We start from the raw sequence: 106,301 nt of genomic DNA, 5'->3' as shown, positions 1-106,301 counted from the left end.
TTTGTTCACACGTTAAACTGAATAACTATAAAATGTTAAGGTATATTTAGTAAACAATTGATTTTATATTCGGTAGGTATCTTATTGCATTTAGTAGTTTCATTTTCATCCAAGTTGTAAACATACTTTTTCAAACTTTCTAAATCTGAATTTAATTCAACTTTACAAGGTGATTTCCACATGTAATGCAAAATATTTTTATCATTTTTTACAAGTTACAACCGACAGTCATCTCAAAATCATTTTGGTTTTGTCCAATGACAAGTATTGTAATAACAATAAACCATCATACAACACGTTAGTAACAGCTAAAAATAGTTTTAAAATGTACGAATAATAAATATATGATAACTAGGTATCATCATATTTTTTCTTGTTAGGTTTGGAAATTTGATATACGAATAGGGATTCAGACATACATTGTATCTCAAAAATTTAATTTTACTAGATATTCACATTATCCAAAATATATAGTTGAATTCGGAAGACCATTGGAAAATGTGAATCCCAAAATATAAATTTCAAAAATTTCATTTTCACTTGTGAAAACCCCACATTAAAATATTTTGATGTTAAGACGATTCGGAGTCATTATTTATTTCGTTTTTACTAGCATAACTTGCATGGAAATATATTATAAATTATATAATACCATGCGTTTCTGCCGAATATTCCTAGTGACTATAGTGCGACCCATGCACCTAATCTCACCTATAGGTTACAATTTATAACTAACTAGTACCTATGATTTAGCATTGTTCTGAATTAACATCGCCAACGTAATAAGAAGCTTAATGCTTATGCATATTATTATATTATCATGATTACCACGTTAAGATATCTGGTTTTATCTTTAGGCCTATAGCAAGTAATTTATAATAAACAAATACAAACACATTTCACGTTTAAAAAAACACACACGTCACACACACACAAATAATATCATGCTGTCAGCTTTACATAACGAGTTTTAAGATTTAACATGGAGTTTCCTTAGCCGGTAAAATAACATTTGAATTGTTAATCCGAACTACGGTCTTGTGAAAGACAAGTCCGTAATCAAAACTGCATAGATGTTTATCATAATTATTATAATAAATTCCATAGCAGGTAACAGGTACCTACGTCCTACCTGTATATTATTGTAGAGTATTGGTTCCCTGGTTCAACTTTTTTTTTTTAACCACGACTGTCAAAAAAGCTAATTGAGTATTTATACGGTCCGTGCAAGGACAGTGATTTTCTAGAAATCTTAAGGAATTTTGAGTAGCACTAACTCTCGTGTAAAATTTAACAGCGATTTATTTTCATATTATGAAGTAGAGGTACCCAGGGCTGGACTGGGTCAAAAATTTCTACCGGGAACATAAAAAAAATCATCCCACTTAGGTGTACCTATAAAAACAACCCTAAAAACATATATTGAACAATATTATTATTAAAAATTAAAAAATAGTTAGTACAAAGAAATGTTATCATTTTCATGTAAAATACATATGTTTAGACTCCAAAAATACACATTAATACATATTAAGCAATTCATTAAGATTTGATCTTTTTTTGCGAAATTATTTCGATTGTAATTTCATTATCCTGCAACGCCATAAAAATACCAGATTCAGCTTACGCCTGACATACCTAAGCATAAATGATTTTAAATTATCTTGACTCAATGAATTTCTTATTCTATTGAGAATATATTTCAATTTCGAAAACATTCTTTCACAAGCTACTTTTGTTGACCACAGTAATGAATTTGAATGCACAAAATATTGTCTATTAAGCTTCGCTGTCAGATTATATTTCAGTAGTACTGTACAGCAACATAAAATACAATTTCGACACGCTTTAATTTTATTACATCATGTTTTCGATTTTTTTTTTTAAATTTCCGAATTAGAATTGTTAATACTTTCTTTTAGGTCTAACTGCTATTCCTCGTCTATAAAATTATCAAATGTGTTATCTTCATCGAGAGTAACAATTTTAAGCGGTCCCATTTTGAAAAAAGTCTTGTAGTTCGGATATCAAGTTAGCTCTTGTTATACTCTTGTCACGATTTACTACAAGCTCAATTTATTTTGTAAATGCTTTGCAATTTTGTCGCACACCCATGTCGACAGTCGGGAGCAACCATTGGAGTGTTTTCGAGTTCAAGCGACCAAATTTAAACAAGCGGCCCACTGGGAAATTCCAGGTATTCCGCCTACCCAATATAGTTCTGTAGGTACCAACTCGAAAGTGCAAATATGTCCAGTGCGAATCCGTTAGAAAAAGTGGCACCCACGTAGGGTACCAAAAGTATAGTTCAACCGCAATGGTTCCACACAGGTTTCAGGACCTGGACCCCACTGTAGAGTAAACATTATAAATAATATAAATGCATCATAACTACTCATTTCGATCATTAGATCGTTGAATGAATTATTAGGCGTTGTAAGTGCCAAATATATAAATAAATATAGTAACTAATATAACTATATAAATTAAATAAATTATAAATTATAGATTTAGGGGCCCTATGACTGCACTGGTCCACGGAAAACCTGTGGGCACCACTACCACTGGTTAAAAATGAAACTTTTGACACTTAATGTGTCTACCATATTTTCAATACAACTCGAGACCAGGTAAAACAATTTTTTTTCAACTTGACCGGGGGATTAAGGACGTTATTAATTGTTAGTTTTTAATTATTAAAATACTTTCACACGACATAATAAAATTGACTAAAACAATTAATGGTACTCCATGGATTTAATTATGTCAAAAATACATCTCTTAAACCTACTTCAATTAATATTGTAGTCTGTAAGCTGTGGCAATTTCAGATCCACATCATAATATATATGTTACCGTCAATGATGTAAATTAGTTAATAACGTAAATGCCTAGCCAATATTATAAATTCCTAACATTAGTAGTCGATATTGTCAATGCCTAGGAATTAACTGACAACATAGGCAAGGTTGTAAAATTTAAATATTTTGTTAACACATTTAGAACTATGACTAGGAACTTACTTTAATGTCTAATACTGATAGGCAATGTTGATAATTATGTTTAACGAAATATTTTAATTAGGTCAGAAATGTAAAAATACAAGATAAATTATACATAATTAATAATTATTTATTTTCACAATCTCCAGCAGCCTCACGAACCGTAATTTCTTTTACTCCGGCAGTCGCGATTGTTTTTTCATAATTCAATATATTTTCAGGACACGGAACGAGTTGTGCTCTAGTGAACCTATTTTTTAGCATGCCATACTCCGTACCTACATAGTAATTTATTTTAATATTGTTATTAATTTATTTTAACAATTAATTTTTATTGTACTTACATAATTTATACATATCAGCTTCATATGAAACAATGACCGCCAAAAGATTAAGGGGTGAGCTACGTGCTCTATCCACGTCAGGTATAAGTACTCTTACAGTAATTCCTACTTGAAGTTCTGTTAACTTAGTATTAGAATACTTCATCATTTTTTGTGCTTGCTTTTAAAGGTTAGTTATGGCCCTTTGTCTATGATTATTAATTTGATCTTTGTTCGAATCTAAGATATTACAAAAATCCAAAAATGTAAAAAGGATTAGATTTATCAGCTTTATCGTACGTACTTATTATATCTAGATAAATCGATTTTACAACGCAAGAATATTTTATATTTTTGTCAATTATGCCTGAAAAATCCCGGAGTTATTGTCATTACCTAGGAGATATTTCTAATTGCATCATTGACTGATTATAATAGACATTAACGATATTTACTAGTTAATATCGTGTACTGCCTAATTTGATCGGAAATATCGTTATTGACTAGTCATTAACATTAATTCCTTAATTTACGTCTTTGCCGGTAACATATATACTATATATGTTATATGTATAGCATCATATGACAACTATTAAGTATTATCGACTGACGACTTACGATTAATGGCACAATAGATTATTTGATAACAGGTAAGTGGGAGTAACCGAGTTGGTTTCGGTAAAACCTGAAAATGCGAATCGAACTTTATTTTCAATAATTTAAAACGCAAAACAAATTTGCGCTTTTGTGCCTTGGTAGTGGGATAAAAGCGCAAAAATAAATTGTAAATCTATAGTCATCTCCAATACATATATATTTGGACCTTGTATGAAGAAAAAAAATTTCAAGAGATTGGAATACTAAAGTCTTGATGACATGTAGGTGGTATCAAATTTAAAATTTAATTTTGAGGTACCTACTCATTATTATATTAGTTTAATATTATATTTATTTATTTATGATACTTGTTTAACTAATTTAAAATAATACTCAAAATTATAATTTTGATTTTTTAAACTAATATCATAATTACTAATTTTAATATCACTGTAAATGCTTAATTAAATATTAATAGTAACAACGATTTTAATAAAATACAAATTTTTATGAAATTAATTTGCGTTTATGGGTTATTAAAAAGATAATTTTTTTGCGCTTATGGGTTATTTATTTTTACGCTTTTTGGTCACGTTTGGGTCATATTTTGTGCTTATAAGCTACAACCGTTGGTTCCCATCTGAAAAAGGCATTTTATTAAGTTGATCCAAATTATATAGGTAGAGCCGAATTGGTTCCCGTTTGTGTTTAGGTAAATTAGTTAAAATTTTTAATTTTAAATAATTGATACAAAATATAAACTAAATAGTATAAAATATGAATGTACCTACACTCTACAATAAATTATATACAATAAAATGTAAATATATTGTTGTATTGGAATTTTAGCAAATTATTGCTGATATCCCAGTCGATTAAGATAACGATTGAGATATACGTACTTGTATCGTTCTTATAAGTAGTACCAAAAAAGAAAAAAATAACCAATACCTAGGGAACTGTATGGTTATTATGGTTGATTATATTGACAAGAAGCTTTCGCTAATTGAATATTTAAAGAAGGTTTGCTTTAAATTTGCCAATCAACGACTTTAAATTATAATTATTATATTTTGTTATTTTTATTTTGTAACTGATGACTAGTCGGCCTCGACGATTTTAAATTGTATATATTATATATATTTTTAACACTCATTAACGCATATTTTTAACCAATCCTACTTTGAAGTTGACAGTCCTAAGCTTATTAAATTGAGAAGGAAAATGTGCGCAATTAAACGGGAACCAATTCTGCACTGTCTAATAAAACACCTATTTTTAAATGGAAACCAATTCGGCTTAACTTAATAAAATCCCTTTTTCAAACAGGAACCAATTCGACATACTGTGGGATTTAGGCACGGAAACCAATTAGGTACCAGCCCAGGTGGTGAGTAATCACTATGGTATAGGTACATGTTATTAGCTATGAAACATTTTAAACACAATAAATTTTCGAATTGATGTGATTCTAATTTCAAATGTAAGAATTAAATTAAAATTAAAAAAAAGAAACAAATAATATTAATAATAAAAATGATGTTAAAAAAAAGTATAAAATATTATTTAACAACTTTTAAACATAATCACATTTAGCATAGGTATCATCTACCAGCTACCTCTAAGTATTACAGTAATGATTTAATATTTATTATTTTTTTTTTTTATTATAATGTAATATTATTTTTGAACACAATAACGTATATTCCTTATGATTTTCTAACTTTAAACACTTTTAGATATTACATTAACTTTCTAATGAATTTAATTTTAACATGACATGATATTATGATTATTATTTTGTTGACGTCTAATTTAAAATCTATAGAAAATATGTCATACTTCAAACATAAAATAAACTTTGTGCTTTAGAGCATCTTCTTCTTCACAAAAACCAAATCTTCGATCTTTGGAATAATGTTATAAGTCATAAAAAAAATTAAAATTAAACACATATATTCCATTCTTGAAATCTAAAAACCTTGATAATTTAAAAATCTGTGTCATTTAGAATGTATATTATTGAATTGCATATAGTAATCATACATAGATTGTATAATAATATCAGAGCATATTATTATATCATTATTATATGCATCAATATTTATCACCCTTAATTCCATATTTCTATATAGTCTGTAAATTATGTATTTAGTACTGTGGACTTTAGGTTGTGAACTTAATGCACTATAAAAACTAAAATGCAATAAATAAAATAGTGTCCCCCAAAATCAAAATTGAATTTGTTGTTATGCAGTTCAAACTTTCTTTTAAAATAAAGTTACGAGTTTTACAACAAGTTAAATTTTTGCTTTGAGATAAATTCACAGTTCTAAACCCAAATTATTATTCATAACATTGAATTATTTTATATTATAATTTAAACCTATAGACTTGATCAAAACAAGCGAATTTGATAATTACCAATGATTATATATTAGGTATTAATTAAAAATTATCTTGCTTTCGTTTCGCGAAAAAGGTGGGTGTATACATAACTAATAAAACTTCAATACAGTTCATGATATATGCGGACGCCAGTAAAACTGGTTGTATTTTGTTCTACCTATATATTATATGTATTATGCACGGGATTGTTTTTTTCTCACGACGTTTCTGCCAGTTTTCATACGGGTGATGGTAACACGCACGGACGGCTTTAAAAACTTATTTACGATGCAGACAGAGTAATTTAGAGATCAATTCACCGACTGGGTTTATACCCATACGTATTATCCCTACGTCATTCGGATTTTATTATGCACGTTTAATAGCAGGCACCAATGTGTTCGGTAAAAATAATATGCGTAAGCGATTTGTCTCGGGACACGTAGAACGTACGCCGAGTGTGTGTAACAATATAAAAATAATAAAATATGCATTTTATATTATCTGTATAATATTGCTTTTGTGTATTATAATGTACCACTCGTGTCTGGTACATTTATGTAATATTATTCTTATAGTTATTTTGGTGAAAACAAAAATTAAAACCATCCATTGTCGATTGCAGCGTACAATAATATGCATTTCAACCTCGGAATTGCGAAGGCCAACCACGCTAGGTAGGTATCTTAGTACCGTGCTGTTTAAAAATCAATTATCATTGAATCTTGATGTGTACGAATATTATAATATTATCAATTGTTAAGTGTTAGTGTCTGTAGGTAATTTTTTTTTATTTTTTTATTATCATTATCGAGATATAATGGAGAAATTATAATTCATATTTATTTTACTTATTAACATTCGGCAGTATTGATTTTATTCGCAAAACAATTTGACCTCTATTCTATAAAACTATAGTATTGAGAATATTATGTTCATTGAAAATATTAATTGCTTTTTTTATTTATTTAATAATTATTGATTTGCCGATAATCGATAGCCGCGAATGATGCAACTGCAGTGTGGCATAATATCTACAATAACAATTAACAATAAAGTGTAGACGGTAACGATGGCGGTAAGTAGTAACTTTTTACAATTTTAAAATAAATATTTAGTGATCATTTATTCATTTGTATATAACTATTTAGTAATAAATAATATATAAGAGTCCTATAGAAAAATGTTCAGTATCCTGCTCATTAGACAAAAAACAAATGTCTAATAATTGTAAGTTTTTAATACAAATGAAATAATACAATAACTTATCAAACAGTATAAATAATGCGTGCCATTATGTGGAAAGGAAATAATGATATACATAAGTACATTCTCATTATAAAACTAAAACCACTTTCCGCAGCCAGTTGTTTAATCGTTAATTTTAAACTTAAATTTATATCAGTTAGTAGTAATGCTAATTGTAATTATTATAATATGTTACAAAAAACTTCTAGTATAAGAACAAACATGACATTTTCAGAAGCTCAGATAGGTTCTATATACACATTGTACACAGTGTATCATAGGATACAACTACGTAAAAAATTATTTTAAGTATAAAAAAATTAAAATACGTACCAATATGGCAATATTTAATTATAAATAATAATATGCATATATCCTTCGTCAAATTTAATTTATAACATACATAAGTATTGGTTGTTTTGAAGTTATAAATTAAATTGTTAATCAATATTTTCCAATATGAGGAATGACATGCATATTTCTAATTTATGACATTGTTGTATACACTAAATGACTAGCTGACTACTACTGTAGGTATAACTATAATCATTCCATTATAAATACCAAATTTGAAGTTATTCGCATATTTTTATATTTTATATTATAAACACGTGATTACTAAAAGTTGAGTTAAATTTCAATAAATATTTAAATATAAAAGCCGATGATAAAATATCTAATTGAGCATGCGCTTTGGAGTATAAATATAAATTGAACACAGTAAGAACCTATATGTATTTTTTTTTTTTTTGTAAGGAGAACCCGCGGCAACATAGGTCATTGGGTGTGGGGTGGTACGGTAGGGGTTATTTTTGTATGTTTTTTTGTAGGGTAGGTTTTTAAGTGGGTAGGGTTGTAACACGTGTTTGTGTATGTGTGGCAAGGATATGTTGCTAAAAATCCCGGGTGGTCATCCATCCGGGAGCTAGCAACTGCGGCCGGTACGTACGCTCAGTGCGTTTCCGCAGATTGAGCGTACCACCGCGCCTCACTAAACCACCCTATATGTATTGAATATAGACGTATTGTCCATAAATTATCATTAGGGTATCCCTTATTTAATTATAAATTTTTTTTTTTGTATTTTTGTTGGTCACGCCCACTTAATTTGTGTATATGCATAAAAAAATGAACTACAAAAAGTTTTAAGTTAATCTATTAAAGTTATATATAGGCCGACTTGAATTTTAAATTATTTGAGTGTATTAATTAATTCATAATCTAATGATATATATATATATATATATATATATTTTCATGTATAACTCATTTGAAATTAGAAAAATTAAAATCTGTTACATAATATATTTTAAATATAATAACATTTTCTATAAATTAAGTTCTTACATACTTCTTCTTATTTATTATAATTTATGATCATTGATCATATGGCATTTTCGTCGAATGATTCATGGTAAAAAAAATATAATTTTAACTATAATGGTTAATAGGTATCACTGTTAATTATTATTTTGTTTGCTAATTATTATAATACGTACGCTGTACATACTTATAGTAATATATTATGTAACATGACATATTGGGAAATAGTTACATTTTCTAATTGTTATATATTTTAAATAATATTCCCTAAACACAGAAAAAAGTTTCAAGATGTATTTTTACTTTTTGAAAATCAAACATTGAAAATAACAAAGTATTATATGCATATTTAGGTGTGTTAGTTTAAACTTCAAGCATTAGAATATTCGATATGATTTATTTATACCCTAATTTCATTGATTTAGGCTAATTAGTAGTTATTAAAATCATTTTTTAAACTCTTGTATAGGTAGGTAGGTAAGGTACCTTTTTTCGTGTTCAAAAACTAGGAACTGGTTGTCTGGGAACTGTTTATTACAATAACTACTATCCTTGTAGGTATAATAGGTACAACAAAATAAAAAGTACTTATAATAATTAATATTATTGGTATTATTGTAACTAATAATATTAATATAACACTTTTATACCTATAAACAAAAACTTTTTTAAGTAGTTATTCTGTAGGCATAATGACATAATTTCACATTATACTACCTATATAAAGAACATAATAAATAAATTATACATCATACCTTTAGACTTTATTAAAATAAAATAAATCATAGCAAAACAATAAAATGTAACACTGTTAATTTTTTGTTTTTGGTTATGGTTAAAATTTGATAATAAAATCTAACAAATAATTTTTAAATTACAAAATATTAAAGTATTAAGTCTTAAAAGTCTAAAATCAATTTTCGACATTAATTCTACCTTACAATTCACGAAATTAGAAGTATAGAATAATAAAAATAATATATTTACTATAGAGAAATATATAACAAAAAAAAAAAATTGACTTGGAAATGAAAATATTGAATATTCTCTTCGGTATAATAACCTAAATTATTACATTACAGTTGTCATAAAAATATTTTCTCATCACTACACATAGCATTTTTCCACAGTATGCAATTATCTACGATAATATTATAATGCGCCAATGTAAACAAGTGATTTTTGCCTTTTTGTTTCGTGACGTTCGCGTTGGTCATTAAAAAAGTAGGATCGATTTGTTGACGGACGATTATTGGCAAACACGTTTAAGCGCACAATGCAGCCTGTTTGTATATTAAAATAATTAATAATATGTTTACTGTGAACTGGATATTGGATATACCTACCTATAGGTAAAGTAAGTAACTTTCTCCTAAGCATTTAAACGCATTAATTATCCTTCGAACGCAAGATTTTTTTGTTTTTATTCTACGTATTATGAGTTCTTAGAATATGTTACACAGAGATTTTGTTTTGAATAAACTTTTTTTTTTTAACACTGTTTACCGAATGAATAAATAAATATAAAATATCATAATAAATAGTATGAACATAATTACATAACGATTCCATAAATCTATCCCTTCCATATTAATGATAGGTATCAATTTGATACTTTGATAGTACCTATACCTATTAAGTGGGTAACATATTTGGTAATTCATTCTTAACTAATTCATTTCTTCTGTGAATCCTGTGTGTTTATTGCAGTTTTTTATGTACGCGTCGCGGTTGGTAAGATATTAATTACAGATCATTTTTTTACACGATTGATATAATGATATGATACCAGATACATATTATAATGATTTTTGGTAACTAGGAAGGTTAATTAATACGTGTGCAGAACAATAATAATTAATTAAAATATACTTTATGTTTTTAATAATAATTAATACCAACCTATAACTTGTATTTCTAAATATTTAAATAGCCTGCGTACTTATATTATATTTGTATGACATTTTATTGATATTTATTAAGGTGTAATATATATTATTTGTTACAATGTTTCATATTTTAATCAAAAAAATGTCTTTTAAAAGAAAAAATACGATAACCTTATTGATTAAACATTTTATATAATCTTTAAAATAAATTGGATGACAACAACCTACATTTTGCTAAATTAATATAGACTAATATAGACGATACCTACCTAGTAAGTTGTCTCTTGATTACTAGTATGAGTTTGAACTCTATTAATTATTAATTGTGTTAAAGTATTATATTTTCTAAGCTTATTTATGTGAATATGTTTTTCGTAAATACGAGAATATTCGGTATATAAAAAATATAGGTACCTAAATATATTTATATTATATAGAAAATGAGTACTTTATAGTGTGAAGCCACTACTAATACAATTCTAGATTAGTTCTGGGTGGATTAAATTTTTTTTCTACCTGATGAATCAAGTTATAATAATTAATGTTTGGCTATTTGGCTATACCACCTAAGTACCTATACAATAATTTCAAACACTGCCTATTATATAAACAAAAATTTATAATAACATAAATAATTATTTTGGGAAATGGGCAATTAAATATGTTCGGAACGCGGTGATTGATTTCGAAAGTTATCTGGATTGAAGTTTACCCCGAAGCGAAACTATGTGAAACTAAAAACTATATATGAGTACCGAGTACCTACATTTGAAAAGAAATATTAAATTTTAAGTGAAAAACGATTCTAAATGAATGACGTACATCTTACACGAAAACAATCGAGTTTAAAAAAAAAACTATACCTATATGTAATATAGCTTAGTCGGGTGGCACTACTGAGTGCTCTCCCTATCTGCCAGTCTCGCTAATTTGTATATTGTAATTTAAATCAAAATTACTTGTTGTAGGTACTTAGTTTGTGTATAGATTGTTATAATATTTTAATATTAATAATGATAAAAATGTTTTAGCTTAGACATAGTACCCATTTTATTTTAGTAATTTTTGAAACACGCGTGTCTTTTTAAAATCCGAATTGATTTAGTCGTAGAAAATATAAAATATTTTACAGTTTATCTTGATAACATAGACTTCAGTAAATCTTATTTAATTATAATATATGTAATATGTTTACTGTATATAGTTGCTGTAGTGGATAGGCGTATCGTATTTATTTAACTAAAATGTTTTTAAACTCGTCAAACCAATATTTGATTTTCCAATGATATTTCGAGTAAACCGGTATTTATTTGGGATATTTGAATATCTTATAAGTATTCTGTGAATTATGGTTAGGAGTTTATGTAATGGGCAGATAATTTATAGGATGTAAAATATTGAAATGTACATGATTTAATACCTACATGGCTACATACATGGGTACTTGCTGTGAATTCGAGATGTAATAATTATTTTCGTTTGGAAACGATATTTCACTATAAGTTATAACTATAAAAATAAGTTCATAGACCCATGGAAATCCCCTTCATCCACATCCAGACAATAATTAGTAGACATCACAAAGACCATGATTGGACACTCCCATTTAACACAATTGCATCTCATAAAGTCATAATTAAAGAGGATTGAACTCTGTGAACTCTGTGGAACAAGCACTTGGCAAGAATAATTCCAAAAATATACTCAATCACTAATATAGCCAATATAGGTTTAGAAAAACTTTTGTAAAAAAAAATATATTAATATATACATTATGTTATACTTCACTGACTTCCACCACTTTTAAACATAATAATATGTTTCCCCATATTTTTAATAGTTAAGGCTAATACTATTTGTAATTATTACAGGCTAATGACCACAGTTGTTATTATTATATATATCCTTATTAACCCAATCAAATGCCCCAACCGGGCATGGCAGAAACCTACGGGTGCCCATTCAAAATTCTGCCAAAAAACCCACGTGTTAAAACCTACAGTACCTTCCCCTTTAGTTCTCCAGGCTAATGACCTCAGTTGTCGCAGCCCTAACCCTAAAAAAAAAAGAATAAAATTTTTTTTTTATTATTAATTAAAGGCTTCAAATACAATGTTTATTAGCCTACAATGGTTTATATATTTAATTTATAATATAATGGAAATTGATAGTTGTGATGTGCTGTCTTTGGTTCTTTATATGTTGGTTGTAAGGTCGGCCATCTTGATGAAGTTAACTTTTTTTTTTCTTGTCCTGGTCCAAGTGCGTCTTTGAGTGAGGAGGTGTTTATTTTTGCTTTTGATCTAGCGTTATGATAAGTGGGGCATTCTAGGAAAATATGTTTAACGGTGAGTTCGGAGTTGCATGTTTCACACCTGGGTTTCAGCTCTCTACACAAAGAATAAAATTGTATTGACATTTATAAAATAAAAATCTAAAAAAAGGAAATTTCAAAGGTCTATAAATAACTTAAAAATTGAAAATTTTATAATTTTTATCAAGTATAAGCATTCACTGAAAATTTCATTTATCTATAATATTTTTTTTTTAGAGTAATACCAATAACAAAAATAATTTTCTCAAAAAACCAATTTTGCGTAAAAATTTCTGTTTTCTTAATTTTTTTTTTTTGTTTTTCTCGGCGCTTTTTAAAACTACTAGGAATTTGTGTGAATTGTTGACCTTCCCAATGCATTAACTAGATTCGTTTTCCAACTGGAAAAGCTATTGAAGATGAAAATCGAAACATTATTTCGATAGCTAATTGTGTACACTGACACACACAAAAAAAAATAAAATATAAAAATATAAAAAAAAACACAAATCATTGTAAAATCAATAAATTCATCGCTCCGCTCAGAATTAAAAAAAAATAACAAGTTCATATTTTGTCAATATTCGATTGAAAATGCAATTATAAGTCATGAAATTTTTAAAATGTTAAGCATGAAGTGTTAAAAATCATCAAATAAAGAGTTTAATCGTTTAATATTTTAGTTTGGTTGTAGTCCTATACACGAAAATGGTTATTAAATTAACCATTAATTTAAAACATAATATATTTCTGACTTTAAAAGCAATAAATTATAAATATAGTTTTATTGTTTTTATAATTAATATAAATTACATCAAATTATTCCTTTAGTGGAAAATACAAATTCATCTTAACCAAAAAAAAAAAAAAAACATTTTTATGGTTCCCTGTATTTTTTTGTAGATCTTAAAGATATGAATTTATTTTATTTTAAAATATCATCTATTTTAGACTACCTACATAACTTCTTTGTCTTAATTACGTATCTATCATTATAATTACAAGAAATAGTTATAAATGATAAATGATAAAAAATATGAAATAATTAACTACATAAAAAAATTATAATTTCTTGTTAGTTAAAACAGTTAAAAATTAAAATAATAAATCATCTATGAAGGACATTGAGTTAATTTCTTACCATAATAATACAAACAATATTCTTTATTATAGTTATTTATGTACACAATTATTAAAGTAAAATAAAATAATTTAACAATTTAAATTGTAATTTTTTAGTAAAAACTTTTAATCCGAAAAAGAATTATCCGTATAACTTTGAAGGTTATTGACATACGATCTTGCTTCATCCTTGATAACTCGGAACAAGCTATAGGTTAAATTCTAAGTTAAGTCTATAAAAAATGTGATGTTAGTATATCAGGTTTATTGTTATAGGAAAATGACTCTTTAAATCCAATAGGTATGACCTTTAATTTCTATCATGGTAATTAGATTTTCTTTTTTTTTATAATAACGTATTTTAGCTAAACCATATAAATGAAAAACCTTGTTTCCAAACTATTGAATTAATTTTATTTTTATCCAGATTTTTTCATAAAATAAATAATTAAATTTATTATATTCAATTACCCATTACAAGTTAATGGATAGGCGAGTACCTAAGTTCTTTATATTATATAATTATAATTTATAATATATAATATAGTAATAATTTGTTAGTGCATGGAAAATACGAAAACGTAGTACAAATAAATTTATAATCCGAATCGATGTCTGTTATTTACATTATTAAATTGCAGCAAAAAAAAAAAAAAATAAAATAAACTCATACTTTAAACCACAAACTATTGTAAAGGTACTACAGTAGTAAATAATATAGGGCCCAAGTGTCGCTAAGGCAATATCTTAAATTTAGCCAGTTATTGGGTAGGTGAATAATAATAGAACCACAATATTACAATAGACACTTTGTGTGTTTAAAAGTCAGCTTTTCCAAAATAAGCGTTCTACTAGGGAAACAACCGTATCCATAAAATTGCGTTGATTCCGTTAAATAATATAAAATTATATTATATATAATTATATATAATCATATTATGAGTATAAGGGTAGGTACTATATTATTTCAGCAACACCTATTTATTCTTATATACTTAATTATAGCCGCTGATAATACTGCAAAATGTCATGACTGAAATAATATAATATTATTACATAATAAAATCAAACGTATGAACAATAGTAATAATTATCGGTGCAACAAGACATTTGAACAAGGTGGTGCTTAAGCTCCAGGTTTTTTGTGACTTAATGGGACCTAACTTATTTTTTTGACTTAGTTTTGACTTAGGGGATGCTAAAGACCCATAGCACCTTATTGTCTTGAAACCAAAACACAAACCGGTTTGAACAACTCACAAATGTATATTTTGTTTTGTTTTAAAATTAAAATATTTGTGCACATTTTTTAAAGGACTATCCAAGGGAAAATAAGAAAATAAAAAATAATTCAAGAATATATTATACACCCTGATTTAACATTTACTATTACCATAACATAATTAAGCTTATTATTTTAGATGTATTTTAATTAGAATTATTTGTATTTCATTTGCGGAGGTCACGATTTATTGATGTTACAATAATGTGATAAATTATTAGGTAACTAATTAATTCTAATAATTATAGTAACTAACAAAATAACTATTATGTCTTGTCATCTTATACCAATAATTAAAGTAAAATATTAAAATAACACGTATTGATAGTTATTTATGTACCTAACCTATTTATGTATAATATTTATCTCGAAATATATATGTGATGGTTATTGACAATAACTTATTATTCTAGTATCTATCTAAATTATTGTAGTAGTAATTGTGATTATAATATTTAGGCAAGTACCTTGCAAGGTCAACTGAATAATATGAGTTCATTGAGCTCCAACCTCCAGATTTTGTAAAGCTGACTTTAAAAAAATAACTATGTTTGTTTTTAATAGTATTTTTTAAATATTTTATGTTATATAGACAAATTAAATCACTTACATTATCTTATAAGTTATAAGCTTATACCAGTAATATATTTTATAATAATTATTATAGAATTACAATATTAAAATCTAAACTAGTTTCAATCAAATCTAAACTAACCCTGTACAAAGTAATGATACGCCCGATAGCGCTAAATGCGTGTGAAACCTGGGCCACGACCAAAACAGACGAGCAAAACCTAGCAAGATTTGAAAGAAAGGTGTTACGGCAAATTTTTGGCCCCAGAAGAAACCAAAACACGGGAGAATATGAGCGAAGAAAGAATGAAGAGGTGATAAACATGTTAGAGGATCCGGACATAATAGCCACTATGAAAAGCAAAAGGATAAGCTGGGCAGGGCATGTATGGCGAGGCCGAGAGCAGACAATTGGTCAAGTCACCTACTGGAAGCCGAAGAGCAAAAGACCACTCGGCCGCACAAGACAAAGCTGGGTAGATAGGATGCATAAAGACTTGGATATTCTGGGAATCTTGAACGACGAAGAACTAGCTACGGATATAGAGATAGATGGAGGGAAGTGGTGGTTGCGGCGAAGGACCTGAACGGTCTATATTAAGCCAGAAAAAAAAATTATAGAATTACATTAAAATTATATAGGTTATTAAAAGGAAAAGAAAATAACCACTAAGAAGTAACAGAAAAATAAAAATATTAAGCTAAAACAAAAATACCGTTAATATAGGTTGGAAATAATATAGCGGTAATTTAGGTAGGTATCCGTCAATTATTGTGATGATAATACTTATACGTCACATGACGAAAAATATAATCCACCTCTATAATATTACGGCATAGCACTAACGCACTGAAATACACCTATACTTGTAAATAATAAGTAATAATTAATTAAAACAAAGAACGAAATCAACTAAACCGTAAGATTTACTCAAATCGTATGATAAATGAGATCTGAGGAAACTACATAATAATATACTTTTAAAGTTATGTACCTATAGCCTATTATAATATGCCTATTTAAATGCTTAATACATAGGCACTGAACACTAAACAGTGTAATGGACAAGTTTAAGCATAATTACACCAAATTATTCGACGTAGATATGTGCTGCACGTGCGTCAATATTGTTAAGACGTTAAGTGGTCTCATGGTGGATTGACGTGGTGATCTATAGCCCACGCCCCCCCCCCCCCGGCCTATTTTACACATCATTTTGTATTCTTTACGGCAGCAATGCGGCATTGATGATTAAGTGTTCTCAATTTGTATAAGTACTTGGTTTCCAACGTTGGTAAACAACTGTAAACAACTGTAAATGTTCTTTTTTTGATTATATAAAAACAGGTCTAAACTTGAGTAAACATTATCGAAATAATAAACAGTACAAAATGTGTATAAAAAAGAAGTTATGCAAACGTGATATAAGCACGGTCTCATAGAATAATGATACAAAGGTAATGCGCTAATGCGAAAATTAGATAATAGATTGACGATTGCCGTTTTATTAGGTAGGTATAAGAGATACTTAATAGACTGGCATCTCACTCCACTTCATAGACATGATATAAATATATTCACATTGTAATTTCCTCGGTACATTTTTTTAAATTTTTTTATTAATGATTATTTTTACGTTTGTGGTTTGTTTTAATTATAGTTTGTTTATGAAGGTTGCTGTATAGATGGTATATTGTTCTATTTTATGCTGTAAGCCTGGAAATAATTATAACATTATAAAAAAAAATTCGTTTAGCACTTGCAACTCTAAAAGTTAATTTTACATAATAATTTTTAATATGGTTATATTTTATAAGGTTTTGATATTTTATCTGACTAAACCAAAATCAACTATACCACCCCCCTCTCAAATTACACCCCTGAAGTGTACTATACCCTTTCCACTAAACGAGGTATTAACCAGGCACTTACACTTTTGCTAAAATAATTTCTATACTATTAAAAGCTGTTATAGTATTTTAATTTTTAATTTATATTTTTTGACAGTAAGTTTATTTGAAATAGGTACACCTACTTTTGCCAGTTTTACCTACTACATTTTGTCATTGTCAAATGTTCATGATTTTGACAAATTTTTATAAAATTCTAACTTTATACACTCATAAAAAATTACTGTTTATTTACACTAACAACAACTTATTATAGGAACTTCGTATTAAATGTTGAAATATTTGAACCAAACGATATTTTTTTATCGATAATATTTTTAAAAAAGAACTAATAAAAATCGAAATTTACTAATGTCTGTAAATGCTCAATATGAGTCAATATATTTTGAAATCATTTGATTTACCTAAAAAAGGCCAATGGGAGGGCATGTTTTTTATATTCAAGTGTTGAAAATTCGTTTTAATTAAAAATTATTGTAATGCACCTAGTTTGGAATCTGCAATAGGTCATAATCGGTAATAAATATAAAATTGTTTGATCTTTGTGTACCTAATCTTAATGTAAATTTTGTAGTACCTATGAGGCTATAAGTATTTCTTGAACAGGTACTCGATTTTAAATCGTTACAGCGATACGTATCGATGCACTCAAATTTTTTTCTCGAAAATAATATCACAGATCGTTACAAACACAGCTGATATAGATAATATTAACATTCGTGTTCTTGTGTTTATCAATTAGCTGTTTTCAATATATTGTGATAAGTGATATCTCAATGTGTGCAAGGTGGACCAAATAATAGTAATTAATATTCCCAAACCACCTTTCAAATGTTATTAATATATTATACAATATAATATTATGCATAATTATAATTTATAATTTATTAGTCGTTCGAATTTTGTATTGTACTTGTTCACGGGTACAAGGTCGATATAACTTTGATTGTCGATTTAGCAAATTCCGGATTGCTTGCATTTGAATGTTCCTCGTAAGTCTGGTATATCTGGTGTCCTGGTAAATCTCATTTCACAACACTCAACTATGGTATTCGCTAAATGGAACAGCCCAGTGTTTCAACCAGAACTTATCAGCTGCTAGACATGTCGGACTCCGGCAGCAGTTCGTCCGCACACATCCCTCCATTGATATTGACTTCGCCGAGGAAGAAGAGATACAGAAAGTAAGTATACTTGGTGGCCACTGGCCAGTTGTCAACTGCTGGTCACGTAGTCAGGATTGGTCATAATTTTTTTCTCTAATTTTCCATTCTAGATTTGGCCACAATAGAGACAAGTTTGTTGAACGAGTGACATTTGAAAAATGTCGCTTACAGTCACGTACATTATGTGTGTATTTTGTTCTGTCGGTACTCATTGTCTGGTTGCTGACAATGAGTTGGTTCATCAATGCTTTGCAAAACGAATTGGACAAATTCAATCATACTATTATTACAAGTAAGACTTCCGAATTATTTTTCTCAAAATTTCCCTTTTTTTCTTCAAACCACTAATTCGTTGCTGATGGTTCTACTTTTTAAAATAAATTTTTTTTGGCTATTTAAAATTGATATGGATTTGTTTTTAAACTTAATATTTTAATTTTTTACATATTAATTTATCTAATAAAAAAAAACCTTTAAACTAGTTTCGTTTTTAAATCGTAAACAATTTTTTGTAGGTAGTTAGATATCTAAGATAAAAATAGATATAACTAGATAGTTGTTAATAATTTATTACTGACATCATTATAATCATAGGTATTGTGATTTCTGACAGTGATTATTTTGTTTAACCTTGCATAAAATATAAAAACAATTCAATAATGAAATCATTGAATTCTATTAATGACTGTCTCAGTAGGTATATTTATTGTTTCATTAAATAATTTGTATTAAGATTGAAATAAATTTAATAAATAGTTAATGAATATATTATATATATATATATATATATATAGTAAATAAATTAAACTTAAATACAATTATTAAATCTCTATGTGCATTTTGCATACTATATAAACGAGATGAGTTAATTTTTTAAACTTTATTTGTTTACCTATAGAATAACTACATAACTGTTTTTTTAATGAATAAAGTTGGTCCTAATGTAATTTGTTTGAATCAATATGATTAAGTTTAGAATGTATTTGTATATTATGGAAAATGTCACGTATAATTTAGATTTTATAATATTGTAGATAAATTATTATGGTTTATGTATAATATCTACAATTTAAAAATACAAATTTTTGTAAGTAGATATATATTAATATTTATAATTGATCAAATGGTTTTAATAGGTACCTACAACCATTTGAACTAAATTAAAATTTTGGGCCATAAAGTAATAACAAGTTTAGTGTTAAGGTTGAATATTTTATAATTTCTATTGAGCTACCTTTAATATTTATTTAAGAGGATATCAGCATACTTAATGTTTTCTCACTTTAACTCATGTAAAATATAGAAAACGTTTAACAGAATTGACCCTGTGTTATTACTTTTAATATTAGAGTGAAATCACCTATTATCAAATTTTTAATTAAGAACATTACCTGTGTTCTATATGTTGGCTATTTTATTATATTTTTACTTTTATGTATGTTATGACTTATGACCATTTAAATTACTTGAATACAAAAATTAAAGTATTGTAAAAAAGTCAAGAGAGTTACAGATAATGTTTTTAGCTTAAAATTTGATAATAGCCAATAGGTGAATTTACTCTAATACACGTATAAAATGAAAAAATCAAATTTAATAACTATTAATATCTAAATGATTAATTTAGAACAAAGTTATAATCTTACCATCTAAATATTCAATAAAGATTTATCAGATTTAATAGATATAAATAATGTAGGCCAGAACAGTTTGATTGTTTAAAAAAAAAATTAATTTAGCAATGATGAAATATTTTTGTTAGAGGCAGTTATTGACGACAGCCTCCTGCTTTTGTCATGCAGTTATTTCATAACATTAACACACTCTACCTTATTAGTTATTGCATAACAAACATTAAAAAATATCAACTCTTACTGCATTATATTTTAATGTATTTTCGTACAAACAGTTATTATCGTGTCAATGGTTTAAAATATACTAGGTCATTCAAATTTTACGTAATATCTGTTATTTTTTGTATACGTAATACATTACTTTAATATTTTTAATAAAATCTCAGAATTTGTGGTATTATAGAATATATGAAAATAAGACTTTACCCCTGTGGGGTGTTAGAACTTATATTAAATAAATAATCTATAGTATTAAGTATATTAAAATCCACAAATTGATCCCACTGTCATTGTACTGTCGCATAAGTGACTATATTATAACAGGTAATTTATAAATCACTAATTATTTTATAATTTTAATATGTTTTATCTTTATTGTTTTTAAGTTTTAATTTCATATTCAAAAGCATAATACTTTTCTTGTATGTTCTGCTTTTTAAAATGAAATTTAAACTATAAATTATGTTGTCGTTTAAAGGAGTAAAAACTTAAAAAAATGTAAAACAATATTTTTAAAAACTTAAATACTTTTTAAAATAGTGGGGTCTTACATTAAATTACTCACCTGTTACAGTGGCGTAGCCTGGATTTCTACAAGGGAGGGGGGGGGGACAAAAAAAAAATTTAATAAATAACATTCAAATAACAACCTTTTTTAATTTTACAAATATTTGGAAAATATTGATGATAATGACACGCTTATTAATCTACGGTGTTTTGATAAACAATAACCATTACATTTTTTCTAATTTTAACTCCCAACCGGTACAAAGCCAAAATTAATAAATTTACGGTTATTTTTTACATATTATATATTATATGATATGGCCCATGGGAGGCATGGCCCCTGTGCCCCCACCCGGCTACGCCACTGAGTCCTGTTATAACTCTATAGATTATATTATTTGTACTGAAAGCTGTAAAATGAGCCATACAATAAAGCAACATGTTAAATCACTTAAATTCATTTTAATAATAATATTAAATTATTATAAGGGGAAACCTGTATGAATAGTTCAATATTGTATATTTTTTAAAAAGAGTAATGTTTTTTCTCAAGGGTTTACATGTAAAGTTATGTGTATAGTTTTTAGTAGATCGCTGTGGTAATTATCAGTACCGGATCTACAAATTATGCAACCCGGGGCACAACATAATATTAGCGCCCCTAAAAGTCACCAAATCATATAAATGATGAGTTTAAAATTTGAAATTTGCGCCCCTCTATGATAAGCGCCAGGGGCATGGGCCCCGGATCGCCCCCCCCCCTAGATCCGGTACTGGTAATTATGAATGGAAAAGTCGCTCGGTGAAGTAGTGAAATACATCCATTTAATCATGCTCACCACCCCGCGTCTAAACTTTTCAACTTCTTGGCGATCTAACCACGACGATAAAGTATCGTTCTAGAATTAAAGTGACTGTGAATTGTGAAGGGTTCGCACTGGGTGGAAACTCTGGTCGTAGACAAACGTCTTGTAGTCCGGTAGAGCCACACTACCGAATAAAAACCTAACGTCCCGAACTTTACTCATACTTCTTAAAAAAATAGGCATATAATGATACCTACTACAACCAAGATTTTATTAAACACGTCCACGAAATTAATTTTAAAACGCAATTTTGGGAGAGAAAATATGAACGTGACCGTTCCGGGTACGCCACTTGCGGCGGCGGCAAATTACAGACTTATTGATCAGACCGCGTGCACATATTGCTCCACCCACAACTACATCGACGGCGGCGACAGTTCAATTGTCTAAGTTCTAGCCATTGCTGCTGCAGAATGCAAACTGCAGTCGGCGGAACCCCGAGAGACGATATTAAACACATTATTACACAGTCATTGATGTTGCATTATATGACTACAATATTATAGTTTACTGCACGATGTTGAGCTGACTCTACCTATTCGTGTAAAGTGTATTCTTCAGCCGCGGGACGTCTAACTACCCCTGTACATGCCCATAGCATTCGCCCACTCCATCGATTCACCACGTCCACCCGTCGCGAAACACTGTCGTCTACCTCCATTCGCCTAGCTCACCAAAACAGACGCGTCGTCGTCATGCCTGCGGCCGATGAGCAGTGACGTGAGCAGGCGATTTTCGTCGGCCGTCGGCGGCGGCGGCGGCTGCAAGAAAATGCGAAAACGGAAGGAACTGGACGCGTTGACCGGGTGCACGGTAGTCGGCGTCAACCGGAACCGCAGGCTGATGACGTGCTCCTCCGACTCGGACTCGTGTTCGTCGTCTCGGGCGCCGCCCACGCCCATAAAGCTCCGGCGGCAGATCACACGCAGGCGAAAACGGACGTTTGTCGCCAACACCTGGTGCAGCGCCCTGAGGATGTTCCTGACGTTCGGCTGCGTTGTGTGGGTCGTGTTCGAGACATACACGTTCCTCGACGTGCGCAAGATCCAAGCGCACTTGCAATCGCAACTCGACGAAGGTGTGTGACGGGATGATGTCGTGATAGTTGATGGGGAGGGAGGGTGGCTTGTGATTTTCGGCTAACTGACGGTCTATCGCGTTAAGATGAGGATGGTGATCTTATACTGTGAACATTAATATTATTTTCTTGTCACGAGTGTAGAGAACTCGAACATAACGTATGAGTTGTCTGTGAGATTGAGGTCATTGTTGATCTTAAGACATACACTCATACGGTCTAATGTGTGCATACAAGTATGTGTTTGTAGTATTTTTCTAAACAATGATACTTTTTTTTTTCAGTTGCCGCCGGCAATCGTGGAGTTCCAGATGACCTACAGAAATGTCATGCCATGTCTAAACAGCTTCAACAAAACCAGACCGATATTAATCAACGTCTAACAGTGTATGATGGACAGATCACTAACTTAACCCTACAGGTGAGTTTTATTTCCTTGATTCATGTTACCAGACTACTGAAGCTTGTGATTGCTATTATTAGCAATATTATAATTACAATTGCTGTATTTAAATTGTAGGTTGCCAATTTGGGTTCAAGGTTATCTTTAGTTGAGAAAAAAATCAATGAGAACACGGACCTTTTATCAAATCCAGATGCTACAAAAGACCCATCCATAAAAGTCTTATCATCAGAAGTTGCTAAACTTGGTAGTACTTACCAAGACTTAAGTGGCAGTGTAAAATCGCTCAAAGATACTACTAGTTCATTACAGTCATACCAAACAACTTTGAAAGCAAACATAACTTCAATAAGTGTATGCAATAACAAATATTCTTGAAATATTCAAATTAAAATATTTATATATTTTATTTTTAATAAACAGGAAAAATTAAGTAATGTTGGTAGTATGAAAACTGATGAAACTATGATCAACAATGTGTCTGGAAAGTTACATGAGCTAATTGAAAATATAAGTTTGAATGTCACAACCTTAAACCGAACACTTACCAGCCGAATCGACTGGTTATCCGGAGATCAAAAAACCAATGGGGTAAGACATTATAAGTTACTAAGTATTTGATATATTGTTATAAATATAATTTCTTATACTTTTTAAAATTTGATCATAATCTTAGGCTGGTTTTATACATCTATGATTTATTTTTCAGGCAGAAATAGAAAAATTAAAAGAGGACAGTCAGAAATTAATCGCTCAAGTAAAAACAATTGACACTAAATTAACGTCATCATTTAATGAAGTGAACTCAAAAGTAATGTAGTTGATATTAATTATGAATGATAAATATAGTAATATTATATTTATGTTGTAGGTTATATCTCTAAAAACTCAAATTGACAAGATTGCAACTAATGTTACCAGTTTACATGCTCAATCTAATTCCGATGACTCTTTAACGAGTTCAGGTCAATTAAAAGGTAAAATTTTAAGTAAATTAGTTGTGTTATAAGTGTATGTTGCTAATATTAAAACTAGTGAATTTTTACACATAAGCAAGATGGAATTTTTCAAAAAGTGCTGTCTTTGTAAAAAGTATTGTTAATATAGCTCATGGCTTATGGCTACATTGCCTACCAACTCTTTAAACAACCCCTGTATTTTAATCTATTCATTGAAAAATTATTTTTCTGAAACGAATGTCATTCAACAGTAATGTGTTAAAACTAGAAGAATTGATAGACGTTTTAAAAAACAATACTTAATGAAAATATGCATCATAATTTATATTTGAAAGTAAAGCTACCACATTGTCTTTAATGTAAATAAATGTATTGGGATAAATCATTATGTAGTATGTTTTTGATCAATTAGTTTTAAAAAGTTATATGAATATTGAATATATAATATTAAAGTATTAAACTTTCTGAGTGACTCCCATTGAGATGTTTACTACTATAGTTCATAATAATAAACAAACTTTTCTAAACATATAGATTAAAGGAAAAAAGTTGCAATTTATAATTAAATAATTAAATAATTAAATTTTTACTTTTCGAACTTATATTGTGGAAGTTTCATTATAAACATCTTGGGGTCTCATAATTACGATGATGGTCTTGTTAACCATTTATGTATAATTTATAATACTAATAATTTAAAAAATATTTTTTCATAAAAACATGACTGAATATGTTATTAGTCAAAATTGTGAAAAATTATATAAGTATTAATACTAATAACATTTATTTTTATTTTCAGGTGATAAAAATGGAACTCAGATAAAATCATAACATTAGTATTTTTTGTGTTTAATTGTATGTGCACAATGTTGTTGAATAATTTTGTTTTATTTTTTTTTCTAACTATTAGTTTAAATGTTTACGTTTATATTTGTGTTAATGAGTCTTGTTTTGGTATAAATTTGTTTGATTTATGATTTAAGAAAGAAAAATGTACCTCAAAATTATTTATTTTATCTATTTGATGGACTGTTTGATAGTAATATTTATAATTCCTATTAATTATTAAAATCAAAATTTATGAAAAAAAAACTATTTTAACTGAGATATTATAATAATAATTATTAACTATATACATTTAAAAGCAATGTTGTTTTTTTGCCGTTAATATTGTACTCTTTTGCTAGTATATACATTTGAAAATAATTACAATAAAACAAATTATTTTTCTATATTCATTGAAATACATTTTGTTTAATCTATGAACTTAAATTATTGTTTTATAAATAAGTGTAAAATTAAATTAAATATGGTAGGCTGTAATATACATTCAAAATAATAAATTATACTTATTGTAGGTATAGCTATGCTACAATAAGTCATATGACAATAATTTAAAAGTACTTTTATTAACATTTTGTCACAATTGCATAATATACATTATTGTATCTAATTAATATTCAGTAGGGGAATCATTTTATTGTTTAATTATCAAGTTATGTGTTAACAATTATTCCAGAATATAATGAAATCAAAAAATAAACAATAAATTGTATTTATATGCAGTTTTAATTTCTAAAACTATTGCCATACATAATTTGTGAATTAAGAGGAAAATATGTTAAAGTAGAAAATCAAAGTATTTTTACCGCTCTATAAGCTGTTGATATTATATACAAAAAAATAACACACATCAATTGTAAAATTAATATACCCATTACTCAGTGGCGGTGGCCACGGGTCCGTTGCTCTCCCTGAAAAATCTGTGTCCTGTTTCCACTGGCCCTACCTAAAATTGTATGAAAATTAAAAATTTTCAAATTTACTTCAAAACTTTTTTATAAAATATTTTTAATTGTCTGTTATTACTAATAACATAGACTATTACAACTAATAACTTATTAGTATGTGCAGTATGAAGTGGCTCAATATTATTCTATTTGATTATGTATGTAGATAGTTTATTGTATACTTAATGTAAAATTGTGGATTGTGGATTAAAGATTTTACACCTATTATAGATATTATTCATTGGCTCTTCAGTAAAATTACTTGCCTCAGATCGGCTATACCAGTTACCAGATTTGAAATCCTAAGACCCCGGTTCACCATCCGTCATTGCACTTTATATTCAACCTATATTTTTGAAAATAAAAATCAAATATATTTATGTGGCTTAATACTGTGAAACAAATTCAAACAGATATTGATGTAATAAAAAATTAAATACCTATGATAAATATAGGTATCTTATACCTTTTTTTTGTTTGGTGTTTATTGAGAATTTACAATCTGTAAATATAAGTAAATATGATGAAGAATAATATAAAATACAATAGGCTTTGAATGACTTGAAGAAAGACTCGCATTCAAGTCGCCTTTTACAGTGATTTAAGGTAAATTCATAAATAATATGGTAAATTTTGTAATTTTAGAAGGTCTCTGCACCAGTTGCGCTTGAGGTGTCTTGTAGGATTGTCAGCAGAGACGTATTTAGGCACAGGCCCTATAGGCCCGGGACTAGAGCGGTAACATTGGAGGGCGACAAATTTCAACGATTTTTTTTACAAAATTATAAAAAGTATTTTTCACTTGATGAAATCAAACTCAACTAATTTTTGTTCGCTCAAAATTCTATCTACATGTAGTACCTATACAGGCTACAACTATATTATACACATACGCAATACAGTACGAGCACATAAATAACAAAACACGCGCATTCAATGCGGGTTCGATTTCTTATAATAATGACAAAATTTTATTGTATGTAGTAATTAATTTGAAAATTAAATCGTAGCAATGATAAAGGAGGGGGAGAGGAAGGCGGCGAATAGGAAAGTGCCTATGGTAGGAAAAATCTTAATTACGCCACTGTTTGTCAGGAAGAATTTTAGAGGTCAGTTGAGAGATGAGGTAGTTGTTGTTCATATGGAGATTCCCATGGAAACTTTTTAAAAAATTGATGGCATTGTTGTGGACTGTTTTGATTTGGAGGTCATTGTGGAGTAGTTTGTTTGTTACGTACAATGGAGCTTTGTTAATGATACGCAGACTGCAGACAAATTGATTGAGATACTTGGATTCAAGTTTTTGGCTGGGCCCCTAAGTACGATGCCATAGGTGTAGGTTCATAAGACTTATGAACCTACACCTATGGCAGTGTCGGAGAAGGCATTTGTATATAACGATTTTGTTTTGAAGGTTGATGTTAGATCTTAGTAATGGTTTAAGCAGGCGGTCTACAATTAAATTTTTTTCGTTTATCCTTGAGATGAGGACCCCAAGTTAGTTTTCCATCAAAGGTGAGACCGAGATATTTGACTTGCGTGCAATGAGGAATGGTGGAATTGTTCATGATGATCGGCGGACAGTCATGTGGTCGTAGGGAGAAGATAATATGCGATGACTTGGTTTCATTGATTTTTATTCGCCATTTATTGAACCAAGGCATAAAGATGTTTAGGTGAGTTTGGATTTGTTGAATGGCAATGATAGGGTCCACAGTCAACACTTGAGACAAGTATGGCTGTGTCGTTAGCGTAAGTTTCGATGAGAGTGAACTGGTTGACTGGAATATCAGAAATATAAAAAATGTAAAGAAATGGGGCGATATTGCAACCCTGAGAAACGCCTTACTGGATACCTACCTACATAATTGTTAATAACGTATAGTTAATTTTTTTTTTATTTTTTTCATTATTTGTTATAATTATATTAAATTAATAATTATGATATTTGTGTTAAACATAATCATGATTTTTATTCTTAATTCCTTTATTAAAGGAAATTAGAAAATGGTCAAGATTTATTTTCAAATTTTTTTTAGGAAAATTGTCAGTGGAGGAGACAGGAGAACGGTATATAATTTTTAGGGCCGTTCTTACAATGTCCGGTTAAGTGTCGGTTAAGACTAACCGGTAGAATTCTATCGGTTAACTCATGATAAATTCTTCCGGTTAGTGTTATCAGGCACTAACCGAGCATTGTAAGAATGGCCCTTAGAGGAAAACGGTAACGGACAACGGTCGATCAACCTAAACGTTTACGTTATAATGTTATATTAATAATTATTGTTTAATGTAAAATTAATTTACGATCAAACGATCAATGATATAAAATGTATAAAGGAGTTTAAAATGTATCTCTTTTCAACGGTCTTTGATCATAAATGAATTGTTGATAATACTTATCTTTTATCATAAGTAAACAATCCAAGCACTCCAAGCATAAAAAAATAATAAACAGAACAGTTTGTACTCAGAGTCTGAGTGCCAGATTCGTGTGTTGTTAACAATAATTGAAATTTATACATTTCAAGTATAACCGGTGTTAATGAGTAACTAATAATTAATAATATAATATAATTTAATAATTATGTTATAATATAGTATATTATAATATAATATTATATATCATGTAAGCATCATCGCATTATCGTAAAAATTCTGTAAATCTTTTAATTATTTGTTAAATTATGCGAAAATGTTTTTTATACAATGATTAATATTTTGTGATCTAATTGCAATACTAAAATCAATATGACTACTAACAGTATGACGGCGGAAACCGGCCTCAATCAAATTCTCAACGAAATAGCGGTAAATCACTTAATACTTTTTTAATAGCATAATATAATTTGTCACCAGTCTCAATGATACTCAGTTAAATCCAATCACGATATTATTGTAGTATGTGCGGAGGATGTTGCAGACATTAGTCATAAGTACCTTGTAAATTGATAATTTTAACTGGTTCGTTATACCCCATATTTGAAAACCTTATAGCCCCGTCACTCGGGGTTGTTACTCGCTGTCATCCATAAAAATCGATACATTGGTATAAATAATAATAATACTAATAATTAATTGTATAGTATAATTGATGGTTATTAATTTTTTGATATGCATGTTAAAAATAGGTATATACTTAAACGCCTATATAAGCTATAACGATTAATAATTCATTTTTTAATTTGTACCTTTAATAATAATTTATCTTTAAAAAATGTTTCTACTATTTATATTGGCACAAATCTTTTAAATTAATTTTTGTAAAGTTTGAAATAATAATAGAGACAATAGAAATCTTTAAATTGAATAACAACTAATAAAAACATAAGTAAGACTCATAATTTTTTTATTTAACCGTTTGATGTTATATTGATTTTTAAATAACCCATACTATATGGTAATATCCCGGGTAATATAGTAATGGTACATATTTTAAAATTATTAATGTAACATATTTATTATAAATTTATAATGAATGGTGGCGAGATAACAAATTTCAGTGGTAAGCAGGTTAAAATTTTCATATGTCTAGGCATACTAACAAACATAACAAACCAGCATCTATTTTTTTTTCGAGAGGTGCTTCACTGCGACCAAACAATTTTTTAGTTTACTTTGCAAAATTAATGCTCAATTGACATTACAGATGCTTAAGCTCATTGACCCTCTGGCTAAGTCACTATAATACTATACTAGTAGTCACTATAAAAGTAGCTATTGTTTCATTTAAAAATATAGTTAAATGTTAAAAGAATTAAACTTGGCCGGACAATGTGTTGGAATTTGTGTCTTCTAATTTTCTAAAAGAGTTCAGAAAGAACAGCTTTAAAATGTTGTTTTGTGAATTTTTGAGAGTTAAAAGCATCAAAGATTTAATTTTTCATAGATATTTATTGATAATTTGTTAATAAATTACACTATGATTTTGACAGTGTTATACAAATCATAATATTATTTTATTATGATATTGCAAATGTGGCTTTATCCATTGTTCAGTTTATAAGTTTAAAATTATTAGTTTGTAATCTAACATAATATTTGTGGCCAACTGCCAATCTACAATACCTATGCTTAATACTTTTTAAAATATTTTATATAGGTTGGTAGGTACAAACTACTTAGCTAGCAAATATTTTTGTATATTGTAGTTTAAATACTTAAATATACATCTAATTGCTTACAAATATCAAAATAATATTTTTATGAATAAGTCTATATAATTATATAACTTTAAGTATGTTTATCATTTCAGAAAGTTGACGAATTGGTTGAAGCATTCAATGGATATATTCAAAAAGATTCTTTAAATAACTGTGAACAAATTGATAAATTATTCATTATGCTTACAAATATAGTTGTCCGGTTGAATGATGAACAATTAAGTATGAGCATTAAAATTATATTAAAAATTGCTTCTACACAAACAGTTAGTGTACGCCAAAAAGTTTTTCTCAATATGCTTCAAAAATTAGTTCAAAAACATGGTGTTTCTTCAAGGTAAATACAATTTTATTCTATTAAAATTAGAAAAGATTTTATGTTCAATGTAACTATTTACTGCAATAATTATATTCTTAATTAATAAATGTCAAATAAACAAAATCTTTAAAATTAAGGCTGTAGCCTGAAATCAATTAAATACTCTAATCGTGGAAGTGCATTTTTTGTTTTTATTTTAACTATGCATTGTTTACTTTAGGTTGATGTGTGAATGTATAATTAATTCTGAATACCTCGTATATACAAATTCTGAATTCTGGATTGAGTGTTTTCATATAATTAAAAGTATATTATCTACAGTTGATTATAAAGGTGTTAGAGAAATAATGAAGGTAAAAATAATATAGTTCACTAATTGAAAATTGTATTAAATCTATTTATGTCTTTCTCTTTATAATTTTTAGGGTTGCTTTGACAAAGTGGTTGCGATGCCAAAAGCATTACCTGCTTCTATATTGCCCCAGTTTCTTGCACTAGAAGAAGTCATACGATATATATTTGATAGAGAGTCATGTCTCCTCCCTGGTTATTTTGTTATTAATGAAATACTTAAAGTATACAGCGAAAACAAGGGATGGCCTCATTGGGTAAACGACAATTTATTATATTCGACAATTATGTTTGTGTTTCTTATTATGTAAATTATTTTTAACAGAAACTTGGTTGTTTGGTATCAAACTTTGTGGAGAGCTTTCGTGCTGCTGCACAAATGACATCAATGATTGGTCATACTTCTATGTTACCTGTAGTAGAACATTCTGGTTATGGCGATCACTTAATCACTCCATGGAAATTAGATCCAAATACATTAAAACTGACCTTAAAAGGAAATATTCCATACCCTAAACAACTGTTGCAGCCACAGACTAAATTATTAAGATATGTACTTGAACAACCTTATTCTAGAGATATGGTTTGTTCCATGCTTGGTCTACAGAAAATGGTAAATAATAAATATTTATTTTAAATTTTAAAATATGTTAATTTTTTATGATATGACTAAAAAAGTTAAATAAATATTTTGAATAAGTCAAAATATTGAATTTCCAAGCAAGTTTTGTTACTCAAAATCAATTTTTGTTGTATAGTGTATAAATAGTATAATATATAGACTTTTTGTTAAATTATAAAATGTTGAGTCACTATTTAAATGATAAATATTTATTATTATTATATTATTCTTTAAAAAATGAAAATTTTATGATAACCGTCAGTTGAAATTGTTGGTAAATTTTGGACAAATAAAATCCATCATAATTGATTAATCTATACAGATATTTAGTTATTTATTAAAATATTTTGAGCCCTTTGTATAGTTAGGTAGATATGATACGAGAAAGATTATGAAATTTGTACAATTAAAAATTTAAAACAACTGGAGTTGTGTTGGCATGAGACATATAATGTCTTAGAGGTTCATTACTCATGTAGTTGGTAGAACTAAAGGGTAAGTGGAACATAAAAATTGAGTGAGAGGACTTTTGGGGAATTCAATATATTGGGTGGGTAGGGGGAGGGGTTGAACCTCCAAACCTCTCCTCTATATATGCCATAAAAATGAAACTTTGTTTAAACTTTAAAAAATAGTTGTATAAACAGTATACTGTTATGTAGATGTAGATTAGATAATTAATAAAGGATTTAATACTGAAATTAATATAAAAAAATTTTGATGGGCTAAATTTTAATATTGAAGGGGCTAAGCCCCTCCAAGTCCCCCTAAATTGTGCTCATGATTAAAACCATAGAGAGCCTTAAGAGAAAATTTAAGTCTAATGTCTTTAGCCAATCTCATAACGAAGCCCAACGTTTTAATACAGAAAAGCAAATCATCTCAATATTCATTCAAATACATTATAGCTCTAATTGATTCAACTGCATAAAACTAAACTATTCTTAATAACAAATTGCTTCCCAAGTTAATCATATATGCAGTAATTATAGATAAGAAAAATCTTAATAACTCAACTATGTTATCCATTTCATTTCAATGTTATTGTATTCAGGATATTAATCTTTTTTTTAGAATAAACAAAGGTGTATAGTATTAGAAGAACAGTTGGTAGAATTAATAATTAGATCAATGGAAAAAAGTGATAAAGAAGTGACAGAAGGTGCAGACCCAGAAGAAAATCATTGGCTATGGTTGCATATTTCAAGTCAATTAATCTATTTTATACTATTCCAATTTGCTGTATTCCCAAATGTTGTCAATGCTCTTCATGAAAAAGTAAAAACATTTTCCCTCTAAATATAATTTTACTTTCTTAGTTTTCTTATCTGATAATTTTTAATTTTAACCATAGTTGTTAAAAAAAGATTTACATAGATCAAGAGATCGTTTGATGTGGGTACTTTTACAATACATATCAGGAAGTATTCAACGAAATTCAGTAAGTGTTTATTATTTTAGACACTTTAAGTATAGAATATTATATATCTACATGAATGGTTTTGTTTATTTTAGCTTGAAAATCTTTTGCCTGTATTGAAATTGTATGACTTATTGTATCCTGAAAAAGAACCATTACCTGTTCCTGATACCAGTAATGCACTTTGTACTCATCAAATGGCCGTTACTTGCATTTGGATTCATTTATTACGTAAAGCTCTTATGGACAACATTAAATTTCATAGACCTATACCATCAGCTTTAAAAGCACATCACGAGTAAGATGTACTATAGTAAAGTTATATAGTTAACATTTTAATCTTATGATTATATTTTGTTCAGTTATTTACAGTTGCTGGTACAGCCTTCAAATAGTGCTTTGTGTATGGGTACTGATTACCGTGTACCATTATTGTGTAATGCGTTTTCCACAAATAATGAATGTTTATCTCGTCCAATGGCTGCTCTTGTAGATGCTGTATTAGGGAGTAGTAGTAATCGAGGTATATCTGGTGTAACATCTAACACACAACAGTCGACTCAGTCACCAGTAATAACACCTGCGGTAGGCGGAACATCTCCAGTAGCTTCGGTGCCAGGTTCTGGAGGCACTACTAGTCCAATTAGTGGAAATGCTTCTTCTTCTAATGCTATGGGTCCAACTACACCACTCAGTATGGCTGTTTTAGATTCATTGACAATTCATGCAAAAATGAGTTTAATTCATAGTATAGTGACTCATGTACTGAAGTTGGCTCAATCTAAATCAAATTTAGCACTGGCACCTGCGCTCGCAGAAACATATAGTAGACTTTTAGTTTACACTGAAATAGAATCGTTGGGTATCAAAGGATTTATAAGTTAGTAAATATATGTTTAATATAAATTAAAATAAACTAAGTAATCTATTTATTATCAAATTATTATATTGTGATGGTTTTTTACAAAATATATGTTTCCCAACTCTAACTGTATAATATTGGGTTAAAAATTTTTAAATTTTTTTTATTAAATATTTATTATAGGTCAAGTATTACCTACGGTTTTTAAATCACATGCATGGGGAATTCTGTACACTCTGTTAGAGATGTTCAGTTACAGGATGCATCACATTCAGCCTCATTATAGAGTTCAGCTCCTTTCTCATTTGCACAGTTTGGCTGCAGTACCTCAGACTAATCAAACTCAACTCCATTTATGGTAAATATTCACTTGTTATTAAGTATTTATTAAATTCATAACTAATATATATGTATAGTTAATATTTTATACATAATAATTGTGTAATTATGTTTAGCGTGGAAAGTACTGCATTAAGACTGATAACTGGCCTCGGGAGCAATGAAGTTCAACCACAATTATCCCGGTTTTTAAGTGAACCTAAAACTTTAGTGTCAGCAGAATGTGAAGAACTCAATCGTGCACTTGTCTTAACATTAGCTAGATCTATGCATATTACAGGAACATCGGCAAGCCAAGAAGGGTCTTGGTGTAAAGAGTTACTGACTACAATCATGGCCAATACACCACATACCTGGGCTCCACATACATTACAATGTTTTCCTCCTGCACTTGCAGATTTCTTTGTCCACAATCCCATTACTAAAGAAAACAAACAGCAACTTAAAGTATGCTAATTAAAAATATTGTCAATTGTTTAAGTATTCAAATAAATATTTATTTTTAGAAAGCAGTAGAAGAAGAGTATCGGAATTGGGCATCAATGACAAATGAAAATGACATCATTGCCCATTTTTCTGTACCTACTGCTCATCCATTGTTCTTGTGTCTTCTATGGAAAATGATAATAGAGACTGACAGAATCAATCCAATTGCTTATAAGTAAGTATGATGAAATAAAAATTTTCATTTTATAATTTTGAAATTTAAATTAAAAATCTACCACTTTTTTGTTTATTGTGTGCATTGCCAACAACACAGTCACATGTTATATATTATCCATTACTTGTGATGAGTTGGACTTACTCATTATTTTCATTATTTCTTCCTTACAAATCGCAAATTATCTTTACTTATTACTTTATTAGTTACGTATTGTTGCTCAGTAATTAAGTATCCTCTTACTCTCCACTGTAAAAAGTGTATTATAAATTATGTTTTAGAATATTGGAGCGAATTGGTGCACGAGCTTTATCTGCTCACCTTCGCAAGTTTTGTGATTATTTGGTATTCAAATTTGCTGTGTCTGAAGAAGGCCAACATGTTAACAAATGTGTTGATGCTATCAATAGCATGATTTGGAAATACAACATTGTTACAATTGATCGTCTTGTTCTTTGTCTTGTAAGTTTTCAACAAAAATATTCAATTCTTTCATGTTTGATTAAAAAACCCTTAATCAATTTCTCAATTACAGGCACTTCGTACCCAAGAGGGCAGTGAAGCTCAAGTGTGTTTTTTTATTATACAGCTACTTTTATTTAAAGGTGCTGAATTTAGGGCTCGAGTGTGTGAATTTGTTAAAGAAAACTCACCTGAACACTGGAAACAGTCTAATTGGTAATGGCATTTCCGTAAAAAAAAGAGGTTGTACTTGTTTTAAATTTAATTTTTAATTATTGTATAGGCATGAAAAACATTTAGCATTTCATAGAAAATATCCTGAAAAATTTGCCCCAGAAGGAATTTTGGATCCTGCATCTTATCAACCCTTGCCTGTGTATTTCGGAAATGTTTGCCTTAGATTTTTACCGGTAATGTTAAAATAAATATGCACTAACAATAGATTATAAGTTAATTTTAATTAATGTTCAATATATTGTTATTAATATCTAATATTTCTACATTTATTATTTTACATAGGTTTTCGATATAGTTATTCATAGATACCTTGAATTACCACCAGTAACCAAGTCATTAGAAACACTCTTGGATCATTTGGGATGCTTGTATAAGTTCCACGGTACTTAATATATACTTTTAAAGTTGTATTACATATAATAATTATATACAGGATAGAAAATGCGTAGAAAGACCATACAAATCAAAAAAAATTTCAACACCAGTTTTGGTATATTATATTTTTGTACTGAATTTGGTGGTAATAATATTCTTACTTTTTCATGAACATATGTTTAATTTTAGAAAATAAGCTTTTAAATTAAATTTATATGGACCATTGATGCTTATACGGCTATTTTCACTTTTTTTCTATCCTGTTTGTATTTGCACATAAATATTATAAATACATTATTACTAACTATTTATTTAGATCGCCCTGTCACATATTTGTATAACACTTTGCATTATTATGAATCCAAGTTACGTGATCGGCCATCATTAAAACGTAAACTTGTGTATGCGGTACTTGGATCATTATGTGAAACACGTGGCTGCTGGACATTGTCTGAATCATATCAAAGGTACAATATACAGACACCAACATCAACAAATGCTAATTCAATGGGTGCTAGCACCGATGTCACAGTTACTCCTTCAGCTCCTATATGGGTGCCTGACCTAGAGTATTATGTTATGCTGGTTAAACGAATTACAGACAGTATCCTTTGGTTTTGCTTGAATACAATTATAATATTGCCGTCGTAAGTAAAAACGTCATAGAACGATTTTGAAAATAACATGTTTTTGTATAGATTAAATAGTATGATGTATAGCATTTTAGTTATTTGATTATTACTTATATTATACTTTTAGAGTAATATTTCATACATTATTTGTTCATCTACACAAGCTAAAAGCCAAATTTTACAATTATATTTTATTTGTTTTTACCAAATTTTTATGTTTTTTGGGACTTAAGGCGTTTTTGCATACAATAGCAGAACAGGTTTGGTATATAAGTTGAGCATTTTTAACAATATTTCTATATATTGTGTCAATAATTCCAATTTTATTCTAAACATTGTTTGTTGTAATAATAATTAGTTCTTTAAAATATTGTTTCTTATAAGTCTTTTTAAGTGAACTGAGATACTTATTGTTTGACAATTAACTATCTTTGGTTCAAAATTACCAATTTTCCTTGACTTTTTCTAAAGCCATGAACGGAAATGTGAAGTTTCCAAACATAGACTGGAGATTTAATGAATTCCCCAATCCTGCTGTTTATGCGCTGTACATGACATGTGCAGAACTCATGGCATTACCACTATCTCCAGCTTCAGTGGCTAATTCTTTACTTGATGTTGTGATGCAAAGGTAACTTTCATTATTATAAGTTAAATCTAGTAAGATTAATAATAATTGTAACTTTTGTGCATAGATATACTGAAATTCCATCACATGAAATACATTGCTGGATAAATAGTATTGGTCTTATTATGTCTGCCATGCCAGAACCATTCTGGGTGACGTTACAAGACCGAATCATGCAAATGATGCAAAGTCCTGGTTTAGTTACATGGCAGTATGCACACACGCCATTCCAATTATTTAATTTTGATCTTGCTCATGGATGTATGCTTGACAACCGGTTTATTTACATGTTAGCCTTGGCTCACGCCACATGGCATCACGCTGGCGTTGGACACATTGCTTCTATACCACTGTAAGTCAAAACTATGGACTATGTTATTTTTATTAAAATGTCATTCACTATCTTTAACATTTCTATAGGTTTGTAAAAGAAAAACTTGGTCCTTCAGTATACAGCGAAGAGCAATTTATATTTTTATGTCATTTGGTTGCACCATTCCTATCTCGTTATAATCTTGATAAACCATCGCCATCTATAGTAGACATCACTGTCGAACTATTCAATGCTTTGGAAAGAATGGATAAGCATGTTCAGACTCTACGTTACATGGACCCAATCTGTGATCTATTGTATCCTTTTTTAATTTCTAACTTTAGCTTTTTCAGCTCGAGTAAATACTCTGAAATTTAATTTTTAAATCATAAGTTTCCTTAATTAATTAATTTAGGTATCACATAAAATATCAGTATGTGGGAAATTTAATGAAATCGGAAATGGAAGGGATTGTGTATCGCTTAAGACTGCCCTTACAAAAGAAATTGAGATTCATTACACAATTAAGTTTAGCTGAAGTCGAGGCAATGAATCAACCAAGTGCAGATCCTGTAGTTGTGATCACAAATGGCACAAATGGAACTGCAACACCTCAAAATGCTAACACTACTTCTGTACCTCAGTAATTAGTTGAAGTAAATAATCAATTACTTTTTACTGTACTATATCATAAATTATTTATACAATACATTGTAGTTATGGGTTTTTAAAGAAAAATATTTTAATTTTATTACAATAGATAAATTATAAAAACATGATCATAAAATATGGTCCTATAATAATTATAGATAAATTCATATTGTAAAAATAATGACTTTTTGTAAATTTTTTTAGAAAAATATAAGAAATAAGTGAAATTATTGTTTACCATGCGATTAAAATATTGTATTTAATACTTTTATTCTAAGTAATACCATTGATTATAATACTATTTATAATCAATGGTAATACCCAAATGATGTTTTAAGACTGATAAAGAATTTATGAAAAATTATTTGAAAACTTTGTTACTCTAGTCGAGTTGCATAAAAAAAAGATTAATATTCACTTAGATTTAATGAACCAATCAATGTCCACTTAATGATGCTCAAGGGACCATTACCTCACTATTGATTGATTAAATTTATAGTAATTGTTTATGCAACCCGGCAGTAGACTATAAAAGTATGTATGTTTGATAATATTTTTTAAATTAAATCATAATGTATTACTAATATTCAATGCTTGAAAATGTATTCACCAATTATTTAATAATTTAAAAAATAAGAGGGAAGAGTGAAACAATTTATTTCCCGAAACATGTATATTTATTTATTTATTAAAATTGACTTTTGTAACAAGACCAGCTGCTATAGTAGTACCACCAGACCGTAACATTACTCTACCCAATTGTCTGATGTCTGAATATATTTCTACACAAATTGGCCTTGATAGATTTATTTTGATTAGAGCATGAGTATTTTTTTTTATCATTCGAGGATTTTTCTTGATGACTTCACCAGTACTTTTATTTAGTTCTGCTAGAAGTCTACTAACAACTGCTGATTCTGATGAACTTTGATAGTGCAATACAATCTGATGCCCACGAACAATGGGGAAGTCCACATTAAATACAACCACTCGTGCTTCTAAAACTGATGTTACTGGTATTGGTAATGAAATGTCACACAAAACGCAACCAGAGTAAATAGTTTGAGCATCATAACCAGTAAGTGAAACACTGATAAAGTCACCAGCTAATCCAATTGGCTGTGGCAATTCATCTATTTCAATACCTGATGAACACAATATTGTTAATATTTTTTTCATTATAATAAATTAACAAAAATAATCACTCTTAATTTGTGCGACTTCTCCCTGTGGCTGTACCAAAACTTTATCACCAACTCTAAGCTGTCCTGTTTCAATTCGTCCAACAATTGAAAATCCTGATCCTGAACTTTTAAAAACATCACTTATACATAACCTTAATGGTTTAGAAATTGCCCGCTCAGGTGGTTTAAATGAATCTAAAAACAAACATTTATAATATAATTGTTTTGAAGTATCTTTAATTTATTTGATTACTAACCAATAACATCCATTAAACAAGGACCATTATACCAACGGGTTAGCAATGCTTCATTTGCTTTTGTAGCTAAATTTTCACCGCTTAACCCGGAGCATGGTACAAAAGTAACATCAGATTCTTTGTAACCAGCTTGTTTCAAAAACAGTCCAAGTTTTGTTTTGATCTCCTCAAATCGTTCTTCAGACCAGTTAACAGTATCCATTTTATTTACTGCAACTCCGAGTTGAGTAATTCCTGAAAAAAAAAAATGTATATTTTCAAATGCAAAATAATTTTCTTGTTAATTACCCAGAGACCGTATTAAGAGGGCATGCTCTCGTGTCTGCCCTCCACTGTCAAATCCAGTTTCAAATTCTCCTTTAGTTGCATCTACAACTAACATAGTTGCATCAGCCTGAGAAGCTCCTATAAAATCATTGCATAAACAAAACAGTTTTCAAATTTAGTTTTAATGTGTTGATTTATAATCATAAATTCAATTCACATATATGCATTTTAATAATGATTTTTCAAAGATTTAATAGTTTTAAGTATAAATATTTTTAATTGTTCTATTGCCAATTACACTTAAAATGTATAAGATACAAATAAATTACAGACTTGTTTATTTAAAAGCCAAGTTTGGTACATAAAATAAAGTCACTGTCTATATAGAATGGCTAGTAATTGGTACTAATACCATAACTTAAGACAGTAGTAATTATTCAGAATTCTTTACCACCAATAAAATTAACACAACTTACAATCAAAAATTGATTTCATCCCATAGATTACATAAAGAATATCTGAATATCCATCTATATAGGCTATTCAAGTGATTCAAACTAATACGAGTATATCAATGAGTAGAAAAAATAAAAACATGACATAGAATCTAGTTAGTTTTAACTTATAATTATAACATAACATTACCTGTAATCATATTTGGTATAAAATCTTTATGTCCAGGCGCATCTAGCAGAGTAACATCTTTAGTTTTTGTTTCAAACTTCAAATGACCTACGTCCATTGTAATACCACGGTTTCTATTATTACAAATATAATATAAAAATAAACATCATATAACATATTAGGCATAAAATTAATAATTACCTTTCTTCAGCAGTTTCGTCTAATACCCAAGCATAGAGAAAACTCTGTTTACCTAACTTTCTACTTTCATGCTCATACTTTTGTATGGTTCGCTGTTGTATATGTCCTAATTTATACAGTAAATGCCCCATTAGAGTACTTTTTCCAGCATCGACATGACCAATTATAATTAAATAAAGTTGATCTTTATGAATGGACGTTGATAAATCTTGATTATCTCTAACTTTGTTGCTCCTATTAAAAATAATAGAATATCAATGAAATTAACTTAAATTATTTATCAACTATTTTATACTTGGGCGAATTTAATTTGCGATCTACACGTGGTGATCCTAAACGAACATTTTGAGGAGATCGGTTGCGAGGTGTTGCAGCTGGTGAGCATATGGGTGTGCTAAAAGGTGTTTGTTTAGGTGTTGCGATTAAGTTCTTATTTTTTGACCCTGAAAATAAATCTTGAATGATTATAATAGTTTTTTTGGAATCAGTGAAGTAGCATATTAAGTATTGTTACAAATCTACTATTTTATAATGCAAAAATAAACACGCGAATTGCAATGCTCTACAATATATTATATAAATATGTATAGTGTACCTGAAATAGATGCATTTCCAAAACCAACAATGATGTTGTCTTTATTTTTTGATGAAGAAGCAATAACAACAGAAGGAGGTCTACTTAACCTCCCATCAGCAGGTTGCTGGTCCTTTACTTTTGTAGAACCTACATAATTTATTATACAATTATAAATATAATAAATTATAATCATTAATTAAATAATATTTAATTTACTAATTTTTGAATTTATTATTTGATCAACAGTTTTATCAATATTAAATTCATTATTAATTAAATGTCCTGCTACAACATCCTTGGCAAGTTCAAAGCCCAAAATTTCTGTTACTCTTTGTAAACATGAATTAACTTTGGCATCAGTTAAATCTTGATCTGAATCAAACTTGGATTTGTGATTAATTAAATAGATTGCTAAAAAAAATATTCAAAATAAATTAAAACTTGAAAATAAAATGTATGAAAGCAGAAAAGATTAATAATATTTACCATCACTTGGAGAAATACAGTCATCTTCAAATGAATTTGAATAATCATCATCATCATCATAATATTCATCTGTAAACAATTATGTAGGTATCTACTAAAATGTTTCTATAAATAGGTAAATTGAATTAATTTTCATTCTTGAAAATATAAATTATAATTGACAGGTATCTAATAGAAAACAATTAAAATACTTTCAAAACATCCAACTCCCTACTCATCATCACAATTAAATCCTTTCTTCGAATTAGACTTTGACGTACAGTTTCTCTGAGTCCCTGGTCATATGGGGATCTCCGGTAACGAGACTGTAGACTCTTTGGGTAAATCGACAGCCTCCTTATGCTGTCCCCCAACCAGCACAATACCCGGGACTGACTTTTGCCCAATGTTAAAAAATAGCGTTGATAAATTATGGCTCAGATACTGGGAAGGTCTTCCCACTTAATGTGCCACTTGGTACAAGAGACATCGCACCATCCATTTCTCTTTTTCCTTGTTTTGATAAATTTAAAATATCTCGGAAGAATATTTACTCTTTCTCTCGCCTTCACTTTGGATACACCTTACTACCTTTGCACTCATTTAAGCTCGGCCTAACAGATTCGCCCCTTGACACCCGCCACTTGCAATATCACTCACATCCTTTTAAAACTGTCCATATATCTTCTCCCAAGGCAAAAGCTTTCTCTCCTTAATTAATTCTCTAAATATTCCAGCCAATCCTCAATCTATCCTTTCCTACAATTCCCAATCTGTTATTTTATCAACACTTAATTTATTCAACCAGGCTGCTTTCATAATTTAAATTTAAAAAAAAAAATGTTTTTCTAATTTAGTAGATATTATACATTATTACATGTTTATTGTAATTGTCGAACTAATGATTCTCACCAAGTTTCTTAGATAAAAATTTAAAAAAATAGAAAACAAAAAAATATTGTTTGAAAAGAAATTATTTTATATATTCTACTTAAATATATTAAATACAAACTACAAAATACTGAAATAAACATGTTACAAGGACGTATTTTTGGTGGCAACTTTTAAATATTCAATAACATACGACTAGACCTATCAGTGTTGATGTAAGTTACTAAGTTCTCAAGCACATAAATGTATTTATTTATTTGAATTTCATAGTGATACGCCAAATTGTGAAAAGGCTCAAGCCAATGCAGAATTTCTCAAATTCACGAGCAAAACCATTTGTACATCAATTCTATATTTTTAAATCAAAATAATGATGAACGCTGACTAATTGGCCTCAAAGGTTTACCGAAATGTCCTCAAAAAGTATATTGCAAAACCAATTCAAAGATTTGACAATTGACTGCAGACGAGCGCCGAATTCCTGGGTATAATAAATCCGACAGTGGTCACTATCGAAAGAAAGTTTACCATCGGAATATTGCGTGGTCCGTATGTTCCTGTGGCGAGCCATATTTCCGCGAACGATACCACACTCGGCACTTTTATGGCCCTCGACCGCGTCTAGGACAATAGACCTTTACGTACGTGGTACTCGCAACCCGGTTGGTATGTAGTATCCAATAGTAGTAGTCGTCACCAGACAGACGAGAAATCGAAAATAAAAATTTTTCTAATTTCATGCAAGGCAGATACGTCCGATGTAAATATGTATTATGTAATGACTAATGGTATGAGTGTTTGACACTTGAATTCCGCAGTCGGCGCTTCCGTACGGTGTTCACTTTGACACTTTTACACTTTCACATCAGCACCGTTTCGCTCAAAGGCCGAACTTGATTGTGTTATCAGATAAAAGCGCACCTAACCTAACCGTGACCACGATTAAAGATAATTTGATAATTTGATAAATTGATAATGATAATAATAATAATACAAAGACAAGTGTCTGTGGGCTCCCTGATGGCACATACTTAAAACTTTTGACATAAATACATTATTGTGTAACGTTCTCATAGCTATTATAAGATAAAGATTATTATAATGTATTAATGTGTACAATAACTACAATATTATAATAATGATATAATCGGCCGACCGCCGCGCACTTGTCTACTTCTAGCCTTCTAGGTTTTCACCGTTTCCACTGCTTTTTGGTGCAGAGGTATTTACTACTTATTCACGTCGAACAGACGAACACAACTGTTACTGTTAGACTTGCACAGCTGCACAGTGCGACAGTGCACACGCATATCACAGATTCGTTGTAACTCATCGTCTCATTATACGAACGTGTACGACGATTTTACCTAACCAGTCAGTAACGACTACAGCGAGTGAAGTAGTAGGTACGTCGAAAACAATATAATAACAGTACACATTGACACCGATTATACATACCCCATTAGGTACCAGTTGTGTACCACATTATCTTCTTGTTATTTGAAGATAACGTATTTTTTTTTTAGTTATATAACAGCACATAATATCGTTATCGGACACCACTGCCGCCTTTTTTCAGTGACATCTCAAGTTGTGTGGGTGCGCGCACAAATGTAACATTCCACCAGGACCAAGACTAACAGCATTGGCAGAATGGACGAGTCGGGGGATGGTCTAGACTCAAATGGCAGCAAGACGACTTCGCAGAGCTTCAAAGTAGTACTCTTGGGTGAAGGGTGCGTGGGAAAAACATCACTGGTGCTCCGGTACACCGAAGACAAGTTCAATGACAGACATGTTAGCACGCTACAGGTACAGTTTAACAGTCGTTGAATTTTGGTTAGGTTGATGGGTGCAATTATGTTATAATATAATCATTCTGAGTTCTTGTGTGTAATCACGTTCACTGGTTGGTACAGGCGTCATTTGTCAAGAAAAAGCTCAATCTCAACGGACGAAGAATAAACCTTTCTATATGGGATACAGCCGGACAAGAGAGATTTCATGCCTTAGGGCCGATTTACTACCGAATGTCCAATGGTGCAATATTAGTTTACGACATCACCGACGAAGATTCTTTCCAAAAAGTAATATACTATTAATTCAAGTGCTGTAACATTTAAAATTTATACCTGAATCTTTTTAGTTATTTATAAGTTGTATAATATTTAAATTCACAATTGATCAAAAAATAGTCAGCCAATCGCATAAAGAATAAGAAAATTTCAGAAAAAAAAACTTATAAATATAGACAAAGAAAAGTTGTACTTAATATATTTTGATAAAGTTGATGAATTTTTTTGCTTAATTAACTCATAATTTTAATGGTAATTAGCACAATAAGCTATTATCAAATTATGTCCTTGCAAAATTTGATGTGTCATATCTACTTTAAAAAATTATCTTGTCAAGTGGGAACTTTATATACATCAAATATTAACAATCATCAATGCAAGAAATATAAAACAATTTTTTTGGTAAATCTAACATTGATAGTATTACAAAACCTTTAATATTTATCTAGGTATATTACATCTTGTCACTGTTTTATTTATTTTAAATTATATGCCTATCTTTAGTATCTACATATTTATATAATATTAATTTATTATAGCATACAATTTACAATTTATGATAAATATTGAGGTTTAGGAAGTTTGACATTTTTTAAGATAGTTAAAAATGTATGAGTGTCTACAAATGGTATTTAGTGAACTTGGTGTTAAACCTAGCTATCCGCTTACTATTGAATAATATAGTTGATTATTAAACAGTTTTAGTACTTGTATAAATATAATTTGCCTAACTTCAGTAATTTCATATGTATATATAAAAAAAAAAAATGAACTTATTATTTTGATTTTAAACTATTATAAGATCATAATCAATAAATTTGTTTTTAAATTGATGATCATAAATTATAGATCCTACACTTCATGTTAAGAAAAATTAACTTAATCTTCATAATTTATAATTACATTTTATCAAATAAATTATTATATCAAATACATAATGCAGTACATGATTAAATAAATAAACAACTATAGGTATCAATATAATAATTTTTTAGGTTACTAACATATTATAATATAATTATTATCTGTTAATGAATTGTTTTATATCCAATTATTGATAACTTAAATTAACTAAATTCCATGTTTTCAGGTGAAAAATTGGATTAAAGAATTAAAAAAGATGTTAGGAAGTGAAATTTGTCTTGTTATTGCTGGTAACAAAATTGATTTAGAAAAAGATCGTACAGTTTCAGTAGAAGACGCAGAAAAGTAAAATAATAAGCGTTTATAAGTTTGACAAATTAATTGATTTTAAATTATGTAATTTTTTAGTTATGCTAGTTCAGTTGGTGCTGTACATTTTCATACATCAGCCAAAATGAATTCAGGCATTGACGAAATATTCTTGAGTTTGTGTCGTATGATGATAGAAAAAGCTGATAAACAAATTGCTGATAATTTAGTCACATTAAATCGGTCAGGAAGTACAAGAAGAAGAACCGTAATAATTGACGATGAAGATGATGTATCATCCAAAGAATCGTCTCGTTGGTGTTGTAGTAGTTAATTCATTGAATTTTGCAATTATAAATATGGTTTAAAGATACCAAGATTTATGTTTATTATATATATGAGGGACGTCAAGAAAATAAGGTTACATATGTTAAAAATTTAAAAATGGATGTATTTAAATTAAATTTTACAAGATAAGTGTCAAAATATGTCTTTTATTTTTCTACATAATCGCCATTAAGATCAATACATTTTTGAAGCCTAAGGACCAGTTTTTGTATACCCTCATCGTATACCTTCCGCTCCACCTCCCAAAGCCAATTTTCAACACTATCCTGGACCTTCTTGTTATTTCAAAATCGTTGTCCACCCAAAAACTCCTTCAATTTATCGAAAAGATGATAATCTGATGGTGCCAGGTCTGGGGAGTAGGGTGAGTGAGTCACAATATCCCACCCAAATGAAACAAGCAGGTCCTGAGTGAGGCGGGTGGTATGAGGTCTAGCGTTGTCATAAAGGAGTGACACACCACGAGGTAGCATTCCTTTTTTTTCAACTTTTTGAGTATCTCACAGTATACAGCGGCATTTATGGTGGTTTCTTTAGGCATAAAATCGACCAATAATAATCCTTTCCGGTCCCAAAAAACAGATGCCATGATCTTTGTCTCTGAAAATTGGACTTTGAATTTTTTGATTGATAGTAAATGGGTATGGCGCCACTGTAGAGATTGTGTTTTTGACTCGGGAGTATAGTGACACACCTTCGTTTCGTCACCAGTCACAATTGAGTCAAGAAAACTTTCACCCCGTTCAAGAAATTCGGGTGCAGCTAAAACATGATTTTGACGATGTTCTGGAGACAACATTTTTGGCACCCACCTTTCTATAACCAAGTTTTTCTGTTATGATTTCACCCAGGAGACTTCATGAGATGTGTGGGAAACTTTCACTAAGGGCGTCAAGAGTTGCATGTTGATCATTGCAAACTTTTTCTTCAACCTGCTGCAGAAGCTTATCTGAAATGACAGATGGTCTTCCACACCTTTATTCGTTGTGATTGTCAGTACGGCCTTCTTTAAATAATCTAACCCACTTGGTAACATGAAGATGTGTCATCACCTCGGATCCATAGATTTCCACAAGCTGGCGATAATGCTGTGACATATTTTCTTTATGGTCTGAGGCGTTTGATGATTTGTTTTGATCATTAGAAAATTCAAAATTCTTTACATGACAGTGGTGATAACTCTGAAAAACATAACTCCTTTTGTCTTACACAGCCCTTGTAACCTTACTCTCTGGACGTCCCTCAGATATTTTTTTTTTTAGAAACCATTATGTTCGTGATATTTTTAACTTTTGAAAAAAATATATTTTTTTATATTAGTTTATTCGCTTGTTAATGACTTATTTATTTTTAGTTGATCTTAAAAATCACTGATTAAAGCTTTAATATTATTAGTTGTAGGCTAATTTCATCATTTTTAAAACACTATTGCTTAGAAATATTTTCTGTATATAATGTAAGATAAGATCCACCCAAAATCATTATTCATAGCTCTGACAATATGGTTTATAGAGAAATTGGATAAAAATCATTAATCAGAATTGATAGAAAATATCTAAAAATCATATTTAACAAATTCATGACTATGTTATGTTGACAAAAGTTAGTGAATGGGTGTCTTTAAAAACTTGACTTGGCATGAGATTACATTAGTGTTTCCTATCAGGTGTTACCTGCTGTTACAGTATTAATTATATGGATATTTTCAACACTTATTATATTCATTAAATTGGTGTGGTTGGCCTTAAATTACTCTAAGTACTAGACACCAATGTTTCTAATTTACATATAATATATTATAATTCATTAAATATATCTATAAACTAATAAAATAAAATTATCAGATTACGGATTTTATTTCTAAGTTCAAAATATAAAGGAATTATCCAATTAAATAGAATGTTCAGTGAAATCTCTAAATACTTGACACTCTTTGGTTCTGAAATATTGTCCGTTATACAAGGTTCTGATTGTAGAAAATTTGTGGTTGGTTCCCAAAAAAATATTCACTATTGAGTGATGTTCATTACAAGGTGGTTCACTGTGTATTGTATAGATATATATTTTTTCTTTTTATTAGATACCTTATAACACTGGTATTTATTGTTTATAGAACATGTATATAAGTGATGGAAAAAATAAACAGGTATAACAGAATAAAAACAAAAATATATATTTAAACATTTTTAAATGCGGTCAATTCTTTTTTTAATTTTCATTGTGTACCAAAATAAACATCCGCATACAACAGAACAACAAAATACAATAATTATATAAAATAGTATACACGAGGAAAAATGGTATGTAGTATATACATTAAAAATATTAATTAATTTGTATTTATATAATTTAAAAAAATAATAAAATTTATTTAATCTTAAATAATAAAAATTTATGAAATTTGGGTTAGTTGTTTACAAAATCACTATTTTTTTTTATCATTGCATATATTATAAATTTATAACCAATACAAAATATAAATCAGATCTGTTGAGTGGCAAATAAAAAAAAACAAGTATAGTACAAATTACGATAAAATATAAGTACGAATTTATTATAAAAATAGCTTCTAAACAAAATGAATTAATACTGAATGCTAAATATATGTGTGTTTATGATATGAATAAAAGCAGTTATTTTTGTAGGTATTTAATATTTAAATTAATTAGTCTAAGAAAAATTGTATCACTATTTTGAAAGTTTACTTATAACTCGAATCAAAGCACCATTCTCGTCTTTTAACCTCTGATTTTCTTGGCGTAACTGTTCCATTTGCTGTAAAAATTAATAATATTAATTATGAAAAGAAATTATTAACAAAAACTGAATATTTAAAGAAAATCAAATTAAGCTTTCTACAATAAAAAATAAAAACTGTTAGTGATAATTAAACTAATGTGGTTGGTTTATTTAAATTAATGCAAATTTCGCATTTCTAACTGTTAAGCGTATTTATTTTAAAACAAGCTTTAAATGTTTGAACAAAACAATAATAAGCTAAAAATTAAAATCTAAATTAAAAAATATGTAAACAAAAATCAAGTTGAACGAAATGTTTTATATTGTCTCAATCGTACTAATGTACATTAAAGCAATTTTGTGTAAGAAAGAATCTATTTTGTGAAGTCAGTTTCAATAATATGTTGATTAGGGCTACGAGTCTAAAAATATTTACTAGAGCATCTCATAGGCATTTGTTGATAATTTAATTTTTATGTGGGTTATATGAGAGTTATAACTTTTTAAATTACAATTTAAAAATAATCATAACCCACTAAAATTCATTTATCAAAAAAAAAAAAAATTAGAAGATACACAAGAAAATAAACTATTTTAAATTTTATAACAGTATATTGATATACCAAAAAACAAAATGTAAACCAAAAATTGGTTGGTACTACATATTTAACAAGAGGATAGTATTATCCAATAAATTGAGATTTATTAAGTATGATCATTGAAAAAGCTCAAACAAGTTTTGTGTACATCTGACAAAACAAAAATTAATTGATTAGTAGACCAACTGGAATGGGAATTCACAAACACACTGAGTATAAAAACAGCATACATCACAATTCAATGTTGCACATCATCTACATACATAAAAAAAAAAAATGAAGTGTTCGCATTATCAGGTATGAGTAAGTTTAGAAACGACTCTGGTAAGGGCTTTGTTCTCAGTTCGGAGCCGTTCATTTTCTGCTTTCAACTTTTGTAATTGCTAGATAACATAAACTTAAGTGTAAGCTCTAAATATTTTCTAGCACAAGTAGCAACATTGATAACAGTCTATTTTTACTAGTAGAATGGCCTTAGATTTTAATTCCCTCAAATCGTCAGAAAAAAATGAAATACATAATTACCTTGAGTTCCTCTTCCATCTCTGACAATTTTCTCTCCATAGCCCGCCTTTCGCGTTTTTCCGTTTCTGACAATGTAGTGCTTTTTCCGGCCTGAAACATTCAATTAAACATCAACATACAATTTATTGTAACCACTAATCAGATTCGTTTTTTTAGTGGTGAACAATAATATTTCTTACATTGGTCGACTGTTTTTCTATAGTAATTTTGGCTTCTAGTAGGTCTTCTTCAGTCTTCTGTAACTGTCGCCTTAATCGTTCGTTGTCTACGACTACTTCTTCGTACAGCTAAATCGATACACACAGAACAATAAACAAACCGGAAATCATTTAAACGCAACGGATACTCACAGCTTTGTAATCGATTTCGCCGTTTTCAGAGCACGGGCCGGGAGAATTAGCAGCACTATTGGGTTTACTGTCTAGCGATGACGATATTGAACTGAGCCTTAACGTAGTCGGACTCGATTTGGTATCTCCGCCGCTCTGAAATCAATAGGCAATAAGAAACAAGTAACAACAAACCAACAACAGTGAAATATTAATTTCGTAAACAACAACATGTTGCGTAGAACATTGAAAACGATGACGCACGATCACCGATCGATGGCAATTCGGGACTTTTCAAAGGGGAAAAATAATTAGCGCCCGTAAACATTTTCTAGCGAGAATATGGAGCAATCTTATTAAGAATAAAAATAAAACTGTGAAGATAAAATATATTATAAATATAATTAATTGTATCAACCTAAATTTAAATAATAATTTTTAATTTATGACTCAAATATTTGTTTTAATCGAACATTGGAAACGTTGACTTGTTATGACTTTAATTATCACTAGGCGCCGGATGTTGATGATTTTTTTTTTTTGGAACATCATAGACGATTGTTTGCAGGCTTAAAAAGTGTTTCAATAATATATGAATGTATAAAACCAGTTTTATATGCATTTTTTTGTTTTAAGGTCATGTGATTTTGAAGATAATTTATTTAAACAATTCCTGGATCCTCATTCAAGTAGCCCAGAGGGACCTAGGTTTATTGTTTCCGAGAAATAAACGATAAGAATAATAAGGGTATAACCATAGATATAAAATATTTATATACTTATAAAATATCTTTATACTTATAAAATATTAGTATTTTATATCTGTGGGTATAACACTATTGCGAACGTTTTACCTTTTTTACAACACGATTGCCAACGAATGTCGCTTATCGATGAATTTGTTTTTTTAGCCGAAAACCGAACGATTGTAAACGTTTTTTTTTAGGCTACGTTGCCAAGTTTATATTTACAAATATATATATTTTATATAAATAATATAATGTGACATTATAACTACGTTACAAACTAAAATAAAATTATACAAAATAATAGGTAGGTAATGTTTAAAATGTTGATTGATTAAAAAAAAATTCTATATGAATACTAATAATACTGTTCAATAATGTTTAATAAATTACAAGCAAATAAATTAAAAAAATTAAAATTGTTTTTAAAATGTTTTTTTTTGTATTTTTATTTTTATTTAAATTTTTTCCTAGGTAGAAATTTTCAGTTTTTATAAACATAAAATTAGATTCTTATGGATTTTATAATCATTTTGATTTCTTAATGTAGATTCAATTCCAGATTTATCTTTTTTGGCCATAGGATTTATGTACTTTTTTTAAATAGAATTTATTATTTTCAAAGTTTGTGCCTGTGTTTGTTTTAAAACTAAAAAAATTGCGTGTGTTGGAGGGCTGGGGTTTATGAAACTGACTTAAAATAATATATAATATAATTATAATTTACTAACAACGAATCTGGAAATGCTGTACGGAAAAAGGCAGGTAAAAACGTTTGCAATCGTGATACGGGAAAAAGGTCCATTCGCAATCGTATATCACCCGAATAATAATGATCGAAATAAAATTACGAGTTAACTATTTTTTACTATGACCTACCTATATATAATATATTTATATATTTTCTATATATCTATAGATCGGAAAAAATAACCATAACTTTATGTATGTTTATAAACTGTAATATTATTGAGTTTTAATATCAATGGATTATTATTATTTTATTAACTAAACATTATTAAGGAATTTTTTAGTTTTTATGTCACAGAATTCCATATTTTTTAGGGGAACAACATTCTGGCCTTATATAGTTATACTACGTATAGTGTATCAAATATGGATCTGAAAACTGAAAACATTTTTCTACAAAACGAAATAAACTAGGAACTTTGATTGAAAATCAAGTTTTTGGTGAATTTAACTATACTAGAAAAACGCATATTTTCATTTATTAGTGGAATTCACAGATAGCCTCAAGTGGCCAAGTCGGTCGAAATGAACGAATCGATAAAATGCAACCCAAACGCATCATATGAACACAGGATATCAAAAATGGTCCCTCAAACACATGCAATATCTTAAAATCACTCTAGATCAAATGGCTTATGATGAGTAGATAATACATGCATGCATAACAATTCTAAAACCGATAAGTAGATCAGTAGATCATATTATAATGGTACAGGATTTTTATTCCAGTAGGTAGTTGGTGGAAGCGATAAAATTGATTTTTCATTTAATTTAACTGTTATTGTATTTATTTAGTATTACGCAGATCGTCCTAAAAAAAGACATACAAACACACTTTACGTGACCAGCTCGCGGTATTATATTAAAATATTAAATTATATAACCCGCTCGTTCGGTTCGCTTACCGCGTATCCCTCGGATCCGTAGCTTTTACTAGAAGCCAACGAGTTGGACGAGTCAAATCTGGTCAGCGGATTTTGGTAGTAGTTTCGTTTGAGGGAGGCGGTGTGAGAGTGGCGTGATGATGGAGAGGCGTGCGAGTGGCGGGACGACGGCGAGGCGTGCGAGTGGCGAGAAGACGGCGAGGAGGCGTGCGAGCGGAGTGACGACGATGGGGACGCTGTCCGGCCGGAAAACGACGAAAAATTGGGAGACGACGACGACGGGGTGATGGTCAGACCACCGTACCCGGATGCAGTGCCACCGTACGTTGATGGGGAATACGAAGGAATGGTGGAAGAGTAGGATGACGTGCCGAGATAGGGCGCGGACAGGCCAAGGGACGAGTACATGGCGCTGTTCCGAGACGGAGAACTGTAAACACTCTTGGGCCTAGCGTAAGACGAAGATGGCGTAGACGACGAGGACGACGGCCGGGACTTTCGGATATTGTTTGTGTAAGAGCTCATGGCGAATCTGTGAGATGGGACACGGGTGCGCGGGACTCGTTCATCGATGCAGGACAACGTGCGACGAAGTACTGAAGTCTGAACTCACTGGGCCGCGGCGGAGACTGGCGCACAGCAAACAAACGACGTGTCGCGTGGAGCCGAGGCCGACGTATATATAGTGACCGTGATCTATTTTCGGTCTAATGAAAAGGCCCGGTTTAAAAAACGTGCCCTTAGTTGAGCTACGGCGTATAGTACGCGGTATATTATTATTAAACGATTATTGTCGTGGACGTTTACGATGTACGACACCAAACGGTCGCGACAGAGTGGTCGGGGAGGGTCTCTCGTGGCCAGCGAACGATAAAGAGCGGCAGCGGTGTTCGTGTTCGGCGTAATATTTAAAAAAACTTTTATTTTAGAAATCGCGCATGTATTGTTTTTAATTTGTTTAATACGGGTTTGATTTGACGGAAGCCAACTTTAAAATAAAAATAGAATTTTACTACGGAGTACATTAGCTGAATCGAAAATAGAATTGCATACATATGCGATAGAGAAGGCGTTATTTGACATAGGACTGACTTATTGTAGCCGTTCTAAATAAATGATTGAAGGAAAATTTAAAGTTGCCAAAAATATCAAACGACACATTACTCATTAGTCAAACTTTTCACCGTACATCCAAAAACAATAATTGGAAAAACCCCAATTTTTAAGTAGTATAATAATAATAATGATGATATATTTTTTACTTCATTAAACTTGTTCTACATACAAGAGACATGACTGCCGTCATGCGCTGACATAAAAACACGACTTTATTTATAATAACACAACAACCAAAGTGTTATCCATGGTCTTAATATACAAACTTATTTTATATTTTAAATATAAACTGTTCTTTTGCAACAAACATACCTCCCCGATACTATCATCGGTACCACCACAAGAAGAGGTATCTTGTCTGTCTGGATCAATTTCGTCCAAATCAACGTGAACCACTCCAGTAGATCTTCGCTTCGGCCTTTTCCTTCTTTGAATAACTGCTTGAGTGGCCTGGTGATTGCGGAACTCATTTTCTTTATCTTGATCTGTATATAAAAGATAAACATTAAAAATGTATATTAAATATTTAAATCAATACAATTGAAACGTGATTCGTTCAATAATTAATAAGCTACATAGGGACAAATTAAGATGAAATTTAAGTATGGACTTCATACACATTTACTACACTATTTAGTATTTACACTCGGTGGAATGTATAATAAATTAAGTAACGACAAAGCTAGAAAACAAAGATAATGAATTTGGATATTGGCCAGAATTTGCATTATACATCAGTGCTGTAGTTGAGGGTATACGACGGTATACGCCGTATACTTTCTGGTTATTTCTAATAAACTCCGTATACCTGCTGATTAAGGTCGTATACTCTCTGCTGTAATGAAATTACCAAATAATATAAATATAAAAGGCATTAGATTATTATTAATATTGAAAAGAAATAATTTAACAAAATCGGAATCCAGACAACATTTATGGAATATTTTTCAATTAATTTATTTTAAAAAAATATTAAATTTTAATTTTCACAATTAATGTATGCGTGTTGTGTTATTTACCCTCTACCAAAGTATTCGATCAGATTAAAATTAAAATAAAAAATTTTATTTTTAATTTTAATTTGTACAATTAATATAATATGTGTATTGTGTTATTTACCCTCTACCAAAGTGATACCTAATGATAGTATGAATGTTTCATATTATAACCCTCTGCTTTATTTAGGACTACAGCACTGTTATACATGATATACCAATGACGTCAATTAGAAGTCACGTTAACTTAATAAAATCACCTTTATCGTCAATTTCTTTAGGTAAAGGACGCCTTAATGGTAATGTGACAGTTGTATCTGCACTAGCATCAAGAGATGACGGAATGTGTGACTTTGTTGGAGTTTTTGGAACTGCTTCATTAGATCGAGCATCTTCAAGCAAAAACTGTAAAAATCAAGTCATATAAAACAAGTAATTAAAAATACCTAATAAAATTAAAATTAAGTACAGCAAAACATCAGCCCAATGCAAAGCACATTGTTAAACATAGCAAAACATAATTCTAGAGCATTTTAAATCATCACAAAACTAACATAATTCAAACGGGACCATAAATTCTTCTACACACGGAAATGTCAACAAACCTTGCTGCCGTTTTCAACCCTAAGTCTCCAAGACGGCCTTCGTTCCAAACAGCTATCTGGCATGTTAGACGGAATATTTCGGGGCAATGGAGTAATGGTAGCCGTAACAGTTACATGCTCTTCAATTTTAGCCTGACAAATTATTAAACTAGATAGTAATAATGACGTATAATAGTACCTATTAAGTAGGTACCCTTCAAAATGAGTAAAAATGGCCAAGTCATAATTTTATACCATAATTAACTCATTTTTCTACACAAAAAATAATGAAAAAATTAAATTCACATAAGTTTTGGTTTGCATAAATTAATAACTATATAATTCCTAAAATTCCTAACACGTGAAACCAATTATTTATAATTATATCTATATAAGGTAAAATAAAAACAATCTGATACATATAAAAAACAAGTACAATTTATACTGTTTTATGGTGCTTAAAATACGTCTTGCGCATTTATGGTAATATTTTTCTTCGGTAAAATTGTGATTTTTATTTAATCATGTATTTTTCAAAAAATAAGAATTTTACTTGATCAATATGTAAACTAAATTATTTTATAGTGCAAACACTATATTATTATAGCATACACTTTTATTGATGTAGAAATAGGTTAAGCCATAAACTTTTCTATTTCAAAGCTTAATACAATTCAATTTGGATACAAGGTTTAGAAAATATTGTGTTCTGATATGTATTATTAAATATAAAATACATAGATATAAACTTTAATTAGATAGTATAAATATAAATGTAAGAGCTATTTTAGTTTAGAATTATTGTTTTAATTTTAAAATAAATTCTATTTATAAAGTAAAATTTGAATAGGATTTATTATTTTAAACGAAATTTTACATACATAAATAATATTGGTATACAGTATACATAATATAATTAATGTATATATTTGGTAACTCATCTAGCAAGAAAAATGTTTTTATGGTTCTAAAATTAACATGTATATGTTTCTTAATATTATTCTTGTTTTTATTTGGGCTAAAATTGGGTCATAAGAATATTGAAATTTAAAACTTTCAATATTTTGGCAAATTGTCAACATTTTGGTGTATGATTACAGTGGCGTAAACTGAGGGTCGCACAGGGTTGCATTTGTGACCTCAGAAAATATTATAGAGTTGAATGAGTGTCTTTTTGCGACCCCGAAAATCACGATTTCAGTTTTCAAAAAATTAAAATATCAATAATCATTTAATTAATTGATTAATTTATATTTTGAGAACAAATTTTTATTTTGTTTTGAATCGCTGGAATTATTATTATATTTTATACTTTCCACATTTTCTTATAGTTTTGTTTTTGACCATTTTCTATTAATATACCTACTAATATGTATTTATTGTGATCGGCAGAGTCGAATCTCAATGGTTGCTGAATGTTAATAGTGAAAACGTGTTTCACTATTTTATGTTTATAGATTAAAATTATTATTATTTGTTTTACATATTCATTTATTTTTTGACACTTGTATTTATTTCTTATTCCGCGAACGATGCAAAATTAAAAGTATTTCAACAGCTTGCTAAAATAGACAAATTTCTTGTAAAAATATCGAAGTCGAAAGTAAGCATCTATTTTTACTTTAAATTCATATATAACTTTTAATTTGTATGCATTAAGTTTAAAGTAGCAGTTAAACTATATTACTGATTTACATTATATAAAAACTACAATTTTTACAAATAAAACAATTTATATTTGATCTGTAAATTAATTTATCAGGTAATATAATATTATTATTGAACAAGTTTGATACAATTATTTATTAGAGCCTAGATTAAAAGAACTGTAGTATTTTATGTATTCATATATTGTTTAAGAAAATTATACATTATCTATTGACGGTAATTAATTATACCCTATTTATATTGTATATTCATAATACATATCAGTCACTTATAGATACTATATATATGTTTAAGGTTAAAATAATTTTGTTGAGATCGTGTACTTTTTACTTATAATATTATATTTAGAACAATATAAAGCTTTTTAGGGGGGTATAAAGGCTTAGCCCCCCAAAAGTCTGTCTAACCGGGAAACTGATTGCAACCCTAACAATTTAGCCCAATTTACGCCACTGTATGATTATATGAACAATACATCTAATAATTTTACAAGTGCTTGTTTAAGATAATAACTTAAAATTAATACATCTTACTTTTGCAATAACTTTTTATTGTTTAGTATAGGATAAACATGAGTTTTGAATTGATAACAACAATAAAATTTCATTGTTATCATGAAAGTAATAAAAAGATCAGAGGAAGGAATTTTTTTAAATGAAAAATTATACAACCACAGAAAAATAAGAATAACTCTAATAAACAATGTTCTTTGATTTGAAGTTGAGATTATTAGAATATAAATACCTACTTCAAAAGTAAACAAATACACAGATGGTAGAACATCTATCTATGACTTAGAAGTTCTATACATGGATTTTTTAGTTATTAAAGTTCTTATTTATATAGCTATTAGATTGAAGAAATGATGTAAAATAGTGAAAAAGTTTTGATTTAAAAAGTTAATGTAGATTCATATTATACATAGAAAGCATTTCAGTAAAATGAATATAATAATATTACAACTATATCGTTCAGTACACCTAATGTTCATAATGTGTTTATATCTCTTATGAATATACAACAGCAAATTTGTATGAAAAATTGGCTTAAAAAACAGGGCAAGACACTCTTCTGTATGGTGTCATGTGTTCCTCTTTATTGTTTAGGTCACTGTGCATTTGTTATATTTGAATTCAATAATAAATAAGTGTAAAGTATGAACAACAATTCTGAGCGGAGATGGTCTGTGAGTCTATATTTTTAAAAGTATTTTGTTTTAAATTTATTACTCAATAATTAATACGATAAATTGAGCTTATTTTTGAAAAAAACAAATTGCATATTACACTAAATAATCAATGAGACATATAACATACCTAAGAATGGTGTAAATAGGTTCATAATATAAATAGCTTAAAGTGAATCTAAAGTTTTTTTTTTAATGTCATAGTGTATCATAAATAATAAAATACATGATGGTGAAAGCCAAAAAGTTATAAGCCCTATGGATAATAGTTTTAAATTATAAAAAAATAACTAAAATAATGAAGTACTTTTTGTTTGAAAATTCAATTTTTAACATAATCAAAATTTGAACCTCAAAATGCTTAAAATTGGGCATATCATATACAATATACATGTTCAATATTTTAAAATCATCTCAACACATTCTATGAGTATCTTTATATTCAATTTCCAAATGTTTTAATAGATCATTAACATTATTATCAACATTTATAAAAAAAAAAAACTAAGAAAATTGTTATTTTAGGTTTGGATATTTAACATTTTCAAAATTTAAACTTTAAAAACACACATAAAATAAATGCAGGTTCACGTTTAATATTTTTTTTTGTGTTTAGTAGAAAAAATTAATGAGAACATTATGATCAATCAAAGGTTTATAACATATTTATATATACATGTTTTGAAAATACAATTTCTAGAAAATGCTATGTATTATAATTATTCTACGAAAATTTCAAGTCTTTAGAATCATATTTTTAAACAAAATCATTGTTTTAAATAATTGTTGTTGCTAAATATTTTCTCCCCATGATTTTGCTTCTGTTTATAAAAAGTAAATGCATTTTTACTTTCAATACACCAGCAGTATTTGAATATTAGACTAACTAGATTCAATTTGCTAATAAATACCACTTTGAAAGTTTAAAATTGAAAACTACTGCTTCAAAACATGACAGATATATAAAAAAAAAAACAACAAACACATCATTGTAAATCCAATGCATTCATTGCTCCACTCGGAATCTAATTCTAGAGCATTAATATTATACTAGTATACAAATACTATTAAGTATAAACACATATATATATGACACACTACACATTTGTATATGTGTTTATTTATGTTAGCTTATAAATCCAGAAGTATAAACTATAAAATACTTATAAATGAATTTTGAAATGATACATGTACTAATTGTAATTTTTTAACAAATTTTAAATCCTTTCTATATTTGTTTAAGGTATTGGGACAATTTTGTTAAATTTAAATTTCATAAAAAAAATAAAGTGACTTCTAAGAACCACTTATGAGAAATCACCTATTACTTTTTCAAGTATTAAATATTTAAACTTTAAATTTTAAAATTATCAAAATTTAAACTTATAATAATGACTAAAAATTGTTTAACTACCCATATATTTTTGAAATGTTTGTATTTCTGTACGAACAAAACAATTATATATATATATATATTTAATTTTATGACAATTTCAGCTACATAAATTTAAAAAAATAGAAATTGTTTACAAATAAAGCAAAAATATTTTGAAAATGTTAAGATGTCTAGAAAATGGTAAGAATAATCAACATCCAATTCTACCACTAACCACCCTTATTATTTTTATTTCTATAGATAATAATAATAACACAACAAAAATTGTTGCTCAGCTCAGAATATAAAATACTACAAGGTTCTTGTTTTCAGATGGGAAATACATCAGAATTCCCAGGATAAACATATTATAATAATATATTAATATACAATTATTTGCAACTGATTTAAATTTACCAAATTTAAAAAAATATCATTGTGGAATGAATATATTTTTATATAAACATTTTACTTACATGTGGTGTTCCAATATTGTTTGTGGAGTTATTATTTGTTTCCACTTGAGAATTGTTTAATTTGCTTTTGCCAGTATCCTGATTTTTTTGCTTAACAATTTGTTCAGCGGATTTTAATTCTTCTAAAGTCACTCCTTGAGTGGAACGCCTAGTTTCCCGAACACGTTTAGCATGTGCTTTTCGTTGAGTTTCTGATTCGTCATCTCTAACCGGAGGAACAAATGACCTAAATTAAAAAAATCTTATATTAATGTGATTATTGACAATGTACTATAAAAGAAGTATTAAATTAAATACACAATGCTAGTTCAAATATACAAAACAAATATTGAAAAATGATAAGTGGTTAGATAAAACATAAAGCTAAAGTTTTATTTAAAACATAAATGAATAACTATAGAACTTAGAATCCATCATATAATATCAAATTATCAAAAACATAAAATAAATTATACATTTAATTTTAATTATTGTGTTTTAATTAATAAACAATTTTCAACTCTATTTTAAGAGTAAACAATATTAGGCTATTTAAATAATAAGTTTATAATAATATTTGGTTTGATTTAAATTTTTGGTACTATATTTCGCCTTTAACTAAGAATTTATTAATTACAATTTTTTATTTTTAACAGTGAATAACGCTCTTCTACAAAGTGTATCTAGTTATTGAGTAGGTCACAGTAATAGATGTATTAAATCTGAAGTCAATCATTGCATACAAAATTAGTATAATATTTATAAATACCTTTTATATTTTTATAATTTTATAGCAAATAAGTAAAAATTAGTTCTTTTTTAATAAGACGCAAGCCGCATAATATGACTATGACGAGAGCTGGATGTTAGCTACCCATAAAACTTTTTTAAATGAGAATGTACCAAATAGTAGACAAATTCTGGTTCTAGTTTGTAAATTCTCCACACTCCACAGGCCATTGCAGTGGACCATGCGCCCTGCTGTATGTGCAAGCACAGTGTGTTCTCATTTGAAAAGAGTATAGAGGGATATTTTTGTTAAAACTATATAACTAATTATATCATCAATGATTATTATAAATAAACAATAATCTAATATTTATTTTTGGATTCCAAGCTCTTTTATGATTAAATACGTCAATAAGCTGTTGTCACAATGTTATTTCATAAACCAAACAATAGTTTACTATTTCAAGAACAAACTTGAAAAAGTTTTTAAAGATGTTCCCAGGGACTATTTTATGGGTTGTTTCTGATTGTTTCTGTTGCATTTGGAGACCACTGATAAATGCTTTGACACCACTAATAATATTAAACATATAAATTTATTGCTAACTTTATATTAAATCTAAAAAATATAGTTAGAAAACTTAAAATAGATGTATGATTAATGTATTAACTAATTTGAAAAATTTCTCATGATAAAACTAAATTAAAATTTTTTTTTGATTTTAAAAATAACAAACATGTTAATTAAAATGATTACACAATTAGAAAATGTATATATATTTATTTAATTTATTGAAATATTAGCATATTATTTAATTTTTAATTTTTTTTATTTTAAATCTATACATATTAAAAACATTATAATTATATTTTCCATATTTTATTTCCTATGCTATTGATATAGAATTTTCATTGAAATAATATTTAAATATTATATTGTTTTTATAATTCGCATAGAAGTTTGAACACCCTTAATTTGTTATTTGTTTATGAATAGTAAATATATTAATATATAATTTACAAGTAAAATTAAAAAAATATTTAGATTAATATTGTACTACCAAAATAAAGAATATATTTTATTATAAAATACAATTATTGATTTAATAATTGAAATTTGTCATTGAGATAATTTAACAAAGTCCATAAGTGAATTTCATTATGTTTGTTTATGAACATACAAATAAACTTTAAAAAACCAATACAATTCCACAAACATCATAGACATTTCTGATGCTTTGGTTTACTTAATTCTTTTGCAGTTGCTTATAAAATTATCCAAATTACTAAAAAATAATCCAATATTAGTCTTCCAAATAAATCTCAGTTCGACAGATATCCTAAAAAACTCTTATTTACTTTAATGTTTAAACCATAATAAAAGTTGGAAAACTGAGTAAATTCATCGCTAACCCCAATAATGCCGAAACTGAAAATTATATGATCAATCATACATGTACAATGTTTAATCTAATAATTTTCTGACAAATAAACAACAGATTAATGCATTCTGTGATGCACTATTTAAAAATAAGTATTACCTTGTTTTAAAGTGCTGTCTAATTTACAATATTATTATAAATGTTACTCTTCTCCATATTAAGATACTTCCTTTTCACGTAAAAAGAGCTTACAACATATGTAATATAATGTGTTTATCTATGATTTCTAATTAAAATTTAATGTAAAAATTCCAATAATTACTTAACGTTTTATTGTTCTGAATTAATATTTCTTAATTTATTGTTATATAAGAATATTAATGCAATTAGCTTAGTTCTAAAATGTTTACACTATTAACAGAATGTTTTATTTTATTTTTTCAAATTTACTTTTAACTACCTTTACAATTCTAACCAGAACCTCCTCATTAACTTATTTAAATAGTTATTAAAAATAAGTATTAAAATTTGAAATATTAACATAAGCTAACTCTATAAATTAGCTAAATCAATTTTTTAAGGATTACTAATTCAACAATTGTATTTATTATTTTATTTTAATTTAGGTACTTAAATCAAAAAATATTATGAATTTAATAAATATGGATTTCTAATACAGTTATTGATTCTCAAAATCATATTTTGGAAATATGAAATAAAAAAATGTATTGACGAGGAACATACCAACAACTTTAGCTTAATCAATATACCAATATTTAATAATAATAGTTTTAATTTTTGTTGAAAATGTATTATATAATTGTTCATTGTTATTCATTACTAAATATCTATGAAAAACAGACCAATATATTAATATATCATAGATGTGTAATCAGTATAATTTTTAGACACTTTTGATAATTAAATTTACGTACCTATGAAAGTATAATACTAAAATAAAAAAACTTTTTATTAAAATGTTACCTGCGAATATTGGGAGTTGGATGTGTTGTATCATTTGAATTTAAACTGCTTTGAGCAGTTGCTACATTTGTTTGATCGTCTCTAAAATTACTTTTGTTCCGCCTAAAAATAAAAAAATAAAATTTATTTTACTGAATAAATACATTTATAAATGTAGTACTACAAATCAAAAACATGTACCTTCTCAATATAATAATATTAGAGATTTTCAAATATTAAGTATTAAAATATTCATATCATCAATTTACCATACCTTGTGAGAGGTTTCTCCTTTAATGAAGCAGTTCTCATAGGAGGTGAAGCACATGCTGTAGACGGAGAAGGTTGTATAACTCCCCACAAGTTACCTTTAATTTTAGCACGTAACTCACAATAACGTCGATAAAACCTGCTCAAATACAGACACACAAAGCGTGCAAACATAATTATGTTAATTCACACATTCTACATTTAATGATTCAAACATATATTATAACTTATTAGTAATTGAATGTACAAAACACATTACTACTAAAGATGAATTTGTAACCACATAACATTAAAATAAAAAATAAAAAACTGTACACTATGAAGAAGTTTTAAATTATTTGACACCCTAAGAAGATATAATTAGAGTTATTAGACCTGAATATGTTGACTCCAGTCTTAGTAACCAATAACATGGAAAATGTAATGTTCACGCATTTTAAAATTTATAATGCACAGCTTTATGTTATGCATTTATGCATTACTAAAATGAAGACCACAAAAGTGCCAGAAGATTCTCCCTTATCCCACCCAAAAAAGAGCTTCTAGATTCTAAGTGGAGCAATAAATGCATTATTATAATGATGTGATTTAAAATTATTTTTTGTCTGTATTAAGATTTTACAACTTTAAAAGATGCAACACTTTGAAGATGGAATTTGATAAAAATTGAATATAAATTGTACTTTTAAGATTCAAATTTAAAATTACAGAACTAATCATCAAGAAAAACAAGTAAACATTTTTATTTTAAACTTGAATGGAAAATCAGTCCTTGACAAGACCAATTCAATTTTGTTGGTATAACAAATAATTGTATATTATACTATAAATTTTCACTCACAAACATGTGTTGTTAAATAATGTGCTTAATATGAACTATTTTACTGTAAATTGATTAAAATATATGTTTGTAAAATAATTTTTAAATAGTAATTTGATAGTTTTGAGTAATTCAAATTCATATTTTATAAATATTTTTTACAACTTTCTAGTAAATACATGTAAGCAAAAAAAATCAAAACAATTTACATGTACTTGACTAAAATATACTTGCGTATGTATAAAGCATGCATAACAATAACAATTTCCATTACAAATAATGTAATTAGTTTTAATTTTCATACAATTTGTGGATAAGCACAAGTTGAATATCAACATCAACACATTCTGTATTTATGTGATTTGTTAAATTATTACGTTTAGTAGTTCTCAACAAACTTTTATGACAATATTTTAACTAATTACCTACTTTATTTCAATTCCATTTTTAGAATATATTTGGAATTATACAAATGCTTACAATTCATTTATTTGCATGCTTTAATGATTAATAAAGAATAAAAATGACAAGCTTTTAAATTTATTTTGTATAAATAAAAAAATTATGCACTAGTATGAATGTAAAAATAAAATACTAACTTTTCATCAGACTCAAAACTTTGCGTTCTACGCAAAACAACCTCAGGAGGCTTTAATTCATTATTGTCCGATGATGGGATAGTAGGCTGTTTGAATTCTTTGGTTATATTTCCTAATAATATTTACAAAGTTAAGAATTTCTATATTTCAAAAAGGTATATTTAGTAAAGAAAATTTTACCAATATTATTTTCTGATGCCTGTTCAATAGGTGTAAGTTGAATTTCCACTTTTTGATGTATTGCAGGGTCATCTTTAGTCTTAATGTCATCTTCTTCCTCTTTTATCACTCGATTTCTATCTAAAACGGTTTCTTTGTCTTTTTTCAGTGTTGATTTGTCATTTCCGGATAGCCTGCTGATTGAAGATCTACATTGATTTTGTGATACAGAGCATCCAACAGGAATACAGAAGCAGAACACATAAAAAACATGCAAACAAGCAAAGAATAAAAAGCATAAAAAAAATTAACACAAGTTAGAAGAAAACCAACCTAATTATCAAACAATAAAATACTGAAAAAAGCTAAAAAAAACAAAAAAAAAAAAATAAGAAACAAAGCTTTAGCTTATAACTTAAAACTAACCTTCTTTTTTGATTCTGAGAATTTGATAATTTATTACTTATCAGGTAATTTTTATCTGATGCATCTTTATTTTGAGAAGCTTGTTTCTTTTTTAATTCATCTAGTAAATCTTTCATTTCTTCATCAGAAACATCAAATGCTGTTTGACCCTTTGAAAAACATAAAGTAGAATTGAAGTAATTTTCATACAGCCAAAACATTTAAAATAACATAATACCACAAAATTTTTCTTTTTCATATTACAGAAATGTTCAACTAATATTTCACAAGCCTCTTTTTGACCCCAATATGCTGCTGCGTGTAATGGTGTCCAACCATCGTAATCTTGACAATCGACTTCTGCGCCAGCTTGAATAAGGAGCCTAATAAATACATATTTTATTAAACTAAATTCTCTGAATAATACTTTATCATTTTTATAGTATATTACTCTAAGACTTTAATGTATCCTTTGGCAGCAGATACATGAATTGCCATTGCGCCAGTAGTAGCATGAGGAGAATCCTTAAATTTGCCAGTATTAAGCCATTCTCGAGCATCTCTAAGCATCAGTCTCTCTTCTTTGTTCCTTGCTTCATCACAGTCAATGCCTTAAATAAAAAAAATATTGAATATATATTTATTTACTGAACGTTGAATAAATTTCAATTTACCCATATCTCTTAAATGTTGTTCTAAAAGTTTCCTCATTTCATCAGATTCTGCGATGTCAATAGCCAGTTCTTGGTCACAGTTAATTGCTGAGACATCTGCTCCATGTTCTAATAAATATCTATAACAAACATATTCTTTTAGAACTGGAAAACCCAAATAATTTGAACTTTACTTAGAAAAAATGCACTAGTTCAACTTAATACAAAAAACGTTGAAACTTAAATGGTATTGTAATAAATTATACTGATAAATCATTGTTTAGTTAGGTTTATACAATACAAATTAAATAATTATCTTTGTAAAGAAAATAATTTATTGTCAAAATATAAAATACTAACAAGAAGAATTATACAGATAAAACATTTACACAATATTATTGTCAATTACAAATACAGTTAGTAATTATAATAAAAATTATATAACCTACATTTATATATTTTATTTTCATTACCAAAACTTTATTCCTAATGTTTAATTATAAATTTAAAGAGATCATAAATAATAAATATATTTGTATTAAATCTTGACAAATTCTAATATTTTGAATATATTGAATACATTATGAATGTTTTAAAGATGTTTAATAAAACATATTAAAAGTTATTTATTAAATTGTAGAATATTCTAACAGGCATTGTTTGAAACTCTTTTTGCCAAAATTTGGATAAAAAAGAGGTTCTATGATATTCTAATATAATAAACTATTACATTTTTTTGTTGAAAACATAATTTCTAAAAAATGTATAAGCTATGTAAAATACAGAAGCAGAGCCAGCTGGCAAAGTCTACAAACACCACATAGTGGCTTCTAACAGTATCCACAATCCCATTTTTAAATCGGATTGTGAAGAGCTGTCTAAAAATAACCATGACTGATGGCCCGTAAGTAGTAAATTTGCCATTTGAATATTGAAAAAATACAATACAAATGTTTAACATCGTCTATAACTTCACGGACCAGAACTCCAAACATTTAAAAAATGTATAAGTATCCAAAAAAATATAGATGAATAAAAAAAATGCTATAGATATTTTACATTATTTACTTTATAGGTATTCAAAATAAACACTTTAATAGATACTGTTAATAATTTAAAATTAATACTAACTTTGCAATGCTAACAAATCCACAAGATGTTGTTGCATGCAATGGTGTCCATCCTTCTTTATCACCTCTATTCACATCAGCTCCATGTTCAACCAAAAATTCAACCATATCTAGGTTATCATCTATACAGGCCTAAAATAAATGAAAAATTATAATTATAAATAAAACATCGGTACATTCATTTGTTATTTTATAGAAACAAAATAATATTCTCAGATGTATATTATATAGGTAATGAAAACAATTATAAGACTATTAAGGTTATCTGTTACTATAGCCCATAAGGTATTTTTTAACATAAGGAATAATGAAAACAAATTTTGTATACATAACTAGAAAATTAATCAATGACTTTATACTATAATTGAAGTTTTTGAATGTTAAGCTAATCGAGGAGGATACATTTTTAACTTTGTTAACTGATTACTTATATTATAATATATTTTAAATTACTAGCTATATGGTAATTAACGTTTTATAGTAACTGAGATATACTGAAATAGGAATATGATTATGTTTCCTATGTACCTAAGGTCTTATGTATGCTTAATATTTACCAATGTTTCATAAAAATAAAATCATTTCACAACACAAAATGGAAAATATCATTGTAGTAGTTAGGCGGAATAATAAATATCTATTTCATAGCTTTATCTTACTTTCAAATCAGTGTTTCACCTTACATCTGTTACTTTACTGTATTGAGTCTGGATAAAATATTTAATAAATAATTAGGTGCCTAAAAATTATTTAAATTTATTGTTTTGTTACAAAATGACTTATAAAATATTAAAACAAGATACTTAATCAAATAAGAAAAAAATTATACTACATATACCTATCACGAGTAGTAATGATTTCTACCCTCGTTTCTACCTATATAATATTCAACCCAAAATCACCAATTCTTAGTATCATATTTTAATACATACAGGAATTAACAATAGTATAAAATATTTAAATTATTTAAAAAATAAAAATATCCTTGTATTTAACCTATTTAATGTATTTGAAACCTTTTCAGTGGTGTCCAAAGTTAGTTGACAACACCAAATAGAGCAAGAATGAAAATCTAATTAGGTAGGTGTAGGTCAATGCTGTGACCATAAATGGACAAAATAACATCAGATAAGAATTCAAATAAAATATACAGAATATACACCTATTCAATTTGATTTTACGACATGGAATAATTACGATATAAAACTAACTATTTTATTTCTAAAAGTGTAAAAGCTACAGATTAATGGTAAATAAAAAACATTATGTTATTAAAATAGGTGCCTAGTAATTTGAACAAAATAAGTTAAAATTATAAGTTTTACATCAAGATTTATGAAAAAGTTTATTTTTTTGTTTGATCAAATAATATAGTAATAACTAATAAGCAATAATTGATTGTATTAAATTTACAAATTAGTGAGCTCTTATAGAGTAGGTATTGAAGTGCCAATTAAAATATGAATCATCCATGCCATCATTACAAATATTTTCTCATTTTGTTTGATGAAGACAAACAAATATATAATACTGATTAACAGTTTCCAAAAATTACTGTATATTTATTAGAATCGCTTTAAGACTAATATTGTGCAAGTCATGACAGTTGTTAATTGTTCTATTTTTTTTAACCTCATTTTAAATCCATTCATGCATAATTCCTTGGACTATATATTAATCATAGTACAAGTATGTATAAAGAAATTAATGAATGCCCATTTTAAAACAATTTTAATTACCAAAATAATTTTTACATTTCTATAAATTCTACTCTAATGAGAAAACAATTACACAGCAATTTAAAAATTAATTATTCAAAAAATGTCAAGCCCAAATATAGTTTTAATTACATTTTAACGATAGGTAAATTAGGTAGGCATCTGACTTAATATAAAAATATCAAATACTTTATGGTACTTACAACCTAGGTACCTACCGTTTGATATCAATCATATTCAATATCAAAGTAAATATTATTACACTAGCTAGAGGTAGATATGCATAATCAATGTCTTCTAGTTAATTATGATCAAAAAGTTCAAACAATAAGATATTATGTATGAAGACACGTAACAAGATAAGGAGAAATTGGATTTGCCAAAACACAAACAAGTCTAACTGAAAGTTTTTGTGACAGCAGGTCTTACCTGATGCAAAGCTGTGAGACCATCCGCATTAGCGGCATTGATGTCGGCGGCTAAGTACAGCAAGCTGTTCACCTCGTTCTTATCGCCTGACGAGACAGACGCTAAGAAAGCGCAGTCGATAGGGAACGATACCGTCTTGATGTTCTTGCGGTTGGGCGACTCTCGGTTGGTATCCGATTCCTCCCACCGTTTCAACTGTTCGGCTCTCTTGAACAACGCCGACATAGCGACGACTGATCGCGCCCTGTCGCGTCAGGCGCGAACGACGGCGGCCACCAACTGTCGGTCGGCTCCGTCTTCGGACACAGAGTGTACCGACTGCGCGTCAGACAGCCGCGGCCGGGCGCAGGGTCGTCCACAAGATTCTTGCGGACGACATGACAGTATCCTCCTTCGAGGACGGGAGGCCACACGGTCACACACACGACGCGCGGGTGCTCGCACAATCACGACGGCTGTAGCAACAGCCGTTTTCCGTCGCGCGCGAACTAACGCACCACAGTCCGCGCGCCGGCCCGTCGGTCGTTCACACGAATTAAACGGTCGAGAGCCTGTTGGGGCCTCGGTGGTCACATCGGCCAGACGAACGACACGGATTTCAGACGACGAGAGAGAAGACGTTAGACCACTGTTGTACAACTGATGATGGACCACTGAAGCTGTTCCTGCTGCCGCCTGCCGTCACCACCGCTTACTGCTTAGCAGTTTAGTTCGTACAGAGTTGTAGTAGTGACTATAGTAGTACTATAACTGTAGATTGTAGATTGTAGTAAATAGTAATAGTGATGATGGCTTTTATCAGTGAAAAAAAAAATACACACGCACAACTTGATTAATGTGAGTAAAAAAGGTAAATTCATCAGTGCTGTCGGACACGGGAAATAATATTGTCGTGGTCGGTTTTCGCACCGAAAGTCACTAATTATAATATTATTATTATTATTATCATCTTTAATGTTCTTTATAATTTTTATTTATTATTCGTCGAGGATTTCGGTTGTAACTGTTCTTCTGTTCGTCTGAGTCTTGGTCGTGGCTTGAAATGTTGAATGGCGGGCGGGAGGGCAGGGCAACGCACTGTGGAGATTTGGGAATGAGCAAAAAAACGGTATTTACATTTTTACACCGAGCAGGTACTATTTTTAGGCCGAAAACTAAATGAGCCAAAAACGTTGGAGCATATTTTTTATAATTTTGGCATCTATTTCCATTGTATTCGGTGTTTATATCGTTCTAATTTTAATAGAAATCGTTTAACACTGATCTCAACTAAACAAAATAATATGATTCTCTGCTTCTCAATCCATACTCACCAATTCAATTATTTGATTAAAAATTTTCATTTTACTATGCACTATGCACTGTATTGATGTATAAAAACTTAATAAATTTTAAATAATAGTTTAAACCCTGATAAAATATTGCAAACATGTATGTAAAATATTTTTAAAACTGTGAGTTCTGACAATCTATATTGAATAATATTGTTAACTTATAAATGACAACTTCATATTATAATTAAAAATAAAATATTTATTTATTGTAAAAAAATTAGGTTTAACATTTAATAGGCATGTATAATTTATAATTTATACAGATATTTACATCATGATTATTTAAAGATTGAAAGCACAATATTTATAGTATTTTTGCTACAGTATTCAAATAACTTTTCATTTAATACTGTAAAAATATTTTTTCTAATGGTAAAATTAATATTCTTTAATACAATATATTTATACAAAAATCATCTAACTATCTATTTTTTTTTTTTTTTTATATATATATACAGTATAGTATTAACTGTAAAATAATATAGATACATTTTTATAATATTACACAAATTTATAATGATGACTTTTAAATTGCTTTTCATAACAATTTTACACACTACAAATTTATTCAGTTCTATATTCACAAATCCATATTATACTATTATACTTTGGCAATGTTTGACTTAATCAATGTTCAATTAATAATAATATTTAAATAAGATCACATTACAATTTGCATTTACTAAAAAACAGGTATTGTAGCAGTAGGTTTATTACTAACATCATCATCTAATGTAAGTAACACCATAAATGAGAGATACAAACTAATAGCTGAAAGGAAATGCCAAATATCGTGATTATCATAGAAATCCATAAAAGTGCATGGAGTGTTATACGTTCTTGATTCAGCTGCACTTAGCTATATTAGATAAAAGAAAATTATAAACTATTTGTTTTGTGATTAAGATAAAAATTAAGTATACTTACAGTCCATGAACTTGATTTATGCACATAAAAATACAATGAGGCAGACCAAAATAACATAGCCAACAAAATGTATAGTAATGGCCAAAAATGTAATTTTTCCTTCGATATCAACTTCATGACAATATAAAATGATAGATACAGAATCAAATTGACCATAAACAATATTAAAAGGTAATTTCCAAAATTTCCAAATTTTATGATCCAATGACTTATGGCCAATCCCAAATTTACTAAAATACCTAAATAAACATGTTGAATAATTATTAAAATAATTTTTATTTAAAATTAGTTATGACTTACCAATACTCAGCAAAACCATACGATTCGGATACTTTGGCTTAAACGGATTTGGTGTGGTCATAATGTGGTTCAAAAACCGTTTTGGTGTTTTTTTATCTAACAATTTAATAAAATAATTACTTCCAAAAGTATTATTTAAAATTTTAAAAAAAAAAATTACCTAATTTCCATCTACCCATATAGTATATTTGTGCAGATAACCAAAATATCATAATTAAATGTAAACAAGTGAAGAGGATAAAAAGTATTGGACCTTCATACATAATACCAGTAAGACCAAGTATAATAACAAATGCCAAAACACCAAATACTAAATATGCATTAGCATTAATGTCAGGATGTCTAGTTTGATAAATTTTGATCATACTTAACATACATATTATGTACATAAAACTTGTATCTAAAATCAGTTATCAATAAATAATAAATTATAATACAACTTGAATGTAATATTCATAACTATTTAAACAAATTACCAAATTGAAAATTGGAATGATTGGGGCATATATGATAACAAGCACTCATTAACCCTTCCATAGCCAGTGCTGATCCCATAGCATAATACAAACCACAATGATTAGGAATACCATATTTCTGTGAATTTAAAACATTTTTTAAGAAAAATCGGTTAATTATAATTAGTTACAATAATCACTTACTTTATTGGGTACATTTACACATTCTCGTTTATATGTAATTAAAATGAAAAGAAGTCCAAAAAATATATACCCAATATTTGAAAATATATGATTGAAATCACTAAATTTCCATGGCCCTAATATAAAACTATGCGAACACAGAAAATTATAATAACATAAATCCTGATTTCCAGTTTCATTGAGCATCTAAAAATATTCAAAACAGGTTATTATTTTTGATGAATACAAAATTTAAAAAAAACATACTTTTTGTGAAGTAAAAACTAATTGTATAACAGGTAATGAGTAAAATACAGCAACTGTTATCAAATTCCACACATATAATCTAGATTTGGCTTTTAAAATTCTATGATCTTTTTTAGATAAATCACTGACGTATAGACATGCTTTGGTTCTGAAAAATAAAAACGCTAAACTTAAATAACAATTTAAATTTCAAAATTAATAAATAAAAAAAATTTTTTTTTTGGTGTCCCTAGCTGTTCAGTTTGGTATTCCATTTTTAACAATTTTAAATTTATTCTAAGAATATATAAAAACAAAGATATATTTTTAAGTTGAGTCTTGGTTTTGGGAATATTCTTTTCACTTTGTAGTATACATATAGTATATGTATACAGGGTGATTCTTTTATCAAACAACACTCATTATTTAAAAAAGTATTGACTTTTTTCAATTTTTTTTTTTTTCAAAATTGTAGATTTACACTCTTCTTGAATTGTTTATTATTTTTATATTTTTCACCCTTATATTTATTATATACACCACCATCAACTTTTGATTTTCAAATGGTAACCTATACTTCAAATTTCATAATTTAATAAAGCTATTTTTTTAATTAATTATTACGTTAAAATTTTGAATTTAGCGCTAGTAGTTTATGAGTTATAGGTATTTAAAGTTTAGATTGGCAGAGTGGAGTGGTACGGGGTTACCCCGCAAAATGTTTGTCCACTACTCCGCTTGTCTAAACTTTAAATACTTATAACTCATAAACTACTAGTCCTAAATTCGATTTTTATGTATCAAAATTTTTAGAAAAATATTCTGCTTTGGAATATGAAATTAAAAAACTATGTTGCCATTCAAAAAAGTAAAAAACTTAAAAAATGATAAGGATAAAAAATATTTAAAAATATAATTTTTTAATAAAAGCGTTGGTTTTTTAACAACTTGAAACTATGTAAAACAATATTTTGAAAAAAGTCAATACTTTTATAAATAATGAGTGTTGTTTGATAAACGAATCACCCTGTATATAGGGCCGTATTTAGGGGGGAGCTACAGGGTACTGTTGCCCCGGTCGGCTGAGTAGGGGAGGGTGGCTAATTTTTTTATAATTTGAATTTGTATTTTGTATAATGATGAATGAGGCCTATTTTTTTTGTTACCTATATATATATATATATATATATATATATATATATATATATGAAAATTTTGTTTTTTTGGCACAAAAGAAAATTCCACTTGTCTAAAATAGGTTTATCAAACATAAAATATATTTCATATCAAGGAAACTTTTTTCGTATTATATTTCAACAACCTCAAACTTAATAAAAATTCCATTATACAGGAAGAGTCAATTATTATCTTATTTCTATTTGTTTACAATGTAAATGAAAATGAAAATATTGTAAAATAATGTTTCATTTAATATTTAATGATATGAATAAAATATAATGGTAAATATAATCATTTTGTATTAATATTTATATCATGATTGAATATAATATTACCTAATCAAATCTTTCCAAGGTTCAGGTGACTTCAAAATGTCAATATCAGTCTCATCTAAAGATGAATCATAACTCACATTATCAGGTTGAACTAAAAAATATTAAAATTAATATAATTAAACAATTCAGAAACAATTAAATAGTTTAAAATAATTAAATATCATAAAAACCCTTAATGCATTAACAATTAAGAAAAAAACTTAAATATGTAGTAGTCATAATATAATGTATATTTTAGTAGGGATGATAAAAATTAAACAATGCCGTATTTACTATTTACATATTTTAAAATAGTAAATAAGTGTATTTTTTAGTTTTTTTTTCTGAATTCTTGAAAAATAATGTTTCAAAAGTAATATCTGCATTTACTATATAGGTTAAAAAAAAATTAATTTTTTTCTCTGCTCAGAATCTTAATTAGAATTCAATATTTTCACTAATATAATTATAGACAAATTTTGTATCTGACCAATTTATCGAGAATCGTCTTAAATAAAATAAATTCCCCACTACATAATTGAGTTAAGTTAAATTTTTAGGTTTAGCCCCAAGGATTACCATACACATAATCGTGGCTATAAATATAACTTCATATACATTTATCTGTAACTCATAAAGTCAAAGGGCTTTGTATCTTATAATAATTCATTAACTACAGAATTTGTTGTTTATTGGACTCACTTTATACATTAAATTAAATATTCTAAACTCTAAAATATTATCCTTACTATTAACAGGGGTTGAACAAATACTAGTTGAAGGTTCTTCTTGGGTTATAGTTATTGTTTTCATATCATCTCTGAATAATTAAAAATAAAATTATACATTGTATACACATTAATTTAAAATAAGTACAATTAACTCACCTTTTTGCATGATAAAAAAATGTGGTGAATACCAAAATAGAAATAAAAATAAAAATTACTATTAAGCAATTGATTATTTGGTAATTAAAATCGACAGTTGGTTTCACCACAAAACTAATACGTTTTGTCCTGGAATTTGTTGCTTGATAGTTTCCTCTATTACATGCTGAATTATCGCTATGAACCACAAATACTATAAATAGTCCAAATGGGTACTCATCTTTCTACAAAATAATATTAAAATTATTAAAAATTAAAAATTAGATTTATACATATTTGTTATATTAAAATATTTCTCTCATAAGACTGAAAGTAATACATTTTAAAGTACTTTAAAGTAATTATTTTTTTAAATAACTAAGATAATTGAAAAACATTGAAATTTAATAAATTCTTCAAACGATTAATAAAATATGGTCATCTGATACTTATATCAAAATAATCAACAATATTATTAGATGAATAATACTCTTTTATGAGATCACCAAAATAAATTCCTTATAATCATTATTAGTTTACTTTTCTTTAATTATATTCATATTAGTCTATTACATATTATAATAATTATAAAGCATAAACATACTGATATAATAATACCACCAGTTTTGCTGACAGTTTGCCGTAAACCATCATATTGAACTGTTTCTAGAGAGTCAAAAACTGGACACTAAAAATATAAATTATTGTTTTTATGTTATGTATATTTTGGATACATAATTGTTTTATTCATACCGATGAATTTTGTATTGACAATGTCATACATGTGACGTCATCAGATATAACATGAAGTAATACCATAGAAGCGTTTTGGTTAAAACTATAATAATAATATACTGGTTCTGATGGTGATAGGCTGAATGATACTTCTTGATTCAATCTTAAGAATTTTAATTTAATATATAAGAATGAATAATATAATAAGATGTATATATTATAATATGATACATAAATACATAATGTAATAAATAATAATACATACAATACATTAAATGATTTTTGAACATCCAAACGTAAGATGAATGTGATATTTTTTGGACTATTAGTTGATAAACTTACAACTATTCCACTCTCATTGTTGGAAGCACTTAATAATGGACAAAGTATATGAGCGGCTTTGTAATATCTAAAAAAAATTATTTAAGTTGTTAGATTATAATTGATAAGTTAGGGTAATAGGTTTCATAAATAGAGCATGTAAAATCTATAAAATATGAGATTCTAGATTGTTCAATGACAAAATAATAATCAACAAACATTTTTTTTAAATGTTATTTAAGTCCAAATTTTATCTTATTGCTAGATTTGTAATTTATTTTCCTGTAGATATAGAAGAATAACACATACTTTATTTCTTGTTGTTTTCCTGGAAGTTGCCATGATATCACTCCAGAACGATGTCTTACAACAACTATTAAAGGATCTATAATATCATTATTTTCTGGCTCTACTAATGTGACCTTAACTCTTGGTGGCTCAAAAGTTGAATTCTGTTAAATAAATAATATAATTAAAATATAATTTTTAAGCAATAAAGTTAGATAACAAATACATTTACCAGCAAGTAATCATAAAGAAATAAATACGAAACAGTGCTATCGATAATTGTTGGGTAATTTTGGGAATAATTTCCCTTCAAGACAATGGGTATAAGATCATTTGACTTGTAACTTGCATATTTTTCATATTTTTCACTCCACACTGATGCCAGACCAAACATAACAATAAGCAATGGTTTCCACATTTTGATGAATTATTGTAAAAAAATATTTAAATGTAATATTTAGTTCTTTTTTACTATTGTAAATAAATATAATTGAATATAATGAATTTGTTTAAAATTCATGAATAATTGTTTTGAATACACAATATTCAATTACATCAAGCTGTTCACAGAAAACTATTGTTTGCTGAGGTCTATCGTGCGATTAATGATCATTAACTATTAAAAACAAAAGAAAATAATTAAGTTTGAATAATAAGTAATAATACAACACTATTCAATAATATTTACTTTTTCTAGTTTCAAAGTGTGTTATCATTTATCAAGTTATCTGAGCAAACAACAGCTGCTATAATCAATGAACTTATCATAGAACAATGTCTTATTCTTCACTTAGGGCTATCGTGATTCATGAAATCGTGCTCTAAGGTCGTAGTATATAACTGATGTAATCATGTAGGTATTAGGTAGGTAGCTGCAGTTAATAGCTATAGTAGTATAGGCTTTTATATATTTATTATATCGGTATACACTCTTCAAGTATTTAACTATAACTTATAAGGTCTACCGTCTGGCGTCTACACGGCGTCTACACACTCTAGACGTCTATTTTTTTGTATAGTACTTACTCTACCTATTTTATAATAGTTAGAAAACAAATCCAGGAAAAAAATCTCCGGTATTAAAATTAAGACAAAATGCAAAAGGGCATGGTAAATTTAATTTAATATAAATATTTAAAAATAATATATTTATAATTTGTATAATAAATAATAATAGCATCACCTAATTGAATATTAAAATATTAAAAATTAAATTCATTGTTTGTTAACAATGTTAATGTTAAAAAATTGGTATCGAAAATATAACCACCAGGATATTTTTTCGCGATTCCTAGACTATTCAGAGATCGGGAGATATAAAATAAATAAATTAACATTTGATGTTAATTTTTATATTTATTATATTTGTACATAACTTATATGGACCCTAATTTCAATATATTATATAAAGGCTGATCTCTTATATTAGAACATTAGGTAGGTACTTAAAATAAAAGGATGTGATAGTGTGATAGCTCTATTATGCCTATTGCTATCAAGGTAAATATTTATATTAGGTAGGTCTTAGGTAATTAATATATTATGGAGCCTTCGATAGGTAATGCAACGCTGTGGAATGATAAAACATGTTCTAAAATGCATCGTATCGAATGCATCGAATGCGTTCTGTCATCGAATTGTCTGATGGATGTGCGCTTATTCAGACTTCAAGGCTTCAAATGTATTTCATCATACATAGATACAACTATACAAGTACCTACAATACTTTAATAGCACCGACGCACCTTTAAAAATAATTTCCTTTCCTTTTTGTTAAGTATTTATAGTAGACAACATTGGTAGGCGGTACGTAAAAATGTATTATTAAATATACGTTTGCTGTCTCGTATTGTATCCATGGTTTTGACGAGAAAAAAAATACAAAATTATTATTTATAGGTAAGAGGTAACTTTTCTTTTACTTTTGGGATATTTTAATTCCCAAAAATAGTACCTATCTTTTATTTCTTTTTGCAACAATTTTAAAATTTTAAAATGTAATAATAATAATATTTATGAATTTATAATTGATGGGATTGAATTTGATTTTACTATAGATATATTATGTATACATTAATCCATAGAGTACTATATAGCCCATGTTAGCCAGGTAAATTATTTTTAAAAAGTAATTAAATTACGTTACATTAAATATTTTTATTAAAATTACATTCGCGTCATGTTTCTTTTTCGTTTAAAAATTAAGGCGTTACAAATAAAATTACTTTTTTAAAAATAAATTACAAAATCAGTCCATACTCCATATCGACTAATAAATAGGCAGTAGTTGTACACATATTATACCTACTATTAGTTATTAAATAAATTAGTAGGTATAGAAATAACATTGATGATTATGCATTATTTTCTGGGATATTGTATATTAATTTATTATTATCTATAACTTTCGGAATCATAAATACATTTTATTAATTCTTAATTTTTCCCGAATATCATATTCTTTAGCTTTTGACTTTTGTCAATTTGTCATATATTCATAACTTATTTTAATCACATGGAAACTAACACGTTACTCTGTAGAAAATAGGTATACTTTTTTAAAAAGTAATTTCGTTACAATATAATTCAATAATATATATAATAAAATTACTATAGCGTTACTGAAAAAGTAACTTCTTTACAGTAATCTATAGTTTGCGTTTTATTACTACTCAACTCTGGATATATACGTATTTATGGACGGTAGACAGAATTACAGAATTACAGAAACACTAGAAACAGTAACTATATTTATCTACAAACTACTCTCTTTATAATAATTATAACAGTTGGTGTAACTACGTTACATAATATTCGCACAAAAATACTAAATGTCTAAATTAGTGATATATAAGTACTGCATTATTTATAATATACATAAATGTATAACAATGTATATTTATGTTGTATATTAATTGTATAATATAATTTGTCTTTATGGTTAACTTAATCATATATGATATGTGTATACTTAATACTTATGACCTATGGATTTATGATGATATTTTTTTTAAAGAAACTGATTTTCATCTTCAAACCAGTCAGGTTATTGAAAAATCGTTTCCGTTGCATGTTGCGGATCCAAATCACCATCTATATTGGCAGCTAATAATGAATACACTATAGAAATAACTATAACTGCGTAGAACATTAATGTGTTTTTAAACTTATAAGTTATAATTCAACTAATATAAATTATAATTAAATAATTGTAAAACAAAAAAAAAAAAAAATGTAACAATAATAAAAAATAAATAAATTGTGAAATCCCTATATATTATTATTCTTTATTCTTTATTACATAAACACACATTCAATCAAAATACATAATAATTTACGATAAACCATTAGTTTCCTCTGGGTATAAAAAAATTCTTATTATTTTCTTTATCTACCTCTGAATTTGAATAACTATATATTTGTACATTTAACATTATTATAAAATAATGATACATATAATGTATTAATGTGTACTGTGTAGTAAGTATTATTTTATTTTATATTTTCTCACAGTACCAAAGTACATTTATTGGTATATCACAATAAAATATATTCTTAGCTATACATAATATAAAGATACTAAGAAAGATACCAATATTATCTATAAGTATCAACTAATAAGATAACAGTCCTAGGTAATTAATTTATTGAACTTAACAAATACACTTATAATTAAAAACAAATAAATGCTTAAATATGAAAAGATTAACTAACGACCGTACATAAAAAATAATGTATACATAAATATATATTATTATGATGTACATGAGATTCGTGGCAATTTAGTAGCTACTTCTGCGAGTAATTGTAAGTTGTAATCTTCGTTTTTGGGTTCAACATTAGTTTTTGATTCGACCAATTTTTCATTGGTTTTGCTAAAAAATAAAATCTATAAATAAATAGGTACACTTTAAGTAGCTTCTGGTTGTTTTTTTTAATTCGATAACATTACTATTTTAATATTTAGTTGCATGTGTGTGGTTTCTAGTAATTATAAATTGTATTACATATCCTTTGAGACATGATACATTAATTATTAATCTAATAACAGGTATAATGTTCATGGTCATTTGTTTTAAAATTACATCAAAAACCAAAATCGATTTTGTCGAAAAATGAGTGTGCGTAAAATTTCCCGTTTTCCCTTAATTTTTAGTTTATTTTTCTCGATTATTTAGAAAAGTATTAAGAATTTTTTCCTTTTGACCCTCCAAAGTACCAACTAGATTCACATTCAGGGTACTGAAGTCAAAAATTGAAGCATTTTTACTGCCCCAAAACGTGATGACAGACAAAAAAAAAAAACACACACACATTATGGTAAAATCAATACATTCATCGCTCCGCTCAGAATCTAAAACTCAATTATTGTAAAATCAATAATATGTTTATCGATCTACTCAGAAATCAGAATCTAAAATAAAATTAGAAATTCCATACATGAAATGAATTTATAGTTATAATATGAAGGAGGCGGTCTAGGTAAGCTTGTAAGCTTCTCAAACCTCTCACCTGCACATTTATATTTAATATTTATAAATATTATTTTAAAAGTTTTTTAAAATACAAATATAGTTTATATGCCTTATTACTTGAAGTTATTATATATAATTATATATAGTTATTAATACTTATTAGCTCATCATTATCTATTTATATAATAACCTACGCATTTTTACATTTAAAACTTAATCACTATATGTAGGTTTGGTTAAAATATTTATAGTATTCATACCATTGAGTTTTCTTTTCAAAATGGTGAGCAAAACTGTTACGAGTAAAACACGTGAACTTTTTAATTTTCAATAGTATTAGACTTTTGTCAATATCCTTTTCCTTTAAAATGTTTGGAAGAATTCTACGACGACTATTTATAAACCAATTGTAAATCTATACGATTAAACATTTTTTAAACACATTATTACTATAGATAATTTTTGTATTGAAAAATTTGTAAATTTTATATATATTGTATATTATACCTACTTGATTTTTAGTAAGATTTGTAACTTCCATCAAAATTTTCTTCGTTGACTCCGATGGATAGGGATTGGTGCAATTTTCTTCAAGCCATCTAGTTAATATGTTAACTGCAGCTTTAGGTAAATTTGGTCTCTTCTGTGGTCTTACCGTAACTTGAAGTTTCCTGTTGAATTTAGCCATATTTATTTTAGCAACGCCAATCTAATTAGGAAATGTATTATTTAAAACTAATAATTTAATTATTATTTATTACTATAAATTAAACGAAACAAAATGGACAGACTAAGTTGTTTACTGTATAGTTCGAATAAATAATATTGACACTAAATATTGTTCTGTATATGAATTATTGGTTAGATTATAGTTGTTCCTGTATACCGGCTAATTGTAAAAGTCGAACGCATCTGCTGTCAAAACCTATTTATAGTAGAGGCATGTGTTCTAATCTAAATGTCAAAGAGAACAAATTTCGTAAAGTGCTTGAATGGACATTGCTGTACTAACTATTTCAAAGTATATATTATTACACCTTCATGTTTATTATAACGTATTATATTATACAATAAGTTCGTCTTAATTAGTAAAAAATAAAAATATTGTAATACCTACTGATTTTATAGGGACAATTTTTAATAATCTACCATTTTTCCGATATCAGACCAATAAGCCATGTATTTATAATCGATATAATAACAATTTATATTTTAATTTTCGGAGAAAAAACATAAATGTGAACCAATATTTAAATAATAATAATAATACCACAAACTTTTACCTGATAAACCTTACTTTAAATAAATAAGCATTGACTATGGTTTATGAATAATAAATTAATAAAATACATAAATCAGTAATTATACCTACCTACATATTTTTTTAAATTTTGATATAAAATTGTTCCGTTTAAAGTTTTAATAAAGAGAATTAAACAAAATAAGGAGAACGAGAATGTCGGTCTGATGTGAGTATAATAAGTGTCAAGTGAAGTGTGAACTTTGTTATGCAGTAAGTCACCGTAATGGTTGTGTTAAAATTTTCAATGATAAATCATTAAATAATATGGCGAAAAACGATTCGGAGTGGAAACAGCCTGTCAGCATAAATGTCAACATTGTCTACAAAATAATTGGTTACTACAACGAATTTCGTAAAAATTTAAATTCAAATATTCATCAACAATGATATTGTAGCCTTACACCTAAACTTTTTTCAATTTGTGTTAGGAAAATTTATGAGGAAACATGATGTAATAGTCAATAGAAAAAATTTCAACCTTCAGGTATAAACATTTAAAAAATTTTAATTACAAAATAGTGCATTTTTTAGTTTTCGAAAAATTTAAAAGTTTACTAAACAAATAATTGACATATGAATATATGATGTGATATAATTTGAGCGCACAGTCGAATAAAACCTAAAAAGCCAAACATTTGAGGCATTCAAGACATTTGAATCTTTAAGTAGCACAGAGTTGCAGAAAGCGTTTAAATATTTTCAATATGTTATCATAGTATTAAGAAAATATTGTACATTACAAAATTAGGCGAATGTTTCAAATTTTTACGGTATGTACTTATATGTCGTAGCCACTTCGTGAAATCGATCTTTTCATGAAAAGATGACCATTTCGTGAAATGGAAACACGTTTTTTACACTGTGAAATTCAAAAATATTTCACGAAATGGTCACTCAATTTTAACATCGTGTAATTTTTTCACAAAGTGGTCGTTCACTTTGTGTACTGAAATACAACATTTAACTGTTACATTTTAGACTATACCCAAAATCACGGGGATGCGAGAGATTTAAAAAAAAATCGATTAGAGGATTTATACCCCAATATATGGATTTCATTAAGAATTTTGTTTACCATACCGGTCACAGTCGCAAGTGGAGAAAGAAGTTTCTCTAAACTTAAGTTAATAAAAACCCAGTGGCGTATCCAGGATTCATTTTACGGGGGTGTTTTTAAATTTAATAGTCATTTGGTAGGTGGAGGGCTCTGCCCCCCCACACCCCCGTATAACATAAACAAGTACCATATATTGATGTAAATTATTATAGTAAATATTTAGTATGCGTATAATTTTCAAGTCTTATAAAACTTTTATACTAGGTATAACTAAAATAATAACTTTTATTTTATTAATCACAAAAAAGAAATAATAATAATATGGTATATATTATTATAAATTGAGAACCTAGGTGAATTTTAAGCGACGGAATTAGAGTGCAAGTTCATCAATAACCTCTGCCGTAGATATAGGTATATCTCTATGAATATTCATTAAAGCTAGACCATTCAGCCTGTTTTCTCCAACGGTATTTCTTAAATATGTTTTAAGTTTACGGAGAGTTGAAAAGGAACGTTCACTCGTAGATGTAGTGACAGGAAATGTTGCTAAGATAACCAACAGCCTGTGAATCGTAGGAAAAATAATATAATTACAGTTAAGCAAAGCATCTATTACATGTTTCGGAGTGGACTTTTTAATCTGTTGCTTCCAAACCAAAAATTCACCCTTTGCACTTTTTTCATCAACTACAATATCCTCTGCATATATTTTTATAAGTTCAACAAAATTTTTTTCATCATCATCTTGAACACTTAGTAAACAAGAAAATTTTTTAACAAGTGATTTATGAGCTAAAAATCTTTCTCTTAATTGGTTTGAAAAACTGTCCAAAAATGGAATATATATAGATAACCTAAAATATTCTTCACTGTAGTTGGTGGTGAAATTTGATCTATGTTTTTGATTCTTTGTAGGTATGGTGATTGCAACTCCCAAGGTTTCGCATTTTCTGTTTACTTCAGTATAAATTTCTTTAAACTCTGCTTCAGCTTTTTTTCTTAACTCCATTACTGCTTGAGACACATCTTCAGCTAAATCCTTAGCCTTAACCAAGTCCAAATTTTCTGTTTGTAACTGACGACTTAAAGGCAAGCTAATGCGAGAATATGTCATTTATGGAGTATCAGTTGTATATCACTGTTAATAGCAGAAGCCGTGGTTATCACCATACTAAATAATTATTGATATCAATCATATGAATGCAACCAAAATTTCAGTCTGTGATACCACATTATCATGAACTTTTTTTTTTGATTCTGATAGTCTGATAATGAGCGAATGGTAAATTGGTAACAGCATGTATAAATAACGCAAAACTAACTGATACTCCAAAACACAGATAAAGTAGCCAAGTAGCAGTAGATACTTACTTTCGTCTTTCATAGAAATTCGGTTTAATGAGTAAATTCAGAGTTTGATGAAAATATAAAAAAATACGGATGATGGGGGGTGTTCTAACACCCATATCACCCCCCCTAAATACGCCCCTAAAAAACCTACCTAAGGACAACTATTGCACAAGCCACATTGACATCTCTAGCTACACTGAGTATTGAAAATGCTATTGCTCAAAATTTGGACTTCTCGGAACTAATTAAGGCATTTGCAGATAAAAAAGCAAGAAAAGTGAAATTTCATTAAATTTTTATATTTAGTACCTCTGTAACAAAGTATTTTACTAATAATAAATTATATTTTATATTGATAATTATTATTAATTACTATACAATAATAACAAAACTAAGAAAGTACATTTTTTTCTGAACTTGACTAATTTCCTTAATTTTTCCTGTTTAATGTTTAAAAAGAGTGTGAAGGGCGCCGAAATAATTTTTGCACTGGTCGCTGAAAAAGCTAGGGCTGGCCCTGACTATACCTTTAAAACAAACACATCTTTTGGTTTAACAAACAGTTTTACACGAACAACTTAAAAATCCATGACCTCCAGATACAATTTGGACAGTTTCACTCTTGGTTAATTCATTATGATTATGACTTTTATCAAAACCAATAAGTATCATCTACACATTTCAGATAGTCTAGTAATTGCAAATTGCAGTATAATAGTCGTATAGAATAATTTAGATATTATTTAAGTATTTATTGTAGTATTTGACGAGGTAAATATGGATATAATCAAACTTGACGTTTCCGTTAAGTTGTTCTTGTAAAAGCGCTTGCCAAACCAAAAGATGTGTTTGTTTTAAAAGTAGTCTAAAATGTCGTTGTCATAATTCATTTTCCTGCTCTAATAAATAAAAAATGTTCACAATACGGTTAATAAATTAATATGATATAAATAAACTTTATTACTGTATATAATTATTTAAGTTAAATTTATAAGGGTAGAATAAGTTGTTAAATGTTGTATTTCAGTACACAAAGTGAACGACCACTTTGTGAAAAAATTACACGATGTTAAAATTGAGTGACCATTTCGTGAAATATTTTAGAATTTCACAAAGTGTAAAAAACGTGTTTCCATTTCACGAAGTGGTTACGACATTATATATACTGTAGTCTGTATAGGTAGGTACTATGTTCATTGTGCATAATTAAGTATTACCTAACTTATTATTAAAGAGTATATTGTGTATTATCGAGTTCTTACAGCTATAGTATCTTTAGTGGAATAGTCAAATAATATATGTCTCAGTATCTCATTATACTTCATTAACATTTTAAGCAAATACTGTCCCGGTTGGTAGTATTAACAGCTTAAAATTAATAAAAAAAATTTCAAAGTGTTATTTTGTATAGTTGTATAGTAAACACTAAGAAATAATGATATACTAATTGAGTAAAATCTTCAATTCTTAAAGAATAATATTTTTTAGATTACAATTAAATATAACTAAAATCGTTATTTTTCGTTTAAATATCAAATTTTATCAAAATTAACCATGTGTGATAGATATGATGGGTATAAAAACAATTGTGTGTATTTTTTTTGAAATGAATTATGTATTATAAGTTATTCATAAGAAAAAAGTATGAACAATATATATAGGTAATATAATTATCAAGCCTTAAGCCGGGCCCACATAGGACAATAAAATAAAATTTGATTTTGTTAAAATCGGTCTTCATGTAAAAAAATTTGGTTTTTAATATTATTATTCATCTTATAATTTTGAAAACTATTTGACATTCTTAATTTTCTTCTTCAATATTGAAGACAGCTGAAGCGTTTTTAACGAATTTCTACAATCTAAAACAATTGTTATAATTATAAAGCTTAAATTGTTGTCATGCAGACATATTATAGTATGTTATTATTTGACGTCTATATAAATTTTGAATATTTTGACCTAAATTATACGTGAATTATACACACATTACACGTACATACCTACGTGGGCGTCTAATGTGTATGATGCGTGTGATTTGTGGTGATATAGGTACATCCATTATATTATATATAGGTACACTAATGATCATTTACTTAATATACATAAAGACTAGCAGTGATCGAAAGGAATGAAGGAATAAAAAAATTGAATAACATAACTCTTCAAAAATTACATGTTTGCATGCAAGGCTCAAAGTGGAAAAAAATAAGGGGGGAGGCTAACGTTTCCATATAGTGTAAAGCTTTCCATATTTAATCTTTACATATATAAAAGAATAGCTGGCCTCTTTTATGTTCCAATTTTGTTACGACACTAATATTTTTCAAATTTTTTTTTCACAAGGTTGTACCAAATATTCCTGTGATCTAATATTCACAATTTAATTGTATTCGTCATTACAGTATCATGATAGTTTACGCACTCTGTCATAAATAAAACTTTTATTGCAATTGATAACATTATATAGGTAATAATAGTAGGTAAAATACATTTTTTCTTCTTTAAAACACAACAATGTTTGCTGTTTTAAGAATATTTATTTATTTATTTACTCATTTACAGAAAAACTACACACGGGAGCGAAGCCGGTAATATTCAACTAGTTTTATATATAATGTCTAATATATATTATATATGCAATTCATAAACAGTGATTGTGTAAGCATGTTCATCTGCGACCACTTTTAACACCGAATAATGTTCAAATTTGTAATTTATTTCATGTAAAATTTAAATCACAGATAATACTAAATTACTGCATTTTTAAATTTAACGATTTTTAACGACAGCCAGAGATAGGGCACCGAGACACGCCGCGTCCCTCACTTTAACCCCTGTTTGCACGAGCTATAAACGTCTTGGTAATCACCAAGAAGTTTGTAGACATCTAACTTTGACAAAAACACAACTATTTTCTTTTTTATAAAGGTAACCTCAATTATTAAACATGGTGCAGTGTTATAGATACCGTCTCTGTTTTGTACCAAAATAGATCTAATTTATTCCAACTGTACCATTTATCCTATAGTCATCCGATATAACTTATAAAAATATATTTGAATTTGTCATGAAGGTTTCTTTAAAATGACTTTGCTATACTGATTTGAAATTGAACTCGTTAACCCTTTAAAATTTTAGTAAGTAATAATTAATATTGAAGTCAAAAAATTAATTTACTTATGTAAGATAGTCGTTTTCAAGTGAATTATTGTATGAAAAATTCAAATATATTTTCAGAAATCGTATCGTATAATTAGGTTAGTTGTTATGATAAGCAAAATGTTGATGCTTTTTGACCAAAAAAACGAAATAGGTAATTAATTTTTTTCTTTATTTTATTGGTCTAGAGTCCGGTATGGCCATTAGCTGTTGTAGGAGTTACGTCTGGTTGGTACGGTAGGGCGTAGGTTGACAACATGCGTATGCGAGACAAGGTTTTTGACACTAAGAATCCGAGTGGTCACCCACCCAGGAACTAGAGGCAAGTGAGTGATGCGTACTGCGTACTCTCAATCACGTTACGTGATTGATTGCATACTCAATAATTAATATTTGTGTAATTCGTTATTGAAATATATGTGCACGTGTGAGAGGGCTCCGCTATTCTATTTATACACAGTCACTCACACTAATGATAATTTATTAGGCACAAATTCACATGACACATATGATCACACATAGAAAATTGCGTATATTTAACTCTTTAAAAATGGTACAGTGAATAGTGATCGAATCTCCTTAAGGCTCCTGCAAACCCTACCAATTTTTCATCGAAACGACCTTAGGGTCTGACATAAATTAAGGCACTTAGTGAATTACTTTGCATCGGTCGTTTGGTCGGAGCATCTATTTAATGCTTTTAATTTTTTTTTTTTTTTACATTTAATATAAAAAATTGAAAATTGTTGATCAAAATTGAAAAATGTTTATTACCAACAAGAATTTGATAAAATTACAAGTGATCCGACCGATGCAAAGTAAACTTGTGTATGCATTCAACATCTTAATTTTTTAAATCGGAACTCTGGAAATGCTTACATTTTTGTCGGGATTAAAGCTATAATTTAGCGTAGATAAATTATAATTGAATATTTTGATATAATGACTAAAATATTATACATGAATGCGGATGCGTAATATATTGTATATGATGTTGGTGATTTCCGATTGGTGGGTAGTATATGTAGACACTAATGATATTTTACTTTACACACAAAGACAAGTAGTGATCACAATATTATTAATGAAATAATTCACTAAACATGACTCCTTAAAAATGACACCTTTGCACTTTGCAGGGGCCTTAAGCTACTTACATAATACTATAATAGTGTGTATAAATAAATGTAATATAGTATATTTATAAATTTACGATATAAAAATCCTATATTGTATCATATTTTATCATGTAAAAAATAATAGAATATCTTATATCGTCACTAATTCACTTCATAACTATTATATCAATGTATACAACAATAATATAATATTATGTTCACAATTGTTAGGGATACATCGTAACATATATATAGTCAATATAGATATAAACGAGACGTGTTGAAACGATCAGAGTAAATAGTAATTGCTAATTACAAGCTTAAAATTAATAAATTGGTAATAATTTAATAAATATAAATATGTAATTTAAAACAGAAAGATCAGGGTGTACCCAATACCTACAATTCAGTAAAAGTTAATAGGTACAATAATTGTAATATTTATATATTTGTATACCTATCCATACAATCGTATATTATTTATAAGAACAAATGTATAAAAATAAACATTTAAGTAGGTACTAACAATATTTGTGATAATTTTCTGTACTGAGAGTCTGAGAACAATATCCGAGGTAATTAATTACCTAATGGTATAACGTTTATAAATAAAAATATAAATATTGTCTATGAGTAAAAGTTTGAATATAACATAAATATAATATAAAAATAAACGAATCTTCAATAATTACATTTAACTCAGATCCTGAGAAAATTAAATCACAATGATATTAGATAGGTACCACTATAATAAATAGGTACATATTTTAAATCATCATAATGAACACATATTAAACTGACAAGGTGTTATCATAAATAGTTTCTATAATTAGTTTATATAATATAATATATAATTAGTTATAAATAGTTTATATATTTTATTTGAAATATATTATGTGTCTATCTACAAAGTTATATTATACTAAATTTTTCAGTCATTTTCATAATTTAAAAATATAATTAACAATTCTATGTTCAGTTGAGTAATATAATACTTAATACTTCATAACATAACGTACATTTATAATATATTTAATTACAAAAACAAATCCCTTTAAAAATTGGCATTTTAGCGAGCATTGTCCTTGGCAAACAATCTGCTTGATGTCCATACCTGTTAATCCTAAAGACCTCCCCAATGACTTCAAATGTTTGTGATCCGTTATTCATATCCATACCGAGTGTGGCTTCGAAGTATCCGTCACCTGGCGAGGCTTTGAATGTTATTTGAATAGACTTTTCATACACTTTTCCGTCATTGTATTTTCGTGGAGCTTCGTACAAATATGAATGTTCAATAAACGCCAATTTTATTTCAGCACAATTTTCAAGACCATCCAATAGTTTATTAAAATATCTAAAAAAATTAATTATTTTTAGGTTAAATATATTAAATTTATTTCATAGCATCAACATAATATCTACAATATTATATACCCACATACTAAATAATTGTGTTTTGTAATTTTTTTGTAAAAATAAAAATTGTATTTAAATTGTTGTATAGGTTAAGTGAATCCACACAACAGAACGTGTGAAAACTCCACAAAGGCATATTTTATACTAAAATTTTTTTTTCCAAATTATCTAGGTAGGTAGGTTTTATTTTATTTATCTTAGTTTTAAATGTTTATCTATTTAGTATTTAAATTAATAATATAGAAATCTAACCTTATGACTTCATTTGATGCTGCAATGCTATATGGGTGTTCTGGTTCAAGTTGCTTTTGTTGACCTTCGTTACAAACACACAGCCATTGAGCCACTCCGGCATCATTGCAATCTCTATCTAATGGAACTGGTTCAAAAAGTGATAAGCCCGCACTACTAGCTGAAAAATGATTCCTAACGTATTTGTCTTGGATACTATTTAGTAAGTGTTGTTTGATTTCAGTCGATTTGTTTTGATTATTCAATGTACTTAATATATGTCTGAATGTAGCATAAATATCATAGGTGGATGTCAGTCTCATACGGTTTTCACGAAGGGATTCTTTCCAAGATGGATACTTCGTGCTTACCCACTCTGGAAGTATTACGGTGACCATTGGCATTCTGTCCTCTATGGTTCCAACTTTGGTTCGCCGAATGAAATCCATACGATTTCCATGATCACCGAGCACAAAAACCACAGTTCGATTGAAAAGCCCTTCGTGGAGAGAAGTCTTGAGAAATCGCATATAATCTAAGTCTATCACCTGTTAGGAATAAATGCAAGATTGATTCATTTTAATTTCAAACATACATTTAAAATACACTTACCCCAACAGTATTGACAAAGTCATGACTAACTTCATTAAACAGTGAAAATAAGAAAAGTGGAGAGTCTTTATAGACTTTAAGGAACGATTTTAAATAGTCGAAATAGATAAGATGTTTAGGCGTTGGTCCAAGGCAACCAGGTGAGCTCATCTTATATAGTATCGACTGTTCTACGGCTAACCAGAATGGGCGCATGTAATGCAGAGTTGGTTGTAAAGTAATCCCTCTAGCTAAATAGTCAAACATGTTAAATTCTGGCTGGTCCTCGCCATATAGAGTCGCGGCACCTTCCTCACTAAAGTCCTTCCATATGTACGGCCAGTCCTGATGTACAAAAAAATAAAAAATAAAACTGTTATAGATATTATATGTTACCTACTATAAATTGTTGTTTTATTTATTACGCATTGCTCTATAATGTTGAAGTATTAAACATTGCAATTTAGACACATTGAGCATATAATATTGTTCACGTACGTCAAACTTATTGTTATGTTCCGTGATAAATGACCGACCTGTTAACATCGGTATCACATTTGGAAATGTGTTCTCACCCACTTTGGTGAAACCATGCATCATATCACCATTCATTTCTTTGTTAATGAAATTATATGATTTCACCATTTGTCTCATAAAGTTTAATCGTGAAATGGAATCGATTCCAATCACGGCTACACCTAATTCCATGTCATCCTATTAATAAAATACAATTATTATCTATGGAGTATTATAATTTTCTTGAATTACATTTAATATTACTTTAAATTTCCTAACTTCTGGCCTTCTTCTAGCATATGCATGAAAGTTACTATACACAGTTATGCCAAATAAATTGGTGCATGATACAAATATGAAATCCGTAAGAGGTTCGTGAAAACCAGTGATAGGAATTTGTGGACCGTACTCTAAACGAAAATCGTCATCGATTGGGCGATTAATTTCTTGATAATAACAACGAAGCGTATTTGAGGTTAAGGAATAACCGGACTCTTCAAATCCTGATGCGTTGAACTGCAGAAGCCCAGTGCTCATGTTGATGTAAGTCAAACGATAAGACCTTTCCATACATCTAAATAAAAAAATAAGTGTTTAAATAATTGAATAATCAAAATCAAAACCATGCCATAGCCTATAGATATGTTACTCACTTTATAGGTTTTGGTACGAACACGTATTTGAGAATGGATGAATCAAACGGGTTAAGTATAGGAAACTGACAAGTAACTCTTGGGTCACGATTGGTTAAATTCTACAATATTTAAACGTTATTGAATTCAAGCACTTTGCTAATATTATAATATATATTTCACATATTATATGCATTGATTTAGCTGCAACTTACTTCGTAAACTACCAAATGTTCGAGTTTCGGCCTTACCATCTCTTGATGAATGTGATACACCGTCACTGACGCTTAATAAAATACAAAAAAAAAAAAAAAACGCATTAAAAAAAATAGCATAGTTAAGCAATGGCTATTTTTATCTCACCTAATGTTGTGACAAATATAAATAGATATCTTATAGTATAGTAGGGTTCTATAGTTTGTTGATTGCTGTGTGTTCTCTTGTGTTTCTTATAATTCGTCATTTTAATTCTTATGATAATCACCACATGCTTTTTAATTGCCTTAAGAATGGATTCTCCTGTCAAAAAAAATAATGTTAAGGTATTGTATCTCATAGATAAGGATTGTTTATTTTCAGTACATAAGTATATACAGACAAAACATTTTAGCGCTTCTTACATAGAATGGACAGTTTTGTATATTCTAATTATTTTTGAATATTGTTACAGATAATATTTTACATTTGATCCCCCATAGTTCTAAATAATTATAATTCTCTATCGAGAAGAACGAAGTATTTTTTTCTACTATAAAATCGCCCATAGAGACCAACAAAAATCATGGTCTTAAAACCAAAACATTCATTGGTGGCCGCCAGTGCATTAATGGGTTTAATACTTTGACTTGGTATATGAAAACTAGTAAGATTTATGTGGAATAACCAGAATAACTGATACTGTTGACGGGGTAGTAATGTCCGCGCGATTCCCCTTCAATTCGTGAAACCGTTATAAAAAAAACGAAAATATAAATTTATTTATTTATAGAAGCACTAGGAGTGTAATAATCTTTCAATTATTATCTCAAACAACCATCACCAATTATTAATCAAATCAATTCTTTGTTTTTTTTTTCAATCAATCGTGAGTTATTGAGAATTTATGTAAGCAAAACATGTTCAGAGTTACTTAAAGGCCGTTAGTCATTACTCATTACACATTACTACATTAGATACCTATCCACTAACAGTACTAATATTTTAAACATTTAATTGATGAATATGTGTAAAATCTTAAGGCAGGTTCAATTTCTTTCAATCTTATTTGAAGCGTTTTTAAAAGTAATATTTAATATAGGTTATCAAATCATTAAGTTTTAAATTTTAAACTAGATCTAAGTCGTTTAGATTAAATTAATTATTAATTTTTAGTTATTTAGTAGAAATAAACCTCACAAGAAAGTTAAAAAATACTTACTATCTACTTAAATATTTGTTTTATTTTTTAATTTTTGGTTATTTGAAATAATTTAGGTACATTTTTGCCGACACTTGAGTCTTGAATCTTGATATAGGAACTTCGAAGTCTATTAGTAATCCATAAAATAAGCCTATGAAAAAAAATAGGTTAATAGGTATATATATGTATACTATAGATTATAGGTGTACATTCATATTTGAGATGGTAAAAATTTTCTATTAATGTATACACACATTTCTTCTACTCATTACAGATGTTTAAATCACCTGACTGGTATTTTTTTTAACATTAGGTATTATTATTTTTTTTTTTAACTGGTGTAAAATTAGAAAACGCATACATTGTAATCAGCAAGCGCCTGAAAACACGAGTATACTGTATACGATGTATAGATGTATATAATACTATTATTATACTTAGGTTGACGTTGACATTGCATATTATTGTTTATTTGTATGCATTCAGGGTGAATAAAAGTGTATAAGTTAAACCACCAGTTTTTACAACAATCTTGATCGTAGTATAGTACCATTGATTTTAAAGGTGGTGCATAAGTGAGATACATAATACCAGGTGTGGACGGGATGATGGGATGCTACAGCATCCCTTACCCTAAAATATATTCGATCTAAAATTTGATCTAATTTGTTTTTAATTTAATATTGTACAATTTTGTTTGAATATTTTGTTGTAACTTGGTACCTATTCACGATTTTTTCTTATTTTAAATATTTTATACATAATCTACATATTTTAAATTTGCTGCACACATTTTTTTTATTTGCCCTTTGAATTATGTAGCATCCCATGCCCTTTTTTACCAGTTCACGCCTGCATAATACGTTGGTTAGTTAACATACGTAACATAATATTATTACACTTGATCATAATTTAGTCTTTAGAGTATAAAAATAGTTGCATATTATGTACCTATATATTATTATTATAAAACGGCAGTGCATCGCGGCGGCAGCGTTGGCGAATACCCGACCGGGTGTACTTATAGAATAAGACCGGCGCAGTCTAGTGAATAGTGATCGACTAGACGACGCATTGCGTGTATCACACTGTATTTTGTGGTACAATAAAAGTACAACAAGACCAAGACTGAAAAATCGAGAAGGGGGTCTAACAAATTTTTAAATGGATACACTTGTCATTTTAAACTTCAAAAATATTAAAATTTTAAAACTTTTTCTACATTTAAAAAAATTGTTTGGTGGGGGTGGGGGAGAGACCTCTAGACCACCACCAGTTACGGCCTTGAGTACAACTGTGAAAGAAGTAATGACCGACCGATACAATGTATGGATTACCAGTGCGCGTCGATGATAATACAATAAGATTTTATTTTTAATTATCATATATTATTCTCGTGTCTTTATAATGTAAATGAGCGTAATAGACAATCCGTCTTGGACCAAATGTCACAATAGCGACTGTAGTGAGTAGCGAATATCACAAAGTACAAATATAAGACATCGTATACAACACTTTAGGCTGTTGTATCATGAAAAGGCTACGGGGTGAATGCCAAAAATACACAAATATTATATATTTATACGATTAAACGCGAAAATTGGAAGTACCATTGTAATCGAGTTGCAAGCAAGATTTTTAAGCCTCCATTTTGGTTTAAAGAAAAAAAAATAGTATAATATTAGGGCTCGGATTTAAATGCACTTAAAACCATTCAAATATGCTCTAAAAAACAGCCAAAACTGTCCCTAAAAAATGTATTTTACCTAAAAAATGACCTTAAAAATGTCGTTTATATTTTTAGATTCTGAGCCGAACGAGGAATGTATTGATTTTACCATGATGTGTGTTTTTTTTGTGCATCTGTCACACGTTTTGGGGCAGTAAAAGTGCTTCGATTTTCAACTTCAGTACCTCGTTCGATCAGAAAGTAAAACTAGTTGGTATTTTTTTTTTTTAGGGGGGGAGGGGGTCAAAAGTAAAAAATGGGGGAATATTATTAATTCTAAACATAGATTCTAAAATATATATTAATAAATACGCTAAATTTGTACAGTATATTGAACGAATTTGTATTAAATACCATAAAAATGACCCAATAATGCTAAAAATGATCTTAAAATAAAAAAACACCGAAATATACAAAAATGCAAAATACAATTTTTAGCTCTGAAACAGTCGTTACATGAAACGAATTATGTATTTTGAAAGTATTTGTCAATGATCAACCAATAACAGATGCACTTTACAATTTGCATTGAAATATGGATCCTAACAAATAACAATAACATATTAAACGTGGCGTTATACGTGGATACAGAAACTGAAATTTTAAAATCTTGTGTGGTACAAAATTAAAAAGTAGCCTGTCAGTGACTGTAATATGAAAATCTGTTTTTGTTATTTTTTAAATTAAAAAAAAAAAAACCATTTCGAATGAATTTTTTGTTTTGCGAGAATATTTATATCAATTACCTTCTTTTTCTATGTTTCGAAGATTGTTTTCTAATATTTTAGCTATAATGATAATAATAAAAAAAAATCAACTGCCACAATACTTAGAAAAAAAGCTTATAAATGAAAATAAAGAACATCGAATATTTTTACCGATAAATTTGACAATAAAAATTTACATCTGCTGATGATTCAGCTTTTAACGACTAAACAGTTTGACTGAACGTCGATGTTTGGTAGTGTGGTCGCATAGTTTTGTGTAGGTACACGATAAATTGCGTGGGGACGGGGAGGGGTTTATCCCGCCTAATATTAAGTGTAAAGTACAAAAAAACTAGATATTTTAGTTACTGAGCTGAGATTGAGTATTTTTTCGATTTGCATTGAACCAATTTTCTGGGGTCGTCCCTGACACAGGACACTAGTCATAAGTCATAACTATATATATTACATGATAATTTATCGTATACATACAATTATATAGCTGTAGGTTAAGTCGTATTAATACAACGAAAACGACATCCGAACGACGACGACGTCCTTCGTGCAGGCGCGCCGGCCGGTCAAACTTTAGTGCGTCCCCACACACACGGCTCGTATTGGTGAGACTTGACAGACGGCCAAGAGCGTTTACCGTTATGCCAGCAGACCTACGCGTACGATATTAACTAGAGTGACAAATTATAAAGTACGTTTTGATGGGCTGTTATTGATTTGAAATAAATGGGACACACTATGTTTGTTTTTTAATTTATTAATACCTAGTTTTATTTTTTATTGCTTACCGAGACGAACCTAAGGTGACATCACCTTTGTCCTTTCAATACATTTTTTTAGTATCGAATGTGCGTGTGGATATTATTTTTATTTACGTTTTTTCCCTCGATGATATCAAATAATTCATAATTATATTTCTAATTATGTACAAAATTATTAAAACTTCGTCATATTATCAATTAATAATTATATTTTATCGCCGATGCAATAGTACAGTAAATACATACATTTATAAATATTATATTTTAATCAATGCCGTCACCAATAAACATGGTGACATTGTGACATTTTCTATTATTATAAACGATAATGACTGTGGTACAGTCGTAATGATACGATATGCGTCCATAATTTTCCGTAGGTATTATACAATCTAGGGGAATGGGGCAATTATTTCGAAAAACATCAAAAATTACTAGATTTTAGATTTTCATATTTAAGGTTTTAAGTCCTAAAATAAATTGCAAATCTGTAAATGTAAGTACCTACTCAATACTGAAACTGTATTGGTAATTAACTACTATAATAGACAATATAAATAAAAACATATGATTGTATGAGTCCATTATATTTTATTGTCATTAACTTAATTATTTTATATTTGTTTAAACATAACGACGAAATATATTTATGACTTTAACGTCATAAACATTCTTAGAAATCCGTATTGTATACTATTAATTATTATTATACAGTATGTCAGTATGTGTTTACTTTTTATTTTACAAACGTTTCATGTTTAAATTTACTCATATGATAAATGATTTAGTTAGTTTGGTAAATTTATTATATCTTGTTATAGGTTTATTATCCATGCGAGTATAAATACCTGAAAAATTTTACAAAGGTTGAATGAAAGGTTAGGTTAGGTTTTTTACTATTTTGGTAGAGGTCTTAATCAATATTATGGATAAAATAAACACCAATTCACGCGATAGTTGTTATTTATTGTGCTATATATAGTGTATTAAATTGGATAATATAGGTACTAAAAATTTTGGTATATGTGTTAGTAAGAGTGTATATTGTTATACCTACTGAAACGAACAGTGCTGGTAATTTATTGTAATGGTTACCGTTGAAACAAATTCTATTTTACTATTGTATATTGGCATATAATCAAGATAATATAATTTAATTATATCAATTAAACTTTAATAAAATTTCTTATTTATAGATTTAATATTATTTTTAATTCCAGAACAAATTTGAATAAGTTTGAGTCTTAATATCCCGAAATTTTTCATGTTAAGCACTTTAAAGTTAAAAATAGAGAAATCAAATGCGGGAGAAGAGTATTCTATTAAGATGTATTACTTAATTACATCGATACATTCAATTTTTAAGTTATTTAATTGAGATGATTAAAGCAATTATAGTTGTTATAAATATCTCTACAAGTAAATATTTGATATAATACAACATTTATTATAGTTATAAGTTATAAGTTTAATATAACAGATTAAATTGTTTGTATTTATATCTAATTTATAATTTTATAATTTGAAATTTCAATAAAATGCAATATATATTTTGAATTGATCTTTTATAAAAATTTAAGGTAACATTATTATCGAGCGCTTTTTGTACGATTGTTATTATATTTTAATTTTAAAGCGAGCTATATGAGTATTTTAAGATATCCAAACAATTTACAATTTTAAAATACTCGCTTTAAAATTAAAATATAATAAAAAGCTTACGATAATAATGTTACCTTTAAGTTTTATAAGAGGTCAATTCGCTCTAAATTTTAACTCACGGAGCTAAGCGTGATCTTCTGAGCGTAAAATTTGCCGTGTTACGCACTTGTAAGACGGAGACAACAAATGCAGGTATAACGTCCTCATAATTATCAACCACATAGACCGGCCACAACTAAAGTCTATTGAAAAATAATAACGATTTGCGCTTTTGGATATTAACGCTAGATAGTGTATATAATTAATTATAATATAAATAATAATATCAACGTCTAACAGTTGACAAAAGCTCAATACCTCACCTACCTGCATTTCCAGACGGTTTCGCCCAAGACGATCGCGTGCTCGAGTGGACGTGTTGCGTTTTTTCGTTGGGCCGCACATCGAAATGCCGGACACGTATCACTGCGAGTGGAACGTTATTGGCGTACTTAACACTCATCGCTGGTTATAATTAAAGGCCATCTCGTGTGACAACACAAATAATATTAATAATAATAACTAATAACAATGGATAAGCCGAACTGCGTGTAGGTATGGTTTCCAAGCTGCGGCTGGTGGCTGGTCGCAACGACTCACGCAGATCGACTGGTTCTATTTATAGTTGTGAGTGTGGTTTTAAACACGCTGTTTGGGAGTGTGAGTTTGATAATATGAAACGAAACGCATTTTTAAATTGTGAATGAACTGTATCAGAAATAATATATTATAACAAAATTTCAATTATAATTATAAAAATTGCCAATAGTACGGACGACACGTTGCGCACTTATCGTATAGCGCTTTCCGTGGTCTATATACGACGAGTAATCTAAAATTAACTAACGACAGTGTGCCGATATCCGACTACAACATATCAGTCGCAACAATGTCGATAATAATAATAATAATAATAATATAATATATATATATAGGAAATTGGACACTACTCCATACGCAACACACGCGATTCATAAATCGTTGGGGCTTGCGAATAAAGTGGTCAGAAAGCAGCGCACTGTGTGAGTCCTGTTGCGTGCCATATTATTTTTATTAATTTTGCTCATAATAAATATGTCGAAATCTACATTTTTGTCGAACGAATGAACGATGATAAAGTTTTGGTTGAAGAAGATGGAAAGCACTCCTCTGAGTTGTGTGATAGCTCCCACTACGTTGAATATAATGAAGCTGTACCTTATAAGGATGAGATTTGGAATAAAATTTCATCAATAGTGGGAAAATCATGTAAGCTTCTACAAATAAGTTGAATTTTAACAATGAAATAATTTGACTATTAAGTTAATAACAATAAAATATGATGGACTCATAAAATCATATTTTTTTATTTATATTGTCTATTATAGTAGTTAAGTACTTAAGTTAATTACCAATACAGTATTGAGTAGGTATACTTACATTTATAGATTTAATTTTAAAATATACCAATAGCCAATAGGTACTATTTAAATTGTTAATATTGTTATTCTATAGATTGATATAGTTTGAAAACTTACCCAACTTATATCGCAATAATTTGTACAACTCTAGTGTATATTTTGAGTACTGTATACAACTTGTAGAATAACGATTAACGCACCTGTATAAACAAAATTGACATATTATTACAGTGCAGTGTACATAATACACAGCACAACTTTTCAACACGATAACAAACGTGTTTACTGTACATTGAATAGTTACAAATGACAACCACATGTGTGAGTGCTTATATGAAATTCATTTCATGTGTATGTCACGGCCGTTACGGGTAATGTTAACATTTGGATAAAGTCGACATTAGCCGAATAATACAACATTAGCCAACTGTTAACATTAACCGTCATGGATATTATTAAATATTGGTTAATGTTAAAATTAGTCGGATAATATTATGATGTCATCCAAGAACTGTTGGATAATGTTCTAACCATAAAAATGTATAAAATCATTTTAAATTATTAACAATATTGAATATATTTAAAACACAATTAGAATAAATATGTATACATTATTAATATTATAATAAAAAATAAAATTTATAAACTAAATTAAACTATATTAAGACGTCTTAATATTTCTGGATATTTGAATATTGTGATTTATACAGATCAATCTGTTAATCTTCAGGATTTAAAACCAAAATACAGGAAGTATGTGATATTTTCAGTGAGGACTAAAGTAAGTTGGAAACTTTGACTGTGTTTTTGAGGTAACTTGAATCATATTTAGGACATGATGACGAAAACTTTGAACAATTCATAAGATAAATTTAGTGAATACATTTTATTTTTTATTATAATAATATCAATATTACTATTATCAGTATAAATATTTTTTTATACATTTAATACATACAATTGACGAAATATCATACTTTAAAAATAATGTTTAATTATATTTCACTCTTATTTTATTTATTTCCAATGGTTATAAATGAAAATTTCATTAAACACGAATTATGCATAAATTCAAATTATGGCTTACTCTAACTTGGTCAGTTTTGTAAATAGAAGAAAACTTTTGATACGAAAAAAAAAAAAAAATAATTTATTCGAATATATAGAGAGAAAAAAATAGTGTTTCCATTTAAAAAAATTTAAGTTGTATGCGCATGTGCACACCAAGAGTGTTAAAAATTTGAAATTTATCTGAAAATATGTATTTAGGTGCTCCCTATCCCCTCTCGAAAATCCCATTTCAATTGTAATGAATTTAATTGGCCCTTAAATAACTGTGGGTTGTTATATGTCTTTAAATCAACTACTCATTAACTAGGTATTATATTATAAATTAAATGATATTACCTCTCTCTGATCCTTGCCTGTTGAAACCGTAGTCAATATCTGAGGTATTAAATGCGATGACCAATAAAAACACTTTTTTCTTTAATTTACAATAATACTTATTAATTTATCCAACCTTTTTAACACACCTTAACGTGCATATATTTTAAGCATTTATAATTAATAAATCTTGTTGTATAGACGATCTGCGTAGTCTTTTGATGCTCGCTTTTGAACGTCTATACAAATAGACAACAATAACGCGTCTGAGCCCAGTGACTAAACACTAAAGACGGAGCTCTTTATATCTAATATTGTATGTGTGTGTGGGTGTGTATGTGTGTATGTATGTATCTTATCTTATTCTTAATGACTAACAATTATTATAATTATTTTATTATATATATATATATATATAGAATCTAAAAAGATATGATGGCTTAAGCGCACATCATTACAAATACAAGGCAATCCACCTGAGATTTTTAGTGTTACCTTAAATTGTGATCATATTATATTCACTTTAATGTTTATCGGCAAGACGATTGATTAACTTGGTTATATAGGTTAATTAAGATATTATACTCTGGCAGTCCAATGCTTTGTTATCGTATAGAATGGTAACAACTCTATTTAGTATATCACTTTTAATATTATACAATATTGACTGATTAAAGTTAACATTATTCGGATAATGTTGATATTTCATGTTTATAAACGAAAAATTACACATTAGCCAAAACGAATGGCTAATGCCGACTTTATCCAAATTCCAACATTACTCGTAACAAATACACGAGTATCATCATTATTTTTATGATGTCATAATTACTTTTTTGAATAAAATTTTATAAAACGATACAATTTACCTGTATTGAAATTTGAAATAACAAAATATATTTGTGTATTTAGGGGTTCGCTTTCTTATAACACTTAAAACCGGGTTTCTATTAAATATTGATCATGCGCCTATTGGCTGTATGTAAACTGCGGCAAAATTTACCTTTTTCTAAAAGTCGATGTGTAAGCTGCGGCAAAAAAAATTAAGATTATACAATCTGCGACAAAACCGATAAGATACATCATACAAACTGCGGCAATGTATTTTATATACTTTCTATATATACTACGTATACGTATCGTTACGATAATCTATATACACGTTTATCGTTTAATTAGGTATAATACCTATTACGTGTTATGACAGCTATAAGTATCTCTTAGAGTATAAGGCTTAAATATAAAGAAAAACCAATTTTTAAATATTGAAAAATATGTTATTGTTAAAAAATATTTTTAAAAATCGTATAATCAAAAAATCAATTTTAAAATTAAAAAAATATTATTATTATTAAAAATTATTTTAAAAAATCGTATAATATTCGTATAATCAAAAAAAAAAAAAATAATAATAATATAATATAATACGTATTACGTGTTGTGGCAGCTTTTGGTATCTCTTATTAGAGTTTAAAAATACATTTGGATTTACCTTACCAATTTGTACTCAAGACGAAACATCACATAATTAATTTAACGATATATGTACATAGGTATGTACTATATATAGTATATAAAATAAATCGCCGCAGTTTGTATGATGTATCTTATCGGTTTTGTCGCAGATTGTATAATCTTAATTTTTTTTTGCCGCAGCTTACATATCGACTTTTAGAAAAAGGTAAATTTTGCCGCAGTTTACCATCTCCCCGCCTATTAAAGTATTAAACAAAGACTACAATAACAAGTATTACTCTTTCTATTGAAATGTCAAACGAGACAAATTTACTGCAGGTGTGTAACAAAAGAAGGTAGGCAGTAAGCAATTACAAATAGAAACAAAGTATCCATGAAAAAAGTATCTGGTAGCAAAATAAAAGTATTTTCTTGTTCAGTAATAACAGTCTATAGTTCTTTAATTGTTTTTATTTAATTTTTTAAACATAATATAACTATAATATGATAACCAATTTGAAATAGTTAAGTATAGCTTAGTATCTACCTACAATAGTTTTTTTGTGGCACATGGGTGTGTCTTAAATACTCTTTGTATAAATCACTGTACTCATAAAAATCTTAAGAGTGTAGCTATTAGTTCACCACAAAACGGTATGAATGTATATTGCTAAAAATGTTTCACTAAATATTTAAAACTAGAACAAATAGATTCTTGCTGCAGACATTCAGACAGAGAACAATATGAACATAGATAGCGTTTATTATTTATTCATTATTTTAATTTAATAACGTTTCATGTGTTTTGATTTCTTTTTACCGGATATTTTTAACATAAAATCAATCTCATTCTTAAAATTTGTTTCCTACCATTATACAATGATCTACTTAAGAGTGCATTAACTTTTGGGTTGGTAACTTAATTATATTTTTTGTAAAATCTAAAGGCAATAGTATTGTAATAGGCAATCGAAAAGACATCGGGTCTACTAATTTCAGAGATAAATTATGAGTACCTATTGGTTATAAATACATTTTATAATTCATTATTGGTATACATAATTAATTTATAAAAAACAGAAACTTATATTCATCCGGTTTTATGCACTTAAGTATTCTTAACTTATATCATCGCAGAATGGTGGTGTATCATTATTAAAATATTAAATTTAAAAAAAATAAACGATCCTGTACCGTATATACCTATAGCTCGATTTGATACAGTATTTAAAATAAACTATAGAGTATACTTTAAATGCATGTAATGTAGAATATTTTTAATTGAGTATTCATATCTATAACTAACTAATAAGAGTTTATGAAAATATTTTGAAACAAGTGAACGAGATATCAACCAGAGAACAAAAAAAGCCTAGCATTAGAAATTAAAAACTTTTTCATCCAAGAATCGACTGTGATCTGAGTTGATTAAAATAATATCTGTAAAAAAAAATTTATAGTTTTGTGTTGCCTTTTTTGAGGAGTTCATATTGCCATGAGAGACATTCTTTAAATTCTGTAAATTATTTTTCAGTTAGAGATTTAAAAAAGTTTTTCTTTTCATATCTAACATTAAAAATGTTAATAGAAAATTCCATAAAAGTTTGTTTTTCTATATTATCGAAAGGAACATTTTTTATTAGCGTTTGAGTTTAAAATGTTAACAATATTGGAGTGGAGTTTCACCTGTAAGTTAATGAATTTTCAATCCATCAGTTTTAGATATTTTGCTTTAATGTTTATAATTCATTAGTATCAAGACGTATTTAGAAAAAAAAAACGGAATTTAATTATTTTTAACCATTTATAAAAATATATTAAACTAAAATTAATAAATATAAATAAAAAGTTTTTAATAAACAGGATTTGTAAAAATATAAAAAAGTATGTAATAAAGGATGAAAAATTGACTAATAAATACTAAAAAATACCTTAAATAGTTTATGTTTAATAATAATCTAAAAAGAATAGATTTTCCTATAAATGTACAGCCCTATATAATATTGATTTAAATCTTTAATATATTTTATTTACAGAGATATCAAATGTTACGGATATAAAGAGAAGTATCTGTAAGGAGTATACAAGTCCACTACGGCTTTGCTTCCTTTTAAATGACTTGGGTGCTTAAGCCCCTTTAATATTTTTGAGTGATTTGCGCCTATGTTTGAAACCCTCTATAATAGTTCGCATGATCGGTGTGTATTACTGTTGTGTAAAGGAACCTATATTTTAAATTTTTGTTCATCATATGCCATTAAACTTATGAAAAATTAATATGCTTCTCTAAATTAAATTAGATATCTCGTCACTTATTATTCTATATTGTGAACTACGATGTTACAAGAGATATAAAATATTGAGGAAATTTTTTTTTTATTATTAGTGGAAAGGCTAAAATTCGGACATCAAAGACAAGTTAGATTTTAGAATTATTATTTATTGATATTAATACTTAAAATTATTATGTTTTTAAGGTCATGTTCCAAACATTTTTTTTTACACAAGTTTTAATTTTATTCAATTGATATTATAAATTATTCTACTGTTTGGTAACAAAGACATAATATCAATTATTTAGAAATCATCAAATTTAATAAAATATTTGGTATACATTATATAATTTACCGAACAAGAACAATTTCTAAAAATAGGTACTTGTGTCTGAACAGTGGATTAAAATTAACAATTAGTATCATTTTTTCATCGACAAATTTACATATCGTTTATGAACTCGAGGTTTTAGCATCTAGTATAATATTACGTCATCACGATAGTCATATTTATTAATATAATTAATATTGATATTTTTATTTTTAGAGTGAACTGCTAACTTAGATAATG

The 106,301-nt window shown here is 28.1% G+C and overlaps 9 protein-coding genes and 1 long non-coding RNA gene across 39 annotated transcripts; 4 read left to right on the top strand and 6 right to left on the bottom strand.

Moving 5' to 3' along the window:
• Positions 1–3,056: 3,056 nt before the first annotated feature.
• LOC149058179 (uncharacterized) lies at positions 3,057–3,777 on the bottom strand. The gene is made up of 2 exons (XR_016190393.1): positions 3,347–3,777; positions 3,057–3,280 (listed from the first exon to the last, which is right to left on the bottom strand). It is a non-coding gene; the product is annotated as an uncharacterized LOC149058179 (long non-coding RNA).
• Positions 3,778–7,272: 3,495 nt separating this feature from the next.
• Positions 7,273–26,042, top strand: LOC107173321 (uncharacterized). 3 transcript variants are annotated; one of them, XM_015523817.2, is made up of 9 exons: positions 7,273–7,388; positions 18,931–19,156; positions 19,249–19,430; positions 23,727–23,863; positions 23,963–24,199; positions 24,269–24,436; positions 24,555–24,656; positions 24,717–24,822; positions 25,604–26,042. In XM_015523817.2, exons 2-9 carry the CDS (start codon positions 19,032–19,034, stop codon positions 25,633–25,635), a joined length of 1,089 nt encoding a protein of 362 aa, XP_015379303.1. In that variant the 5' UTR covers positions 7,273–7,388; positions 18,931–19,031; the 3' UTR covers positions 25,636–26,042. The 3 variants fall into 3 exon arrangements, with proteins under 3 accessions (XP_015379303.1, XP_015379302.1, XP_015379301.1); XM_015523816.2 differs by lacking the exon at positions 7,273–7,388 and having other exon boundaries at positions 18,848–19,156; XM_015523815.2 differs by lacking the exons at positions 7,273–7,388; positions 18,931–19,156; positions 19,249–19,430 and adding an exon at positions 22,312–23,442.
• On the top strand, positions 16,217–16,648 carry LOC149058178 (uncharacterized). The gene has a single exon (XM_089218329.1). It carries the CDS (start codon positions 16,217–16,219, stop codon positions 16,646–16,648), a length of 432 nt encoding a protein of 143 aa, XP_089074455.1.
• A 3,017-nt stretch (positions 26,043–29,059) lies between the features above and the next one.
• Positions 29,060–39,215, top strand: MED23 (mediator complex subunit 23). Its single transcript, XM_015523803.2, has 21 exons — positions 29,060–29,405; positions 30,850–31,094; positions 31,297–31,429; positions 31,502–31,684; positions 31,753–32,040; positions 33,124–33,327; positions 33,404–33,490; positions 33,565–33,767; positions 33,832–34,349; positions 34,515–34,689; positions 34,787–35,117; positions 35,177–35,331; positions 35,613–35,793; positions 35,867–36,009; positions 36,077–36,203; positions 36,313–36,412; positions 36,722–37,009; positions 37,509–37,668; positions 37,733–38,017; positions 38,086–38,295; positions 38,394–39,215. Exons 1-21 carry the CDS (start codon positions 29,346–29,348, stop codon positions 38,623–38,625), a joined length of 4,308 nt encoding a protein of 1,435 aa, XP_015379289.1. The 5' UTR covers positions 29,060–29,345; the 3' UTR covers positions 38,626–39,215.
• Positions 39,216–39,283: 68 nt separating this feature from the next.
• On the bottom strand, positions 39,284–43,999 carry HBS1 (translation elongation factor EF-1alpha (GTPase) HBS1). 2 transcript variants are annotated; one of them, XM_089220845.1, is made up of 11 exons: positions 43,624–43,999; positions 42,226–42,294; positions 41,956–42,150; positions 41,758–41,886; positions 41,458–41,617; positions 41,163–41,396; positions 40,983–41,095; positions 40,359–40,475; positions 40,071–40,304; positions 39,835–40,008; positions 39,284–39,774 (listed from the first exon to the last, which is right to left on the bottom strand). In XM_089220845.1, exons 1-11 carry the CDS (start codon positions 43,664–43,666, stop codon positions 39,311–39,313), a joined length of 1,932 nt encoding a protein of 643 aa, XP_089076971.1. In that variant the 5' UTR covers positions 43,667–43,999; the 3' UTR covers positions 39,284–39,310. The 2 variants fall into 2 exon arrangements, with proteins under 2 accessions (XP_089076971.1, XP_015379279.2); XM_015523793.2 differs by having other exon boundaries at positions 41,458–41,605; positions 43,624–43,998.
• Positions 44,000–44,103: 104 nt separating this feature from the next.
• Positions 44,104–48,015, top strand: Rab21 (RAS oncogene family member Rab21). Of its 4 annotated transcripts, none has more exons than XM_015523798.2 (5): positions 44,104–44,494; positions 44,675–44,907; positions 45,015–45,182; positions 46,261–46,379; positions 46,443–48,015. In XM_015523798.2, the coding sequence occupies exons 2-5, from the start codon at positions 44,749–44,751 to the stop codon at positions 46,675–46,677; spliced, it is 681 nt and encodes a 226-aa protein (XP_015379284.1). In that variant the 5' UTR covers positions 44,104–44,494; positions 44,675–44,748; the 3' UTR covers positions 46,678–48,015. The 4 variants fall into 4 exon arrangements, with proteins under 4 accessions (XP_015379284.1, XP_015379282.1, XP_015379281.1 ...); XM_015523796.2 differs by having other exon boundaries at positions 44,622–44,907; XM_015523795.2 differs by having other exon boundaries at positions 44,104–44,501.
• Positions 48,016–48,848: 833 nt separating this feature from the next.
• Positions 48,849–70,626, bottom strand: Mbs (Myosin binding subunit). Of its 9 annotated transcripts, none has more exons than XM_089220820.1 (20): positions 69,900–70,626; positions 67,754–67,884; positions 66,644–66,762; positions 66,421–66,580; positions 66,208–66,352; positions 65,991–66,139; positions 65,586–65,773; positions 65,406–65,517; positions 63,991–64,125; positions 63,738–63,839; positions 61,846–61,944; positions 60,664–60,889; positions 55,980–56,111; positions 55,635–55,779; positions 54,692–54,864; positions 50,905–51,039; positions 50,734–50,841; positions 50,555–50,644; positions 50,293–50,412; positions 48,849–49,466 (listed from the first exon to the last, which is right to left on the bottom strand). In XM_089220820.1, exons 1-19 carry the CDS (start codon positions 70,122–70,124, stop codon positions 50,323–50,325), a joined length of 2,664 nt encoding a protein of 887 aa, XP_089076946.1. In that variant the 5' UTR covers positions 70,125–70,626; the 3' UTR covers positions 48,849–49,466; positions 50,293–50,322. The 9 variants fall into 9 exon arrangements, with proteins under 9 accessions (XP_089076946.1, XP_089076949.1, XP_089076948.1 ...); XM_089220823.1 differs by having other exon boundaries at positions 65,586–65,758; XM_089220822.1 differs by having other exon boundaries at positions 65,586–65,761; positions 69,900–70,624.
• An 863-nt stretch (positions 70,627–71,489) lies between these two features.
• LOC107173279 (SID1 transmembrane family member 1-like) lies at positions 71,490–77,636 on the bottom strand. Its single transcript, XM_015523747.2, has 15 exons — positions 77,280–77,636; positions 77,069–77,211; positions 76,704–76,847; positions 76,457–76,601; positions 76,308–76,391; positions 75,725–75,948; positions 75,587–75,657; positions 74,859–74,949; positions 73,366–73,513; positions 73,120–73,305; positions 72,937–73,054; positions 72,621–72,860; positions 72,461–72,556; positions 72,161–72,399; positions 71,490–72,092 (listed from the first exon to the last, which is right to left on the bottom strand). Exons 1-15 carry the CDS (start codon positions 77,463–77,465, stop codon positions 71,916–71,918), a joined length of 2,292 nt encoding a protein of 763 aa, XP_015379233.2. The 5' UTR covers positions 77,466–77,636; the 3' UTR covers positions 71,490–71,915.
• Positions 77,637–80,588: 2,952 nt separating this feature from the next.
• Positions 80,589–82,388, bottom strand: LOC107173265 (homeobox protein TGIF2-like). Its single transcript, XM_089220775.1, has 3 exons — positions 82,034–82,388; positions 81,783–81,937; positions 80,589–80,922 (listed from the first exon to the last, which is right to left on the bottom strand). Exons 1-3 carry the CDS (start codon positions 82,208–82,210, stop codon positions 80,802–80,804), a joined length of 453 nt encoding a protein of 150 aa, XP_089076901.1. The 5' UTR covers positions 82,211–82,388; the 3' UTR covers positions 80,589–80,801.
• A 6,521-nt stretch (positions 82,389–88,909) lies between these two features.
• Positions 88,910–102,311, bottom strand: LOC107173316 (uncharacterized). 16 transcript variants are annotated; one of them, XM_089220831.1, is made up of 14 exons: positions 102,024–102,311; positions 100,734–100,816; positions 99,544–99,864; positions 99,297–99,419; positions 97,232–97,407; positions 94,322–94,454; positions 93,268–93,423; positions 93,120–93,190; positions 92,926–93,026; positions 92,525–92,846; positions 92,255–92,470; positions 91,778–92,101; positions 91,187–91,713; positions 88,910–90,872 (listed from the first exon to the last, which is right to left on the bottom strand). In XM_089220831.1, exons 7-14 carry the CDS (start codon positions 93,365–93,367, stop codon positions 90,548–90,550), a joined length of 1,986 nt encoding a protein of 661 aa, XP_089076957.1. In that variant the 5' UTR covers positions 93,368–93,423; positions 94,322–94,454; positions 97,232–97,407; positions 99,297–99,419; positions 99,544–99,864; positions 100,734–100,816; positions 102,024–102,311; the 3' UTR covers positions 88,910–90,547. The 16 variants fall into 16 exon arrangements, with proteins under 16 accessions (XP_089076957.1, XP_089076964.1, XP_089076965.1 ...); XM_089220838.1 differs by lacking the exons at positions 100,734–100,816; positions 102,024–102,311 and adding an exon at positions 100,636–100,710 and having other exon boundaries at positions 99,544–99,702; XM_089220839.1 differs by lacking the exons at positions 99,297–99,419; positions 99,544–99,864 and having other exon boundaries at positions 97,232–97,425.
• Positions 102,312–106,301: the final 3,990 nt, after the last annotated feature.

The sequence above is a fragment of the Diuraphis noxia genome, unplaced genomic scaffold (genome assembly GCF_037042655.1).
Source record: "Diuraphis noxia isolate RWA-SAM2 unplaced genomic scaffold, SU_Dnox_SAM2 contig0002, whole genome shotgun sequence".
Taxonomy (NCBI): Eukaryota; Metazoa; Arthropoda; class Insecta; order Hemiptera; family Aphididae; genus Diuraphis; species Diuraphis noxia.
The sequence above is the reverse complement of the archived record's forward strand: the minus strand, read 5'-3'. Positions and strand labels throughout refer to the sequence as shown.

What these genes read in the sequence shown, in the direction of transcription:
- LOC107173316 (XM_089220831.1), bottom strand. Translation starts at nt 93,367, where the DNA reads ATGACGAATTATAAGAAACACAAGAGAACACACAGCAATCAACAAACT. An exon ending in TATATTTGTCACAACATTAG is followed by an intron (nt 93,191 to 93,267) that starts GTGAGATAAAAA and finishes TATTTTATTAAG; the next exon opens with CGTCAGTGACGGTGTATCAC. An exon ending in GCATCAAATGAAGTCATAAG is followed by an intron (nt 90,873 to 91,186) that starts GTTAGATTTCTA and finishes TAATTTTTTTAG; the next exon opens with ATATTTTAATAAACTATTGG.
- LOC149058178 (XM_089218329.1), top strand. Translation starts at nt 16,217, where the DNA reads ATGATACGCCCGATAGCGCTAAATGCGTGTGAAACCTGGGCCACGACC.
- Mbs (XM_089220820.1), bottom strand. Translation starts at nt 70,124, where the DNA reads ATGTCGGCGTTGTTCAAGAGAGCCGAACAGTTGAAACGGTGGGAGGAA. An exon ending in GGATTTGTTAGCATTGCAAA is followed by an intron (nt 66,763 to 67,753) that starts GTTAGTATTAAT and finishes TGTTTGTTATAG; the next exon opens with ATATTTATTAGAACATGGAG. An exon ending in TGAAAAAGAAAAATTTTGTG is followed by an intron (nt 66,140 to 66,207) that starts GTATTATGTTAT and finishes TGTTTTTCAAAG; the next exon opens with GGTCAAACAGCATTTGATGT.
- HBS1 (XM_089220845.1), bottom strand. Translation starts at nt 43,666, where the DNA reads ATGGCTCGCCACAGGAACATACGGACCACGCAATATTCCGATG. An exon ending in TGGAAATGCATCTATTTCAG is followed by an intron (nt 41,618 to 41,757) that starts GTACACTATACA and finishes TAATCATTCAAG; the next exon opens with ATTTATTTTCAGGGTCAAAA. An exon ending in TTGTTTAATGGATGTTATTG is followed by an intron (nt 40,009 to 40,070) that starts GTTAGTAATCAA and finishes GTTTGTTTTTAG; the next exon opens with ATTCATTTAAACCACCTGAG.
- LOC107173279 (XM_015523747.2), bottom strand. Translation starts at nt 77,465, where the DNA reads ATGTGGAAACCATTGCTTATTGTTATGTTTGGTCTGGCATCAGTGTGG. An exon ending in GTGTAAATGTACCCAATAAA is followed by an intron (nt 73,055 to 73,119) that starts GTAAGTGATTAT and finishes TTAAATTCACAG; the next exon opens with AAATATGGTATTCCTAATCA. An exon ending in ATAAATCAAGTTCATGGACT is followed by an intron (nt 72,093 to 72,160) that starts GTAAGTATACTT and finishes TATCTAATATAG; the next exon opens with CTAAGTGCAGCTGAATCAAG.
- LOC107173265 (XM_089220775.1), bottom strand. Translation starts at nt 82,210, where the DNA reads ATGGCTAAATTCAACAGGAAACTTCAAGTTACGGTAAGACCACAGAAG. An exon ending in CAAATCTTACTAAAAATCAA is followed by an intron (nt 81,938 to 82,033) that starts GTAGGTATAATA and finishes TTAATCGTATAG; the next exon opens with ATTTACAATTGGTTTATAAA. An exon ending in TTTGAAAAGAAAACTCAATG is followed by an intron (nt 80,923 to 81,782) that starts GTATGAATACTA and finishes TTTATTTTTTAG; the next exon opens with CAAAACCAATGAAAAATTGG.
- Rab21 (XM_015523798.2), top strand. Translation starts at nt 44,749, where the DNA reads ATGGACGAGTCGGGGGATGGTCTAGACTCAAATGGCAGCAAGACGACT. An exon ending in GACATGTTAGCACGCTACAG is followed by an intron (nt 44,908 to 45,014) that starts GTACAGTTTAAC and finishes TGGTTGGTACAG; the next exon opens with GCGTCATTTGTCAAGAAAAA. An exon ending in TCAGTAGAAGACGCAGAAAA is followed by an intron (nt 46,380 to 46,442) that starts GTAAAATAATAA and finishes GTAATTTTTTAG; the next exon opens with TTATGCTAGTTCAGTTGGTG.
- MED23 (XM_015523803.2), top strand. Translation starts at nt 29,346, where the DNA reads ATGACTACTAACAGTATGACGGCGGAAACCGGCCTCAATCAAATTCTC. An exon ending in ACAAGGGATGGCCTCATTGG is followed by an intron (nt 31,685 to 31,752) that starts GTAAACGACAAT and finishes TATTTTTAACAG; the next exon opens with AAACTTGGTTGTTTGGTATC. An exon ending in CAAACTCAACTCCATTTATG is followed by an intron (nt 34,690 to 34,786) that starts GTAAATATTCAC and finishes AATTATGTTTAG; the next exon opens with CGTGGAAAGTACTGCATTAA.
- LOC107173321 (XM_015523815.2), top strand. Translation starts at nt 23,073, where the DNA reads ATGAGCAGTGACGTGAGCAGGCGATTTTCGTCGGCCGTCGGCGGCGGC. An exon ending in GCAATCGCAACTCGACGAAG is followed by an intron (nt 23,443 to 23,726) that starts GTGTGTGACGGG and finishes TTTTTTTTTCAG; the next exon opens with TTGCCGCCGGCAATCGTGGA. An exon ending in GAGATCAAAAAACCAATGGG is followed by an intron (nt 24,437 to 24,554) that starts GTAAGACATTAT and finishes TTTATTTTTCAG; the next exon opens with GCAGAAATAGAAAAATTAAA.